This window comes from Oryctolagus cuniculus, chromosome 8 (assembly GCF_964237555.1).
Source record: "Oryctolagus cuniculus chromosome 8, mOryCun1.1, whole genome shotgun sequence".
Classification (NCBI taxonomy): Eukaryota; Metazoa; Chordata; class Mammalia; order Lagomorpha; family Leporidae; genus Oryctolagus; species Oryctolagus cuniculus.
The window spans coordinates 113,053,647-113,197,825 of NC_091439.1; the positions used below are offsets into that span (position 1 = coordinate 113,053,647).

Consider the following 144,179-nt stretch of genomic DNA (forward strand, 5'->3'; position numbering starts at 1 on the left):
GAGCAGAGGTTTGGTGACCCGGTCGGGATCAACCAACTGTGGGGCAGGGTTGGGGCAGCAGGTGGGGGCAGCCCTCCAAGAGTTTGTTGAGGAGCCCTGGCTGGAGGGAGGAATGGCGGCAGGTAAGTTCAGGTGGGAGCAGAAGCAGGAGAGAGGAAGCCGCTGATGCAGAGGACAGAGGGGTCTCCTGCACAATACACTGGCGGGCAAGAGCACACACAGGGTGCCGGGGGTGGCCAGAGCATGGGCAGGCTGCCCACGGATGCTGGAAGGGAGGTGGATAGGGACACAAGTGGGCAGGAGCCAGGCGTGGTGGAGGCTGGGAAGTGCCTCTATCAGGCTGCACTGGGAGGGTGGGAGCAGAGGGACCTGGGAAAGCATGATTTCCGGTGTGCCTGTGAAGATGTTTCTGGTAGGGGCTTGCATGTCTGGACTGAGCCTAGATCTGCCCTGGCCACAGGAGATGGGCATGGCCCAACCCACTGAGGGCAGGAATCGAACAAAAATCAGAGGGAGGCTGAGCTCTGTGCTTGAGCCGGGACAACCCTCTTCTGCAGGGGCTGCTGTTTCTCAGGCCTTAGAACTTGCACGACATCACAGCACTGACTTTCCAGCTGCAGAGAGCAAACCTCGGACTCCTCAGCTTCCACAGTCACGCAGGGGAATGGCCTAAGAAGCCCCATACACGTTTCTGTGCAGAATCCTGACACACTCATGTTTTCTCCAAGAAGTAAACCCAAGAACATTAGCTGGGGCACAGGGGAAGGCGAGGTTGGACTGGGCAGCCTTCGGTCCCACCTGGGGTTAACGACTGAGCCCTCCGTGAGGGTCAGTCCCCAAGGTGGCACTGTCCCACCCAGCCTCGCAGGGCCAAGCAGGTGTTGAGGGGATGCTGTGTTTACCCAGGACCTGGGTGACAAAGCAGAGGGGCCAGGGAGCGGTAGAGGGCATGAGGCAGAGTACTTGGCGACTGGGGCTGGGGCGTAAGCTGAGCCACGGGGACAGAAAGCAGAAAGGTGCTCAAGTAAGCAGCCTGGGAGGTCCCATGTATCAGGGCTTCGTCACAATGCAGGCATCGGGGGTGAGGCTGGCCCATAGGAGGCTATGATGGGGGACTATGTGGGATGGAGGAGGAGAGAGGGGTGGGGCCGGGAGGTGAGAGTTGCCTTGTTGCTGACTGCTCTGTGAGGTTGAAAGCCACTCCAGGGCAGGGGCCAGGCCCGTTTGAGTTGTCATAAACCAGTTCAGCATCTGACACATAAAGAGCTCAATAAGCAATTGTTGATTCAATTACTAAACCCAAACACACAGCTAGACGGGTGGGAGGCAGTGGCTGCCCACTGTGGCTGCCAATTTTCCCTTTATAGTCATTAAGAATAATTAACTCAGGATCCAGTGTTTCAGCATAGTGGGTTAACCTGCCATATCAGAGTGCTGCTTTGAGTTCTGGCTGCTCCGACTCCCTGCTAATGCACCTGAAAAGAAAGAAGAAAATGGCCCAAGTACTTGGATCCTTGCTAGCCACATGGGCGACCCGGATTAAGCTCTTGGCTCTTGGCTTTGGCCTGGCCCAGCTCTTGCCATTGTAGCCATTTGGAGAGTAAACCAATGGATGGAAGATCTTTCTCCCTGTCTCTCCTCTTTCTGTAACTCCATCTTTCAAATAAATAAATCAATCTTTAAAAAGAAAAAAGGAAGAAATGCCAGTTGAATACAGGCTTGCGTGCAAAGGGAGATCAAAGTCTCACAGCAACAAATCCCGGTGTGTGGCTAAAAATAATCGGTAGCTCTGGAGGAGGCGGAGGGGGCAGACCACAGTGCAGCTTCTGAGAGAGGGGCTTAGGCTAGCTACATGGGTGGAGAGAATCAAGGGCTCCGCCAGGCCGGGGAGTGGCGATGGCAGAGACACCGCTGGAATTGATGTTGTGCCCGACTGCTCCTAAGTCTCTGAGTGGGGGAGCACCATGGAGCCTGTCACCTGCAGGTGTCTGTGGCTGTCCTGAGTGTGGGGGGCTCAGTCTCAGGGAGTGGGTGAGGGAGCAGATGAATGAGGGTACATGGCTGAGCAGACTCACAGAGGGGGCACTGTACTGATCTCAGCCCCCTCTGTGGCTCCTCCTGGCTACCTCGAGCTGTCCCCAGGACATGCCCTGGGTAGGAAGAGCAGGCACTGGGCTTCCTGACCTCCCTTGTCTTCTATCTCAGCTTTTCTTCTCAGCAAGGACACAGATGAGAACGAAGAGACAAGGCAGAGCTTCCTTAGTTCGCTTTAAGAAGATTAAGTAGAGATTGATCCATCTTGGTTGCTTTTGTTTCCCTAATGAGATGATTTCAGAGCCCGGGCAGGCTGTGCACATCCTGGGGCACTGCTGTGGCCTTGCCTGCTGCACATTGGTACATTTTCATCTAGTACACAGATCCTATTTTTATCGAAAAGGTCATGTTTGAGCCATACCATGTTCTATTCTCTGATTTATAGAACATCGAGATGGCCAGCTGGAAGTTAACACAATCTACAGACTGCCCTAATGTAATTTGTTCTCAGTCTGCGTCAAATGCTTTTTTAAATGAAGTTTTATATTTATTGCTACTTGTAATAACTAGAACTTAACCAATAACTGCCCTTCTGAGATGGGCATTTTGGGAAGCAGCTAAATTTAATAGATATAGAAAAATTTATAGTTAATAAGCTGAGCAAATTCTGTTTTTTCCTCTGGAGGTAGCATATAAAACATTCTCAACAAATACATTTGATGACTATGGCAAATCTACACTAACTGGATGTTATGTTCTAAATATGCACCTCAAATGCTTGTATAAATAAATATTTATATAAATAAAATGTTGTTTGCAACAAAAAACTTAAACTCATCAGCAAACTTACTATTTAAAGAACCTGTATATGTCTTGACTATTTTCAAAGTAAATAACAGTTTAATTTGTCTTTTTTTTTTTTTTTTTGACAGGCAGAATTAGACAGTGAGATATAGAGACAGAAAGAAAGGTCTTCCTTCCGCTGGTTCACCCCCCAAATGGCCGCCACGGCTGGTGCGCTGCGCCAATCCGAAGTCAGGAGCCAGGTGCTTCCTCCTGGTCTCCCATGCGGGTGCAGGGGCCCAAGCACTTGGGCCATCCTCCACTGCCTTCTCAAGCCACAGCAGAGAGCTGGACTAGAAGAGGAGCCACCAGGAGTAGAACCCGGCACCCATATGGGATGTCGGCACCGCAAGGCAGAGGATTAAGCAAGTGAGCCACGGCGCCGGCCCCTAATTTGTCTTTTTAGGTTATCTAGAAAACCATGAACATGTGGCTCCTGTTGCTTTATGGACTCTTGGTTAACAAGAGGAGGGTTTTGTCTGGTTTTTTGTTTGCCTGTTTGTGGGTATTTTCAGATACTTCACCTAAAAACAGATTGACTGCATTGGCAATAGGTTTTCTTGATTCTAACAGTTTTGCTACACACAAGAACAGTTAGTTGGAACTAAGAATCACAGTTTTTCCACCTACTTTCATTTTCTAGGGTTAGAATGTCTTAGTGAATCAGATAAGCCTCTTTCCAGAATTTGTTGTTGCTTCCCAGGGCCACGACAAACAGCAGAAATGTGTTGTCTCGCAGTTGTGGAGGGCCAGTCGATGCTGAAACCCAGGAGCTGGCAGGGCCGCGCTCTCCCTGCAACGCCCGGGGCACGGCCCTGGCTTCCGCCAGCTCCTGGAGGCTGCGTGACTGCACGCATCCTCCCCGCACCGTCCTCCTCGGGTTTGCGTTCTCCACAGCTAGGAGTCAGGTCTGCTAAACGAGTGCCTCCAGGCAGCCACGGACCCTTCTCAGCACCCTTCAGCTTCTGTGCAGGACAAACCACTGTTTACGTCTAATCCTTTTCCTCTCTCAACCTCACTCCCAAGCTCTCAGAGATCAGACTTCTTGACATGTCTGCGCCTGAGACCCCCTGGCCTTCGGTCCTGGGCAGCAATCCCCCTGCTTTGACTCCACACTCTGCTGGCAGCTTTGCACCTTCCCAGCCATGGGGTGAATCTAAAGACTGAGAGACAGTGGCCAGGCACGGCATCACCGTCACTCCCGCACTAACCGGCACACATCAGCTCTCCTGCTGGCTCGCTCATGTGCGCCTCAAAACACCACCTCCTCCTACACAGAGCATTGAATTCTATGTTTTCAAATTGGCATCTCCAATACCTGACTGTTTTAAAACCAGCACTGCTTGGGATTGCCTAGCTCTGCAGTTATAAGAACAAGATTGCTGGTCTGATCTGAACTGTTGCCTCAGGGGCAGACAGATGCACCCTGCAGCGTCTGGGCCTCATGGTGTCTGAGACCAGGGAGCAAAGCTGGATGCCTGTGGGGCTTTGGCAGAGGCTCTGTGTGGCCCAACACACAGCCAGCCTCAGGAGCACCTGCTTCTCAGGGTTCACCCCACATTTCACAAGCCCCAGCAGAGGATTGGACAGGGGTGTTTGCTCCATCCGATGTGGAGGACCCGGATCAGGCATCAGTTTACACCCAGGTGATGGCCTGCATCTGTGCATCTATGCCTGCTCAGTGTGTGGTGGTTTGGGTGCCTCTAATATTGCATATGTCTGTTTTTCTCCCAAAGCATGTGACACAATCCACAATAGTTTATTCAAGGGAAAAACCTGTTGAGATCGGTCACTTCATAAAAAGCATTGCAGGGGCCGGCGCTGTGGCGTAGCAGGTAAGGCCTCCACTGTGGTGCCGGCATCCCATATGGGAGCCAGTTCAAGTCCTGGCTGCTCCACTTCTGATCCAGCTCCCTGATAATGTGCCTGGGAAAGCAGCGGAAGACAGACCAAGTACTTGGGCTCCTGAAAACAGCGTGGGAGACCTGGAAGAAGCTCCTGGATCCTGGTTTCCACCTGGCCCAGCCCAGTCATTGTGGCCATTTGGGGAGTGAACCAGCAGACGGAAGACCTGTTTCTCTCTCCTTCTCTTTCTGTAGCTCCAACACAGCCTCCTGGCTGACTGAACAGCTGGGGCTGCAGAAAGTTCCATTTTACTAGAGTGACGTTCATGATTTCAACACAGTCAGTCCCTTGGTCGGACTCCGGGGACATCAGCTGGCTTGCTCCTGACAACACGAGATGCCACGTTACCATGGCCATGATCTCCCCCATCAAATGGGGTTTTCCATGTGGAAAGAAAGCTGTCACCTCTACATAGGCACTGGTCAGAGGCCACCGGGGAGCATCCTCCCAGCGTGCGGGCATCGCAGGTGGGAAGCAGGTGTTCCCTGGTGATCTCGGGCTCTAGCCCTGGAGCAATGCCCTCCACCCGTCCTCAGAGGCCTTGCAGCTTAACCACACCCCACAGCTGTAAATTTCCTTTCGTTCATTTGCTTGTTGCACATGGAGAGGTATTATTTTTAATGAAAAACTGGAACAAATATAAAAAGTAAAGCCATTCTTGTTTTGTGCCTAAAGCTGGTAGTTTCCCATGCATGTGCAGAAAAATCTGATTTAAGTCTAAATTTTTTTTAACTTTTATTTAATGAATATAAATTTCCAAAGTACAGAATATGGATTACAATGGCTTCCCCCCCATAACGTCCCTCCAACCCGCAACCCTCCCCTTATCCACTCCCTCTCCCCTTCCATTCACATAAAGAAAGAACGCGCCCGAACAGGGACTTGAACCCTGGACCCTCAGATTAAAAGTCTGATGCTCTACCGACTGAGCTATCCCGGCAAAAGGAAGCGCATCCTCCCCGTCGGGGAATCGAACCCCAGTCTCCCGCGTGACAGGCGGGGATACTCACCACTATACTAACGAGGAAGTGACAAATTTTTAAGCAGAAAAACCTGCTTAAAATCTACACTGACTTCCTTGGACTTCTTGAACAAGTCGTGGTCTTTAGATAACCACTGCAAACGTTACTGATCATGTGACAGACTAGAGGCCCTGTTTCACTTGATCCCTGACACACACAAGAGAGGGACTATTACCTCTTCCCCTTTTCACAATGAGAAAGCTAGGGCTCAGACAGATTCCTCCCAGGGACAGTCTGTGTGGCCCCAGGACTCTCCTGCCTCTGCCAGGTTAGGCAAGCCCAGCAATGGCACACTTTAATAGGAATCCCGAGAATAGTACTCTGCTGCGTGTAGAACATCTGTGGGACTGTCCACACACGTATATATCTGTGGGACTTGCGTTTGTGTGTGTCCATGGGACTGTACACACATGTATATATCTGTGGGACTTACGTGTGTGTGTGTCCATGGGACTGTACACACACGTATATATCTGTGGGACTTGCGTGTGTGTGTGTCCATGGGACTGTACACACATGTATATATCTGTGGGACTTGCATGTGTGTGTGTCCATGGGACTGTACACATGTATGTATCTGTGGGCCTTACGTGTGTGTGTCCATGGGACTGTACACATGTATGTATCCACGGGACTGCACGCATGTGTATGTATCCATGGGACTATACCCGTGTGTATGTATCCATGGGACTGTACATGTGTATATATATTCATGGGACTATATAGATATATATGTACCCATGGGACTGTACACGTGTATATGTATCCATGGGACTATACATGTGTGTATGTATCCATGGGACTGTACATGTGTGTATGTATCCATGGGACTGTACCCATGTGTATGTATCCATGGGACTGTACCCGTGTGTATGTATCCATGGGACTGTACCCATTTGTATGTATCCACGGGACTGTACATGTGTGTATGTATCCACGGGACTGTACAGATGTATATGTATCCACGGGACTGTACCCATGTGTATGTATCCATGGGACTGTACATGTATGTATATCCAATGGACTGTACATGTGTGTATGTATCCATGGGACTGTACCCGTGTGTATATATCCACGAGACTGTACCTGTGTGTATATCCATGGGACTGTACCTGTGTGTATGTATCCATGGGATTGTACATGTGTGCCTGTGTCCATAGGACTGTACCCTTGTGTATGTATCCATGGGACTGTGCCTGTGTGTATGTATCCCTGGGATGTACATATGTTTGTATCCATGTGGACTATACATGTGTGTGTAAATCCATGGGACTGTACCCCTGTGTATGTATCCATGGGACTGTACCTGTGTGTAAGTATCCATGTTTGTATCCATGTGGACTATACATGTGTGTGTAAATCCATGGGGCTGTACACATGTGTTTGTATCCACGCATAGATCCATGAGACTAGCTCCACATGTGGAGCTCTAATCATGTTGTAGTAACAATCCACAATGCATTTCTTCCTGAATTTCTCAGACCTGGCCACATGCACTCAAGGGCATTATCTTTCCATCCCATGAAGGCAAAAGGGAGAATTAAAAAAAGAATTACTGGGGCCGGTGTTCTGGCATAGTAGGCTAAGCCTCCACCTGCGGCACCAGCATCCATATTGGCACCTGTTTGTGTCCCAGCTGCTCCTCCTCTGATCCAGCTCCCTGCTCTTGGCTTGGGCAAGAAGTAGAAAATGGCCCAAGTGCTTGGGCCCCTGCACCATATGGGAGACCCAGAAGAAACTCCTGGCTCCTGGCTTCAGATCAGCCCAGCTCTGGCCGTTGTGGCCATTTGGGGCATGAATCAGCAGAAGGAAAACCTCTCTTTTCTGTCTCTCCGTCTCTCTGTCTGTAGCTCTACCTCTCAAATAAATTAAGAATAAAAAGAAGGAAATAGTCCCTTGCTTTGTGTTTGCAGTGAGTGTCTTTCTTCTGGCGTGCAAATTGAAAGCAGAAATGTATACTTTTGCACAGTGTGAGAACAATTTCTCTACTGTACATCAGCTTGGTCCAAGCCAGGAGTTGCTGGGTTGTCCTAAGAGCAGGAGGCCCCAAGCCCTCCAAAAGTTGTCTCTCAACTGCATGAGCTGGCCCCAGATTCCCAGCGTGGGAGATTACAGACAGGCGCAACTCTGCCCATGACGGGGAGGTCAGCGAGACTCAACAGCACTCCAAACACCTGGGTCACCGGTCAAGGTCAGTTCTCCCCAGTGACTCATTCCTACCTCCAACCACAGCCACCTGTGTCAGGTCTCAGGTCTCAACCACCGGCCTGCTCAGGAGGATGGGTCTGGGAGAGTGAAGGGCCAATCGTCTGCTAGCAGAAAACTCACACAGCTGAGACGTCTATGACAATAATGCAAGGTGTCCGGTGCGTAACAAATCATCCCAGGCAGACGAATCAATTAATTCACAGGCTTTTATTGGGGTTCCGCTCCCGGGCGAGGTTCCCCAGTCCCAACAGAGCGGGTGCGGGGGAAGTCGCGCGTCAGAGATTGGGAGTGCTCCTTTTATAGATTCAGGGCATGGGGGTTAAAGATTGAGGCGGGTCTGATCCTCATTGGTTGACCTTTAGGCACCCGCAGGGACCTTGACAAGGACTTTTCTTCCCTGGAAGTACAGGTAGAAACTTTCCATTCCCGGATCCCAAAGCTACCAGATAACGGCCGTGATCTCCAACAGAGAAGAAAGGGGTGGAAAACTGAGTTCTGTTCTCGCAGCAGCTGGTAGCAGAAAAGGACCAGGAGATAGACAGTGGCACAGGGCGGGCAGGTCACAGCTTTTCTGTCAACGCAGGGCCCAGGACAGAACAGAGAGGTTCACCTAGAGTGGGCCTGGCTGGATGGAGCTGCAGTGTCTTCCCCACAAACATTCAGGGCGTATTGTGATGTCAAATGCTGGTCATGCTGGCCTTGTTGCTTTTGTTTTGTTCTGCGATCTTTGCGTTAATGACTTGGAGTAATATCCAGCTACTCCAAAGTAAACTGGGGGTGAGGGCGCTTCCCACAGCGACACCTGCATCTGACATGGGAGGTCTGGGTCCCAGTTCTGCTCTGCACCTCAGTCCAGCTCCCTGCGTGTGTACACCCTGGCAGGCAGCAGTGATGGCTCAAGTCCTTGAGCTCCTGTCACCAGTGTGGGACACCTGGACAAGGTTCCTGGCTCCTGGCTTTGGCCTGGCTCAGCTCCCATGGTGGGCATTTAGGGAGTGGTGGGCAGAGTGAACCAGCAGAAAGGAGTGTGGTCGCTGGCTCGCTCTCTTCCCTGCCCCCCCCCAGCCCTTTCAAATAAAAGGAAATAAAATTAAAATTAAAAATAAAAACAAATAAACAAAACCCTATACCGGCAGCTTTCGCTCACCACTAGGTGGTGCCAAATCCCTGGCCCGGGAATTTCACCCGCAGGCGGCAGCCTAGGGAGGAGAGCCCGGAAGGAAGAGAGGTGGAAGGAGGGACGGGGACTGTGGACACGTGTGACCTCCGGACTGCATTCCTGCGGAAGGGCCGTGGTCGGGAAGCTGGGATGTTTCCGCGAGAATCGTCACAAGGCGCCCCCGACCAAAGCCCCGAGACCTGGACGCAGCCGCAGCCCGGCCCCGGGCCCTGGCCCCCGGCTCTCTCTGCTCACCCCGCTCCCCCTTTCTCTCTGGGATCAGAAGTTTCTGGCTTAGGTCCCAGTGACTTTGCAGACCCTGTCCCCTGCAGGGTCCCCCCGCCCCTCCCCGGGAGGCCCCAGTGACAGACATGGGTGAGGATGGAGCCTGTGCCAGGCGGGCACGTGCCCCCTTGGAGCGCTGCCCTTGCAGCTGAGACTGTCCACGCCGCAGAGGGAGCTGGCTCCGGGCCGGGAGGGAGGAAGGGGTGCCCTCAGGAACCCAGCAGAGAAAAGACAAGCGGTGGGCAGCAGCGCGTCTTGCCTGCTGGGCTCTTTCTCCTGCTGCCCCGGGGGTGCCCTGAGCCCAGGGATCTGTGTCTCCCTGGGACAGAGCACCACTCCAGAGCTCAAACAAAAACGGGTCAGGTGGAGCAGGTGGTTTCTCCCTGGCGTGTGGATGCCGTCTTCTCCATGTCTGTGCTCTCCTTTCTTAGAAGGCCGCCAGAGATCACCGCTTCACAGGCTCCGCTCTGCAAGAATAGATTCCAGTGTGTGGGGGATGGGGACACCAGTGTGAATCTGAGACGACGCCATTCAATCCCTGATGATCTTTATGCTTGTAGAACCATGCACCAGCACCCGACCCATGGTAGGTTTATTGTCCACAGTCACGAACTGCTCCTATCAGCAGGTTAAGCCACACTTGTGACGCCAGCGCCCCATATGGGAGCCCTGGTTCCAGTCCCGCCTGCTCAGCCACTTGTTCTTCCTGTAACTCTGGATAAATTCGTCTCACCTGTGGGGGCTTCGTTCCCCTCAGTGTGAAAATAGGCTACTGCATTTCCATGTCACGGAGGGCAGGGGAGCCTTGTGAGCACTCACCCCATGCACAACGAGGGCCATGACCCAACACCGACTCCATGTCCTCTGGTCCTTGTCCTGTTGTCCAAGCAGCCCTCCCCCGACACACTGCACTTTCCCAGCAGGCCCAGGCCTGTGTGTCTCCCCTCACTGGAACCACCTTCCTCTACAAGGCCTCCCAGGCAAGAGAGCAGACTCAGGCTGCGGCTTGGATGGTCTTTCACCTGCTTCCCTGTACCGTGGGAATAATGAGGCCGCTCTGCCGGGTTGTGAGGATGGAAAAATCACGTGGACTCCCGCGCTCAGGAGGCCTCAGGCTGCGCCGGCTGCTGCAGCCACAGCTGCTGTCACTCAAGCCTGGCTGAAGACCACCTTCTCCAGGAACTCTGACCCGTGGGAGGCCTTGACACCTTGCCAGCCTCTGGTCATTTCCCAGGCTTGCACTGCGGCCGCACCATGAGCTGAAGGCTGGATCTTTGCTCCCAAGCACTGGCTGCCCTGTCACCCTGCAGTCAGGAAGCTGTCTTCCAGCCATGGCAGAGGAATCCTGGCTGGGGAAGGCCTCAAGAGGGCCTGCCCAGGCCAGGGGTTCCGGGGTGTGAAGATGCAAGCCGACACGGTCTGCACCCCTCTGCCCTCTCCACAAGTCTGACACAAACATCGACATCAGCCTGCAAGGGGAAGCAAGTCAGGCTGGAGGTGGGATGGCAGCTATGGCTGTGTCCTCCATGGGGTGGACGTGCCCGGTGCTGGCCAGTGCCCTCACTGCACAGTGGCACGGCCGAGAGCTGCCTAACACACAAACAAAGCAGGCCTGACCCGATGCTGAGTCTGCACCTTGAGTTTCTCCGGGCAGCGCACGGGCAGTGAGCTCACCTCCCCCTCCTCACCTGCAGAGTCGAGGGTGCCATCGCTGCTCCTGTAGCAGCAAGGTGGGAGGAGATAAGGCTCTGTCGTCCAGGGCTGCCCCCCGTGCCAGCCCCCCGCTTCTCCCCTGCAGAACACAGCAGGGCCGCTCAGGAGCTGCCTCTGCCCTCTGTGGCAGTGCTGAGACCCCCAGGGGGACGTCTACGAAGGGGCCAGTGTGGGCTCACAGCTCTGGAGGCTGCTGGTGGGGGCCTTGTCCTGGCGGAGCAGCCCTGAGGGAGCTGGGCACATGTGCAAGAGGATCAAGGCGGGGGTGGAGGCTGCTGGACTCCAGTTTTAACCTGCCCTGCACAGAACAGACCCAGCCCTGCAGAACGGTTCTAATGCAGTGGTGAAGGCAGTGCCCGAGCAGGTGCAAGTGGATGACATACATGCGGGGCATGGTGGCTCCAGGATTGGTCTCTGAGAACCCAAGTCTTAGAGCACAGAGAGTGCAGGGACTTCCCCTAAGAGGACTGAGGGCAGAGAGGTAAGAGCCCAGCACTGGGGGTCTCCTAGGTAGAGCCGTCTGGGTGCAGAGAAGAGAGGAAGCTGGGTGGATGTGCTAGGCCCAGAGGCCTCACCCTTCCTGGCTGCCTGTCTGAGAGCCTGCTTGTCTGTGACTCAGGTACTGCAGCATCAAGAGGCACTAAGTCACGGTCCCCCACTGTCAGTGGGGTGCTCCCCACACCAGCCCCAGCTAAGGCCTCGGTGAGCTCCACACACTTAGCAGATGCACCAGAGGGCTACTAGGGGGCTCTACCTAGGAGTGCCCACCCCCCTGGGCTGGGCTCTTACCTCTGCCCTCAGTCCTCTTAGGGGAAGTCCCCTGCACTCTCCATGCTTCCAGACTTGGGTTCTCAGGGACCGGGGGAAGGGTGTGGCCCCCCGCGCTGGGAGCAGGACAAGGCCTGTCTGGATGCAGCTGGGTGTGGGGGCAGCTCTCCTTCAAGAGACAGGGACGTGGTGTCCAGGCCCTGGGCCAGGGAGCGGTGTACCCAGAACACTGTGTGTGCCAAGTGCATTGATTTGGCTCGGGGACATGGTTCCTTCACCCAGATGGAGCTGAGATGTTTTACAGGGGACTGAAAACACATGTAAAGGAGCTACTCAGCCTCAGAGGGTCTTGTCGTCTGCTGACCCCTTAGAGAGAAGGCAACTGTGGCGCAACTTCCTCCCCGTAAGCCTCAAGGCACCCTTGAAATGTAAGTCCCCAGAGCTGGCTTTCCCCAGGGTGTGCCCTTGAGACTACAGGTGATAGAAACAGCACGGGCCCTGGGGTGGGACAGATGGGACTTCGGGGGTCACTTCTGCTCCTTACTCGCTCAGGAGTGCTCCTGTGTCAACCCCAGGCCGCAGGTTCCTCATCATCTGACTTGTGAGGCTGACATGGCTGGAGCAGGGCTGGTTTGCCGCCTCTTCTCTCTCCCTAGTGCAGAGCGTCGGAGGTGCAGGTCCCCGCCCTGTGCGCCAGCAGCCATTGAGGCCACATCCCCAGGGGATGGGATGGGTGCTTTCTCCCCAAGCCTGGAACTTACCTCCCCGACACAAGCCATGGGCTTTCCTGGCAGAAGCAAGAACTCACACCCCTCTCCCAGGGTCTGAGCTTACAGGCTCTGTGAAGAGACTCCAGGTTTTTTATTATCAAGGTGGGAGCAGCTGTCGAGCACCCACGGTGCCCCAGGCACTCACACAAGTCCTTGCTGTTTCCATCCTTGTGCAACCTTCACACAGCTGCCAGCTCCACTGTGGTTGCCTCATCCACTCCACTGCATGATGGGCGTCTACCCTGGGGCGTTAGCTTATCTTAACCCTCAGCTCTATGCCAGGCCCTCTCCTGGACCCCCCAGGAACCCTGGGTTTCAGATCCTGTCATTCAGCCTAGGAGCAGAGCTGTCCTAGACTTGGAAAACAAGTGTTTCTTTTTTTGTTTGTTTTATTTTTTATTTTATTTATTTATTTTTTTTTTTGACAGGCAGAGTGGACAGTGAGAGAGAGAGAGAGAGAAAGGTCTTCCTTTTTGCCGTTGGTTCACCCTCCAATGGCCGCTGCGGCCGGCGCGCTGTGGCCAGCGCATCGCGCTGATCCGAAGCCAAGAGCCAGGTGCTTCTCCTGGTCTCCCATGCGGGTGCAGGGCCCAAGGACTTGGGCCATCCTCCACTGCACTCCTGGGCCACAGCAGAGAGCTGGCCTGGAAGAGGGGCAACCAGGACAGAATCCGGCGCCCTGACCGGGACTAGAACCCAGTGTGCCGGCGCCTCAAGGTGGAGGATTAGCCTAGTGAGCCGCGGTGCCGGCCCTGTTTGTTTGTTTTAGATTTCATTTATGTATTTGAAAGAGAAAGAGAGAGAGAGAGAGGTCTTCCATTTGCTGGTTCTCTCCCCAAATGGCCTCAGAGGCCAGGGCTGGGCCAGGCTGAAGTCCAGGACCTCATCTGGGTCTCCCATGCAGGTGCAGGGGCCCAAGCACTTGGGCAATCTTCCGCTGTTTTTCCCAGGCTGTCAACAAGAAGCTGAATCTGAAGTGGAGCAGTCAGGATATGAACCACTATCCATGTGGGATGCTGATGTTGCAGGCAGCAGCTTTATCCACTACAGCAAAGCGCCAGCCCCTAGAAAATAAGTCTTGATAAAAGGCAGCGAGTGGCTTTCTCGGGCTCATGGGGAAGCACTTTCATCCCTCCATCCATCCGGTCTGCTCTTTGGAGCGGATCTCAGCCCCAGGAGGAGACAGGCGCCCGTGTCCCCTGCAGCGGGGTTTGCACGCCACAGCCCCCGAGGACTCACTTCATTCCTTTCTGTGGCGTACAGGTCACTAGCCAGCATCCCTTAGACCCAGCCCTGCCCTGGAGGATGAGCTCCTGAAAGGCTGAGACGCATTCCTTACAGGACATCTGGGCATTGCTACTGCAGGGTCAGGCTTCTGTCACTACACCAGCATCTGAGAGGAGCGTCATGGGAAGGAGGAAGCTTTGTTCCTGCTCCTGAGCTTGGAGTTCTCAGCATCTGAGGAGGGCAATGGCTGGCAGGGTGCACGGAGAGCAGGGAATCCCAATTATGAGCCAGGAAGCAGAGACAGAGCAGCTGGGCCAGACTGAGCATACAACCAAACCTCCCAGGAGAACTGCCTTCCCAGGACCTGCCCCTGTGACCCACTAGGACCACCTAGCTCAAATCTCCACCCTTAATCCAGGAACCATTAACATGAACCTGACGTTGGGGGCCAAACATTCACCGTGCAGGCCTCGGGGGATACACAAACTGTTATCCAACCACAGCCACTCTCCACTTGCCAAGGCTATTGTGAGAACGAAAGCAGAGCACACAGGCAGTGAGCACTCGACACACAAGAGCTGTTCTCATTATTGAAGGGGGTTTTGTTGGAACAAGGGTGTGGCTGATGCTCTGAGAATGTGGTCAGCTGGGAACACCATCACATGTGGTTCCATGGCAGAGACAGATGAGCGTGGCCAGAATATCTGTCTAAAACACAGTGGGTGTTTGGAAGTAAAGATCTCTCTGCTGTGTTAGAGAGATGGTGACTGGGCACATGGAGAAGCTAGGAATCACAGAGCATGTGCCACGTCTGTCAAACTCAGCTGTCTTCAAAGTAACCGTGGGGCTACAGGGGGTGGCTTAGAGACCCCACCGTGCCTCTTGACACAGAGTAGGAGGCCAGTGGCCAATGAAGCGCACAGGGCATCTTCGGAGCGAGTTGCTTAAAGCCTGGCTTGGGCACTGTGAATGTGAAGAGAAGCTGGTGGTGTCTGCCACAATCCCTCCCAATGGTAAGTGTTGCTGTACACACACACACACACACACACACACACACACACGGTATGTACTGCATACATACAAACTCAGAAGTATTCGACATGTTTTTCATGTGTGCATGAAACACGCCTTGTGATAACGCCACTTTGGTATTGGGTGGTGAAGTTCAACCCAGCAGGTGGCCAGGTTGTCACTCAGTCTGCCTGTGAGGTCTGCCCCACCCCGCTCTCAGTCCTCCCCTCAGCTGCCTCGACTCATTTCGTTTTGAGAAGTTCTTGAAACAGGATTTAAAAGCTTGCTTTGGTACAGAAGTTTTGAAATCCACTGTTGTTTTATAAAATGCATTTTCCATGAGCCTTTTGAAGACCCTGGTGCGATTTCTTGCAACCCCCACTGTTCCCAGTGTCTCCCTTCATTGAGCTATTTGCATATTTATTTAATGTGAAGCTATTATTCTTACCCTAAAGGGACAAAATCACTTACTAGATTAAGAGAGCATTTTTTGATCACTTAGGGAGAATTTAAAGGAAAAAATGATTTATTTATTTTGAAAGGCAGAGTGACAGAGAGGGAGACACACACACACACACACAGATTTTCCATTTGCTGATTCACCCTCCAAATGGCTGCAATGGCTGGGGTGGACTAAGCTGAAGCCAGGAGCCAGGAACTCAAGTCCTTGGGCCGTCTTCCACTGCCTTCTTCAGAAGCAAAGCAGCCAGGACTCGAACTGAACCGGCGGTCTGATATGGGAGGGCAGCATCACAGGCAGCAGCTTAGCCTACTGCACCACGACACCAGCCCTGGGAATCATGTCTTCCCCACGATTCCTTGGAATGAGTGCCTCTTGCACTGTGAAAGCTCTGTCCACTCTCTTCAGGGGTCTTTCAAGCCAATACTCACACAAGCACAGTCTTTCAACACCACCCACCCCAAGGCATTTCCTTATGGAAGAACAAAAGGAGCAGACAGACGTCACAGCATTCGAGGTTCTTTTTGTAAGCAGATGGAAAAGCAGACAAATATTCCCAGTAATTACTACTAGGAACTGTGGTTCCACAGGACATCAACAGACTACATTCTCTGAGACACCCAGCACGAGGCTGACGGGAGGACTTTTCAGTTCATGGGAGATTCCAGCCTGTACTAGTGACCAGGCAACCAGGTAAAAGTGCGGACGTATTGAAACACTGATCCTACAGCAGTGCCAAGTCGCCTTTGGCTGTTTTGACAGGCAGAGTTAGACAGTGAGAGACAGAGAGAGAGGTCCTCCCTTCTCCGCCAGTTGACCCCCCAAGTGGCTGCCATGGCCACGTGCTGCGCAGATCCGAAGCCAGGAGCCAGGTGCCTCCTCCTGGTCTCCAATGCAGGTGCAGGGCCCAAGGGCCATCCTCCACTGCACTCCCGAGCCACAGCAGAGAGCTGGACTGGAAGAAGAGCAACCAGGACAGAATCCGGCGCCCCAACCGGGACCAGAACCCGGGGTGCTGGCGCTGCAGGCGGAGGATTAGCCTAGTGAGCCGCGGCACCCCGCCTTTGGCTGTTTCTAAACACAGCAGTCTTTGCCCCTAGTGGACAACACAGAGCACTAAGACAGAGGGTCCACTGAGGGCCCACCGCAGAGCAAACAGCCAGCTGCTCTCGTTTGCTCCAGGTTCTGTGCCTTGTTGTGCTGTAGTGTCTTGAACACCAGCAATTCCTGGCTGGCACTCAGCAGTCATAGCTGAGTCCTATCTTAAGTGTGTCTGCTCTATGCCGTTAAATTGTAAGAATAAGAGAGACTGTTTCTCTCTCTCTCTCTCTCTGTCATTCTATTTCTTCCTCTTTCCCTGTCACTCTTTCAAATAAATAAAACTTTAAAAAAAGATGGTGGGGCGAATGACCCTGCCCTTTATGTGATCTTGGATATGGGACTTGTCCAATAGAAACACAGGCCTGGCACATGTCCAGAATTAATTTTGCCAGTAGTCACAGTTTAAAAAGTAAAGCAGATGAAATTAATTTTAATGTATTTTATTGAGTGCAGTGTTTCCATAATACCATCTCTATAGTGTGTAATCAATAGAAACATTTCTAGTTTATGTTTTTTGTCCTTATTCTCTCAGAATCTAGCATGCCTTTTACCCTTACGACATCTCACATTTCACGAGGCTGTGGCACCACAGAGGAACGTGTGAGTGTTGGGGATGGGGGCGGGGGTTCCCGGGTCCCTCCAGGACTCAGGCGAAGGTTGTGGGGTGCTGAGGCAAGGGAGGCAGCAGGAAGAGACCCTCAAGCCAAGTTGTCTGGAGAGACAGGTGGCAATGGCAGCTGGTCCCAGGCCCCAGGTGGTGGTGGGGGGTGAAGGCTGGGAGAACACCAGGGATGGGTGTGTTATGGCAGCAGTGGGATAGCCTCAGACCCTCAGACCAGTCCCAGGGTAGCCTATGCTGCCCGCCGTACTCCAGGGAGACTTGGACCACCGCCAGCCCACCTGAGCGTGAGGACAGGAAAGGGAGCAGGCCAGAGGGCAGTAGCATTGGGAGTTACTGACACTGGGGTACACTGCGGTGGGCTTGCTTCTGCTCTGAGGATCCCTAGCTCACCTTCTGGAGAGAAGCAGGACTGAGAGACAGGAGTCCCCTGTGGGGTCTGCTTCTGTGGGGACACGAACTTGTCGCATGCCATATCCAAAACCTAAAGCAAAACAGTTTCCAGTCCAAAGTATAAGGCAGAACCCACTTATGGACATACACATGGAGAAAGTACTCAAGGCAGTTCACCAAAGACAGTGGTGGCAGCACCATGGTATAGTGAGCTAAGTCATACCTGTGACACTGGCATCCCATATGGACACTGGTTCAAGTCCTGGCTGCTCCACTTCTGATCTCACATCCCTGCTAATAGGCCTGAGAGAGCAGTGACAGACAGACCAAGTGCTTGGGCCCCGTACCCATGTGGGAGACCTGGAAGGAGCTCCTGGCTTCCACCTGGCCCAGCATGGTTGTGGCAGCCATTTCGGGGATGAACCATTAGATGGAAGGCCTGTGTGTGTGGTGTGTGGTGTGTGTGTGTGTGTGGTGTGTGTGTGTGTGTGTGTGGTGTGTGTGGTGTGTGTGGTGTGTGTGGTGTGTGTGTGTGTGTGGTGTGTGTGTGGTGTGTGTGGTGTGTGTGTGGTGTGTATGTGTGGTGTGTGTGTGTGTGTGGTGTGTGTGTGTGGTGTGTGTGGTGTGTGCTGTGTGGTGTGTGTGTGGTGTGTGTGTATGTGGTGTGTGTGTGTGTGGTGTGTGTGTGTGTGTGGTGTGTGTATGTGGTGTGTGTGTGTGTGGTGTGTATGTGGTATGTGTGGTGTGTGTGTGGTGTGTATGTGTGGTGTGTGTGTGGTGTGTGTATGTGTGGTGTGTGGTGTGTGGTGTGTGTGTGTGTGTGGTGTGGTGTGTGTGTGTGTGTGGTGTGTGGTGTGTGGTGTGTGTGTGGTGTGTGTGGTGTCTGTGTGGTGTGTGTGTGGTGTGTGTGTGTGTGTGTGGTGTGTGTGGTGTGTGTGTGTGGTATGTGTGTGTGTGTGTGTGTGCAGGAACTGGGGCTTCCAGGGCAGGGGTGGTACCTTTTCTTCACGCCCTAATAGGTCTGTAAGTCTTCACCAAACTTACCTTTTGCCACAGGTTGGGGATCTCAGGAAATGACTGTGCTGGTCCCTCAGTGACTAGCTGGGAGCGACTGCACAGCCCAGTGAGTCTTTGCAGGCACCGTAGCTGTGCTCCTGCCAGTCCTGCCTGCCTTTCGGCCAGAGGCCACATTGCAACTACCACCGTCCGTACTGGAGATTATTTGGAGTCAAACAAATCCACCGAAGCAGGTATACAACATAACACAACTTTTAAGATCTTTACATCTCACAGATGTAATCCACGATTACAGACACGGACATCCTCTAGTGGGGCCGGCATTGTGGTGTAGTGGATTAAGCCACCACTGGACGCCAGCATCACCCACTGGAGTGCAGGTTCAGGTCCCAGCCGCTCCACTTCCAATCCACCCTCCTGCTAATGCACCTGGGGAGGCAGTGGAAGTACTTGGGTCCCTGCCACCCACATGGAGACCAGGAGTGAGCCCCTGGCTCCTGCTTTGGCTTGGCCCAATCCCGGCTATTTCAGCTATTTGGGGGAGTGAACCAGAGGATAGAAGCTCTCTCTCTCTCTTCCTATCATTCTGCCTTTCAAATAAATAAATATTTTTTACAATTTATTTATTTTATTTATTTGAAAGAGAGTTACAGAGAGAGGTAGAGAGAGAAAGAAAGGTCTTCCATCCGCTGGTTCACTCCCCAAATGGTCACAATGGCTGGAGCTATGCTGACCTGAAGCCAGGAGCCAGGAGCCTCCTCCAGATCTTCCACGAGGGAGCAGGGGCCCAAGGACTTGGGCCATCTTCTACTGCTTTCCCAGGCCATAGCAGACAGCTGGATCAGAAGAGGAGCAGCTGGGAGTAGAACCGGCGCCCATATGGGATGCTGGCACTTCAGGACAGGGCATTAACCCGCTGCGCCACAGCGCTGGCCCCCAAATAACTAAATATTAAAAAACTAATCTTCCCTTGGCCAGCACCACAGCTCACTAGGCTAATCCTCCGCCTGCGGCGTCGGCACCCTGGGTTCTAGTCCTGGTCGGGGCACCGGATTCTGTCCCAGTCGCTCCTCTTCCAATCCAGCTCTCTGCTGTGGCCCGGGAAGGCAGTGGAGGATGGCCCAGGTCCTTGGGCCCTGCACCTGCTTGGGAAACCAGGAGGAAGCACCTGGCTCCTGGCTTAGGATCGGCGCAGCGCGCTGACCGTAGCAGCCATTTGGGGGGTGAACCAACGGAAGGAAGACCTTTCTCTCTCTAACTCTGCCTGTCAAAAAAATAAATAAACAAAAACTAATTTCCCCATACTTCTAGTTATGTCCAATTGATATTTAACTTGAAAGTGAAAAGCCCAAACATATCAGTTCTTTGATGTAAATTACCTTCTTTCCTCATCCTTGTTCCCCTTATACAGACAAGAAAGGAGCCCCGCTGCGTAGCTGCTGGTGTTTTCCATTCCAGCCAGTGACAGGATATTGGGATGGGGCCGGCAGGGGAGGGAAGAATTTTTTCTACCATCTTCCCTGCCAGGAACTGAAGGGGTCTATAGAAGACGGGTGCAGGTGTGAAAAATGCAGCCCCAGACAAATGAAAACTGCTAAACCATACACGGGGAATGGGATTATCAAGAAACTGACCAGTGACCAAGACGGTCATTCGTGTGTGCACGGATAGAACACAATGGCCCTGAATGACCAGAAAAATGGTTAATGACAACTGCTTTTTAAGAACCAGGTGTCTGAGTTCCAAAATGCATGAGTGAGCAATCCACCAAGGAAGGCTGTGATGACTTAGGAATAGTGAGCTCTCACACTGGTGTTGGACATTCTGTAAGAATGCACGTCTACACCTAGGATCTCAAACTCTGGTGGGAGTTATCTCACTGAACTCCCCACGTCACAGACCAGGGAGGCTCAACTGGGCAATTCCAGTTACTCACAGGTAGTGGCACAGCACAGCCTACTGCACGTGAGACATTCTAAGGGGGTCATTTCAAGTATTCACTCACGCCGTTGGAGGTGATGAAGGCAGGCAGACAGCATCAAGTTGATTTGATTTGTAAGCTGGAGACCACGCCTTCGTCCTGTCCCCCTTTTGTGATCTCATGTTCCTACCTGATCTCACCTGTCAATCAGACTATGTAACCACTCCCCTTTGGAAGTGAATAAAAGGCCTGGTGCATGGTGGGCCCCTCCCTTGCTGTCCCTTGCCTTCGGGTGCCTGGCCTTTTGGTCTTCTTTGCCTCTGCTTTCCTGCCTGCGCTAAGGTACCTATGGCTGCTCACAATCATGATTTACTCTGCCTGGTATGGACCCTGCTTGTGTTTCTAGATTCTTTCTCCTCTAAATAAAGCCCTCAGTTTCCTGTGCGTTTCTTTCACTGAATCAATGTTTTTTTGTTTGTTTGTTTGTTTGTTTTTGACAGGCAGAGTGGACAGTGAGAGAGACAGAGAGAAAGGTCTTCCTTTGCTGTTGGTTCACCCTCCAATGGCCGCCGCGGCCGGTGCCGGTGCACTGATCCGATGGCAGGAGCCAGGTACTTATCCTGTTCTCCCATGGGGTGCAGGGCCCAAGTACTTGGGCCATCCTCCACTGCACTCCCTGGCCACAGCAGAGAGCTGGCCTGGAAGAGGGGCAACCGGGACAGAATCCGGCGCCCCGACCGGGACTAGAACCCGGTGTGCCGGCGCCGCAAGGCGGAGGATTAGCCTAGTGAGCTGCGGCGCCAGCCTGAATCAATGTTAAAAACTTACCACGTTGCCTGGTTTGTTTTGAGCCGATATTCAGAATTCTCATCTGAATAGATGGCAAGAACCCACCAAATCTTAATATTAAAAATTACTAATAAGGCTGGACAATATCAGAGAGAGGCCTCTGCACCTGCTACCCAGATACCTTCATGCTCCCAACATAAGGATAGGTACTGCCTTAGTCCTGAGGATCCAGAGTCATCGTGGAGAGAGCATGACATTTTCTTATATAAAAGATGAAGAACTCTTCCCTTAGTAATCTGCGATTTACTTGATTAAAACTTTAAACAAAAATATCTATGGCGCCAATGCTGTGGCACAGTGGGTTAAGCTGCTGCCTGCAAAATGCTGGCATCCCACATGAGCACACCTTCTAGTCTCTGCTGCTCCACTCGCAATCCAGCTCCTCGCTAATGTGCCTGGAAAGCAGTGGAAGACAGCTCAAGTGCTTGGGCCCCTGCCACCCACATGGGAGTCCCATATGGAATTCCTGGTTCCTGGCTTCAGCCTGGTCCTGCCCTGGCCATGGCAGCCATTGGGGAATAAACCAGTGGATGGAGCATCTCTGTCTCCCCCTCTCTCTACAACTCTCTCAAAATAAAGTAATAAATCTTAAACAAACCTGTAGCTATGACCATCCACTTTTAAAGATTTTATTTATTTCTATTTGAGAGGCAGAATTACAGAGAGAAGGAGACAGAGAGATCTTCAATCCACTTGTTCACTCCCTAAATGCCTGCAACAGCTAAACCTGGGCCGATCCCAAGCCAGGAGCCAGGAGCTTCTTCCGGGTCTCCCACGTGGGTGCAGGGGCCCAAGGAGTTGGGCCATCTTCTACTGCTTTTCCAGGCCATAGCAGAGAGCTATGACCACCCACTTTTAAAGGCACTTAAACCATGTGAAATACTACTGTATTACTCTTTGTAATGACAGCACGTTTTTTTCTCCACAAGCATAACTTGTGTGCTTCTGTGCATTTTATTCAAATTCTCAGAAGAACAAGATCCATGGGGCCTCTGCTGTGGTCTATGCAGCGCCTGTGAACAGCAGTTTTACACATATGTCTACTGACCCTTTTGGTCTCAATAACCCTTGAAGTAAACATGATTATTATTGATATTTCCCAAATAATAAGCTTAGTAAACTATAACTTAGTAAAATGCCTGATGTTAAACGGCTAGCTAGTGTGAGAACCAGGATCCAAAACCTGGAAGTCTGCTTGCAGACTCGTCACTCTCATGGCCAGACTACCCACGGCACAGAGACTGCAGGAAGGCAACACACCCTGACAGCACTCAACATGGCCTGGCAAGTCTCAAGATAAAATGATCCCTTGTGTGATCCAAGATGATCCACTGGGCTGGCTGTCTGACTCCAGCTTCCTGCTAAGGCAGACCCTGGGGGACGGCAGTATTGGTTCAAGTAGTTCGGTCCCTGTCACCCATGTGGGAGGCCTAGATTGAGTTCTTGGCTCCTAGTTTTGCCTGCCCCAGGCCAGGTTGCCGTGGCATTTGGAAAGTGAACAAGCCAATGGATGATCTCTGTCTGTCTCTATGCCTTTCAAATAAATTTTTAAATTTTTTAAAAAGTTTGTGGAAAATCTGTACTATGAAAAAAATTACATGGATTATAAACATTTTCTATACCAAAACAAACATCTTTTAATTCCATTTCCCATACACTTTTTGAAATACCCTTATAAAGAAATATGTACACATTTTATCAATACATGAATTAACTTTCTATCATAAAGCAGATGTTTAATAAATAACTAATTTTGAGATTCAGATGAAATAATGAAGCACCAATATAAACTCAAAGTCCAAATTTATTCTAAAAATACTAACAGGAAAGAAGACACACTAGTCAAGAACTCTCTCCTGCTGGACACACGCAGATTAAGAACATTCACATTTAAAATCATGAGTCAATAATTTGGATGGAAAAAACTGACAGGTCTCATCACCAATTAGTATTGAGTTTGCCACAAAATGAGATCTCCTTCAATACACTCCAAGTATTTTGAGCTATTCGGAATGGCTTTCTTCCAAATAACTTCCTGGGGCTGGCATGTGATGTAGCGTTAAGCCACAGTTTGGGATGTGAGCATTTAATATCAGAATGCCTGATTCAAGTCCTGGCTACTCCGCTTGCAATCCAGCCTTCTGCTAATGCACACACCGGGTGGTGGCAGGCTGGGACTCAAGTATCTGGGCCACTGCCATGCACATGGGAGACCCAGATGGAGTTCCAGGCTCCTGGCGTAGGCAGGCACCTGGGAAGTGAACCAGCAGATGGCAGATCTCTGTCTTTGCCTTTCAAGTATATTACAAATAAAATATTACTTTAATAGATATTCCTGTTTTCTTAAATGTGGGTCTGGTATTGGGTTGGGAGTTACTTTTTAACTACATGTGATGGACAACTTTTATATATACTTTTGTTTTTATTAAGTGGCCAATCTAGTTAGATCATTTAATTTACACAGACCTATTTAAGGAATGCAATTATAAATCATATAATTTTATATAGGAAAAAATAAAACTTATAATAACGTGAATAAAGGAAAATTGGTACTATTCCAAGTGAAAAACAGTCACACTAAAATGAAACATGTGAAAGAAACCATTAGTACATTTAAGAATTACCTGGTCTGTTACTCTTACCCTCTTACCAACTTGGTTAATTTCAGGCATTTGACATGCTTCACTGAGACATCTAACGATTCAGAACTGCCGAGCGATCAGTAATCTCACACATCTTCTGGACTGTACAGAGGAGATGACATAACCAAACACACTGCTTCCCATTTGGGGGCATTTAAATATATGTTTTAAAACTCTGCTCAATAATTAAGGAAAAAAAAAACATGGTTTTATAAATTCAGAATGCAGGGCCAGTCAAAAGCAATTTTGTGTAGTAGAAAATTGGCGATGAATTTTTGGGTCACAAAATCTTAAACAGCACAGACAGACATCAGACAGTGGAGGATTTTATTTCTTTTTTTACTTCCATCCAAACACAACCCTTTCTGAGAAACATAAAAGCATGCACATTGATGGCATTTTTATAAAGAAAAACTAAGCAATTACTAAGCTGTAAATCAATAGTAATAAGCTTAAATGGTATTATGAAAAAAATTACAGATAGGCATACGGCTCTTAATTTTAGAAAATTAATTCAAGTCAAAATCAACACACATTAAAGGAAAGCTGCTAATTTTCCATTTTGATATAATTTTTTCAGCTATCATACTTTATAGACCTTTTGTGAGAAGAACATAAGTACAATCCTAAGAAACATGGAATTCAAGTGATCTTATACAGGCCATCAGTTATAGTCCACATACTTCCAGTGGTTCTCTTAAAATTTAGAGCATATCCATGATACTCAGAAGTTCCAAAACCTTATTTCTTATCATCTTTAGGAAACAAGGTCTATATTTGGGAATCTTTTTAAAACTGTATTTAACAAAGACATGGAATTAATCTAAATTTTACAGAAAAGAACAAAAATTATGATTCAGCATTGATAACTCTTTTCATGAATCTCATCCGTGTCCGCACTCATAATTAGGCCAACTCTATCCCTGGGAATACATATATATGAGCGTGTACAGGCATACACATAACAATACAACACAGAAACCAATTCACACCTCGCGACCCTTCAACTGTTGCTTTAAAAGGCTTATTCTTTGTTTCTGAAGAAGCAGTGTACCAAGCCATGATGACATTTCCCTTTTTCAAAATGTTAACATGATTCAGTTGGTGAGCTTCATCTGGGCCATCAGCATCATTCTGCAACAGAAGTCCATTAGCAGTGAGCAGGAATGCTCTCTTAGACGACCAGGAGGAACGAAGCTTCAGTTGTAAACAGAGCAGATCACACACAGGAAAGGTCTTCTTCCACCGACACACTGCTTCATGGCTGAGAACTACGACCTGCTTCCTGCAACACCAAACGTGTCCTCAGGTGATACACGTAACTGCAGCTCTGTTAAAACTAATGGGCAACAACAGGTTTGCTCATTAAGGCTGTATGTCACTGGCGTGAAAAAGGCGAATTTCTTGACCCGAGAGAAATGCCAAGTGCGTTTGCGGTAGCCAGTGAAGCTCACTCCAAGCTTTAAGAGTTCAGCTTGTACCGGGGCAACGCCGGCTAGCTCTGCACTTCCAGTCACTGAGCAGCACCGTTGGCAGGAATCCACAGGAAAAGGACTAGAGCACAAGAGGAAACCTGCCGTGGTAACAGAGAACTCGCGTTTGGGTTACAGATTCTATGAAGTCAAACAGAAACAAGCAAAGGCACATGCTAGTGAGTCTAGTTGGGAGGGCTGCGGGCTCCCGTCCACCTCAGCTGTCTGTGGACTCGGGGTCCAACCAGGGTTCACACTGACTGTTGTGATATAAAAAATAACAGGAAACCTTAATGTTTTTAAGCACTTGTGGCACAGATGCTGGAAAGTACAAATAGCATGGCTTAAATTTTCAAAAAGCTGGGCAATTTAAAGTTCTGCTATAATGAACTAGTGTCACAATTTTAATTTAAGTTTCATCTCAGGTTTCATACATTCCTCTTTTGTGTGGAGTACCAGGTATACAAATGAAGCAATTTCAATAAATACTAGAAATGGTGATTATTTTGTAAATATAAAGTAGAACCAGAGAGCAATGCAACACAGTAAAAAACATGCACTAACCAGGGCTTTTCCCCTATGAACAGTGGCTGCCCTTTTCCTTAAACATCTCGAGACTTAAATACAATTCCTTTCATTGACTTGCAGAGATCAAGCAAAAAGCCAAATATTATGTAGCTGTAAGATATGAAATACTTGAGTGGTAAGAGTTTGGAGCTGGCATGGTAAGTTGTAACAAATTGAAAATAACCAATCAACATGGTGAAAGGCTGCAAACTGACGTTCAGAAAATACAGCCATCTGAACTCCACAGCAATAGCCAAGCGCACACTGCTACTCATCCCCTGAAGTTGACACGAGTCATGGGAAACGTGAAGCACAGCACAGACTCCACAGAGCTTCCACCTTTCCAGCAGCTCTAGCACTGAGCTGTAACACCATCAGTTTGCCCAACACCAGCTGCATATTGGCTTTAGTCACAAATTCTATTTTATCCAACGTTCAGTCAAGCAGGTTTTATTTACACTTCTTATTAAACTCAGGAAACAATTTGACATAATGTGCAGCCACCAATAATACATACTGTAGCACGTTCCACTGACAGGAGATAGCTATCTCTTTAGGCTTTAATAACAACCACTAAGCAGCCAAGTAGGGTTCCATATATCCACGTGTTTACATACAGTTTCCTCCCAGCCTCGGTCATAAGCATACCAACAGTCAAACCACTCAGGACCAACACTGATGGTAGAGTCTTCTTGAGACTTAATTTGGAATGAACACTTTTCCCAGGAAATCTGTCTCTTCTTTCAGGATCTGGTGAATCATAAAATTCTAAAAGCAATCTAGAGCCAGAATGAAAAACAAATGTTAAGTTTCAGATTCCCTCATTTCAATTCAACAAACATTGACTCGATACCTATTATGCGCTGGAGAAGTTCTAGGTACTAGGAAAACAAGGATGAAATGTCCAGAGATTTGGTTTAATACAATTTCTACTCTTCTTAAATATTCTCAAGATGTTCTATAATTAGTATACATAAGTTACAAGGAATATTTCAGAACAGCTGGTTTTAAGCCATATGATGAGGATATTTTTGTAGTTCAAACTTTCACTCTATAAAGTTTTGCATTAACTTGACTCACATGTGGGTAATAAACCCACCTCACCTCCTTGTACCTATAGCTCGCATTCCCCTGGAAATCAAAGATCAACACTTCTTATAATATATATGGATTTTCCAAAAAAGCTCTCATTTCTCATTTCTGTGGAATCATAAAAGCAGTGTAAAAGAAGGAAAGCAGTAGTACAGCTGATTCATCTTCCCAATCTTACTTAAAAAACGTATGAAGTAGTAATAGCAGAAAGTATCAATGTAATGCTCCCCGAGAGCAGAGTGCTGAAAGAAAAGTCCTGCTGCTGCCTTACAAATCACATCTCTGGAGAAAACCACTTTCTTATCTAAAACGCATATAAGTAGAATATTAAACACATTACTACTCAGTCTTTTTTCTGAGAACAGATTTTCATGTCAATACCAATATATCTTATTTTTATAATTCCTTCCATAACCAAAGTGGCTCTGAATAAATGGCTTAATAAATTATGTCATATTCAGCCAAGAGTCAATGTAATACAGAAAATTCACATAAAGTTTCATCTTCAACCTACTATACTTTTAAGAATTTTCAATGTTAAAATCAACCCACAGCATTAATTATGAAATATGCTACTACAATAAAAAGAACAGTCCCCTAAGGGAATAAAACAGTTGGATAAAATTTCTGAATGTGGGGCAGGCGCTGTGGGTTAGTGGGCTAAGCCTCTGCCTGCAGCACCAGCATCCCATATGGACATTAGTTTGTGTCCTGGCTGTTCTTGTTCTGATCCAGCTCTCTGTCAGGGAAAGCAGTAGAAGATGTCCCAGGTGCCTGGGCCCTTGCTCCTGCATGAAGACCTGAAAAAAGTTCCTAGCTCCTGCTTCAGATCGGCTCAGTTTCAGCTGTTATAGCCATTTGAGGAGTGAAGCAGTGGATGGAAGACCTTTCTCTGTTTCTCCTTCTCTCTGTCTGTTACTGTGCCTCTTAAATACAATCTTTAAAAAAAAATTTAATTTCTTGTGTTCAGTGAAAGATATTAATATATTCTATGTTGTCATCTGCTGCTACAAGGTTCTCTCTATTAAGTGGTATCAGTCACTCAGTTTGACTTCTTTAAGCTACGCCTCACTGAGGAGAATCCAAATATGCCCGTAACTCATGTACAGATAACTCTCAGCAGGTTTAAAGCACTGTTTTCTATCAGCACACATAAAACCAAGAAACTGCTTAGCCCTCAAAATACAAACAACAAAAAGAAGACACTCTGGTTGTAAAAATGTCACAGCCTGGCATCATGTCTGTCTGCACGTCAGATACAACCCTCCGCTCCCACAGCCCTGGGTTCCCAGGCAAAGTGGGCACAGTGACATCACTTTATCTGACCCAGGAAGGCAGGTCTGCCATCAGAAAGCCTGGGTTTGTTTGTTTGTTTGTTTGCTTGTTTTTAACCAATTTTATATCCTACTATATAGTACAGGAAATACTGCAAATAAATGGGCCACAAAAACAAGTTCTCTCATGGTGACTTGTGACAGCAAAGCTTAAAACATGAACAGATAAGCATGGAGTAAGATTTGACTTGAGTTTGTAGAAAGCATTCTTGAGATAACAAAGCTGTTGGTTCAAAGAGTTTACTACAGTGAAATTTAGCTGAGCTAAAGTATTTAAAGTGTTGGAACTGCTGATACTCACTTATCTTTGATCTCAAAACGTTCCTGGAGCCATCTTCTCATATATGCCTCTTCTTCTGGGACATCTTTTTTGTCTATACGATCAATGTGTATATGAATTTTGAGACATTCTTTGCAGAGAAACTCTAATAAAGAATACAAATATTTAATTTTTTGATGTTTTAGAATTGTTATATATTCTTTCCTTGCAATAAATAAATAAATGGTTTTTTTTTTTTTTAAATCAAACCTGTGGTTTGGGGGCTCAAGCTCAAGCAGAAGACATGCTATAATTTCCATGACTACCACAATTACATAAGCCTAAGTTAAATGAACAGTAACAAATGTTATTTCTCATATAACAACTTTAATTCTACAGGCAGCACAAGAACAGGAAGCTGGACCCTACTACAAATCCCACCCATACCTCTGAAGGGACCCCATCCCAGCATGTCACTGGTCTCACACAGTTAGAGCTGTTTCCCCAACCAGACTGTGTGCTCCTACCAGGCACAGCTGGAGTCCATCTGGCTCTCTACTGGACCTCCTGTCCTGGCACAGAATTGGACACAAAAAGGTACTTATTAATCCTCAATTCCAGGGTGGGCTTTTGGCACAGCAGAAGATGCCACTTGGGACATCTGCAACCTATATAGTAACGCCTGGGGATGAGTCCAGGCTTTGCTTCAGATTCCAGCTTCTGCTAATGCACCTCCCGGGAGGCAGCATGTGATGGCTCAAATACTTAGGTCCTTGACACCCACGTAGCAGACCCAGACTGAGTTCCAGCCTCTTGGTTTCAGCCCGTTTTATCCCTGTCTGTTGTGGGCATTTGGGGAGTGAACCAGTGATGGATCTCTCTTAGTCGGTCTCTCTTGGCCTTTCAAATAAATAAAAAAATCAATAAAATTGGGGCTGGTGCTGTGGCACAGTGGGTTAATGTCCTGGCCTGAAGCACCGGCATCCCATATGGGCATCAGTTCGCATCGCGGCTGCTCCACTTCTGATTCAGCGCTCTGCTATGGCCTGAGAAAGCACCTGCGTGGGAGACCTGGAAGAAGCTCCTGGCTCCTGGCTTCGGATCAGCACAGCTCTGGCCGTTGCGGCCAATTGGGGAGTGAACCATTGGATGAAAGACCTCTCTCTCTGCCTCTCCTTCTCTCTCTCTGTGAAACTCTGCCTTTCAAATAAATAAATTTAAAAAACCAATAAAATTAAAAATAGTCCTCAATTCCTAGTCCCTGGACTGATATATCAGCTCCATTGACCACTAGAGTTGCAATAAACTTGGGAGAGCAGCTACCTTTTCTCTCGGATCTGGTTACTGTTTTCTAACTGGTACTCCTGATTGTTGCCATATTTTAACATATTATACTTGGTTCAGGAACCAAAATTCTCACTGTGGAGTAGCTATGAGTCCTTAAACAACTAGGCTGTACAAGGGTGACACTGGCATTTATTTTAGGATAAGAAAGAACTGGGAGGCTGGAAATTCCCTTCTTTGTAGGTGGCTCCCTGGGGGAAAGTGAGTATATTAACATATTGAAGTTCCTTGGAGAACAAGGAAATAACCCAAAGAGAGTTAAGAGATGACCACGTTCCCTAGGTAGGTATGCAAGACTGAGGTCAAGAGCTGCAATCTCCAATCGCTCTAAAAACGGGTCACTCTGGTGCTCTACAGTCCGAGAAGAGTCCAGCTTACCCTTTAGGACATGTTTACTCTGTATAACAGACAGGAAGATGACAGCGACACTGGATGGTGTCACTGTATGGCAGATTCCCATGGCCTGCAGTAGTGCCCACCACATGGCAGTAGGTGCAGTGCGTCAGCTCAATTTGTTAGCCACTGTAACTTTCCACACTATCCTCCTATTTCTCTTTCTCATACATAAAAAGACAGATTCTAGAATCAGTTTTTCTACTTTCACATAATTATCTCCACCTCAACATTTCCATAAATGAGTAGATAGTGCTGTACTTACCCTTGATACTTCCAGTGCTAGAGTATAGCTGCAGACTGTGAAGAAAACCTAACAGACTGAACTGCAAATGGCAGACATGAAATGCTTTGTGAACTAAAGTACTTCGGATGTGTTAACAATGCCTCTACTAAGACATTAGTTCCTGAGTGAGGAGGCACTCATGTATGAGAAAAGGATTCAAGGTGCTTTTGTCTGTTTTTTCCTGACACTTTCATGAACTTTTGTGTTTATAGCACACTTCACAATTCTATATAGGCAAATACTATAATCTCCTGGAATGGATGAAAAACTAAGGCTCACAGAGGACAAAGGCCCAGAGAAGTCGGTGGTGGAGCCTGATCAGCTAAATCTCTGTTGTGAAGGCCCAAACAGGAGCGAGATGAGTGGCACGAGACAAAGTGGAACACAGCTAAACGTTAAGTGACAATACTGAAGATGGGAAATAATTGACAAATATCTTCCTAAATATTTAACAAATATCTTTTATCTATATTTACAAAAACTCTTTTAGTTGGAGCATATTTCAAATAGCATAAGTAAAAATTATCCTACATACCTTAGGGAATAGAGAGAAAAGGACTCCAATTTAGGTGTAGTTCTGTTCCACCTGTAAGTTTTACAGGAGAGTGCACTGACAGGCCGGGGGTGGTACAGAGAGGGTTTCAAGTACTCACACCTGACACAGGTTGACTCTGCAGCACATGAGTCATGCTGGCTCTGAAGGAAGCACACAGAGTGGAGTGCAGAAGGCCTTGACCCCTGAGCCCTCACAATGAGCTACCTCCACTTTCCTCTGGGGGAAAAAACAAGAAGGCCTACTTCCTGTAATATAGGTAACTGTTACAGGTTCACATCAATTAATGTTATGGAACTCTTTGAAAAAAGTATAGAATTGTACACACCTTCATGTAAAGCTGTTCATAACACAAAATTAAGCAAGAAAATTAAAATAGGGGCCGGCACTGTGGCGCAGTAGGTTAATCCTCCATCTGCGGTGCTGGCATCTAATATTAGCACTGGTTTGAGTCCCAGCTGCTCCCTTTCTGATCCAGCTCTCTGCTAAGGCCTGGCAAAGCCGTAGAAGAAGGCCCAAGTGCTTGGGGCCCTGTACCCACATGGGAGACCTGGAAGAAGCTCCTGGCTCCTGGCTTCGAAATGGCCCAGCTCTAGTCATTGCAACCATTTGGGGAGTGAACCAGTGAATGGAAGACCTTTCTCTCTGTCTCCCTCTCACTGTCTAACTCTACCTCTCAAAGAATAAAAAAAAGAAAAAAATTAAAATAACAGTACATAAAGACTATGTATACTTGCATAAATAATCTCATTCAATACGTTTAACATAATTTATATTAATATAATTATATAATAAATTAATGATTTAGGGGCTGGCGCTGTGGCGTAGCAAGTAAAGCTGCTGCCTTCAGTGCTGGCATCCCATGTGGGCGCTGGTTCAAGTCCTGGATGCTCCGCTTCTGATCCAGCTCTCTGCTATAGCCTGGGAAAGCAGTAGAAGATGGCCCAAGTCCTTGGGCCCCTGCACCCATGTGGGAGACCTGGAAGAAGCTCCTGGCTCCTGGCTTTGGATCGGCGTGGGTCCGGCCCTTGTGGCCAACTGGGGAGTGAACCAGCAGATGGAAGACCTCTCTCTCTCCACCTCTCCTCTCTCTGTGCAACTCTGACTTTCAAATAAATAAATAAAATCTTTTAAAAAATAAAAAATACATTAATGATTTATGCATTGTACTGTATTAATATGCATGGGTTTAAAAATTGTTCTCATTCAAATACTCTTTTAAAAATTTTATTTATTTATTTAAAAGGCAGAGTTAAAGAGAGGGAGTGACAGAGACAGAGATCTTTGATCTGCTGGTTCAACAGCTAGGCTTAGGCAAGACTGAAGCCAGGAGCCAGGAGTTTCTTCTGGGTCTCCTTCAAGGTTGCAGAGGCCCATGCACTTGGGTTGTCTTCCATGGCTTTCCCAGGCACATTAGCAGAAAGCTGGGAGGGAAGTGGAGCAGCCAGGATTCAAACCAGCGCCCATATAGGATGCTAGCATTGCAGGTACACCACAATGCCTACAAAATTAATTTATCCTTTAATTACATTTATTCACAAGCTTTTTGTAGCAGCTTGTATTTGCAGGTGAAAATTCAGGTAACCCAAAAGAAAGAAAGAAAAAAAAAACTTTACACTGGGGCCGGCGCTGTGGCATAGCAGGTTAATGCCCTGGCCTGAAGCGCCAGCATCCCATATGGACACCGATTCGAGATCCAGCTGCTCCACTTCCCATCCAGCTCTCTGCTATGGCCTGGGAAAGAAGTAGAAGATGGCCTAAGTGCTTGGGCCCCTGCACACGCATGGGAGACCCGGAAGAAGCTCCTGGCTTTGGGTCAGTGCAGCTCCGGCCGTTGGACCATCTGGGGAGTGAACTATCAGATGGAAGACCTCTTTCTCTCTCTCTCTCTGCCTCTCCTCTCTGTGTAACTCTTTCAAATAAATAAATAAATCTTAAAAAAAAAAAAACAACTTTACAAGCTCACCTATTTAAATGCAACCCCAGTTAACAGTTGGATATTTTCTTAAAATCCTCTTTTTCACAATGTCTGTATCTTAAAGTGTATATCTGCTTTTATATATTTATATAAAAATAAACTTATCTTTGAATTCTATTTTCCACAAGCTTTTTGAAGTATTCTTGAATGTGTTTTTTGAAATATAAAACATTAATAGAAAAAAGTTAACTAGGATCATATAAAATGCTTTGCAGAATATCAAATTTTGTCCTTAGCAAACAATTTATTAAGGTGTACTAATTATTTTAGAAATAAGATTTTTAAGGGGCTGGCACTATGGCGTAGCAGGTAAAGCTACCGCCTGCAGTGCCGGCATCCCCTATGGGCGCGGGTTTGAGTCCCAGCTGTTCCACTCCCAATCCAGCTCTCTGCTATGGCCTGGGAAAACAGTGGAAGTTGGCACAAGTGCTTGGGCCCCTTGCTCCCATGTGGGAGACCCGGAGGAAGCTCCTGGCTCCTAGCCATCTGGTCAGTGAACCAGCGGATGGAAGATCTCTCTCATTCTGCCTCTGTCACTGCCTCTCTATAACTCTGCCTTTCAAATAAATAAATAAATGTTTTAAAAAAAGAAATAGATATATCCCTTTAAATTAGAGTGCCAGTTTGAATCCTGGATGCTCCATTTCTTATACAGCTTCCTGCTAATATGCCTGGGAAGGCAGTGGAAGATGGCTCAAGTGTTTGGGCCCCTGCCAACCACATGGGAGACCCAGATGGAGTTCTGGACTCCTGGTTTTGGCTTGGTCCAGCCCTGGCTATTGAGACCCTTTGGGGAGTGAACCAGCAGATGGAAGGAGCTCTCTGTGTCTGTTTTTCTCATTTTGCCTTAAAAATAAATCTTTATTTTCTTTAAAACAATTTGAAAAAATCAAACCACCCATGCCACCTCTGACCCAATGGAAACCTATCTGAAGCTATCTGACTCTTGTGGGGAGCAACTGAGACTAGACTAAGTTGCTGGAATTAAGACTTATTCTATGCATCTGCTCTCCCACAATATGGTGCTGAGAGAAAGAGACCAAACAACCTCTACGCAGCTGCCTCATCAGTTTGACAAGCTGCAGGAGCTGATCCTGCTCCTGATTGGAGGAGAGCAGCGTGCTCGGCGTGTGGGTAGCAGAGTTGGGATTGGTGGAAGAGGACTATAAAGGAGGAGAGAGACAACATGCACCAGGAACATCCGGATAACATCTGAGCAGCCCCCAAGAGAGCCGGCTGGTGGTGTGCCACTCCCCCGCGGAAGTGGGGAAAGTGGCAGGGGGAGCCGCCCCTCCACGGAGGTGGAGGGGTCGGCAGCCAACCCGGGAAGGACCAGCAGCAAACCCGGGAAGGGCCGAGTAGACAAAAGAACAGCGCAGGGTCCTGTGTCGTTCCTCCATGAAGAGGGGGAGCGATAACTCTGAGGACAAGAGCGGGTGAACTGTGGCACTGGTTTTCCCCTCCTTTGAAGTAGATGTACACCACACAGGGGGAAGGATGGGACACTGCTGGCTGCCTTGCTCTTCATGGTGAGGCTCTGGAAGCCCTCAGCTATCAGCCTGCAGTGCTCACAGAATCCCTGCGAACTCCCTCAACCCACAGCGTCTGCAGCTCCCTGGCTTCCCCGCAGTCTATGCCATCTGGAGGGAGGCTGCAGCTCGATGTGCTCAACCTCAGTGCAGGTGATTCTCATGGAACTACGGTCCTCACCAACGGCCGGAGACACTGCCCGCAACTTTCCAGGGGGAAAATGGTTTCCAATTGGGCTTAATACCAATGACACTCAGTCACAAAGTATCCATAATATTCCAAGTTACAGAATTTTATACCTCTTACAACTCAGATCAGAATTCATATAATTTAAAGTGAATCCTGGTCTACAGTAGAATATAACTAACCATAGTATTAACCAATTCACATAAGTGATAAGAGCAGGGTATTTCAAACCATAGGCCATAATTCACAATTAAAAAGGAAAGTGGTATATCAGTTTTTGAAATTTCACTTATTTTATTTACTCAAAAGATAGACAGAGACGAGATCTCCCATCCACTGGTTCATTCCCCAGATGCCACCAGCAGCTGCAGCTGGGTCAGGCTGAAGCCACGAGTCTGAAACTCTACCAAGGTCTCCCATGCAGGTGGCAGGCACCCAACTACGTTGAACCATCATCTGCTGCCCCCCAGGGTACACATTAACAGGAATCTAGAATTGGGAGTAGAGCAGGGAACTGAACCCAGGAACTCCAACATGAGACCCTGGTATCCCAAATGACATCTTAACTGCTGTACCAAGTGCCTGCTCTCCTTCTAATGCTTAAATGATTTTCCAGAAGTTTATTCTTATCTATTAAATTTCAGAGGTGGGAAGACAGAGTCTATCTGCTGGTTCACTCCCCAAACGCCTGTAATAGTTCAGGCTAGACAGCTGAAGCCAGGAACCAAATCCAGATCATCTACACGGGTAGCAGGGACCCAACTACTTGAGCCATCACCTGCTGTCTCCCAGGGTGTGCATTAGCAGGGAGCAAAGTGAGGATTCACACACACTCCCATACACAGGCATTCCTAGTGGCATTTGGGCTGCTAAGCCAAATACTCTCTCCAATGTGTCACTTTTTATAGAAGCAGGACTGATGAGTCTAAAATATAAATGCACTTCTAAATTTGATAGACATCTCCTAATCAGCTTCTATAGAGATTATACTGTATTACATTCCTAATAGCCAAGTATAAAAGTGCCTATTAAAATTTAATCTCAGGGCTGGCATTGTGGCATAGTGGGCAAAGTTGTTGCCAGAGATTCCAGCATCCAATATGGGTTCCTGTTTCTATCTCAGCTGCTCCACTTCTGATCCAGCTCCCTGCTAATGGCCTGGGAAGAGCCGTGGAGGATGGCTGAAGTGTGTGAAAGGCCCCTGCCACTAACATGGGAGACCTGGATAAAGCTCCTGGCTCCTGGCTTCTACCTGGCCCAGCCCTAGTCATTGAAGTCACCTGGAGAGTGAACCAGTGGATGGAAGATCTCACTATCTCTCTTTCCCACTCTCTGTAACTCTTTCAAATAAATATTTAAAAATTTAATCTCACCTAAGTCTGCTATCAGATCTTGGGATTTTCGCCAATCTGGTAGATAATAGAGTTTTATCTTGCTGTAGTTTTAATTTGCATTTCTCTTACTATGAATGAGGCTCAACTTTTTTTCTGTGAACTGTCCCTTCTTATCCTTTACCTACTTTTCTTTTGAGTTTTTGGTCATTTTCCTACCAACTTGTAGGAAACTTTGTACCAACTTTAGACATTAAGGAAATCAACCCCCTTTCTGTGATCTCAGTTGCAAATATTTTTCCAGTTTGTCTTCTTCAGTCTTGATTTTACTCTGGTATATTTTTTCCTTAAGGAAGTAATTTTTCCTTAATTGACCAGAGTGAGATTTTATTTTCTACATAGGATTTGGGTGTGATAGGTAGGAAAGCCAAGCTTTTCACAAACAGACACAACTTACAATGTACACACAGAGCAGGCCCCAAAGCCCCTGGCAGCTTCCATGTCCTGGAGGATAAGGAGAGCAATGGGAGAGGAGCTGGGTTCAGAATTCAGGCAACAGGGTGCTTCCAAACGGTCACTCGGATGAAATGAAATGGCCACATGTTAGGTGCCGACAGGGCAGTGGCTGCAGTGTGTGAGTGGGAGAAAGCATTGGGAGCCAGAAAGCAGCTGAGCTGAGAAAGCCTTGACCAGAGGGCCACTCGGGGAACAGGAGGTCTGATGAGGGCAAGCTAAGGGAAAGAGATCTGTTTGGAAAGGATTGGCCCCAGCAAGCCTTCAACTTAAGGAACACCCACCACAGCAGGGGCTGAGAGCAGGCTCGACAGTCAAGGGCAGCTGAAGGCCAGGCCAAGTTTCTCCTTTCCCCTCCCTTCCCCTCCCTTCCCCTCTCCTCTCCCCTCCCCTCCCCTCTCCTCTTCTCTCTCTCTTTCTTTCTTTCTTTCTTTAGATTTATTTAATTTATTTGAAAGACAGAGTTACAGAGAGGGGTAGAGGTCTTCCATCTGCTGGTTCACTTCACTCCCCAAATGGCCGCAAAGGTCAAAGCTGAGCCTATCCGAGGCTAGGAGCCAGGAGCTTCCTCCGTGTCTCCCATGTGGGTGCAGGGGCTCAAGGACTTCGGCCATTCTCTGCTGCTTCTCCAGGCACATTAGCAGGGAGCTGGATCATAAGTAGAACAGCCAGGACACAAACCAGCGTCCATATGGGTTGCCAGCGCTATAGGCTGGGGCTTTAACACACTGTGCCACAGCACCAGCCCCCTAGTTCTTACAACTAGGATGGTGTGAACCAATGGATGGAAGATCTACCTCTGTGGCTCTGCCTTACAAATGAATAAATATCTTTTTTAAAAAAGAGCATTTTAAAAAGGTTGTTGTGGAAATTGTGTTTTTCACAGTAAAAATGTGCTTATCTTTAAAACACTGTTTAAAAACTAATGAAAATCCTAAAGAATAAAAATTTGGTTTCAAATACAAAAATGAGTCAATGGTTAAAAACATAAAGGCTTCCTTTTAAGATGAAGGAGGTAGAATCCGAATATATATTTGAGTTTGCATATATAATACATAAAAAACTAAAAAAAAAAAAAGTTACCTCTAGGGAGTGGCATAGGAGTCGGGCCCGGCAGACAGGGTCAGAGTGGAAAACAAAAGATTTCACTGTATACTTTTTTTTTTTTTTTTTAAGATTTGTTTTATTTATTTGAATGACAGAGTTACAGAGAGAGGTAGACAGAGAGAGGGAGGTCTACCATCCACTGGTTCATTCCCCAGATGGCCACAACAGCCGGAACTGTGCCGATCCAAAGCCAGGAGCCAGGAGCTTTTTCCAGGTCACCCATGCAGGTGCAGGGGTCCAAGGACTTGGGCCATCCTCCACTGCTATCCCAGGCCATAGCAGAGAGCTGGATTGGAAGAGGAGCAGCCGGGACCAGAACTGGCGCCCATATGGGATACTGGCACCTCAAGCCACAGCTTCAACCCGTTGTGCCACAGTACCGGCCCCAACACTGTATACTTTTTATAGCTTACATTTTTAAATGATATATATTTCAAAAAATGACATTTACAATGAAACTGTAACACGTAACTTTCTATTCTACTGTTACTCTCTATTAAAGGTAGGGAGGACAGCAATCATCCCTAAGATGGAAATACTTGCACTTGAGACACTGGCCTCCAAGCTCCCTCTCAAATCCTCCCCGCTCTGGGCAGCTTCTGTCTATATCTTTGAATCAAAGAGCATTTCTTCTAAAACTTAGGTGAGCTACATATGGTCACTGTATAACAGAATGATCACTTTATAACTGCACTCTCTCTGTACTCTGAAACATCCTTGGCATCTCAAGAACACAACAGATTATTAAATAATTTAATAGTGCACAGTATTATATCCAGACAATCTGAGCTTAAGTTTGGATGAAATCCTTTCTATCCTTGCTAACCTCTAAATGCCTGAATAATGTTTATTTCTGCAAATGTTTCACTGCAGCTACGAGCATTATTCTATACAATTTCAAAGGCACATCAAATGCAGAGGAATGCTTTGAGAGGAAATTTAAATATAAAATGTGCTAGTGGTTCATTCTTTGAACACCTACCTTCAAGAGACAATACTGATGCAAGCAACCTGGGAAGCCTGTGGATTCAAGTCCAAACAGCTGCCCAGGGAAAAGACAAAATACTTCCCTGTTTGCCTACCCCTAGATTTAAATTTCTCTAATGGTCAACAGTGTCTTTGGTTAAGTTCCACCAAACTACTGTGCTCACTTAAAACTTTCTCAGGACAGGCGTTGTAGCCTAGTGGGTAAAGCACTGCCTATAATGCTGGCATCCCACAGGGCACCAGTTCAAGTCCCAGCTGCTCCACTTCTGATCCAGCTCCCTGCTAATGCACCTGGGAAAAGCAGCAGAAGATGGCCCAAGTGTTTGGGCCCTGTACCCATGTGGGAGACCCAGATGAAACTCCTGGTTCTTGGCTTCAGCTTGGTCCAGACTCCAGCTCTTGTAGCCATTTGGGGAGCAAGCCAGTGGATAGAAGACCTCTTTCTCTCTATCTCCTTCTGATTTAAAAATAAATATTTTAAAAACTTCTCTTCATTATATCTGACACAGATGTAAAGGTCTCTAAAATCCAGCACATGTTTGAGAAGGGAAATCACACATTCTCCTTGTCAACACTGACACTATACTTGGTGAACAGTTTATGAAATGATTATCACTGACAATTAATGAACAGCTCAATATTGCTGGATGGTTCTCCCACTGCTAGCTCCCTCCCATGATTTGTGGAATATCTTTTTCTGGATGAATTTTGGACAGGAGAAGTCTCCCAAAAGACTCATATGGCAGCCAAGAAATACCTAACTTACCAGGATGAATTACATTTCAACTGTTACTGTCAATAACATCTTGAAAAACAAACCAAGTAAATGTAATGAAGGAAAAATGAAATATACATTAATAAAGAGTCATTGCTTGTATGTGTCATATTTCAGGTACATATGTGTGGTTTCAGGTGTCTCTGTGCTCAAAGCATACAGCTTCAAGTACAGACAACATCAACTCACCAGTCATGGACGGTGATACTTTCCGCTGCCCTTTGTCAGTTTTCCCCTCGTAAACCACTGTAACATCATAAATCGCATCTAAGTAATTCTTCATAGAATCAAAAGCGACATGAGTTGCCTTTATTCTTGGTGTTAGCACATGTTTTAATACTGGAAGACCTAGAAAAGAAGTCAATCAGTGTGGCTATAAATTACCAACACATTAAGTCTGACTTCTGACTTGTTTAAATTTCCACAAATAGACCAAAATACAGTATTACACTAATTTAATATCTTTAGGGCTTTAAGTGCAAAAAGGACTCTCACATGACTTCTCCTGTTTAAATCAGCATCTCTTTATGACATATTTATAAAACTTCTGCACGCACAAGACACTGTGTTGGAAGCTGGCAGAAAACCAGCCCTCAGGAAACTTGGGACCCATGGAGAACCCTTCAGTGTGGTGAAGTCCGACACAGGCAAATGCTAGATCCCCTTCGCTGGCAACTGAATCGAGATGAAGAACCCTGCCCGTGGTCACTCATGATGCTTCAGGAGAACAAGTTTAATTCCTGACTCCTGGTCCATGAATCCTCTAACTCCATTTCTCTTCAAACAGTGATGGGGGAGTCGGAGATAACTTAAATGTCCCCCACTATGCATAAGACCCAACGTAAGAGAGCTGATATGGTCCATATGTTGTGAGATACAAACCTAATATTATTCAGTTTAAACTGAAGAATCCAGCTTCTTGATACACTTTTAAAAATTGAGACATAATTCATATGCCATAAAATTCTCCACTTTAAAGTACACAATTCAGCGGTTTCAGTCTATTCAGACCTGTGCAATCACCACCCCTGCGTCACCCCCAACACACACCTGCAGCATGAGTATACTGTACACTCCCCTGGCCACCTGCTCTGGGTCTCTATGGCTCTGCCTGTCCTGATATTTCACGTGAAGGGAACCTTTTGTGTCTTATTTCACTCAGCATGTTTTAGGCTTACGTACATGGTTGTGTATCAGTACCTCAACCCATTTTAATGGCTGCAAAAAGCATTCCATAGTATGGATAGGTGGCTTCTTAAAGTTATCCAATTGTACGTATTTATGGGGTCCAGAGTGATAATCCAATACATGAACATAATGTGTAATGATCAAATGAGGGTAGATGGCACGGCCATCTCCACACACATTTAAAAATCTTCCTGATTACCACATAGTAGTTGTACATAGTTACAGGGAACAGTGTGATACTTCTACATGTACACGATGTTTCCACTTCCTTACCCTTGGTGTTTGGAGCCTCCCTGCTTCTGACTGCTCATGAAGATGTTACTGTACGCTACAGTCATCCCCTTGTGCTGAGGAGCGCTAGAGCTTATTTTTCTCTCTTAACTGTGCTTTGGCACCCTTCATCTAGTCTCCTTCCAGTCCCACCCCTATAATGTCTAATAATCACTATTGTACACTCAGATCAACTTTTTAGCTTCCACATGACAGAAAACATGCAGTATCTGTCTGCATCTGACTTATTTAACACAATGATCTCCAGTTCCATCCATTTTGATGCCAAATAATATTCTACTATGTTTACATCCCATATTCTTTATTCATTCATCTACTGATGGGCATCTGGATTGAGTCCATCTTAGCGAGTGGGCATACTGCAGCAATAAACATGGGAGTCTAGGTATGATATGCCAATTTTATTTCCTGTGGATATATACCCAAAAGTGGAAAAGGTGGAAACTGTAGACATGTTTTCAATGTTTGAGGAACCTCCATAATGGTTTCCATAATGGCTGGACTAACTTACATTCCCACCAACACTGTATCCATTTTCTTTTCTTCATATCCTCACCAGCACTTGTTATTTTGGGTCTCTTTTATAATAACCATTCTAACTGGAATTGATGGTATCTCATGTGGCTTTGGTCTGCACTTCCCTAATAGCTGATAATGTTGAGCATCTTTTTATAATTTTGTTGGCTATTTTACTTTTTCTTTTGAGAAGTGTCTTCATATCATTTGCTCATTTTTAATCGGACTGTTTGGTTTTTGTTGTTCAGCTTTTTGAATCCCTTGTATTTTCTGGATAGCCAGTCATTTGTCAGGTAAAGTAATTTGCAAAAACTATCTCCCATTCTACAGATTGCTCTTCACTCTGTTGTTTTCTTTTCTGTGAAGAAATTTTTAGCTTGATATTATCCCTTTTGTATGTTTTTGCTTTTGTTACCTGTGCTTTTGGGGGTTTATCAGAAAAATCATCACCTGTACCAAAAACCTGCAGTTTTTGATGGTCTTTGACCCATTTTGAGTATATTTTTGTATAAGGTGAGGCACGGGATAGACAGAACACATTGTGTTTCTCTGTTCACCAGCCGATGGACATCTGGCTTGTCCTAGCACGCTTTGGATGCTAAGGAGAATGCTAAGACATTCAGATAAACAGCACATGAGTATTACATGTGAACAAGTCTTTGAAAGAACACATTAATCCTGGAGCATATCTCATATACTTTTAAAAGCTTCCTTAACTGAGGCAATATTGCAACAGTATAGAATAACTAATTGTACATTCTCCTAGTGCTCTTGCTGGCAAAAAGTATTTGCTTTTCTTCCCTTCCTGCTTCCTACTATCTCCCTTTGCCTTGATTAGACTATTTGCTGATCTTTAACAGAAAACAGTAGCTTTCTAGACATGGCATGAAAACAAACTAGGAAAGAATCTTGCCTTGGGTTTTCTGCTGTCTCTCCAGGGAAGAGGAGCTGTATAAGGAAGAGCAGCTATAGTACGGTGGGATTGTCCCACAGAAGAATTTTTAAAATGCAGGGTGGTGTGGGAAACAAAAAGATTCCCACAACCACATATTTGACTTAAGTCCCCAGGGCAGAAGCAGTTTAATTTATTCATAAACTTCTAACACAAATCTCAATAGTATACCAAGCTGGAAAACATTTGTCAATTGAGTTAACTTTTTCATCTGCTATTAGAGCTCATCTAGTCTTACTAAGTCCAAAGTGTGGTGTTTAGTAAGAACAATTAATTACTAGAATCTAAAGTAAGTTAGTTATGGAGATACCTCAAAAACCTGAATATAGACCTACCATATGACCCAGCCATCCCACTCCTGGAATTTACCCAAGGAAAATGAAATCAGTAAACAAAAGAGCTGTCTGCACCTCCAAGGTTAGTGCAGCTCAATTCACAACAGCTAAGACATGGAATCAACCTAAATGCCCATCAACCGAAGACTGGATAAAGAAATTACGGGATATGTGCACTATGGAATACTACACAGTGGTTAAAAAAAATGAAATCCAGTCATTTGCAACAAGATGGATGAATTTGGAAAACATTATACTTAGTGAAATAAGGTAGTCCCAAATGGACAAATAGCATATGTTCTCCCTGATCCATGAGAACTAATAGAGCACCTAGAACAAAATCCGTAAAGTGAAACTGACACTTTGAGATGGGTGACTTGAGCCGCCCTTGTCTTGATTGTTGAGGAACAGTTTCGTTTCTTTCGGTTTTTAGTATTTTTTTTTCTTTCATACTATTTGTTGAACTCTTTACTTAACATAGAGTTAATTATATGTATATAAAGTCAACTGAAAATAGATCTCAGAAAAAAAAAAAAAAGAGTGGGAATAAGAGAGGGAGGAGAAAGTTTGTAACTATAAAGCTGTATAGCCCTGCATACATTCCTATGGTCTTATTAAGGATACAGTTTAAAAACTTGTCATGGGACCCCAAATCTCATTAAACTTGGTGTTAAAAATGCAAAAAAAAAAAATAAGTTAGTAAGGGAATAAATAGAAATGTAGTATTTCTGGAAGGAGAGGGGAGAGTAGGGAGACAAGGGAGGGGGAGAGGAGAAGGGAGGGAAGGGGGAGGGAGGGAGGGAGAGGAGAGGGGGAAGGAGGGAAGGAGTGAAGGAAGGGAAGGGAGAGGAGGAAGGGGAAGGGAGGAGAGGAGGGGAGTGGAAGAGAAAGGGAAGAGGAGGAGGAGAAGGGGGGGAAGGGAGAGGAGGGGGAGGAGAGGGGGAAGGGGAGAGGAAGGGAGGGAAAAAGGAAGGGGAGGGGAAAGCAGAGGGGAGGGAAAAAAGGAGAGAGGGGAGGGGAGGGAGGAGGGAAGGAGAGAAGAGGGAGGGAGAAGGTGAGGGAAAAGGAAGGGAGAGGAGAGGGGAGGAGAAAAAAGGGGGAGAGAGGAGGGGAGGAGGAGGAGGAGGGAGAAAAGGGAGGGAGACACTTACAGTGAAGGTTTGAGAAAAAGACCTTTGTGACATTCATCTATGAAATACCCACAGGGATGTGAGCAATTAAGAGGCCAGTTAAGGCACTTGCGTCTCAAATCGAGTGCCTGGTTTTGAGTTCCAGCACTTTCCTGACTCCCGCCTCCTGTTAATGTGCACCCTGGGAGGTAGCAGATGATGGCTCAAGTATTCAGGCCTTTCCCAGCTTTGGCCCTAGCCCAGCACTGGCTGCTAGGGACATCTGGGGAGTGGATGGACCCCAGTGGATGGGAGCTCTCTCTCAGGCTCACAAATAAATAACTAAAAATTAAAAGGAAAAACAATAGCCATTACGGGGCAGCAAGTCAAACCGTGGCTTGTGACACATGCACCCCATGCTGGAGAGCCCGGGATCAAGTCCCACTTCCGCTTCTGATTCAACTTGTAAGTCCTTGTAAGAGCTCCTCCTTGCCATTGTGTATCTCACATACCTGCTTTGTCATAGATCCACCCATAGCCATACATGGCCACTTACATTTAAAATAAAACAAGATTAAAATTTTAATTAAACTAGAAGCAACTAGAATTTAAAGGTAACTTCCCCTGACACACTAGTCACATTTTGAATGTTCAGTAACCGTGTGAACAGGGGCCAGCACACTATCTCCACAGAAAGTCCTCTGAGAGGAACAGCACTGCCACAGTCCCCAGTGCAGTGTCCTGAACAAGACATCAGCGAGGGCGGCTGCCACATGCAGAGGTCACACACAAATCCATAGTCAAACCTCAAGGACACCCTTGAGGACACAGCACAGGCACTGTCTTCTGTATACTTCCCAACTTGATTAACAGGCAGAGCTTACTTGCTAATCAGTTACCCAATTTTACAAGTATGGACTTTATGAACTTCATCTATCTTCTAATTTAATTCTTATACAGATTTGTCTACCCACTAGGCATGCATGCACATGTGTACACACACACACACACACACACACACACACACAGATTTTTTTTAAAAGAGAGAGAAGGAAATTGAAGTTTGGTAACATCATGCAACTTGCAATCAAATTTCTAACAAAATTCAGAGTTTAGACTGCAACTCAGGTCTGCTGAAACTTTTCTCTCACATGTAACCCACACTGTGGAAAAAGATTTCACCTACATAATCATGTACTTTGGATAGATTTTAACTAAACCAATGGCACTGGAATATCTATCACAGCAAGCATATGAATTTTTATGTATATAACATGCAAATGAATTAAGAAGAAACTTCATTTCCTAAAGAAAATACATAACACATTTATTCATTCACCTAATTATTGTAAAACATGAATATCTTCTCCAGGAAGAATACAGGACACAATTATTTTAAATTACCTTTAAAAACTATTTTTTCAAACAATCGATGCTTAGTTACCTTGCTGAGCAGCAAACGTTTGACTAGCTAAAAGGACTTCAGTTTGTTCTGGATTATATCTTGTTCCCTCTGGAAAAATCACAAGATACATCTGTGGGACACAAAGAAAGCTTGTTTTGTTTTGTGTGAGCTCTGTTGTTATTAACTTAACAAAACTATTAATGTTGAGATACTATTTCTCATGTTGTGATAAGTGTATATTCATGTCAAGCAGGGCAACGAAAATGTAAAAACTCCAATTAAGACTAATCATGACACAGACTCTATTCCAATTAACGCTAATATTCATAATTAGAAATATGGTCATGAAACACTGATTTGTACAAAACCTCAACTAATGAAACAGCTTTTCTCCCTAAGATTCTATAACATGACATTTTTTAAGAGATGCAGATTTTAGAAATCATTTGAGGAAAGTCATATAAATTATCTACATTTCCACCATATAAAAGCTGATGTTAGTATTTCAAAAGCTTCATACAGTATTCTATTTTATAGAGCTCCTTTAATGCATTTTAAATCTACTTAACTTCTAAATGGCCCTGCATTTGTTATATAAATTAAGATGCTGTAACACTTATAAATAAAGATGAATATCAAGCCAAATGTTCACAGTAATTAGAGCTTTTATAAAACTCACTTACTTGGGAAAGTAAAAACATAAACATTAAAACAATAAAGACCCCTAACTTGAGAACTAAGTTCAAAAAATATACTAATAGTTTTGATTATAGAAGAAAAGAAATCAAGACAATCATACCAAACCTTCAAACAGAACACAGGACACAACGGGATAGCTATCTTTACTTAATCCATGCTCATCAGATCCCAAACTGTCTACTTACACATCTGCACAGAAGTATTCCTTTATCCAATTGATCTATGATCATAAAGCTCTTAATGAATGGATGTAACACTCTGGCTTCTCTTCAGATCGTATACATCTTTCACCTTTTACTAAGTGAATGGATTTAAGAGTTTAAATTTTTTTCATTAGACAATTTTGTGTTTCCAAAATTTCATCTGAAAAGTTAATATAATGTATAATGGGATCTCTATAAGTTTGCATTTTCAGCTTCTAAACTAATAAAAGCTTTTTATTCACCAGAATAACTGTCTACAGGACTAATTATCTTTGCCTAGTCTACAAAATTAATAATTGTATTATGTGTTCTGATATTTGATAGTAAGGACTGATCAACTTTGTTAAGAAAATGTAGGAAAATAAGTAAAATGGAAAAAATTTAAAAATTCCTCATTATAGTCCAACAACTAGAAGGGCAAATAGGAAGAAAAGTATCGAAGTTAGTTCTCAAAAATAAATTCATTTTCATGACAATATATTTTAAATCAGTAAAGTTTAATAGCTTTTAGCTCATTTACAAATGATTCACAATTTCAATGGTTAACAGCTCATTTGTTATTATTTTCTGTGTCTTAGATCTCTAATTTAAGGCTGTTACGCACTGAAGGAAAGCACGAATGAGTATTCATCACAGTACACTCTGTCTAAGAATGTGACTCCCAAGACTGACCATCGGGAAGGCAGAGTGCCCAGTTGCACATGTCATTTGCTCTTCTTCTGCCCAGCAGGTCTTTTCAGATTTTTAAAGCACAGCATGTTTTTATTGAAACAACAGCGAGATGCAGTGTTATTTTGTGCCAACCACTGCATTAAGTAGTTATCACCATTTCTGTCTACATTCTCTATGAGGTGTATGCACCATTATTATAATTTCCACTTCCTAGATGAGGAAACCTAAAGCACAAAGAGCTTATTTTACTTGAAAGTCAGAGTTACAGAGAGGCAGAGAAAGAGAGAGAGAGAGAGAGAGAGAGAGAGAGAGAGTCTTCCATCCACCAGTTCACTCCCCAAATGGCCACAACAGCCTGAGCTGCGCAGATCCGAAGCCAGGAGCCAGGAGCAGGAGCCATGGATGCAGGAGCACAAGGACTTGGGCTATCTCCTACTGCTTTCCCAGGCCATAGCAGAGAGCTGGACTGGAAGTGGAGCAGCTGGGACTTGAACTGGCACCCATATGGGATGCTGGTGCTGCAGGTGGCAGCTTTCCCCACTGTGCCACAGCGCCGACCCCTATCCATTATCTTGAAACCAGAATACAACACAGCTGACAGAAGGTGCACTGCATACAAAGGCTCTGATATGGGAAGAAGTTGAGATATGAGAGGAACTAAGTCACTGTAACTAGACAGGGAAGTGGAAGAACAGCATACAACATCAGAATGGACAAAAAGGCAAATTGCGTTCTCTGTAGGCACAGGATGTGAGGCAGAGGTAGTAGAGAATGACTGCTACATGGCTGCTTTGTGGGGTAGTGAAATACTCTGGAAGTTATAATGGTGACGGCTGCACAACTGTGCAGATAGAAGCCAATGAACTGTGCAATTTAAAATGGAGAATTTGGCCGGTGCTGTGGCTCAATAGGCTAATCCTCTGCCTTGCGGCGCTGGCACACCGGCTTCTAGTCCCGGTTGGGGCGCTGGATTCTGTCACAGCTCTCTGCTGTGGCCCGGGAGTGCAGTGGAGGGTGGCCCAAGTACTTGGGCCCTCCACCCCATGGGAGACCAGTAGAAGCACCTGGCTCCTGCCTTCGGATCAGCACGGTGCACCGGCCACAGCGCACGGTCGTGGCGGCCATTGGAGGGTGAACCAACGGCAAAGGAAGACCTTTCTCTCTGTCTCTCTCTCTCACTGTCCACTCTGCCTGTCAAAAAAATAAAAAATAAATAAATAAAAATAAATAAATAAAATGGAGAATTTTACGATAGCTGAATTACATCTCAAATTTTAAAGTAATCATTTGATTACTTCCTTGCTATCAATTTCAAACTGCTGACAAAAATGGCAGTGATCTGCTTCTGTTCCCGCAGAAGGAGAAGGTGGCCCCAGAGGCCAAAGACTACAACTGTATAGCATCCTGAGAAGCAGAACAGAGCAGCTGATGTTTTCAGATCTCCATCCACTAAGGATCATTCCAATGAAATCTCCACTCAAGGACAAGGCGCAAAGGGAACTTTAAAGGGGGAAAAAATGGAACAAACTTATTATCAACAAACCTAATTATGATTTTTTACTGATACACATATAAACCTAAACTTTTACCTTAAATGAACCAATTTTTTTCTGTGATAACCTTTTGTATCTAAAAAATTCAAGTTATGATATATTTTAAAGACTTATTTATTTATTCAGAGTTACACAGAGGAGAAGCAGAGAGAGAGAGAGAGAGAGTGTGCACTGATGGTTCACTCCCTAATTGGCCACAATGGCTGGGGTTGCGCCAATCCAAAGCCAGGAGCCAGGAGCTTCTTCCAGGTCTCCCGCGTGGGTGCAGTGGCCCAAGGACTTGGGCCATCTTCTGCTGCTCCTCCGCACGCGGAGGAGCCGCACCGGACCGGACGCTTGTTGTTCCCCTTTTTTACAAGTCTTTTCTATAGTAAAGTAAGAATAAGTAAACAGCGAACTCCCAAAGCAAGAATGAGTAGAGAGAAATAAGAAAGAATGAAGCAACGAACTTCCCCGCGAACTCTCCAACGCACTCTCCAACCAACCCACATCACCATGCCGTCTCTCTCCTCCTATATAGTCCTCTCCACCAATCCGTGCTCTGCTACCCACACGCTGAGCATGCTGCTCTCCTCCAATCAGGAGCAGCTCCTGCAGCTTACTGGTTGAACTGGAGGCAGCTGTGTAGAAGCTGTTTCCTCCTCTCCCAGCGCCATATTGTGGGAGAGCAGATGCATAGAATAAGTCTTAATTCCAGTAACTTAGTCTAGTCCGAGTTGCTCCCCACAATCTTCTACTGTTTTCCCATGCCACAGCAGAGAGCTGGATCAAAAGTGGAGCAGCTGGGTCTCAAACCAGCGCCCATATGGGATGCCGGCACTTCAGGCCAGGGCATTAACCCGCTGTGTCACAGCGCTGGCTCTGTTATGATATATTTTAAACACAGATATTTCAACTGCTAGTAGAAATTATTACGCTATATTTCCCATCAAAAACCTATTTGCTGGCAGGTGTTTGGTAAGCTGTTGCTTGGGACACCTGCATCCCATACCAGAGTGCCTGGCTGAAGTCCTGCCTCTGCTTCTAACCCAGCTTCCTGCTAGTGTGCACTCTGGGAGGCAACAGATGATGGCTCAAACACTTGTTTCCTGTCACCCATGTGGGAGATCCAGATGGTGTTTCAGGCTCCTGGTTTTGCCCTACCCTAGTTTTGGCCGTTGTGGGCATTTTGGGAGTGAACCGGCAGACGGAAGATCTGTCTCTCTGATTTTCAAAAGGGGGAAATAACTATTAAAAAAGAAGACTGCTATCAGGTTAAGCCTCCAGCCACTTGCAATGCTGGCACTGATTTGAGTCCCAGCTACTCTACTTCTGATCTAGCTTCCTGCTAACATGCCTGGGAAAGCAGCAGATGATGGCCCAAGTACTTGGGCCCCTGCCACCCAACTGGGAGTTAAAGAGGGAGCTCCAGGCTTCTGCCTTCAGCCTGGCCCAGACCTGGCCATTGTGGCCATTTGGGAGTGAACCAGTGGATGGAAGATCTCTCCGTGTCTTTCCCTCTGTCTGTAAGTTTGCCTTTCAAATAAATAAAACTTATTCTCCATGCATTGAGTAATTTGCTTTTTAACTAAATCTGTTTCGTCATTCCAAAATAAGGATTAACGGAAACATAAAACACTAAGTGGCAGGCTCTTCCTGTTTTTTGAAAACCCTATCTAGTTTCCAGAGCAGCACATTCATATATAGCAGTAATACCTTATAACTTAGCGAACTTTGATTAGCTATGAATCTTTGAATTACTGTTTACTATTTAAATAAAAAGCTATTTCATATTAAGATGCATAGAATATAAGCAAGATATTTCATCTCTGCCTTCTTTCCTCAAAATTAACTAAATGTGGAAAACCAAACCTTCTCAAAGTTTTCTATAATTATAATCAGAAACAATTATTATAAACTGCATTATACATTTACAGAAGCAAAAAAGAAAAAATGTGGCAGAATACAAAAGAACAATCTCTTTCTTCAATGAGCTCGCTATTTAACTATGGAAGTGATAGATGCACCATCAGAAAACAGTGATGAAGTGACAACACACACAGGATGCCTCCTTCCTCCCCCAGATATCCACAGCCTAAGCCCCGGCACCTGGCTCCCATGTATTTCATCCATCCTCTGCTACTTCCCCAGAAGCATTAGCAGGAAGCTGGATTTGAAACAGAGCAGTCAGACTCAAAACTGCCACTCCCATATGGGAAGGAGGCATCACAAGTGGCAGCCTGACCTGCTGCACCGCAATGCTGCCCCAATAAACATCTTTTAATTCCATTTTCCACAAACTTTTTAAGGTCCTTCATATAGTCTTACGAGAAATAATAAGCCATATGAAAGCTGACGAGATACATATATTCTTCCTGTCAATTACATAACTTTCAGAAACAAAAGAGTATACAGGGGCCGGCACTGTGGAGCGGTAGGTTAAAGCCCTGGCCTTAAGTGCCAGCATCCCATATGGGCGACGGTTCTAGTCCTGGCTGCTCTTCTTCTGATCCAGCTCTCTGCTATGGTCTGGGATAGCAGCAGAAGATGGCCCAAGTCCTTGGGCCCCTGCACCTGCATGGGGGACCAGGAAGAAGTTCCTTGCTCCTGACTTCAGATTGGAACAGCTCCAGCCGTTGTGGTCATCTGGGGAGTCAACCAGTGGATGGAAGACCTCTTTCTCTGTCTCTACCTCTCTCTGTAACTCTTTCAAATAAATAAAATAAATCTTTAATAAAAAAGAGTATACAAAGAACTGGAGCAGCATGCTTCTGCTTTTCTGGGGCTTAAATATCAAAGATGAAACAATCATCCCTGGGGCACACAGTGACTTTAAAAGGACAACCACTCAGCAATGCTTCATGAGCCTGCCGATCCTATTCAACACTGTGCTAGAAACATAAAAAAAAAAAAAAACAAAACAAAAAAAAAAACAAAAAAAACCAGACTGTACCCTTAAAAAACTAGAAGTTTCTTTGGCTATCCCATAATGAAAAATCCGATTAGTTGAACAAACTTCCTACTGAAAACAATTTAAAAGGCTGTATGTAACTCATTTTAGAAGTATCAAAGAGCTGACAAGGTGATAAGACCAAAATTAAGCAAACAGCAAAGCAGAAATAAGTACAGAACATAGCTTTTGTTTCAAGATGCCAAAACTGAGAACAAAAATTTAAGCCAGGGGGTTTTCGTGTTGTGGAGCAGTAAGTTAAGCTGAGTTTTCAACACTGGCATTCCTTACTGGAGTGCAGGTTGCTTTGCTTCCGAGACAGCCCCCTGTTAATGGGCCTGGGAGGACGGAAGGAGGGCCCATGTGCTTGGGCCCCTGTCACCCATGTGGGAGACCCCGATGGAGTTCCTGGCTCCTGGCTTCGCCCTGGTCCTACCCCAAATGTCGCAGTTATCTGGGAAGTGAACCAGTGGATGAAAGATCTCTTTCTCTCTATCTTTCCCTCTCTTTCTGTCCCTCTGCCTTTCAAATAAGTAAAATAAACCTTAAGAAAAAATAAAATAAAAACAAAGAAGATGAAAGCCAAGCCATAGACTTCTATGAGAAATGTTGAGAGAGAACTGGAAGTGAAGGAAGCACCACCGGCTACACTGTGAAGGTACAAGTCAACCAGAAGTAAAACAAGTATCACGTGCATTTGCACTGCCTGAGTGGCACTGAACCTCAAGCTCAGAATTTGGTTTTGGTGGGAACTAGATGACAGGGAACTATAAGAGGTCTAACTAAAACACAAATAAATATTCTCTGCAAGAAGGCACTTCCATGTGGGTGATCCTGTGCCTGGCTGGGAGACTGCCTGCCTAGCCCATGCAGGAGGTTGAGAGGGCATGGCACACCATGCTCCCCAGGAAAAAACCCTGGTCAAGGGATTAGCACACTGAGACCCCACATATGACCTGACTGCTGGCAGGTGGCAGGGGCCTTAGGCACATTTCCCCCACTCCCACTTCCTGTTGAAGGGCCTTGTGATTGTCAACCAGGTAAACAGCTCCCAGGTGTGGCCGAGACCCGTAGACTACCTGAAAGGCTACACAGGCTACATGACCTTCAAGCTGATTGGAGAAGCACAGCAGCTCCAGTATCTGCTTTAGCCTATAGAATTAGTGTTGCTACCCTGACCTAGGTACTCCCTTTTGCCTGCTGTATAAAAACTTGTGCCCGACTGTTAATAAGCTGACAGGTTCACCGAAACTGTCTCCTGGGCTTCTTGTCGAAGAATGCTGTTGCCCTACCATCCCAACAGTGTGGGCCTCACAGGATGAGCCTACACTTTCATCCCAGGCTTCAGCTGATTTCTAGAAATAATTTTGCAAATACAATCAGCAGCAAACAAACAGCACATGAGGAAAGAAAGTACCATGAGCAAGAACCAGCAGGAAAAAGCCCAAACAGAACTTCAGATACTAAACAACCAACTACATCCTTTAAATTAAGTCTTCAGTACTTAAAGAAACAAAAGACAAGCCTAGAGACTAACACAAAATAAAAAAACAGGTTTGACAAAAACAATTCAGCACTTCATACAATGAAAACTATAATAAATTAAAAACATGGAAGTTAACATGGATTTTTACATTGGATTGTTTCTTGGGACAGAGGAGACTCAGTGGAAAAACTGGTGAAGTCTAAATAGTCTGTAGGTAAGTGGTATGGTACCAATATTTACTTCTTAGTTTTGACAAAGGCACCATGGTTATCTAAGAGGTCAACATTGGATGTTACCATTAAAACAAGGTGAAGAGCAGATAGGAATTCTCTGTACTTGCTTTGCAACATTTTTATAAATCTAAAGCTGTTCCAGGTTTTAAATTTATAAGCAATAAAAATAAGAGAAGACTGTCATTTAGCATGTAGAATGCTGACAGTACAGCTCTCAATCCTGTAACAACACTGACACCAGACAGTCTGTGAAGTCAGGCTTCCTGGACCCTTCAGAGCTTAAGGTTGTTAAGACAACTAACCAAACAAAAATGTACAGAAAGAGAAACAAAGGGGAGATGAGCTGTAACACTTGTTTACTAGGAGAAAATGTTATCAGATGCCAGGAAAGGAATTTAGCTAAAATGTTTAACAATGTGCAAAAAGTCACCTGTCAGCTGGTGAAACAGAAGAACCCCAGCAGGCTACAGAACAGGGAAGAATGTCCAACTCACCAGCTGTAGCCTACAGGCCTCACCAGGACTCCCAGGAAATAAAGAAAAAAGAAAAACATCACTGGGATCAGGGCAAGACTAGCTGCAGGAAGAGGGCCAGCACCAACTTTCCCCTCTTTCTGGGCACAGACGCACATTGCTGGAAGAAGGGCAACAAAACCCTCCCATCCTTTGGACACAGATGAAAAACCAGTGAGGCTGGGTGAAGAGAAAGATACACAGATGTACAGCTGGGAGCAAGGCAGGGTCAGGGGAGGCTCCATAGCTAAGGTGCCTCCCTGCCCTGTCCATGCACTACCCAGCTAAGGAGAGTACCAGAGGAAGACTGGAGGGAGCAGTAGACGTGGAAAAAGGGGGGCACTCTGAGGTGTCCTGTGGCAAAGCTGAGTGTGGACACCCACTGAGGAAAACTCTAGCTATGTTGCCATTCTAAACACAAAGTCATGAATGCTACTGGAGTGTGAACCATTATAGCAACAGCAAACGCGAATCCACTGGAACTCCTGTCTGGATCCTCTGCATCCCCAACAACAAAGTCCTGGCAAAAAGAAAATGGTTCCCATTTCCCGGTGTCAGTGCAATTTGCCCGTCTCAATTTGCCTGTCTCTCCTGGCTCCTGTCCAAATGTCCACAAAATGCTCAATTTCCAACAAAACCTTAGGAGGCATAAAAAAAGATAAAAGCACAACCTGAAGAGACAAAAAATACCAGATTCAGATTTGGCAAAGAGGTTAGAATTAGCAGGCAGGGCATTTACAATAACTACGAGTGACATGGTAAAGATTCCAATGGAAAAGGGAGGTGAGAACCCTCATGACAGATACTTTCAGCATCGCAAAGGAAACGGAATCAAAGGGAAATGGCTAGGGGCCGAGGCTGTGGCGCAATGGGTTAGCGCCCGGGCCTGAAGCGCTGGCATCCCATTTGGGTGCTGGTTTGAGACCAGGCTGCTCCACTTCCGATCCAGCTCTCTGCTGTGGCCTGGGAAAGCAGTAGAAGATGGCCCAAAACCTTGGGCCCCTGCACCCACGTGGGAGACCCAGAAGAAGCTCCTGGCTCCTGGCTTTGGATTGGCGCAGCTCCAGCTGTTGCGGCCATCTGGAGAGTGAACCATCAGATGGAAGTCTCCCTCTCTCTCTCTCTCTGCCTCTCCTCTCTCTGTGTAACTCTGACTTTCAAATAAATAAATAAATCTTATAAAAAAAAAAAAGGGAAATGGCTAGGGATGAAAAAGAGAACAGAGCTGAGCAGTTTTAATGGGTTCATCTGTAGACTTGACAAAGTCAGGGTAACAATCAATAAATTTGGAAGACAGGTCAACACAAATTACCCAAAATGTAACACAGAAAGAAAATGGGAGGGGCGGAAGAGAATTAAAAATCCTGGAGCTAATGTGGCATGTACCAATGCCATCTTACTAGTCAAAGTGATCAGTTTCAGTTCATAATTGATCATAATGATAGGATTAAGTGTCAGAGATCACATAAACAAGACTAGTGTCTGCTAATACTAACTGATAGAATTAAAAAGGAGAGAATGATCCAACATGGGAAGCGGGATACACAGCAGACTCATAGAATGGCAGATGTCCTAAACAGCACTCTGGCCTCAGAATCAGCCCTTAAGGCATTCAGATCTGGCTGAAGAGCCCATGAGAGTATTTCAGGCATGGAAAGCCAAGACACTGTGGCAAAAAGAAAAATGACCTAAATGAAAGATCTCTGTGAGATCCCAGGGGAAAGAACGGGCCATCAAAGAAGGAGGTACCTTTCTCTGAAGGGAGGAGAGAACTTCCACTTTGACTATGGCCTTGTCTAAATGAGACTGGAGTTGGCGAATTCAAAAGGCTTCCATAGCCTTGGCAGCTCATGACAAGAGCCTCGGGTGATTACTGACATCATAAACAAGAGTGTCAATTGTTAAATCAACAACAGGAGTCACTGTGCACTTACTCCCCACGTAGGATCTCTGTCCTTAATGTGTTGTACTATGCGAATTAACATATAACTGTACTCAAACAGTACTTTATACTTTGTGTGCTGTGTGGGTGCAAACTGTTGAAGTCTTTACTTAGTATATACTAAATTGATCTTCTGTATATAAAGATAATTGAAAATGAATCTTGATGAAGAATGGGATGGGAGAGGGAGTGGGAGATGGGATGGTTGCAGGTGGGAGGGTGGTTATAGGGGGGAAAAGCCACTATAATCCAAAAGTTGTACTTTGGAAATTTATATTTATTAAATAAAAGTTAAAAAAAATCCAGGAGCTGTAGAACAGTATCACTAACCAGAGAGGAAAAACAAGATTAAAAATAGTAATAATAGACAAGAATTTTCCAAAATTAATGACAGATACCAGGCCACAGATCTACACTCAGAGAGGACAGAGATTTAAAAAAAAATGACCCTCAAGCATATAATAGTTAAACTGATGAAAATCAAAAAACAAGGAAAACCCATGATGAAAGACAGAAGAAAAATAATCCATAATATATAGGTTAAAGTTTTTCTACATTGGCATTACTGATTGAGAACTATATTTATTGGGGAAAGAAAGGTAAGGGGAAACTATAGAACCAAACACGCATGGAAAAGGGGCTACATTTGTTGGTTTCAGGTGAACAACAACATGGATACAAAAGAAACTTTACAGCACACACCTATAGCTAGGGTGACCAGACAGCTGGAGAAGCAAAGTGCACCCAACACTTTAATATACAAATTTGTTTTTTTAAATATTAAATTTTTAAAAAAGTAGCTATACATATAGCCAATCTATTTTTCTATTGGAGAGCTATAAACAAACAATGACTCCCATTTCTGCCATAGTTCACCATATCATTGAGGACTAAGAAGACCCTCTCCAAATGACCTGTTCTCTAGGGGAGCAGCAACAGAGCAAGGGGCCCCCATTGACCTCACTGACCATCCCAAACAGAAGGCACTTTTCTAACGTGACACCTAGAAAATGCCCGTGAGAAAACAATGTCTTCCACTCTTTCAAAATGAGCTCTGGCGACTGCCTACCAGCCCTGGAAGGGGAGGTCAAGAGGAGAGGAAGGAAGAGACAGGGGACAAGAAAGGAAAAAGAAAGAACTTGTGAACTCGAGCTCAGTTTCTGAGCACTTGGACTACCCTGAAAGATAAAGGCCAAGTCACTACAATCCCGGAGACAGTCATGGGAAAAAGTCATGTGGCCGCAATTAGCATTCTTCAAATAGAAGACTGACATTCCTTTTTAGGGAGGGGGAACAGCAAGGTTTAGTAGTATTCACACTGAATGATTTTTCCTTTGTAGATATTAATATTCCCTTGTCTTTTCAAATAACTGCATTATACAAGAAATCTAAATTTACACAGAGAGAAAAGTCGCTTCTTCGAAAACTAAATCTAATACTAAAGAGTTAGATGAGCTCTTAAAGTAGCTGAAGCATAGGGTTACAAGAGCAGGTCTACTTGCTATTTATAGACTCTGGAAGACATCAAGTGTTCTCTTTATCCTTTATAAGGTCAGTATTGATTAGCATTGGCAAAGGACCAGTACACTCATCTACAGCTAGAAAGATCTACTCAACTATTCTCGGACGGTGCTGTTGCCCTGCCACTTAGTACGTGGGGGAATAGTACATCTTGGGAACAACTCTTAAATTAGGATCTCTGTCCTTAATGTGTTGTACTACGTGAATTAACGGTATAACTAGTACTCAAACAGTACTTTATACTTTGTGTGTCTGTGTGGGTGCAAACTGTTGAAATCTTTACTTAGTATATACTAAATTGATCTTCTGTATATAAAGATTAAAAAAAAATAAACGCTGAAAGTTGGCAAGGGAAATAATAATGATGGACACAATCTTACTGGAGTTCCTGCATTCACGTAGCTCTGCAGCTTGTTTCTCATATCTTTCTCATTAAAGTTGGCACTTCGCTTTACATAGATTCCTCCATGCTGGCATATAAAAAAATGGGGAAAAATATATTTATTCTCAAAATAACCAATGACAATAGTCATCAAAAAGGCAACTTTACTCCCAAAGAGTAAAGAATAAAACTGCATTTCAGAATTTCAACTATACTTAATGCATTCAAATAGCATCTAAAGAACATTTAGCAAAAAATTGTTTCAAAATAATTCAAACAAAACAGCATATCATACTGTTACTAAAAAATACACGAACTTTAGCTTCTTAAACATTTGACTTGTTTTCATTTATTTGAAAGATAGAACAGTAAACTGAGACAGACACTTGAGACAAAGAGATCTTCCATCTGCTGGTTCATTCCCCCAAAGGCCTTCAATAGCCAGGTCTAGATAGGCCAAAGCCAGGAGTCAGAAACTCCACTCAAATACTTGAGCCATCGCCTGCTGCCTCCATGGTGCACATTAGCAGAAGCTGGATTGGAAGCAGAGGTCTTCTACCTTGACACTAAAATATGGCATGCAGGCATCCCAGGCAGCAGTTTAACCACTGTGCCATAACATCCCCTAAAAAATTTAGTTTTGTTGGCCTTTAAAATGATTTTTCTTTTTTCTTTTTAATATTTATTTGAGAGGCAGAGTTACAGACAGAGAGAAGGAGAGACAGAGAGAGGTCTTCCATTCCCTGGGTTCACTCCCCAGTTGGCCACAACGGCTGGAGCCAGGCTGATCCAAAGCCAGGAGCCAGGAGCTTCTTCAGGGCCCCCCATGTGGGTGCAAGGGCCCAAGCACTTGGGCCATCTTCCACTGCTTTCCCAGGCCATAGCAGAGCTGGATCAGAAGAGGAGCAGCCAGGACATGAACCGGCACCCATATGGGATGCCAGCACAGCAGGCATAGGCTTAACCTACTTATTAGCCACGGTGCCAGCCCCAAATGCTTCCTTTCTAAGAAATATTTTTTTGTCAACAACTTCAACAGATGGATTTCCCCACTAATTATAGAATCATTTAAAAATGTACTTAAAATGTCAACTCTCATCATCAATCCAGCTACAGGTATTTATTTGGTACTACAGTGGGCTCAAATGTGTTCCCCTAAATCCATGCGCTGAAGCCCCAATTACTTTCCATTGCGACTGTATGTAGAGAGTTGGATTTAAGGACATTCCTAGGGTAAAACAGGGTCATAGAGTGGGGCTCCAATCCAACGTGCCTGGTGTCCTACTAAGACGCGGAAGAGATGCCCGTGCACAGGAAAAAGGCCACGTGAGGACACAGAGAGGACTACCTCCACAAGCCCAGGAGAGAAGCCTCAGGAGAAACCAACAGTGACAGCACTTTGATCCTATACTGCCAGTCTCCACATGGTGAGAAAGCAAGTTTCGTCATGCTCAGCGCTTTAAATGTACAGCTCACCATCATTTTTACATCCTACAGATCACTCATTTTGCCACCAGGTTCTTAAGGTAGTTGTTTATCAAATTCTATGCTCTTAAGTTTCCTATTTTTTAACTATTGTACATTTCCATTTTTGCTATTTTGTATAACTACATGGATAATCAGACATATAATCTAAATATACCATTAAAAATATCAAACAAGTGGCAGGCATTTGGCCACCAGTCAGGTTGCTCCCGTCTCATATTGTAGTGTTAAGGTTCAATTCCTGACTCTGGCTCCTGAGTCCAGCTTCCTGCTAATGCACGACCTGGGCACAGTATTGATAGCTCAAATGGTTGGGAGACCTGGACTGAGTTCCAGCTCCTGGCTTCAGTTTCCCCATCTCAGCAGTTGAAAGCATGCAGGGAGTGAACCAGCAAATGGGAGCTTCGGTGCACCTGCACACAGAAATGCTCTCACGTGCTCTCCTTCTCCACATCACAAATAAATATAAATAAATATACCACACACAATTACTTCAATTTAGAGTAAGCTATCAGACTCATCAAAAATCCATACATTTATATTAAGTATATGTCCCACCTTCAAATACAAAATTTGGGGGTGGGTATTGTGGTACAGTAGGTTCGGCCACCACTTGGGACACCCATACCTCATATTCCAGTGCTGGTTTGAGACTTAGCTACTTTGCTTCCAATCCAACTCCCTGATAATGCACCTGGGAAGGAGTAGATGATGGCTCAAGTATTTGAGCCCCTGCCACCCATGTGGGAAGCCTTAGATGGAGTTCTTGGCTCCTGGCTTCAGCTTGGTCCAGCCCAAGCTGTTGCAGCTATTTGGGGAGTCAATCAACAGATGGAAGATCTGTCTGTCTCTCTATCTTTCAAATAAATAAATAAATCTTTTTTCTTTTTTTGACAGGTAGAGTTAGATAGTGAGAGAGAGAGAGACAGAGAGAAAGGTCTTCCTTCCGTTGGTTCACCCCCTAAATGGCCACTACGGCTGGCGTGCTGTGCCGATCTGAAGCCAGGAGCCAGGCACTTCCTCCCGGTCTCCCATGCGGGTGCAGGTCCCAAGCACTTGGGCCATCCTCCACTGCCTTCCCAGGCCACAGCAGAGAGCTGGACTGGAAGAGGAGCAACTGGGACTAGAACCCGGGGTGCCAGCGCCACAGGCGGAGGATTAGCCTAGTGAGCCGCAATGCCAGCCAATAAATAAATCTTTTTTTAAAAATACAAAATTTGGTGGCCGGCACTATGGTGTAGTAGGTTAATCCTCCGCCTGCGGTGCCAGTATCCCATATGGGCACTAGTTCTAGTCCCAGCTGCTCCTCTTCCAATCCAGCTCTCTGCTGTGGCCTGGGAAAGCAGTAGAAGATGGTGCAAGTGTTTGGGCCCCAGCACCCACATGGGAGACAGGGAAGAGGCACCTGGCCCCTGGCTTTGGATGGGCACAGCTCCAGCAGTTGCGGCCCTTTAGGGAGTGAACCAACAGAGGGAAGAGCTTTCTCTCTGCCTCTCGCTCTCACTGTCTGTAACTTTACCTCTCAAATAAAATCCTAAAAAAAAAAAAAAAATACAACATTTGGGGGCCAGCACTGTAGCACAATAGGTTAAGCCACTGCTTGAGATGCCGGCATACCACCCCAGAGCATCAGTTCCAGCCCCAGCTAGTCTGCTTCCAATGCAGCTTCCTGCTAAAGCAGCTGGGACGGCAAAGGAAGATGACCTAAATGCCTGGGCCCCAACTACCCACGTGGGAGACCAGGAAGGACTTCCTGGCTCCTGGGTTCAGCCTGGCCCAGACACAGCTACTGTGGCCGCAGGGGAGTAATCAGCAGATGGAAGACGTCTCTGTCTCCTTCTCTCTGTTGCTCTTTCAAATAAATGAATAAATCTTTTTTAAAAAAAATTTTATAAACTATAAAGAAAGCAAGCATGGAAAAAGTTACCTGAGATAAGTAACACCCATACAATGGAAGCCACTTTAACCCATCTTTCAGCACATAACGCACATGTCCAAGAGCATTTTGCCTGATGGCCAACATATCAGCAATAATCCAGTCAACTGCAAAAACAGAACCCAATTAGTGCACACACAATCCATGTCAGCTCTAGCACTCCTTTCATGGAAACAGATAAAGCGTCTTCACAACGTTCTACTCCGAGTATGCTTTGAAAATACTATGGAAGAACAGTTATAATGACTTTAAATCAACCCTAGATATTGAAAACATATCGATTCTATGGGGTTTTGATTTTTTTTTCATTTTCTGAAAAGCTTTTTATTTCAAGGATAAAACATAAAAATCACAAAATATCAAAATAACCTAACTACAGAACATACATGGGATAAAATGACCTTGTTTAATTCCTATAGTCTAGAAAACATGTTTTTTTAAACGAAAAAAAAAGCATAAGCAAAAAAAAAAAAAAACCTGCTAAACAAAACTGTCAAATACAATGAAATAGTCTGTATATACTCGTATATGTACAATAAAAGCCAAGGACACTTTAGGACACAGTAAAGGATATAAGGCGTTCCAACAAAGACTCACATGCCTTGCCACTGTGCAAGGCACATGGGAACCTACAGACAGGGTCCCAGGAAGTTAATAACTACAACTATATGATTATAGGTATGCTATTATCAAGATTAACAAGGTGTGAGTGAGTTACCAACAGCAATGAAAAACTTCCTAGAACAAATAAACTAAAGCTGAGCTTTCAAACAAAAGGATTGGTCCTTTGCCAAAGCCAAGGGACAGCAATCAGCAAATGTGCAGAAGACAATTTAGAGGGATTTAGATGAAGATGACAACGGATAAAGGCTTCAGAATCAGAAACTTGGATTTAAAAAGTAAATGGCTGCAAACTGCCCTATCTCTTGGTGGGAATGAAAGTATAAAAATGAAATGTGGTCTAGTGTCTACAGATGAATATAAGGATAGTGAACTTGAAAAGAAAATTGCTGAGTCTGTGAGAGGAATATAGTCCCAGCATCACAGGTGTACTCAGGGCCATGGAAATGAGAACAAGTGTAATAAATTAGAGAGAGAAAATGTTTTAAAAATATATTGTAAGTAAAAAAAATAAAAATAAATATTGTAGGAAGAGGGCTGGTATTGTGGTACAGAAGATGAAACTGCCACCTTTGATCCCAGCATCCCATGTAGCAGCAGTTCAAGTCCCACCTGCTCTACTTCCAATTCAGTTTCCTGAAAATGTGCCTGGGAAAGCAGTGGAAGATGGCCCAAATACTTGGGCCTCTGCCACCCACATGGGAGACCCAGATGGAGTTTCAGGCTCCTGGTTTTGGCCTGGCCCAGCCCTGGCCATTGCAGCAATTTGGGGAGTGAACCAGCAGATGGGAAGTTCTCTCCCTCTCTCTCGCTCCCTTTGTCTCTCTCTCCTTCTTTCTATGTCTCTCCTTCTCTCTCTCTCTCCTATGTTTCTCCTTCTCTCTCTCTTTCTATGTCTCTCCCCTCTCTCCTTCTTTCTATGTCTCTCCTTCTCTTTCTCTCTCCTATGTTTCTCCTTCTCTCTCTTTCTATGTCTCTCCCCTCTCTCCTTCTTTCTATGTCTCTCCTTCTCTCTCTCTCTCTCTCTCTCTCTCTCTCTCTCCCTCTCCCTCTAACTCTGCCTTTCAAATAAGTAAATAAAGCCCAGGTCCTTGGGCCCTGCACCCACATGGGAGGCCAGGAGGGAGCCACCTGGCTCCCGGCTTTGGATCGGCGCGCCAGCAGTAGTGGCCACTTGAGTGGTGAACCAACGGAAAAAGGAAGACCTTTCTCTCTGTCTCTCTGTCTCTCACTGTCTAACTCTACCTGTCCCAAAAAAAAAATAAATAAATAAAATAAATAAATAAAATACTGTGTGAAATAAAAGCCAGCAATTTATAGGAACTACAATAGTTTTAATGAAAGGGGAGAGTTCTCCACAGACCACAAAATTATTAACTCTCAGCCATGTCAAATGCTTCAAACAATGCACTGTCCTAGACAGATATCCCAAAGATGGAGAAAAATATCAATTACTGTAGATATATTTTTATTCAGGGGTTATCATTCACAAATTACCTTTCTCTTGATGATTTAAGACATGATTACTATAATCACATAAGTTGCCACGGCTTCCAATAAGCAAAGTGAGGCCTGTAAAGTTTCTCTTCTCTAGTGAGCAATCCCTGGCAGCTATGTCTTTGGTCTGAGATACATACACTTTTGGGTATCAATGATAACTTTTCTCTAAAGTACATAACTTCCCATAGAAGCCTGCCCTCAGGGGCCGGTGCTATGGTGCAGTAGGTTAAAGCCCTGGCCTGAAGCACCGGCATCCCATATGGGTGCCGGTTCTAGTCCCGGCTGCTCCTCTTCCAGTCCAGCTCTCTGCTATGGCCTAAAAAAGCAGTAGAAGATGTCACAAGTCCTCGGGCCCCTGCACCCACATAGGAGACCCGGAAGAAGCTCCTGGCTTCGGATCGGTACAGCTCCAGCTGTTGAGGCCATCTGGGGAATGAACCAGTGGATTGAATACCTTTTTCTCTTTCTCTACCTCTCTCTGTAACTCTTTCAAAAAAATACAATAAATCTCTAAAAACAAAACAAAACAAAAAGCCTGCCCTCTAGCTACTTCTATCTAATGTAATCAAATAATTTAAATTAAATATATTTATCACTGATAAACACATCTCTTTCTAACTGGAAACCATATAACCAACCTTGTTACAACTGTACCTAATGAAAAGTAAACAGACTGTGAATAAATTCCAAGGACTACTTCTCTATGGCTCTGTACAGTTCCAAGGCCAAAATATAATGTGGAACTTAACATCCTTGGGACACAACGCTAATGACCAGATTTGGCATCTTTCTCTTCAATAATTATTTTTTAAATTTGAGGGAATTTAAAACCATATTTTATATTAAAACGAGTATGGGCCGGCGCTGCGGCTCACTAGGCTAATCCTCCGCCTTGTGGCGCCGGCACACCGGCTTCTAGTCCCAGTCGGGGCGCCGGATTCTCTCCCGGTTGCCCCTCTTCCAGGCCAGCTCTCTGCTGTGGCCTGGGAGTGCAGTGGAGGATGGCCCAAGTGCTTGGGCCCTGCACCCCATGGGAGACCAGGATAAGTACCTGGCTCCTGCCATCGGATCAGCGCGGTGCGTCGGCCGCAGCGCGCCAGCCGTGGCGGCCATTGGAGGGTGAACCAATGGCAAAGGAAGACCTTTCTCTCTGTCTCTCTCTCTCACTGTCCACTCTGCCTGTCAAAAAAAAAAAAAAAAAAAAAAAAAAAAAAAAAAAAAAGAGTATGATTATATTATGTCCTTGGATGTATCTTCCAAGAACAAGATTTCCAAAGTACGCCATATTCACAATAAACTGTTCTGGGCTATGGCCTTAAACTTGAAATTTTTAGTGGAAACATGCAAGAACATAAACAAAGGACATAAAATTTGTGCCACCGATATATGCTGGTGAAATTAACCCTTACTCTTAATTCTCAGCTAGGTTTCAGATAGGTGACACTGGATTACAGCTGATTACAGAGGTCAGGGTAACATGAGCATACTTTGAAAAGTTCACAAAAAATGGAATTAAAAGATGTTTATTTTTATGCAAAAATTTAAAAATCTGTTCATGGTTTTAAGATAATGTGTGTGGGGCTGGCGCTGTGATACAGCGGGTTAAAGCCCTGGCCTGAAGTGCCGGCATTCCATATGGGCACCAGTTCTAGTCCCGGCTGCTTCTCTTCCAGTCCAGCTCTCTGCTGTGGCCTGGGAAAGCAGTAGAAGATGGCCCAAGTCCTTGGGCCCCTGTACCCATGTGGGAGACCCTGGAAGAAGCACCTGGCTCTTGGCTTCGGATCGGTACAGCTCCAGCTGTTGCAGCCATCTGGGGAGTGAACCAGTGGATGGAAGACCTCTGTGTCTCTACCTCTCTTTGTAACTCTTTCAAATAAATAAAATAAATCTTAAAAAAAAAAAGATAATTGTGCTTTTCACAAACTTTTTGAAGACCTTACATCCATAAACTTTCAATTTTTTTTTACATTGAAATAAGCTTACCTTTTCATTTCATTTTCCAGAAACTTCCTGGAGTATCCTTGTATATTACCTTTACAAAAATTACTGATAAGGGGCCCAGCATTGTGGCAGTGAACTAAGATGCCACCTGCAATGCTGGCATCCCAGATCAGAGCACTGGTTCCAGCTCTAGCTGCTCTGCTTCTGTTCCAGCTCTCTGTGCCCAGGAAAGCAGCCGAAGATGGCCCAAGTACTCGGGTCCACGCCACCCACACAGAAGACCCAGATAGAACAATGAGCTATAACTGGCCCAAGTCCCACTGTTGCAACTATTCAGGGAGTAAACCAACAGATGAAGATCTCTCTATCTCTATGTCACTCTCTCCTTCAAATAAATAAATCTTTAAAAACTATTCATAAGATACCAATATATATATAGCTATGTAAGAATCTCTAGTGGTGATGCAGTCAAAGCAGTGTCATTGTTCCCATTAACTTGGTGGAAGAGAGGAACAGAGAGCAGTGAGGGGAAGCAGCAAGCTTTACTTTTCTCATCTACATCGTTCTAATTCAGAAGGGTAGTGTGTGGTCTAAAAGAGATTACTATAGCAGAAGCACTGATTACCATGGATCCAGCACCAGGCCAATGGCTAGCTATTCTGATCGTCATTATTGCTGCTAAATGCCACCCAGGAGCCAGGCCCTCCATGGAGATTATGAGATGGCCTATGAAACTGCCTAAGAACTCTGACCAGTAGATAAGGCAGGGAGAGTTTGAGTAGTCCTCCCACTGACACACAGCCTACTGCAGGATAGCTCATGAACCAGCGTCTCTCAGACATGAAAGCTATGCCGTTTCATGGTAGTTAACACACCACACACAATGTTAGTCAACAAATTTGCCATCCAAACAAAAAAGAAAAAAGGAGGAGCATTTCATGAGATTAAAAAGGTAAACAGTGTCAAAAGGAGATAGTTAAAGAAGGACGAGGGGAAGGAATACCACCGTACCCTTGCTGACTCTGCAGAGAAATAAGCTAACAGAAACTGAGAAGGCTAAGACAGCAAAATGTGCCATGCAAAAACAAGGGAGGAGAGACAGTAATTTACATGCCAGTTCTGAACTGCAGCGCAGGAAACTCATTTATTCTGGCAGGCCTAGTAGAGGCCTAACTCAAAGTAACAATTGAACAGCAAGCAGCCCTTGAAGTGGTCTTTCTGCTAATTACGTTTTCTGAGAGATTCTGCTGTGACTCTTAGTATTTGTGTCAGTTTCCTAGTGTTAATAGTACACTTCAGTTATATGAGGGGTGTTCAAAAAGATCATGGAAAAATGCATATTATGAAAAGAAACCATTCATAGATTCAAAAACTTCTATAGCAAAATAAAGTTACCCTTTCAATTCTCTTTTTCCATGACCTTTTCAAAGTACCTTCATATATGATGTTACCACTGGGGGAAATTTGGGGTCACTGGCTCAATGTACTATTTCTGTAAGTTCTTGTGACTCCAAATTATTTTAAAATGTCTTTTAGGCCGGTGCCACTAGGCTAATCCTCCGCCTTGCAGCGCCAGCACACTGGCGTCTAGTCCCGGTCGGGGCGCCGGATTCTGTCCCAGTTGCCCCTCTTCCAGGCCAGCTCTCTGCTGTGGCCCAGGAGTGCAGTGGAGGATGGCCCAAGTCCTTGGGCCCTGCACCCGCATGGGAGACCAGGAGAAACACCTGGCTCCTGGCTTCAGATCAGCGTGGTGCGCAGGCCGCAGCACGCCAGCCGCGGTGGCCTTTAGAGGGTGAACCAATGGCAAAGGAAGACCTTTCTCTCTGTCTCTCTCTCTCTCACTGTCTAACTCTGCCAGTCAAAAAAAAAAAAAAAAGTCTTTTAAAAGTACCTTAACTTTGGCTGGCGCCGCAGCTCACTTGGCTAATCCTCCGCCTGGGGCACTGGCACCCTGGGTTCTAGTCCTGGTTGGGACACCAGATTCTATCCCGGTTGCTCCTCTTCCAGTCCAGCTCTCTGCTGTGGCCCAGGAAGGCAGTGGAGGATGGCCCAAGTGCATGGGCCCTGCACCTGCATTGGAGACCAGGAGGAAGCACCTGGTTCCTGACTTCGGATCGGCACAGCGTGCTGGCCGTAGCGGCCATTTGGGGAGTGAACCAAAGGAAGGAAGACCTTTCTCTCTGTCTCTCTCTCTCTTTCTCACTGTCTAACTCTGCCTGTCAAAAAATAAAAAATAAAAATAAAAAAAATTTTTTTAAAAAGTACCTTTACTTTGGCAAAAAAAAACTAAATGAAAGATCTCTGTGAGATCCCAGGGGAAAGAACGGGCCATCAAAGAAGGAGGTACCTTTCTCTGAAGAGAGGAGAGAACTTTCACTTTGATTATTACTTGTCTAAATAAGATCGGAGTTGGCGAATTCAAAAGGCTTCCATAGCCTTGGCAACTTATGACAAAAGCCTAGGGTGATTACTGATGCCATAAACAAGAGTGTCAATTGTTAAGTCAACAACAGGAGTCACTGTGCACTTACTCCCCATGTAGGAGCTCTGTCCTTAATGTGTTGTACAATGTAAATTAATGCTATAACTAGTACTCAAACAGTACTTTACACTTTGTGTTTCTGTGTGGGTGCAAACTGTTGAAATCTTTACTTAGTATGTATTAAATTGATCTTCTGTATATAAAGATAATTGAAAATGAAAAAAAAGTATCTTAATTAATTTAAAGTATATAGTGCACTACACTGAAAACCAGTCTTCTGTGATTCCTCTGATAGAAGAATAGCAAGCTAGAATTAAACCAAACACATCTGAAGAGGCAAAATGAAATGCAGACATGAGTAACTAATACTGTGTTCAGGAAATGAATATAACCAGCATGCAGCTTAATAAAAAAAAATATAAAATGCATATAACCTTTGAATCAACAATTCTACTTCTAATAACATAATGTACAATAAGAACTAATAGATATTGAAACAGATATTCAAAGAAATAAGAAAGTAAGAACAGAGCTTATTAACATCCATCAGAAAAAGCAGCTAAGTTTAGGACAATGCATGCTTGCACATTCTTGAATAAAGTAAAGTCACAAAAACACAAACAAACAAGGACAGGTATAATACCTGCTTAAAAAGTTTCATGATTTAACAACCCACTTTGTTTAAATATATAAGGACATTATTTTGAATGCCCATCTACCATTTGTACAAAAACCTAAGTTCCATGCAACTGATATACAAACCTGTGCTTCGATGATTTGCTAAATATATTATATTTTCTTTATTTTTTGGCAAATCTCCATATAGCAATATCTAAAAGATAAAACAAAAAGAAACAATGCTTTAATATTTTAAACTGTACTATTATAATGTGCAAAATAAGACAATGTGAAAAAACTGACAAAAATTAATGTAATGAATATTCCCATCTACTGTTAACAAAAATTTGATTTCTCTTAGGAATCTAAGGCATCATGAATATCTTGTTTATAAAGTAGTTAAGTATAGGGCAGGTTAATGGCCATAAAGCAGAATAGAATAAGAAATGTCCTCATGAGAAAACTACAACAGCATTTAATATAAAACACTATTCAAAAACTAAATCTTCCTTTAAAGAATCTACAGTCTAGTGGAACAGACATGCACATAATTAACTGTACATTTTATTACAAAGAGCTGTACACTACAGAGCAGTTATTAAACATGATTTTGGCGGATGAGATTAAGCTGGAAAAGGGTCATAGAAACAAGACCAAACAGAAGTGGTTACCTTTGGAGGCCTGCTTGGGTACATCGAATAGTTTCACACCTAAAACTCAGGCAGAGGAGTTGGGGGACTAAAGCAAGATCAGTAGGGCTCTGACCCAGAATGCCTTCTGAACATGATAAGGATCAAAACTTGACTCTGTAAGTGCCAGTGAGACATGGCTCGGCGGTCAGGGCCTGCATTTCCATCAAGAACGGAGTTCAGGAGGACAGTCTGCAGTCCCAGCAAGGAGCTGACACACAGTGGGCCTCCAATCCACCCATCACTTTTTATTTCTTACACTGAATGCTGGCTATGAGGGTGTTCAGCAGTCTTTCTGCTGTGTTATATGTCTGTGATATGTCATAATAAATAAAAGAAACTGGAGTGCAATGACAAAGACTTCAAAGGAAATGACTGTTCATGGTAGTAGTTTTCAAATTCAGGACATTTTGTTTCTGTATCATGTCATCAAGGATTACGCAGATTATAAATAAGCTAAGGATTTTTACATCTTTCTTGTCCATAGGTCTATCTTTCACTCATGACACTACTCATTATCTTAACAGGAGAGAAAAGGACATTAACCCAACATCTTCCCACATAAATGCAGCTAGATGATGTGAAGTTTTGGAGGTCAGGGATTCAGAGTTTTCCTTCCTGGAGCGCTGCACAATGCTGTGTACATAATGTGTTAAGAGTATCTACCCAATGCTTTTTGTTGTTGTTAGTAAAGCTTATTCATGGCATAAATGATTAAATCAACAGTTTGGACGGGATTAAAGTGGACAGCTTATGAACAATCCCCAATCTTCCACCAATGAGCTAGGACTGCCCCAACACTGAGTCCTCACTGGATTCACAAGTACTGCAGATACATGGCAGAGTATTTCTGGCTAACTTTCTTAGATAGGGTATCCATGTTTTTTTGAGACATGCCTGGCTCCCAAGCTGAAGGCAACAGCAATACTTGAACCATCTGAGAGGCTCTCTTTCCTGCAGAGCTGAGCTAAGAGATTGCTAGCTGGCAGCCTTTGAAGGTAAGTGGTAAACAAGCTATAAAAAGGCATTTTGTTTTCCCAGGATTATAGCGTCAATCACAGAAAAACAGAAGTACAAATTCGGTATTTTATACAGTTATATCTCATTTTAACAAAAAACAAACGTGGTAAAGAGGGACAGAAAAGCAGAGATTAAACATAGTCATCTAATGTCAGGATAAAATGAGAACGTGCAATATACACACTGGCACTAGGAGCATGTAAGTGGAAGCATATAAAAACCGATTTCCTGGGGCCCGCGCTGTGGTGTAGTGGGTAAAGCTGCCGCCTGCAGTGCCAACATCCCAGATGGGCACCAGTTTGAGTCCCGACTACTCTACTTCCCATCCAGCTCTCTGCTATGGCCTGGGAAAGCAGCAGAAAATGGCCCAAGTCCTTGAGCCTCTACACCCATGTGGAAGACCAAGAAGAAGCTCCTGGCTCCTATCTTTGGATCTCTCTCTCTCTCTGTCTCTGCCTCTGCCTCTCCTTCTTTCTGATTGTAACTCTGACTTTCAAATAAATAAATAAATCTTAAAAAAAATTCCTTATTCAAAGATCCATGATCGGTAAGAGCACCACCCACTTAAGAATATTATATATCTCCAGGCTGGCGTTACGACGTAGATGGTAAAGCTGCAGCCTAAATCACTGGCATCCCAAACAGGCACTGGTTCATGTCCCAGCTGCTCCACTTGCAATCCAGCTCCCTGCTTGTGGCCTTGGAGAAGATGGGACAATTGTTTGGGACCCTGCCACCCATGTGCGATATCTGGATTAAGCTCCTGGCTCCAGGCTGCAGCCTGGCCCACCCTTGGCCATTGTGGCTATCTGGAGAGTGAACCAGCAAATGGAAGATCTCTGTGTGTCTCGCTAACTCTGCCTTTCAAATAAATATTAAAAAAAAGGGGGGGGGGCGGATATTATACATCTCCATTCTTTGGCCTTAACCCATTTACTAACCTTCCTGGTAGCCATAAAATGCCACAATTTGCTGCTTTTGATTTTAGAAACAAGCATGTGGAAAACAGTCATCTTCTTAGTAGATACTCTTACTTCTGCCAATGAATTGTCTCAAACCTTTCAAAAAGTATAGGCTGGGCCGCGGCTCACTAGGCTAATCCTCCGCCTTGTGGCACCGGCACACCGGGTTCTAGTCCCGGTCGGGGCGCCGGATTCTGTCCCAGTTGCCCCTCTTCCAGGCCAGCTCTCTGCTGTGGCCTGGGAGTGCAGTGGAGGATGGCCCAAGTACTTGGGCCCTGCACCCCATGGGAGACCAGAAGTACCCGGCTCCTGCCATTGGATCAGTGTGGTGCGCCAGCCGCAGCGCGCCAGCCGCAGCAGCCATTGGAGGGTGAACCAAGGGCAAAGGAAGACCTTTCTCTCTGTCTCTCTCTCTCTCACTGTCCACTCTGCCTGTCAAAAAAAATAAAAAATAAAATAAAAAGTATTTATAAAGTGCAAACAGAACTCAAATGATTTATTAATGCAACAACTAAAGTATTTACACCAAGTTAAAAAAATTTCAGATCTGTAACCCCCATAAGACTAATTTTTCTCACCATCAAAGGGTTTCTAAACAAGTAGTATTTTCAGTACTTTGTGTTGACTATTTCAACAACATGGTTAAATTTGCTCAGCATTTAAAACAGATCTCCAGTGGTAAAGTATAAGTAATGCATTCAACTGGGTAAAAGGGAGGAGGAAAAGGCAGTTCACCTGTGAGGTCACTTACACAGTAACAAAAGCTACAGAAAAACCAATTCAGTCCTTGAAAAGATGATATGCTCAGTAAAAGCTATTCCAACTGAAATGTAAAAGAAGATGGCAAGCTTCTGACAAAATGATTTAGGATCTTAAAGTAGGTATCTGAGCTGACAGCCTCTACATTTTTTCAGTTGTCATAAAACTACAACTCTGGAACTCAACAGAAATAAGAAGTTAGAAAGAGCCACTCTTGACATTAAAACTTTAAAAAATCTGAAAGCAAAGTGAGACGATGAACTCTAAATCTTTCTGTAAAGCTGCAAATCATTTATAAGTACTTTGGATAGAGTTGATTAAGCAGAGAAGGGACTGCTTGATTACAATGTTTCCAATCACAAGCACACAATTTTTAAGGTTTTTTATTTCCAAGGTTCCAAAAATGAACACACATTTCATTCTAAAATTTACCAAATTTCTTCCATTCACTAAAGTGGAAAAGTTACTTGTTTGGTTTTTAGTTTACTAATATGAAAGGGAAGAAAACTTTTCACTTAAGAAAATGGGTTTTCGGGGCTGGCACTGTGGTGCAGTGGTTAAAGCCCTGGCCTGAAGCATCAGCATCCCATATGGGTGCCGGTTCTAGTCCCGGCTGCTCCTCTTCGGATCCAGCTCTCTGCTATGGCCTGGAAAAGCAGCAGAAAGCCCAAGTGCTTGGGCCCCTGCACCCACGTGGGAGACCAGGAAGAAGCTCCTGGCTTTGGATCGGCACAGCTCTGGCTGTTGCAGCCATCTGGGGAGTGAACCAGAGATGGAAAGACCTCCATCTCTACCTCTCTCTGTAACTCTGTCATTCAAATAAATAGAATAAATATTTAAAAAATAAAAAAAGAAGGAAAACAGGCTTTCAAAATACATAAAAAATTTAAAATAGTTCTTAAGAACTTACAAAATATCCAAATATATAAACTATGAAATCATTGTACAATTGCCTATAAGTCTTCCTGCACTACCTCACTATAATTATTTCTAAGTCAATTTTTCCTCATAACCTACTTGCCTGCACACTCAACCTGTTCTACCTTCTAACCCAGATCCCAGAGTCATGACTCCCTCCTCTGCACCACAGGCTCCCTGACTGTCCTATCAGAATACCAATGATACACTGGGCATACCCATTTACAAGTCATATTCCCCTATGGCCTATTAGCTCCTCTTGGCAGGGACTAGCACCCAGATGGTTTTCAGCAGATGTTTTCTGAGTCATTAAGCTTGTACTTTTATATTCAAAAGTAGCCTAAGCAGGTAGTAAAACAGAATCTAAAGTAACAACGTCAGAGGGGCAAAAATACAGGTCATTCTTTCCTGGTTAAAAAATACAAGAGAAGGGGCTTTGTGCTGTTGCATAGCAGGTTAAGCCTCACCTGTGGCACTAGCATCCCATACTGGTGCAGGTTCATGTCCTGGCTACTCCTCTTCCAATACAGGTCTCTAATGGCCTGGGAAAGCAGTGGAAGATGGCCCAAGTGTTTGGGCCCCTGCACCCACATGGGAGACCTGGAAGAAACTCCTGGTTTCAGATTGGCCCAGCTCCAGCCATTGCAGCCATTTGGGGAATGAACCTGTGGATGGAAGATCTTTTCTCTCTCTCTCTCTGTTAACTCTACCTCTCAAATGAATAAGTAAAATCTTTTAAAAAATACAGGAGAATTTCAAAATCTCTGTGGGAAAATGGATTTAAAAGATAATCTACATTTTCCACAAATTTTCTGTATTTATCTCAAAAATGTCCACTTACTTTCAGCATGCAAAACTTGAGATCTACCTAACTCTTTTTGTTGTTGTTTTATTTATTTGAATGTCAGAGTTACACAGAGAGAGAAGGAGAGGCAGAGAGAGAGAGAGAAGTCGTCTACCAGCTGGTTCACTCCCCAATTGGCCGCAATGGCCAGAGCTGCACTGGTCCGAAGCCAGGAGCCAAGAGTTTCTTCCGGGTCTCCCACGCGGGAGCAGGGGCCCGAGGACTTGGGCCATTTTTCCCAGGCCATAGCAGAGAGTTGGATGGGAAGTAGAGCAGCAGGGTCTCAAACCGGTGCCCATATGGGATGCCAGCACTGCAGGCGGCGGCTTTACCCGCTATGCCACAGCACCAGCCCCAAGATCTACATACTCTTTAAAAACTTTTATTGTTGGGGAAGGTGTCATGGCACAGTGAGTTAAGCCACCTCTTATGACGCTGTCATCCTGTATCAGAGCACCAGTTCTAGTCCAGGCTGCTCCACTTCAGATCCAGCTCCCTGCTAATGCACCTGGAAAGGCAGTAGAATACGATGGCCCAACTACCTGAACCTCTGCCATCTATGTGGAAGACCAGGATGGAGTTCTTGGCTCCTGGCTTTGGCCTAGCCCAGATCTGCTTTTTGCAGCCATTTGGAGAGTAAACCAACAGCTAGAAAGTCTATGTCTCTCCCTCCTTCTGTTGCTCTTTAAAATAACAACTTTCACTGTCCATGAATACAAAGGCTGCTTTTGAGAGATTAGAATAAAACACTCTAACATATCCTGGTGTAGCCTAAGAATTACTCTGAAGGCAACTGAGAAAGAGCAGATACAGAGGAGCTATCTCAACACTCTCACCCCAGCCCCAAGCAAAGGTGAGTGATTTTCCATTTGCAAAACAAGCCTTACTAAACAAGAGTTAACTATCTTGCATTTTCTCCTTTGTATACAACCTTTAGGAGCCCCAAATCCATTTTCCTTTGTCTAGTCACTTCTTCACTATTTGTCACCCTTTGTTAAAGTTATATATAAGCCATTTATTGGGCTTTCATTTCTTTTACAAGGCTCTTATGCATGTAGAAATATTAACCAAATTTGTGTTTCTTCCTCCTGTTAATCTCTTTTGTCCATTTAAGTCAGAATTCCTAGCCACCTAACCGAGGAGGATAAAGGAAAAATTTTTTTCTGCTCTACATATGGTGTCAAAGTCAATAACAGCACATGTTAGGAAACTGGTACAGTTTTATCTATTGCACAATCTACACCCTGATTTACATCCTATTCCCCGGTTCCCGCCGTCATTGCTGAAAGCCAGGTAGCCACATGGCCCAACTTACCTGTGCCAAGCTCCACCCCCATCCTAATGGGATTCACTGCTCAGGCTTCCCTGCCCGGCCTCAGGCAAAATTTTAAAAGGGCCAGTCTCTTGGCTCCTCTCCTCCTCTTGTCTCCTCTCTCCTCTCTGTCTCTCTCTCTTAACAGTCTCCTCTCTTTTTCCCTCTTCGCCCCTTCCCTTCACTCTACTGAGTTTTCCCCAATAAACTCTTTCCCTTACTCCGGTGTTTGGTGTGTTTTGTGATGGCTAACAGAAATATATAACAGCACAGGCTTCAAAGTACCAGACTTGAATTAAAAGTTGAATTTTAGGGGCTGGTGTTGTGGTGTTATGAGTAAAGCCGCTGCCTGCAACACCAGCTTCCCATATGGGCACCGGTTCTGTCCTGGCTACTCCACCTCTGATTCAGCTCTCTGCTAACGGCCTGGGAAAAGCAGCAGCAGATGGACCAAGTGTTTGGGCCCCTGTCACCCAGAAGGGAGACCTGAAAGAAGCTCCTGGCTCCTAGCTTCAGCCTTGCTCGGCCCTGGAAGCTGCAGCCGTCTGGGGAGTGAACCAATGGATAGAAGATTTCTCTCTCTTTCTCTGTAACTCTTTCAAATAAACAAATAAATCTTCATGAGAACATGATACCTAGCCTGTCCATATTTATCTCTGTACTTATAAAGTGACTGCATTAATAGTAACTTCTCACAGGCTTTGGGTGAAACATATGAGATGATGTAAACTACTTTACATTATTGACGGAACATAGAAACCATGCCTAGATTGTTCAGTTGGTGCTACTATCCACTAAAGTAAATTTTGTTATTAAAAAAAATTCTGTTAAGTGGGGCTGGCGCTGTGGCGCAGCAGGTTAACGCCCTGGCCTGAAGCGCCAGCATCTCATATGGGTGCCACTTCAAGACCCAGCTGCTCCACTTCTGATCCAGCTCTCTGCTATGGCCTGAGAAAGCAGTAGAAGATAGCCCAAGTCCTTGGGCCACTGCACCTACGAGGGAGACAGGGAAGAAGCCCCTGGCTCCTGGCTTCGGATGGGCGCAGCTCCGGCAGTTGCTGCCAATTGGGAAGTGAACAATCGGATGGAAGACCTCTCTCTCTCTCTGCCTCTCCTCTCTCTGTGTAACTCTGACTTTCAAATAAATAAATAAATCTTTAAAAAATGGATAAAAGACATAACTGCCTAGTCTGTTTGCCACCCTCTTCCCCTCAAAGTCCCTGATTACAAAGAAATGAAGCTATAAAGAATTTGAGTAAGATTTTATATGTATAATATATATATACACACACATATATATAATTTATAATTTAACTACTTTTAAAATAATTTGAAATGAAATTTTAAATCTATTTTTTTCTTTTTTTTTATTTATTTATTTATTTATTTATTTATTTATTTTGACAGGCAGAGTGGACAGTGAGAGAGAGAGACAGAGAGAAAGGTCTTCCTTTGCCGTTGGTTCACCCTCCAATGGCCGCCGCGGCCGGCGCACCGCGCTGATCCGATGGCAGGAGCCAGGAGCCAGGTGCTTTTCCTGGTCTCCCATGGGGTGCAGGGCCCAAGGACTTGGGCCATCCTCCACTGCACTCCCTGGCCACAGCAGAGAGCTGGCCTGGAAGAGGGGCAACCGGGAGAGAATCCGGCGCCCCGACTGGGACTAGAAGCCGGCATGCCGGCGCCGCTAGGCGGAGGATTAGCCTAGTGAGCCGTGGCGCCGGCCCTTAAATCTATTTTTATGTCAGTGAAATGAAGTCATAAGCCATGTAACAACAATTTGGTCAATGACAGACCACGTATATACAATGGTGGTCCCATCAGACAGTAACAAAGCTGAAAAACTCCCACAGCCTTGTGACTTCATAGCATCATACCATCATGAGGTGGTGGAGCAATGCAACACATTACTTACATGTTTGGGGTGATGCTGATATAAACAAACTCACTATGCTGCCCACAGTACAAAAGGATAGCATTATTACATACACTATATAATAACTGAAAATAATGATAAACAACTGTTACTTTTTTACTATACTTTTTAATCATTACAGTAGATCCCTTTTACTTGCAAAAACAGTTTTCTGTAAAAGTATGCATGTTATGCCTTCTACATCTCTTATTGTGTCTCTTGATTGCACTGAGTGACTGACATACACCGCGTGGGTTTGTCTAAGTATACGCTGTGATGGTCCCACAATGACAAAATCACCTAACTACACATTTCTCAGAACTTACTCCACTGTTAAGTGATGGCTGACTGTACACTGCCAGCTAATAAACAGAAGATTTCTACAAAAAGAACATAAAAACTGTGGTACTATTTGTTCAGTCTGAAACATTTCATTGAATAGAAAAGTATTAATGCCCTTCTGAAACAAGATCAAAATAGTAAACATAGTTGTTAGCCTAAGAATCAAAATACAAAATAATTATCACTATTTAAATGGCAGAAAGCCTCTTGGTGCTGGACACATTTTACATCCTCTCTCCACAGTCTCCTTATTTTAGAAGTGTGTTTATTCTGGGCATGTTTGATGTACCAATCATTGACCTAGGCAGTTCTGTATATTATCTCACTTAGTCTTTAAAATAGTATGACTTCAAAAAATGATTCCATTTAAGAACTTGAAATGTTGAACTTGAAATGTCGATTTAACCAAGTTGACACACAGTGTGGCAGAGACAAAGGTTTTTCATCCCAAAATCCTTTGACTGTGACAAAACTATTCTTTACAAAAATTCTGAATAAAAAAGTCAAAGGAAAAGGCTTCCCCTATGTTAGAGGCTTATGTAATTTTAAGCTTTTAATGTAAGAAACTCATGAGAAAAAGCTCAAAAAAAAAAAAAAAGGCAAGTTAACAGGAGCAAAGCAGCAGTACATAAGTATACAGAGAGAGTAATAAACATGTTACACTCAACATACAGGTTAATCTACTTATATATACAACAGCTCCCAAGAAGTAATATCCAAAGGGTAGAATTTATCTCACTAAACATTCAGGATTTTTTTCCTTTAATTGACACCTTTATGAAATGGTAAATTTTATGTGTTATTTCAGGACAGAGACTTCTATCAATGTAAAACGTGCTGGCACCTACTATGCACTTAACACCTAATATGTGGCTGAACCTTAATATAATTCTGGTTTCCATGAACCATCAATCACCCTCATTCCTGCTGACCTTGCTCCTGGAATTTCATTCTGAGATGTGGGACAATGAAACCATTTTCCAAGTGTCACTTATATTTGTACATACATCAGTCCTCTAAAATGCAACAATTTATTATTTGGGGTTGTCATTGCTATTTCCTAAAGAGAACTGTAAGAAACAAAGTTAAGTCTTGGAAACGAAATAGGTTCAAAAATCACAGAAGGTGCAGCCTTCAAGTGACAAGTAAACAAAGGTGTTCTGTATGGGGGGCTGTCCTAAGAATATTCTTCTTTCACAAGGCATTACTCATTCTCTGTCTCACTCCTGAGGGCAGAATTCATCTACCTTCCTCCTTTATCTATGTCAATAAAGAATGAGTTAGAATCACTATACCTGTAGATCCTTTTAAACTAAAACACATCAACTAGTAAAGCCATTTCATTCAAGAATCCTCACTCTTTAAAAGTGATATTCAGAGGCCAGTGCTGGGGCATAGTAGGCATCCCATATGGGCACCGGTTTGTGTCCCACCTGATCCTCTACCAACCCAGCTCTCCGCTTATGGCCTGGGAAAGCAGTGGAAGATGGCCCAAGAGCTTAGGCCCCTGCACCCAGACAGGAGAGCTGGAAGAAGCTCCTGGCTCCTGGCTTCAGACTGGCACAGCTGTGGCTGTTGCAGCCATTTGGGGAGTGAACCAGCAGATGAAGACCTTCCTGTCTGTCTCCCCTTCTCTCTCTGTAACTCTGCCTCTCAAATAAATAAATTAAATCTTTAAAGGCAAAAGTGATACTCATCTAAATTCCCACAGAAACACAAACTGGCGCTCCCTGTTAAGAATCCTCCGACAGTTTTGCTAAAAGGCAGAATCAAATCAAGTCGTTTTTCCCTTTATTGCTATCCCCAAGAGGTTATAACCTTATAGAGAGGCAGTACACACATTGAAATATGCTAATGATTAATATGATATATGTTAAAGTTACATAACAGCAATCCTGACACTGAAATGGGGTGAGGTCACAACAAATGTGAAACAATGGGGTCTTCACTGGAATGATAGGTATACAGAGAGCAGTCCAAAGGCAGGCTGATGAGACTATATTAGTTACAAGGAGCAGCAGGGGCTGGGAGAAAGGAGCAACTGGGCTAGAGTGAAACCAGGAAAGAAAAAGTTGGCCAGGGCAGCAATTAAGAAACTTTGAAAGCCATGCTGAGAAGTTTTTGTATTTATTCTGTTATCAACTGAGAACCTCTTCTTCCTAAACAGACCATGCTGGGTGTAAAGTTTCAAAGTAGTCCCATCAACTGATAGAATGTTCTTGAATAATCAAGGCACAGTTCAAGAGTTACTTTATTTCTGTATCACAAAACTAACAAACACTCTCATTTCACTATCATCTAACACTAGAGTTTTCTGTCCATGTGCTTCCTAATGTGAATGCCCTTCAACCAATGTAAACACGCCACCTGAGAATGCATCTTCAGAAAGCTGGACTCAGACTAAATCTTGGCTTGACTACTTCAGATGTGAGCTATCTGTGTTTCTCTGTTTTGTAGTCTGTGAAAGGGGGAGGGATGGCGTCTATCTTGCAAGGATGAAACCTTTTTTGTAACAGAATAATTGCATACATTAGGGGTTACTACAATGCGGTTTGTTACCAATTCCACCTTCTCCTTTTCCCCTTCATATCTAATTTTAAAGTTATATGTCACCTCTAAAACAGACCTGGAATTATTGTCAACCTTTCAACCAACATCCACTCATCCTACCACCAAGACGTACATCTCTCCCCAGGATTACTACATTATCTTCCAAACTGGTAGCTCAGAGCTCCACACAAATGTCACTCGCTCAGGAAATCTTTTCAAGACTCCCATCTCCACTCACTGGGCTAACTTCACATAGCTTCTCTTGTTCACTGGTTGTCTTCTCTGCTAGAATGTGAGGTCCATAAGGGCAGGTACCTTGTCTCTTGTTTTCTTCACTGTATCCCTTGGTAAACAGCATGCAAACCCAAACACTGATAGGTAGGTAGATGGACGAATGATGGATGGATGGATGGATGGATATAGGTTTTAGAGATCCCTTACTGAAAAGTCATTACTCAGTATTGGACTGGCTGTTAATATCAAATTCTGTTTAAAAAACTATAAGAATGTGAGAAAATACCAAACGGAAAATTAATTTGTAATCCCACTTAAGAAACATCAACCCTCAGTTTGTTAAACTCAAAATGAAGCATATTTTAAAAAGAGGGAAAGTAAACTATGTGTTTTCCCATGCATCCCATCACGGCACAGATGTTACCATGTAGGCATTGAGGGACACTTGGAGTTACTTTAAAACCTATCCAAGAAGTTAATTTAATACAGGAGTCTTTCCACAACTCAAACATTTACTTAAAAGCTTTTGGAAGAAATCTAAAGTTATACACTGAACTCTTACGTACCTGGGACAGGTGTGTGTAGGGTAGGAGTAGGGGGAACTGTAACTTTCTCAAAATACATTGGCAGTGTTTGTATTTTACTGCAGTTGTTTGTTTTTATTGCATCTATGATTTAAAATAGAAAAATAAGGTATTACAAAAAGTAAGGCATTAAAAACTTACCACAAATGCAACCTATAATAAAAGTGATTTACTCACAGGGGCTTATAGTTATTAAAAATATAAAATCAAAACATTACATTTGTCAAAGATTTTTAAGTTTAATAAGTTACTCAGTTTCCTATTCAGACTTAAATTGTGTTAGAGTGAAACTGTATTTGAGTGAGGAAATTTAATTTCCTGAATCACAGGTTTTTTACTTTGTGCTTCAACAGGTAAACACAGAGGCACAGCCACATCTGCCAGGCCTATTTCTTCAAGTTACACTGAAGGAAGTGTCATAAGGCTGTCATGTGGATGATACACATGCAGAGGAAAATCAAATTAAAAATACAAACAATTCATATTCTTTGACTACTGACTACTGATACTCAAGAATACCTGGACATTTTGGCAGGACTATGGAAAAAGTGTAGATATGTCATACAAGAGGTTGATCTAGAAGGCCTGCAACATCCCATCTCTAGGGATACAGGTATTTCATTCTAACAGTGGAACTACTTTTATGGCAAACAAGAGTATGAATTTAGGACTATTCTGATGAACTAGCAATACAGAAAGACAAGTTATAAATTTCTCTAGATAGGGCTTTTTGACTGTTTCTGAAGAACTTGAAACAAGATTTCTGTTGAAGTTCTGTAAGAGTATTGTTACTCAGCACACTACATAAAAGTCAAAGCCTTGGACTTGCTTCCAGTGTTTTTTAGATTGTTTTATACTTAAAGCAGATCAGCTGAAGAGCTTTTTATTTTATATAACCTAAGAATTTCGTGTTTTATTGTTGGGGCATGTTATGTAAACACTTGGAGCAAGAAGAACAGCAGTCAGAGCCATTAATGTTAAATATATTTTAAAGTAAATTCCAAATGTTACCAGCTGATTTAAGAAGGAATAGTCAGCATTGTGGTACAAGGGGTTAACCTGCTGGACACCCACATCCCATATCAGAGTGACAGTTGAGACCTGGCTGCTCTGCTTCTGATCCAGCTTCCTGCTGATGCATCCCGCTTCAGATGCTGGCTGAAGTGCTGGGGCCCCTGCCACCAACGGGAGTCACCAGGAAGGAGTTCCAGACTCCTGGTTTTGGGCTGTCCCAGCCCTGGCTGTTGAAAACATTTGGGGAATGGACCAGCAGATGGAATATATCTCTGTCTCTCTCTGCCTTTCGAGTAGATGGAAATAAACATTTTTTTAAGACAAAAATGGTGATTAAAAATACTTATTAGATGTTGATGAGGAGGCATTATCACTAGATACAAGGGTACTTTAAAAAGGTTGTGGACAACAGAAAAGTAAGTTTGAAATCCATACAGCTTTTTTCATAATACCCATTTTTCATGAACTTTTTGAAGACTCCCTCATACTTTCGGCCTGTACATACCAATGACCCATTTTTAGTGTACATCACTGGAACAAGGGAAAATAAATCTTTTAAAAAAGAAAAATGGTGGGTATTTAGCCTAGTGGTCAAGATGCTGACTGAGACATCCTGTTGCACACTGGAGCACGTGAGTTTGATCCCCAGCTCTAGCTCTTAATTCCAGCTTCCTACCACGGCAGACCCTGGAAGGCAGCTGTGACAGCTCCACAGGTTACAGTCCTGCCACTCATATGGGAAACACAGGCTGCATTCCTGGCTCCCAGCTTCAGCTTGGCCTAGTCCGAACACTATGGGGCATCTTGGGAGTGAACCAACAGATGGGAGCTCTCTCTGTCTGTCTCTGCCTCAGAGATAAACATTTTTAAAAGGCAGAAATGGGCCAGCGCCGCGGCTCACTGGGCTAATCCTCTGCGGCGCCGGCATCCTGGGTTCTAGTCCTGGTTGGGGCACTGGATTCTGTCCCAGTTGCTCCTCTTCCCGTCCAGCTCTCTGCTGTGGCCCAGAAAGGCAGTGGAGGATGGCCCAAGTCCTTGGGCCCTGCACCCCATGGGAGACCAGGAGGAAGCACCTGGCTCCTGGCTTTGGATCGGCGCAGTGTGCCGGCTGTGGCGGCCATTTGGGGGGTGAACCAATGGAAGGAAGACCTTTCTCTCTGTCTGTCTCTCTCACTGTCTGGTTCTGCCTGTCAAAAAAATTTTAAAAATTTTAAAAAAGGCAGAAATGAAGAGAAAATAATTCTAACATTTTTTAAAAAGTACATTAACTTTTATGAGCTTCATAAATCATGTTGAAAAGATTTTTTCACTACTAATTTTAATTATTGCAAATATTGGCTATGCAACTACCTCAACATTTAGGATGCATACAGAATTCTACGATAGAAACTACAAATTGTTGAGGAACAATTTTTTGCTTTTTTGCTTTCTTTTTGTTTTCTGTTTTTTCTTTTCTTTCATACTATTTGTTATACTCTTAACATACAGTTAATCATATGTGTATAAAGTTAATTGAATATAGATCTTAGTAAAAAATAAGAATGGGAATAAGAGGGAGGAGGAAGAGGGGTGGTAGTGTGGGTGGGAGGGTGGGCACAGTGGAAAGAATCACCATGTTCCTAAAGTTGTAATTATGAAGTATATGAAACCTGTAACTGTAAAGCTGTATAGTTCTGCATATATTCCTACAGACTTACCTTTACGGGTACAGTTTAAAACTTGCCTTGGAACCCCAAATCTCCATAAGTGGGGTGGTAAAAAAAAAAAAGGCATTTTAAGTGTTAAAGTGATCATAGGGATAGCATTAAGTGTTAAAATGATCATATAGATAGGATTAAGTGTTAAATCGAACATACAAATAGGATCATCTGGTAATAATAACAGAATTAAAAAGGCTTGAATGCTCCAACAAAGGAAGCAGTGCACACAGCAGACTCAGAAAGACAATGGCATAAAGTAGCACTCTGACCTCAGAACCAGCCCTTAAGGCATTCTGGTCTGGCCAAAAAGCCCACAAGAGCATTTCAGGCATGGAAAGACAAAATACTCTGGCAAAAATGTCCTACATGAACGATCCCTGTGAGTGAGACCCCATTGGAAAGAAGAGACCATCAAAGGATGCACTTTTCTCTAAAGGAAGGAGAGAACGTCCACTTTGCTTATGGCCTTGTCTAAATACTGACGGAGATTGTGGATTCAAAAGGCTTCCATACCCCAGGCAGCTCATGTCAAAAGCCTTGGGTAATCACTGACATCATACATAAGAGTGTTCATTGTTAAATTAACAACAGGACTCACTGTGCACTAACTTCCCATGCAGGACCTCTGTCCTCAAAGAGTTGTATTGAGAGTTAATAGTAAAACTTGTTCTCAAAGATCTACTTTGTATTAGTGTATTAAGTGGAAGATAATCTAACATCTCATAAGTTTTAGATAAGCCCAAGTGCCCAACTCCATTGTTTCCTTACGTGTTTCTTTGATTAATGATAAAACTTGTTTTCAAAGAAAAAAAAAAGTATATTATCGCAAAAATTAAAAGAAAAATAAGAAAGGAAGTGGGAAAAAGGATGGGAGCAAAAGAGGGAGGGAGAATGGGGTAGGCAGTGTCATTATGTACCTAAAACTGTATGTATGAGATACATGAAATTTGTTCCATTTATATAAATAAAAAATTATTAAAAATGAAAAATCAATGAAAACTAAGTTAACTGGATAGCCTTATAAATATTTTTCTTTTGGATTTTATAGCTATTTCTCTATTGATTTAATCATAAAAAGAATCAGCAAAAATATTGGAAGGCAGCCTTGTGTACACAAAACCCCAGGTCAGAAAAAGAAACTAACACATTCAAAACACATTCCTCTCAATTATTTACATTTTTGCAACCATAATAGTAACACAGGAACAAGACATCTGTGCAAAGGGGTCTGTATTTTAATTAAATGCCTAAAACCCTCACTTGATGGTGAGTGGGCAGTTGGTCCTAGGATTCCTAACAAACTTCATCAAGGGATACTCATCACATAAAAATTTCAATTATACTTAAGGGTCCTCAGACATCACAACGTAAAAAGATTATGAATGGATTCTTTCACTGCAACAACCAAGAGTAAAGAATTTTTCAATTAAATGTTTTAAAAACGTATTTCTGGGAAATGAAAAAGCAGGATATTTTCAGCCAGCAGTATATATGGCAAAGTACGTTAATTTCAGACAGAGTTATTTTTCACAGAGGTGAGGACTGACTTTGTGTTCTAAGTTTGTATCTCAGTCCAGGCCAGTTGTCAGATGATGTCAAATTAAAAGAGTTAACTCACAATAAAAACCACACATTTTTAATTTTTTTAAAGATTTATTTATTTGAGAGGTAGAATTACAGACAGTGAGAGGAAGAGACAAAAAGGTCTTCCATCTGCTGGTTCATGCCCCAAATGGCCACAATGGAGCTGAGCCGCTCCAAAGCTAGGAGCCAGGAGATTCTTCCAGGTCTCCCACGCAGGTCCAGGAGCCCAAGCACTTCTACTTCTACTACTATCTTCTACTTCTACTGCTTTCCCAGGCCATAGCAGAGAGCTGGATCAGAAGAGGAGTAGCCGGGACTCGAACCGGTGCCCAAATGGGATGCTGCACTGCAGGTGCAGGATTAACCTACTGTGCCACAGCGCCGGCCCCAAAACCATACATTTAAACACACTTGTTGAAATAGGAGCATGGGGGTGGAGTGACTAGGGGAACAACCAGCTTGAATTAGCGAAAAATTTTAAAAGAGGCCCACTTTAAAAGTCAGTCACCGGAGCTGGCACCACGGCTCACTTGGCTAATCCTCCGCCTAGCGGCGCCGGCACACCAGGTTCTAGTCCTGGTTGGGGCACCGGATTCTGTCCCGGTTGTTCCTCTTCCAGGCCGGCTCTCTGCTGTGGCCCGGGAAGACAGTGGAGGATGGCCCAAGTGCTTGGGCCCTGCACCTGCATGGGAGACCAGGAGAAGCACCTGGCTCCTGGCTTCAGATCGGCACAGCCGCAAGCAGCGACCATTTGGGGGGTGAACCAACAAAAAGAAGACCTTTCTGTCTCTCACTCTCTCACTGTCTAACTCTTCCTGTCAAAAAGATAAAATAAAATAAAATAAAAAAGTCACCGGTACATCACGATCAAGAACAGAGATTTTTTTTTTCTTTTCTGGTAAAGACTTAACAGATACTGGTTTGAATGAAGGGCCTGCGTTCCCTTCCCCAACAAACAAGCTCCAAGTGGAGCAGTCGGAAACTCAATACAGTAGCTGGCTGGCCACAGCGCGAACACAGCTGCTTCAGGTGGAAAAAAGAGAGGCCGAAAGACAAGGCAGTACTGTCCCATTCTCCCCACCTCGCCCCACCCCTGCCGCCTGATGGGACCTCGGGTATGGCCAAGAACCAGAGTCTCGCTGTAGGCGAGAGAACGGGAAAATTCACAACTGTGCGTCCTGAGACTTCCAGGAACTAAATAACGCTGACAGCCGCCTTCTGCCTTGGCGTTCCAGCTGCTTTAATCTGCCACTGCGGTCCCCATCAATGGACAGGATGAAAGTAAAGAGAGTCTAGCCCCGGCGGGCGAGAACGGCACCTAGGGCGGCACCTGCACGGGTCTCCTCCCTCCCCCGTGTCTCACTCGCACTGGGGAAGAACTCCAAGCCCAGCGGCACTTCGGGCCCGAACAGCAACACCACCAGCGTTCTAAGAGGAGGTCTCTTCCAAACAGCACCTCCGAGCGCACCTGCACCCTGCTCCACCATCTCCCCGGACCGCAGGCTCGCCACCACTCGAAAATACTGCTCAGCCCCGAGACGCACGGACGCGGAGGGGGCGCGGGCCACACGGAGGCCTCAGAACGACCCCTCTGCAGTGCCCCGGGGATCTCGGCGGACCCGCGCAGGTGGCCATCCGGCCGCTGCAGCAGGAGCGTGAAACACCGCGCGACGGCACGTGCTCCCGGAGCCGGGCCCGCCAGGCACCTGCCGTGAAGGGTCCACACCCGGAAGCAGGCACCTGCCGTGAAGGGTCCACACCCGCAAGAGCCTCACCTGCACCCCGGTGTAGTTCTCGAAGAAGAAGAGCACCATGCTCTGGTAGACGCAGTAGAGCCGGTCGTCCATCCGCTGGTAGAAGCGGGCAGGCAGGCAGGCGGACAGCAGCCGCAAGACCCCCCAGGCCAGCACGTAGGTGGGCGCCGTGCCCAGGAGCACGACGCCCGGCAGCAGGTAGCGCATCGAGTACGAGTGGAGCACCAGGGACAGCAGCATCTTCCCGGCTCGGCGGCGGACGGCTCCGCCTGCTCTCTCTCCCCGCCCGGCCACCCGGGGCCTTCAGCCGCGGCCAGCCGCCGGCCAATCACCGCGCCGGGTCGCCACCCCCCAACCTCCCGGCCGCCCGGACGCCGAGCCCGCCGCCGGCTCCTGGCCTCCGGCCCGAGCCGCGGGCGGGCGAGTGCAGGACCCGGCGCGCTGCTGCAGGCCGCGGGGCTGAGGGAGGGACACCACGGCCGGCCGGGGTCCGTACCTCAGGCGCGCTTACAACCCATGACCCCGGCCCGTCATCGGCTCCCCTGGCCGGGGGCGGGGCTCTGCGGCAATAACATGTCTCCGGATTGGTCGTCCGTCACCATGGTCTCCCTCTGGGGGCGGGGCCTCCGTGGCAATAACACGTCTCCTGAGTGGCGAAGTCCGGCTGTCGGTTGAGGCGCCGCTGCCGCGCAGGCGCGATGGGGCTGGCTCCGGCCACTGCGCATGCTCCCCGGGAGGGGGTTGGCCTATGTGTGCAGCCAGGCGAAGGTGGGTGCGGGCGGGGTCGGAGGACGGGGCTGCGGGGGTGCAGCATCGGTGTGATGCGAGGGCAGGCTGGCTTGAGCGCGCCATCCCGGCCTCGCCTCTGGCACGGGGCGTAGCGGTGCGCTGGTCACCTGTTTGCGAGGCGTTCCGCGGCGCAGGCTCGGAGCAGGTCGGGGAGGGCGTGTGGCCGCCACGCGAGGGCCGGACCCAGTGTCCTCGGCCCCCCGGGCTCCCGTGGTGGGGTAGGCCCGTTTCCCGCCCCGCTGAACGGTGACCGGTACGTGTTTAGGGATGTCCGGGCGGCCTGCGCGCACGGGTAGTGCCTCGTTGCTGAGCCACCTTTGCAAAATTCACTCTTGCAACCCTTGCCGGGGCCTTGCTGTTTGGCCTGGTTTTTTTGGTTGTCTCCTAAATAAGGGGCCGTGTGTGTGTGTGTGTGTGTGTGTGTGTGTGTGTGTGTGTTGAGGGGTGTTTGAAATACTTAGGTGTGCCCGTGGTGATTTTTTTTTTTTTTTTTGACAGGCAGTTAGAGAGAGAGACGAGAGAAAGGTCTTCCTTTTTCCGTTTGCTCGCCCCTCAAATGGCCGCTAGGGCCGGCCGGTGCTCTGCGGCCAGCCAAGTGAGCCGCGGCGCCGGCCTGGTGACTTGTGTGACCTTAAAAAGCTAGGGAGGCAGGGAGCTGTGGCCGCCTTAGATTTCTAGTGTTGACCTTTGGCTGCCGGTCTTTGGTTTTATTGGTTTTCTGTGTAACTCTTCACAAGGATGGTTGCCCTTTGAAAGATGCTTTCCAAAGCAGTGTGGGGTAGCTTGAGGCAGGAAGGCATTTCAGTGCAAAGCCTAATCGGGCTCAGGATGGGGCTACTTTCTTCATGTACCCATGATTCATGAGAGACCCGATTCGGGGATGGTGTCCTCTGGGGAGTAAGCATGTTCTGTGTTCACCTAGGATCTATGCATATATATCAGAGGTCTTCCAATAAGTTCATGGAAAAGGCCCATTATACATACTTTTTTTTAAAAGTTTTTTCCACCAAAATGAACTTGTGCTAACTTGTTATAATATTTCCAATAGGATCTAGTTTGATCTATGAAAGCAAAATGGATTCTGTTAAAATTGAGGCAAGGCAAACATCAAGTTTATGGTGAAGCTTGGGTTGCAGAATGTTGAAATCATTGCTGCCTTAGGAGAGTCTATGGGGATAGTGCTCTACAGTTACCCAGTTCACAAATGGGTAACTGGTTTTAAGAAGGGACAAGCGGATGTTGAAGATGAAGCGCGCTGCAGCAGAACATCTACATCACCGTGCGTGGAAGAAATGAGTCTTGCCTGTGCCCTGATTGAAGAGGACTGATGACTAGCGAGAACAGTGGCCTACCCTATACACATCAACGGTTCAGCTTAACGAAATGCTGAGTGAAAGCTGGAAGTGGTATGTGCTTTCTGTTCAGGGGGTGCACCCAGCTCAGCTCCAGACAAGAGCAGAGCTTTCAATGGAAGTGATAAACCAGTGAGATCAAGATCCTGAAGCATTCTTCAAAAAATTGTAATGGCTGAAACAGATAGCTTTACCAGTACAATCCTGAGGACGCAGGACCGTAAAACCAAGGGGGGAAGTGGTTCAGTCAAAGCAGAAGTGGCTTTGTTAGGAACACAGGTCGTGGTGACAGTGTTTTGGGAGGCTCCAGGCGTTTTGCTGGTTGGCTTTTTGGAGGATCAAAGGATGATAACTTCTGCTTCTCATGAGAGTGTTTTAAGAATGTTAGCTGAAGTTTTAGTCGAAAAACACCTAGGAAAGTTTCGTCTAAGGGCCCCTTCCCACAGTGACGGTGGTCCTTCCTCTCCTGTCGTCAAGGGTAGTTTTGCAAGTGCAGGTATTCACCTTGCAGTCCTGATTTGGCTCTCTTGCTCTCTCTTTTTTGGGGATGGGGGCGGGGGCCTTCCTGGTCTTTAAAGTTTTAAAGAGCACCTGTTTTCTTCACTTAATATGTTGACATGGACTAAGTGGCTGACATTGTTACTCACAAAAGTATCTTGAATTTGATAGAGTATACCTTGAGAAATAAAGTTTACACTTTTTATTTTGTCTTTTCTACTTTTCATGTACTTTTTGAAGTTTCTTTGTAAAGTCAGCATTTGTGTGTGTGTGTAAACGTTGCTTCCTTCGAGTTACCCCACATTACTTTTAGTCACCAAATTGTAAACTGTTGTGGGATGTATTGGCAGTAGAGACACCGAGAATTTAAGCTTCTCCTAGCCCCTGTTTATCTCTAAACCTGAGCTCTTTCTCGGCTATTCTCTGCCTCGTACCTGTGTTCCCTTCTTGTTAACAGCCAGAGTCACCCTCATTTTCCGCCACCATCCCCTCTTTCATTTTTCTCCGTTTCCCCGCCACATTTTTTCTAAGATTTTATTTATTTATTTGAAAGTCAGAGTTACTCAGAGGAAAAGCAGAGAGAGAGAGAGAGTCTTCCATCCGATGGTTCACTCCCCAGTTGGCCGCAATGGCCGGAGCTGTGCCGATCAGGAGCTTCTTCTGGGTCTCCCAGGCAGGTGCAAGGGCCCAAGGACTTTCCCAGGCCATAGCAGAGAGCTGGGTCGGAAGTGGAGCAGCTGGGTCTAAAACCGGTACCCCCACGGGATGCTGGGACTGCAGGCAGTGGCTTTACCTGCTACACCACCGCGCCGGCCCCATCACCACCACATGGGTGGCTTTACCTGCTACACCACCGCGCCGGCCCCATCACCACCACATGCTCTAAGCTGCAACCCCCTTTCACCCCCTGCCTCTGTTTCCATTGGGGTATAACAGTGGGATGTGATTCTGTTTATCTTCCCTGTGGGACAGTTAACAGGAAGTCACGTGTGGGCTGTGTGGGCAGCCTGTAGTACTGTGGGAACACACGTGGAGGTCGGCTGCAGCCTGGGGCAGAAGGAGGCTTCCTGGGTGAAGTGATACCTAGGAGGAAGGCTGCAGTGAGAGATGAACAGGAAGTTCCCTCCATGACCTGAAGGCCTGAAGCAAGTGAATGGGCACACTACCGTAAGGGCCTGACTTAGGAAGCTTTAGGTTTCTCTGGGAAGAAGGCTGTGGCTCTCCCTCACAATCTCATCGCTGTCTAAAATTTCTCATCAGTTACAAAAGAAGTAGGTTCTGATGGGCTGTAAATGGCACTTCGAAGAGCAAGTGGTTACAGAAGTCCTTTAATGGACCCAGTGAGTTATACATAACCGTAGATTGCAATACCCACCATCATCCGTCCTGAAAATATTTGATCCTTTCATCAGCTGGAAACTTTACATGGATCATCTTTTCTTGAAAGCATTTTAATTTCACTTGTACCACAGAATCCTATGTTAACTTGAATGTGCTTTCATGCTTCAAAGGCTTTTGTTGATGAGTCTATGTCATTAGGGCTCTTAAGAGTTAAAATTTTGGGGGCCAGCACTGTGGTGCAGTGGGTTAAGCCATTGTCTGCAGCACTTGTCTGCTACATGGGCGCTGGTTTGAGTCCCTGCTGCTCCATCTCCAATCCAGTTTTCTGCTAATGCACCTGGGAAAGCAGGGGACAGTGTCCCAAGTACTTGAGCCCCTGCCAGCACATGGGACACCTGGATGAGACTCCTGGCTTCTGGCTTCAGTCTGCCACAGCCTCAGTTGTTGCAGCCATTTATGGAGTGATCCGGTGGATACAAAGTCTCTGTCTCTCCCACTCTTAACTCTGCCTTTCAGTTTTTTCAAAAGTTAAAATTTCTTCTAAATTGAGCTTTTTACTATTGTTAGTGATACACTAAGCATGGTGTATACCACGAATTGTAAATTTAAAAGTTTAATTGGAAATACATCTCTTAAGATGCCTTAATTAGAAGAAATTGTCAGGTTATCAACTGGTGTCCTCAAGGTTATTATATCTCCAAGCGGTGCAGAATGCAAGATGCAGGGTGTGCCGAGTGCGAGAGGGGCCATTGTGAAGTGCAAGTTCTGGGCTCCAGGAGTCCTCTCAGGCAGATCCGTCTTAGGAAAATTGATCATCTGAAAATTGAATCCTTTGAAACTGTTAATCACATCTTTATTCTCAGGGATACCCATTCCACAATTTGGAGGTCACACAGTACTATTGGGCAAGGAAAAAAGGTAGGAGTAATAGGAATTGAGTCAGGAAGGATGCATATCAGTAGAAGAATGGCTACGTGAAGTTACAAGATGACTCATGAAATGCCATTGAGCAGTTAAAGAAGTAGATCTAGGAGCGGGTGTTGTGGCACAGCCATTTAAGCCCACAACCCTAATTGGAGTGCCTGGTTTGAGTCCCAGCTACCCTGCACTTCTGACACAACATCCTACTAATGCCCTAGGAGGCAGCAGGTGGTAGCTCAAGTACTTGAGTTCCCGCCACCCCTGTGAGAGATTGGATGGGGTTTCTGGCTTCCGAAGGCTTCAGTCTGGCCTAGACCTGGCTGCTATGGGTGGGAATTTGGGGAATAGACCAGCAAATGGAAGTTCTCTCTACTGCATCCCCCTTGTTGCCTTGCAGATATATCTTTTTTAAAGTTACCAGCTATATGACTGTATAATGTATCTAAATGTATAATCATGGAAAGATCTATGTTAGGTGAAAAAAGCAAGTGCTAGGTAATACGTACATTAATACACCATTTCTATAAAAACTAAAACAATGTACTTCTAAATGCAAATGGCCAGAAAACACTGAAAAATATATTGATGACTGTCTCCCAGGAAGAGAAGATCAGATGAAAATCAACTGGATTTCAGTATTGTTTCAAATTTTTATAAGGAAATACTGATTCACAGGCCAATAACTGTCAAATATCCCACATCATGGGGTGGGGGTTGTGGCTTCAGGTATCAGGACAGAACAGATAAAGCCCCAAAGGGGAGTGGCATTGTGTGAAAAAGAAAAGCAAAGGGGTGACCTTTTGTAAGAAATAGCTAACAGGTATGATCCGTGGGTGTTAACTGACTAGCAGCTATGAAGAAGAGGAAGGAATGAAGAATAGGCTTGAGCAATCAGACAGAATTGGCTTTTATCTACTAATAGAGTGGAGAAGAGTTTTGTAGGTCATAGAACTTAGTTGTACAAAATAAGTTTTGAACATGGATATTTATTTACAATGCAGAAGGCAATCACAGAAATCAGAAATTTTTAAAAAGCTGACATAACACTGTTAGAAAACAAATTCTGGGGGACCAGCGCCATGGTGCAGTGGGTTATTCCTCCACCTGTGGTGCCAGCATCCCATATGGGCACCTGTTCTAGTCCTGGCTGCTCCTCTTCCAATCCAGCTCACTGCTGTGGCCTGGGAAAAACCCACATGGGAGATACGGAGGAAGCACCTGGCTCCTGGCTTTGGATCGGCGCAGCTCCGACCGTTGGGCCATTTGGGGAATGAACCAAGGGAATGAAGACCTTTCTCTCTGTCTCTCTGTAACTTCTGTAACTGTACCTTTCAAATAAATAAAATCTAAAAAAAAAAAAATTCTAGCAAATCAAGTCTTACAGACCTATTATCAGGGACATCCCATTCATAAATGAGGAGGAGCTTTGATGGACTGAACATAGACTTGGGGTGGGGATTATAGGCAGAAAAGGGCTTAAGATGGAAGTGAAACAAAAACCCATGCAGTCATTTCAAAAGTTACTTTCTTTAAAGGGTTATAGCAGAAGGGCTTGCTTTTTATGCCAGCTCAGGTGACCTGGAACCCTTCTGCTTGCCTTACAGGAATCTCCTGTTCTTTGGAAAACTGGCTCATTTTAAAGTTTACTTTGATGTGGTGCATCTCATGTGAGTGACTCCATTCTGGTTTGCTCTGATCTTCTGGGCCTAGTGCAGATCAATTGGACACCAATAATTTTTGTTTGATACCACAAGCATAAAGGTATCAAGAAAAAGTATCTTTTATTTAACTATCTATAGCAGTATGCCACTTATTTGGTTATGAATGTCATACTTTCTATATAGAGAAAGGAAAGAAATTATATTTCTGTTAACATAGTGAGTGGATATTTGGTTTTATCACTGATTATTGGGACATATACAGTACCCACTTCACAGTCTCATTTTCATACATATTGAATCGAGGAGGGCAGCAGGGTGTAGAGTTCCAGAATGCATTCCAGAATCATGGGAGAAAAAGCTCAAGAAATTTTGGGAAACAATACTGAGCATGAAAAACAGTGGTATCTGTTTTAAGATAACCCACATCATTTCTGGAACTAGCGAATACATCAAGTTACATGGCAAAGGAGAACGCAGGGTGTAGATGGAACTGGCATTGCTAATCAGCTGACCTTAAAAAGAAGGCTAACCTGAATTATCTACAGGGCCCAGTGTAATCACAAGGGTTCTTAAAAGTGGGAGGAGGAGGCAGAAAAGATGATGCAATGTGAGAAGATGCAGCTAGCGTTGGCTGGCTTTGAGGGTGAGAAGGCTCCTGAGCCGAGGAGTCAGCCTGGAACCCAGGAGAGCAAGCAGTCTACTGTAGAGATTCCAGAGGGAACGTGGCCATTTGGCATGTCGACTTTAGCATGGTGGGGCCCATTTTGAACATTTTGACCTCCAGGACTATAAGATGATAACTTTGTATGCTTAAGGTGCTAAATTCTCGGAAGTTGATTACATCATCAATACAGAAACTAGTGCACTGGCTGAGGGTTTCTTCCAGCAGGTATCAAAGCATAGTGTAAAGCCACAGGAGTAGTGTCACCAGTGCCAAAATGATGGATCATGAAACAGAATGAAGAGTCCAGAAGCCCACTTACCCTATGTGTGGTTCACATTGTGTTTTATCAAAGTGGCACTTAAAATCAGAGCAGAAAGGGCCAATTAATCAAAACCAGTGTTAGTGCAACTGTACTTGGGAAGATGTAATGTACAGGCATCACAGCCTACACCAGAATAAGAGCCAGGTAGGATTTAACTGTAAAAATACAAATAGAAAAAAAAACAAATATACCAGGAGAAACACCGGGCACTGGTTTTGTAATGTTGAGGGAGAGAAGACTTCTTCAGTGCAGTACCAAAGTCAACAATGAGAAAATAGTGATGCTCAGAGATCTCGGCCCCTCGACAGGCAGTGTGACAAAGCAGAGCTGAGAAAACTTGTTTCTGTGCAACTCAGCTCAGGGCACTCGGTCACCGTGCAGAGGAGCTTCAGCTTGGGGTGCAATGGAAGCTGTAACCTCATCAGTGATACTGTAAACTGACCCCCTGGCTGACAGCAGGAGGGTGCCGGTAGGTTGTCAGGTGCAGCATGAGAGAATGGAAAGAGCTTGCATTAGGAGACCTTTTTGTCCATGTACCAACAACTGTAAATTGTGCCTAGTCGTCTACCTCTTTTTGGCCAGTTCCCATTCATGCTCTAGTTTTTCTGTTTGTACAAATAAGAAGGCATTTTTGCTCCAGGATTCAAGCCTTGTCTGTTTTGAATACTGAATCAAAGGTGGAAATCTCTCACTTGTGTTGTCCCAAATCCTGCTTTAAAAAAATGTATTTTATTTACTTGAAAAGCTGAGTGACAGAGAGAGGGAGAGACAGAGAGATCTTCCATCCACTGGTTCACTTCCAAATGGCTGAAATGGTTGGGGCTGGGCCAGGTCTGGAGTCTGGAGCCTCGAGCCTGGAGCCTGGAGCTTGTTCTGGGTCTCCCACATAGGTGCAGGAGCACAAGCACTTGGGACATCCTCCACTGCTTTCCCAGGTGCATTAGCAGGGAGCTGGATCAGAAGTGGAGAAGCCAGGACTCAAACCAGTGCCTATATGGGGTGCTGGAATCTCAGGTGGCTGCTTTACCTATTATTTTTTAGAATATAATTTTTAGAATTATTTTTTACTTCTTTGAAAGAGTTACAAAGAGAGGTAGAGCCAGAGAGAGAGAGAGAGGTCTTCCATTCCGCTGGTTCACTCCCCAAATGACCACAACGGTCAGAGCTGAGCTGGTCCAAAGCCAGGAGCCAGGAGCTTCTTCCAGATCTCCCACATGGGTGCAGTGACCTAAGGACTTGGGCCATCTTCCACTGCTTTCCCAGGCCACAGCAGAGAGCTAGATCAGAAGAGGAGCAGCCAGGACTCGAACCAGCACCCATATGGGATACCAGCACTGCAGGCTGGGGCTTTAACCCACTGCGCCACAGCGCTAGCTCCCGCTTTACCTATTATGCCACACTGGTGGTCCCCAAATCCCACTTTCTTACCAAGTGGCTATAGCTGTGTGCCTTCCTAGTTGTTTCTTGTGTGTTTATGTAGTGAGCGTCTGCATCCATTGCCCCTTCCCCTAAGATTTTCATCCAGACACCACCCCTCCCACCATAGCCCATGTGTTGAGGTGGGTCACCCTGCCCCATTGGGATGGGCTATGATCAGTCTAGGGCAGATTTATTTATTTATTTGAAAGGCAAGAGTTACAGAGAGGCAGAGGCAGAGCTAGAGAGAGAGAGAGAGAAGTCTTCCATCTGCTGGTTTGTTCCCCAGATGGCCACAACAGCTGGAGCTGCACCGATCTGAAGCCAGGAGCCAGGAGCTTCTTCTGGGTCTCCCACATGGGTACAGGGTCCCAAGGACTTGGGCTATCTTTTACTGCTTTCCCAGGCCATAGCAGAGAGCTGGACCAGAAGTAGAGCAGTTGGGACTCAAACCAGTGCCCATGCGGGATGTAGCAGCTTTACCCACCATGTCACAGTGCGGGCTCCAAGCAGTGTTTTGTTTCTGTTTGTTTTTCATAAAATATGGGTCTTGAGCCCTTCAAACTCCTCTATACCCTTTCAAGGGGCTCTAGGTAAAGGATATTTGCACAGTGACACTGAAATGTCATTTGACTTTTTCACTGTCTGAAGTCTGGAGCAGTAAAGCCATCATCTGCTGCCTCCCAGGATGTGCTAACCGCAAGACAGAGCAGAAGTGGAGTTTGGTGTAGCAGTTAAGGTGCTGCTTGCAAGACCAACATCCAATGTCAGAGTCCCTGGGTTTGAGGCTGATTCTACTCCCAATTCCAGCTTCCTGCTAATGTGTACCCTAAGCAGGTGATGGCTCAAATACTTGGGTCCCTGTCACCCACATGGGAGAACCAGATTGAGCTCCAGATTCCTGCTGTTGGCCCTAGCCCAGTCCCAGCAGTTGCAGACACTTGGAGAGTAAACCAGTAGATGGAATCTCTCTCTCCCTCCCTCTCCCTCTCCCTCTCCCTCTCTTTCTCCCTCTCCTTCTCCCTCTCCCTCTCCCTCTCCCTCTCCCTCTCCCTCTCCCTCTCCCTCTCCCTCTCCTTCTCCCTCCCTCTCCTTCTCCCTCTCCTTCTCCTTCTCCCTCTCCCTCACTTTTTCCCTCTCCTCTTAAGTCAACCTGCCTCAGTCTCTTCCAGGAAGTTCTTGCCCAGTAAATAGCTTCTGTTTCCTTCTTCAGCCATCTCAGTGCCATTTCTCCAACAAGGGGCTGCTTGGCTGGCCCCTTCTCAGCACAGCAGATGGCTTGTGGGACAGCACTGGCAGGACGCTGGCTCCTCGGCTGGTTTGCTGTGCCCTCGTGGCACGGTGGGCCTCTTCTAGGCTGCAGATTCGGCTTCCTTGCTGCAGTGAGTGGTGAGGCCAGTTTCACTGGATCAGCAAGTCACTCTGCTTGTCCTTGCAGTGTCAGCCATCCTGTCTTCTTGCTGTCTTTTCAGTGCATCAAGTCGGGTAGACGTTCTCTGCATCTGGAATGTTCTTCCCCCAAACACAGACACACTTGCCCTTCACTTCCTTCCCAGTCTGCACTGAGTGCATAAGATACTGAGCCTGACCACCCTTAGTGGCATGTGGGCCCCCTTCATGTAACGACTGTCCTTCTAACAGACATGATTTGCTGCCAGCATCCACACTCCCCTGGTATGAGCACTGGGTCTCTATCATTCACTGAGGCTCTTGACTGCCTCTGACTATGCTTCCCAGATTCTCCTGCAACCAGGAGGTTTGACTAGGCCATGATGGCGCGGGCAGTGCTGTATGTGGTATATGACACGTGTCCTGTGCCATTCTCTTTCTGGTTGGGTGTGTGTAATGGCTGGAGCTCCAGCACCCATGTTGGCAGCCACACATGGCACCACAATCATACAAAAAGAACCTGACACTGTGGAGCATCATACCCACCTTTGGACAAAGTCAGAAAAAAAACTTTGTTTAAACATGTTCTAACTTCTGGGGTCTTTTTTTTTTTTTTTTTTTTTTTTTTTTTTTTTTTTTTGCATTCAAATTGAATGCTACCTGATACAATACCCCCTTTGTCCTACTTTATATCACAATGCATTTATTTCTTAGTGACATCATATGATTTATTACCTGCTCCCCCCAATAGAATGTAGGCTGCTGGAGAGGAGAGGAAAGGCACTATTTTGTTTTTGCTCTATTTCTACGGCCTGGACCAATGCCTAGCAAATAACAGGAGGTCAATAGGAACTTACCAAGTCAGTTAGAGGAAATGTGCACTCCAGGGAGATGGCAGCAAGTGGCAGACAAATGGGGCTGCCCTCCCAGTCCATGCCCCATCACTGCAGGTGCTCCCCTAAGTGAGGCAGAGCTCCATGCACAGACTGTACTAGGGGATCCCCTCCCCTCCCAGCCCCTGGTGATGGGGCCCTTTGTCGTTACCTCACACACCACCAGAGTCAGAGATTACAGTCAAACAGAGCTGACACGAGAGCCTGGAAGGAATACAGGACTGTGGTTACAACTGAAGCCGTGGGAACCCAAAACTACATACATGTGATGATGTGGGAGGGAGGAACAAATGAACCTGCTGAAATTAAAATGTGGCATGTCCCCCGCTCACGTGACCACAGACAAGGAGCTAGAGGGATGAGTGGCTGCCGACTGTCTCGCCACAGCCCATTTCCAGCACCTGTGCTCCCTGACACCTCCCTGATGGGTCAGAACAGACTCCCTTTTCCCTACTGCTCTTTTTCGGTGGGCTTGCATTCTTCATAAGACAAAGACATGTCTTTCTGGGGTACGGGCTGCTCAGGACAGCACGCAAGCTCTCCCCAGCCTGGCCCAGGCCTGCCTGTCTGATGTTTCTGATATCACATCCCCTAGCACCGTGGCTGCTGCTTCACACAGGCTCCTTGTGGTTTTCTGAAAGAGCCGTGTTGTTTGGAACTGTAGGGTGGGTATTTGTGTCGCCGTGCACCCTGGGAGTGTCTTCCTCTCTAATTCAGCCATTGGAGCCTGCTCAAGTGTTCCTGCCAGAACCATCCCCAGGCCTTGTCCACCTCTTGTCCCCACGCAGGGCAGGACGCCCCCTCCTTTGTCCCGCGCAGCACCTTGTGCTCGCCTCTGGTTCAGGACTGACCGTGATTTATTGCAGTTGGGTGAGAGGTCTTGTTGGTGTTTCTCTTAGCAGAGAATATGCTTTTTAAATTTTTTTTTTTTTTTAATTTCAGAGGCAGAAAGAAAAAGAGAGGTCTGTCTGCCGGTGCACTCACCAAACGCCCAAACAGTTAGGGCTGGGTTAGGTTGAAGCTGGGATAGAGGAAGTCAGCTGAAGTCTCCCCTGTGGGTGGCAGAGACCCAACTGCTTAAACCATTGCTACTGCCTCCCAGGGTGTACATTAGCAGGGAGTCGGGATTGGAGGCAGAGCCAGCACTCGAACCCAAGCACAGGTGTCCCCAGCAGGGCCGTACCTGGTGTGCCGAATGCCCCACCTGCCTCTGTGTTCTTAAGCAAGTCCAGTTCTGCTGTGGGCTGATGACCTTCGCCTCTACGGATGACTTCCAGGAGGCTGGCATTCTGCCCCATGATATCTAAGCCTGGAGATTCTACAGGAATTTTAAACATCCGCAGCAGAGTGGACCGCCCCCTCCCAGCACCAGCACCAGCAGCCCTGCTCACTCCTGAGCCTGCCCCACCCGACGCCCTCTCATCCTCCTGCACCTTCATCCACGGGGAGCCCCCATGCTGTTGATGATTCCGCTGGCCAGTGGTGTCTGCCAGCTCCTTCCAGAGAGACGCCTGCGGTGTCTCCTGACTTCTCCAAGTGTGGCTTCCACGCCTCTCACTGGGAGACCGTGCTGTGCCCTGGCACCAATTCCTTCCCACTCCGCCACAACCTCACCCCTGTCCCTCGGAAAGCCCTTGGATGACTGCTGTTTACAAAGAGTGAGGTCACTTTCTCTTCATGCCAGACAAGGTCCTTCACAGAACGGCCCCAGCTTGCCCTGCAGCAGGCGCCCAGCAGGCTCCCATGGGGCCGTAGGGTGGTCCCTGGCAACTCACAGAAGTGCTGGCTCCTCCACTTCAAGCTGCTCAGGGCCGCCGCCCCACTCCGTGACACCCCTCTTCAGATTCGTCCTTGCTTGTCTCTTCTCAGCTCGACTCTTCTGCTCAGACTGTACCTCTCAACAACATGAAGCCCAGTACCCAGTAACAACTTGTTTGTCAATTACCCGTGAGTATTTCACTTTGCCACAAGGAAGCTACCCAGTGGGATGCACACACACAATAGCAGAATCAAACCAGTGATAAAGTGAAGCGAAAGGATGTGAAGGTCAGGCAGGTGCAGGGAGGGCAAGATGAGGCCCGGGCCATGCGCACCTCTCTGTGTTTGGGCTGCAGCGTTCAGCTGGAGAAGGTGCCCTCGGGAAGCACCACTCAACTTCATCAGTAATAATTTCTTTTTAAAGATTTTTATTTATTTATTTGAAAGCCATAGTTACACAGAGAGAGGAGAGGCAGAGAGAGAGAGAGAGATCTTCCATTAGATGGTTCACTCCCCCAATTGGCTGCAATGACCAGAGCTGCGCCGATCCGAAGCCAGGAGCCAGGAGCCAGGAGCTTCCTCCCTATCTCCCATGTGGGTACAGGGGCCCAAGGACCTGGGCCATCTACCACTGCTATCCCAGGCCATAGCAGAGAGCTGGATCGGAAGTGGAGCAGCCGGGTCTCAAACCGGCACCCATATGGTATGCCGGCACTTCAGGCCAGGTGTTAACCCACTGTGCCACAGCGCTGACCCCCATCACTAATAATTTAATAAAGAAAGTACAGTAAGTGGTGTCTGCAGCAGTTCCCTTTAATTACACAAGGGAAGGTGGCCATGCACAGCCGAGGCTGCTGACAAGACCTGCAGTGGGCTTGCCACGTCCAGGCGTGATGTGCATCTGAGCTGGCCAAACCCTGGCCCGGACACTGGGTAAGTAGACTCGGGTTCTTCTCCTACCACCTCCTGGAAGGGGAAACACACACACACACACACACACACACACAAGCAATTACAACAGCTGCTGGCACCCACGGATGGGCAACCAGGGTTTCTGGGTGTCAGTTCTCCCCTTCTTTGTAGTAAGAAGCCAAAGTTTAAGCTGGGAAAAGTGCCATGCACCTAAATAACTATCTTCCCTAACTTCCCTTTGCAGCAAAGTGTGGCTTTCCATGTAGGTTTCCATGTGGGTTTTCATTACAAACTCTGCCATGATTTCTTACCGTTACTTTTAGTCCTAGACAGTGTTGTTAGAGATAGGTGTGAAGCCTTTCATGGTTTGAAACGACTGCTGAAAATTTTTCCAAGCTTTTCTTTATAAATTGCTTTGAGAGTTCTGAAACAATAAGGTTGTTATCTAAACATTTCTGTCATTTAAATAAATCATGCTTTTCTGTTAAAAGATAGGTATTTTGGAACTATTCCTCTCTTTCCTGTAAAGAAAACACCCCCATTGGAGACAGAGCCCTTGAGCGAGTCCTGGCCATTTGTCATGTTCATCTTCTGCCGGAGAGTCCCCACGGTAATTCCCCTTGTCAGGTGCCAAGACACGTCCACAGGCCCACATAATGCTGTTCCTGTGGCACGCGCGACCTCACATGCCTATCGCCAGCCTTGGCCCCTGACCGTTTTATTGTCCAGCTTCCGCATGTCTTTCTGATAGCTTCATTTGGACAGGCCCGGGTGCCTCAAAGAGTGGTTCAGAGGGCCAGCCCCGTGGTCTCTGGCTGCAAGCCTCTCTCTGTGTATTGTTCAGTGGGGATAATCAGCTTCCTGTCTTCCTTTATTTTCTACCCCACAATTTATTACTATTTTTGTTCCCCAACCTTAAAGCCTGGATTTTTAAAGGATTTTTCTTTCTTTCAAAAATCCATTCCAATCTTAGTTGCTTTCTGAAGTACGTCACTTTAAGATTTATCCAATCTGCCAGGAGTTTTTTTTTTTTTTAATTTTAATACTACAAGTGGAAAAAAAGAAGCCTTCCATTTAAATCTTCATTGTTCACTGTTCTTTGCCCAGTGCAAGTTAACAATTACTTTGCTCTCACCATGTATAGCGTTGGACCAGGTACCAATAAAAGCCAACTGGAGAAGACATAAGGTCCACACATTCACAGAACTGACAGTCTGGTTAGGGACCAGACTCTTTTTTCATTTAACAAACATATGTTAGTACCTAACTTTTTTTCATCAAGACTGCAAACAGCAACTCTTGCAAGATTCTGAAAAAATAGCAGGCAGATGGAGAAGAGAAATAAAAGATTGAGAAATGACCAGTATTGGTGAGCTTCTTAAAGTTTTTTTTTCTTTTTAAGATTTATTTATGTATTTGAAAGTCAAAGAGAGTGAGAGAGGAGAGACAGAGAGAGAGACAGAGATCTTCCATCTGCAGGTTCACTCCCCAGATGGCCGCAATGGCAGGAGTGGCGCCAACCCAAAGCCAGGAGCCAGGAGCTTCATCCATGTGTCCCATGTGAGTGCAGAAGCCCAAGCACTTGGGCTATCCTCTACTTCTTTCCCAGGTTTGTTAGCAGGGAGCTGGGTTAGAAGTGGAGCAGCCAGGACGCAAACCAGGGCCCATATGGGATGCCAGCTTTGCAGACGGCAACTTAACCCTCTGCACAACAGCGCCAACCCCATAAAGTTATTTCTCTCTCTCTCTTAAAAGATTTATTTATTCACTTGAAAGTCAGAGTTACACAGAGAGAGGAGAGGCAGAAAAAGAGAGGTCTTCCATCCGCTGGTTCACTCCCCAGATGGCCACAACAGCTGGAGCTGCTGATCCGAAGCCAGGAGCCAGGAGCTTCTTACAGGTCTCCCACGCAGATGCAGGGGCCCAAGAACTTGGGCTGTCTTCTACTGCTTTCCCAGGCTATAGCAGAGAGCTGGATAGGAAGTGGAGCAGCCGGGTCTTGAACCGGTGCCCCTGTGGGATTCTGGTGCTTCGGGCCAGGGCATTAACCACATAAGCCACAGTGCCAGCCCCAACCATATCTTATGGGAAAAGTTAATCAACAAACACCAACTATGAGACAGCCTAGATATTGAAATTGAAAGGCAAAGTCTTTTAAGCAGCTATTACAGCCATGCTTGGAATAAATAAAAGGATAGAAACTGATTTTTATTTTAGATTTATTTTGAAAGAATTACAGAGAGAGAGGGAGAGACAGAGAGAGTAGTTCACTCCCACAATGGCAGCACTGGGCCAGGCTGAAATCAGGAGCCAGGAGCTTCATCTGGGTTTCCCACGTGGGTGGCAGGGGCCTAAACACTTAGGCCAGCCTCCAGTTTTTTCCCAGGCCATTAGCAGGGAGCCGTATCAGAGGTGGGGCAGCTGAGACATGAACCAGTGCCCATATGGGATGCTGGAATCGCAGGTGGTGGCTTTACGACTCCACCACAATGCTGACCCCTAGAAATAGGATTTCAATAGAGAAATAGGAATTACCAAAAAAAAAAAAAGTACTTTAGAATGGAAAAATACATCATAATACAAAAAGTAAAAATCCACTGGATGGGCTCAATAGCACCATGGCAATGCTGGAGGAAGACACTAAGAAATGAGCGAAAGAAATTACCTAACCTGAAGTACAGAGAGAATCCCGATTTGGAACAAAATGAACTGAGCCTTAGGGACCTGTGGGACAATTACAAAAGGCCTCACATGTATGTCACTAGAGTCAGTTATGTGTGGGAAAATTATTTTAAAAATAAAGGCATGCTTAAAACTTGCCAAATTCTAGGAAAACATGTGCTTTGACGTGTTATTCCATTTTCCATTGCAATAACACAATACCCGAGGCCGGGTGACTTATCAAGAAGAGGCTGAGTATGCTCCCAGTTTTAGAGGTTGGAAGTCCAAGACCAGGCAACCTCATCTGCTCGGTCCCTGGTGAGGGCCTGAGGCTGAGGGCAGCCTGGTGGGAGCCAGGGAGGAAGAAGCCAGCTGGTGAGAGGAAGGCTAGACTCGCTGTGTGATGACACCCACGCCCCTGGGGGCTAACGCAGGCTCACACAAGCACAGCTGTGATTTCTTGCACAACCAGCGATCCAACTCCCCACAGGGAGTTAGATCTGGCTTCCCACGGGGCCCCACCCCTTGGAGGCCTGCCACTTCTCAACAACACCCTGCTGGGGGCCAACCTTCCAACATGGAGCCCGTAGGGGACAAACCACAGCGAATCCCAATCCAGACAGGCCTGAAGAGAACTGTGCCAAGAAACATCATCAAACTGCAGAGGGAAGAGAGAAGAGGGGCGGGAGGGGACTCTCAGATCCAGAGGACCAGAACCTGGAAGGCGTCTCACCTGAAACCATGGTGGCCAGAAGACGTGGACCAGCCGTTAAGCACTGGGAAGAAACGCAGACCTTCCCCCACTCCCCCCACTTCTACACGCATTCCCCACTTCTACACGCACCAAAAGCTTCCTTCAGAGATGAAGACTAAATACCCGTTTGTGTGAAACGGAGCTGAGAGGATAGGACACCAGCACACCTGTTCTGGAAGAAGGTAGGAACCTGAGAAGGAAGCCAGAACGGGAAGCGTGGTAATACCTGGACAACTGTCACAGACTACCGTTCTAAACACGTGAGCGAGGGTGGAAGGCGCCCCGGAGTGAAAGCTCTCCGTGCCCGTGGTGCTGTGGCCTAAACGTGGCTCACAAGGATTCCTGTGCTGAAACTTCACCGCCAATTTGATAGCACGAAGGGGTGGGGACTTAAGGAGACGACCTCATCATCTCCTAATGGGGATGGCAGCCTAATGGAAGATGTTCCAGGGAGCTGTTCACCCCTTCTTTTGCGTGAGAACACAGCAAGAGGCACCCAGACACGGAGCCTGCTGGTGCCTTCCAAGGCCTTTGCAACTGTGAGAAACACATTTCTATTATTTGAAATGATCTACGCTAAAGCATTCTGTTATAGCAGCCAGAGAGATCAGAAAATCACTCCAATAATGTGACAATAAAACATAAATGGGGTGGGGAGGCTGAAGAGACCGATATGGTTTTAGGCTTCTATGTTTTGCTTAAAATGGGGAATTAACTGTAAATGAACTGTAAAAGAATAAGTATGGTGGTAGTTAAAAAAAAATACAGTAAGAAGTAGCAAAAAAAAAAAAGATGGATTAAAATGGAATGGTCAGAAATATTTAAATCATCCGGAAAAAAGCAGGGGGAGTGGGTAGGGGGCGAAGGGGAGGCAGGACAGGGATGTCCAGGACAAAGCCCAAAGGGGATAATGGAAAACAAATGAGTGGCCGCTCTAAATCCAACCACACCAATAATAAGAAACTCAGAAGGTCTGAAGTCGCCTGTTAGAAGACACAGATTGCCAGACAACTCTTTAACCATGATGACAGCACTAGGGTAAAAGCACAGAGCAAGTAACTTGCAAACACAGATCCAAAGAAAGCTCCAGGGGCCATGTTACTTACTGTGTTAGGAAACAAGTAGGCTTCAGAAGGGGAACCAGCAAGAGCAAGAGCAGATTATGTGATGCTAAGAGTCCATGCACCAGGACGAAATAAAAAGTCACAAATGCACACCCCCCTCACTCATTCAAATACAAGGGGTAAGTGCTGACAGAATCACGTTAAAGACCCTACACACCCCCAAAATCTGGTAGAGCTGATAAATGAATTCAGTGAAAGCAGGATATAAAATCAGCACAGAACACCAGGCCCCTTCAAACCCCGTCTCTGCCTTTCAAATAAATAGCTGCTTTTAAAAAAAGCACTTTATTTTAAAAATTGGGGAAATTGAGGGTGCATAAGGAGTCACCTGAGAACTGCACTTTGCACTCAATATTTTCTGTAAAACCAAAACCCAATAGGGGCCGGCGCAGCGGCTCAACAGGCTAATCCTCCACCTAGCGGCGCTGGCACACCGGGTCGGGGCGCTGGATTCTGTCCCGGTTGCCCCTCTTCCAGGCCAGCTCTCTGCTGTGGCCAGGGAAGGCAGTGGAGGATGGCCCAAGTGCTTGGGCCCTGCACCCCATGGGAGACCAGGAGAAGCACCTGGCTCCTGCCTTCAGATCAGCGCAGTGCGCCGGCCACAGCGCGCTGGCCGTGGTGGCCATTGGAGGGTGAACCAATGGCAAAGGAAGACCTTTCTCCCTGTCTCTCTCTCTCACTGTCCACTCTGTCAAAAAAAAAAAAAAAAAAAGTCTATTGGGGCCTGCACTGTGGCACAGCGGGTAAAGCCACCGCCTGCAGTGCCCGCATCCCATATAGTTCAAGTCCTGGCTGCTCTACTTCCAATCCAGCTCTCTGCTGTGGCTTGGGAAAGCAGTAGATGATGGCCCAAGTCTTTGGGCCTCTGCACCCATGTAGGGGACCGGGAAGAAGCTCCTGGCTTTTAGCTTCGGATTGGCACAGCTCCTGCTGTTGCAGCCATCCGGGGAGTGAACCTGCAGATAGAAGACCTCTCTCTCTTTCTCTGCCTCTCTGTAACTCTGCCTTTCAAATAAAATAAGTAAATCTTTAAAAAAAGAAATTGGGGAAATTGAGGGTGCATGAGGAGTTACCTGGGAACTGCACTTTGCACTCAGTATTTTCTGTAAAATCAAAACCGTTTTTAAAAGTCTATCATTTTTTAAGACTCACTAATATTTTTTAAATTATGGCTTACCCCGCCCATGGGGAAAAAAAAAAAAAAAAAACCTGAAATACAAAATGCGGGCGTGGGTCCCACCAGCAGGGCCCGGCCCCGTCGGGGAAGTCTGTCCTCTCCGGGCCTCGAGCTCGGCCGGCAGGGGCTGCTGCAGCGCCGGCGGCGGATGCCTCTGAGGCTCCGCACCGCACCGGGCACCGGGCCTGCGCCGCGGGGAGCGGCTCGCCCAGGCCGCTCACCGGGCGTCCCGCGGGGCTCCTCGGAGGGTAGATGTGAGAATCCTTTTCTGGCTGTTCTCGAAGAGGAACTGTGGAGACCTGGGTCTCTCTCATCTTGGAGCCGCCCTCCCACCCAATCTAAGTTCCCGGGAAAACTGGAACACGTTTCCCTTAAAGGAGACAATTGTTAAGGGTAGGATGGGCTTTGCCTTAATTTTTTTTTTAAGAGGAAAATTCCCAGTAACATGAGAAAATGGACGAACATATTAACAGCTTGCTTGAAATGTGCTTTTCTCAAAATTGGCTATCTAAATTTAGCTGACCTATTTAAATGAGTGAATTTGTTAAGTTGCTTTATTCTGGAGGAATGTTTGGAATTGCTAATAGGTTCATTAAAAGTTTTTGTTAAACTCCCTCCATAAAATTCTGAATGTGATCTGTCTTCATTCCCAGAGGTTATCCAGGAGAGGAAGTGGAGAATGTTCTTTTAGAAAGCATGAAGTGGGAAAATGTTTAAGACTATTTATAGCAGCACTTACTGTGGAAATCCCAGACTTTACCATCTATTTATAGTTATTCCTCGGGTTAAAAGGGTGAAACCAGAAATCTTGAAAATGCTGCATGCTTTTATCCAGCAGTTAGAAGGAATAAACGGTCTTTCTGTGGTTATGATAACCAGATACTTATAAGAGTAATTGTGGACATGAGAATAAATACATCTTGGTTATGAAAAACTGAGAAGATGATGTCTGTTTAAAAGAGCCATGTTTTCTCTGATTAAGGGATTCTTTGGATTTCTTACGTTTTTGGTCTGTAGCACTTGGGCTTTCTAATGACAAGTAGGGAGGATTGTGGGTTTACAAAGCTGCACGTGGGCTGGTGAGCTCCCAACACTGGCTAATGATCCGAATGAAAACAAGGCCAGGTGCACAGACAGTAGATCTGAAACCTTCCTGTGGAGAGTACCAATCTGAAAATCCACCCAGGCCACACCTCGCTCCACTCTGGCTGTGTCTACACCACCCGGAGTGCACACACGCAGATCACAGAGCAGGCTCTGGATCCTGTGGAATCTGTGTATTTTCCTTAATGTTTTCTTCAGGAGGCAACAAGGCCAGAGAGGGCATTGCCATGCCGTCTGTTCTGTACTTGGGAGAATGAGGGCGAGGGCAGCGTCCTAAGGGGTGAGAGAGGGTTGCATCATGAGTCTCTTTGGATGAAGAGTCCGTTGGCCTTGTTGAGGGGGTAACATGGTAAGAAAGAAATTCTTCCAAGGGAAAAATTTTGCTCCATTTACAATTCTGTGTAAAGATTTGGCACTGGGGCTTAGTAGGCTAATCCTTTGCCTGTGGCTCTGGCATCCTATGTGGACACCAGTTCACGTCCTGGCTGCTCCTCTTCCAATCAAGCTCTCTGCTAATGGCTTGGGAAAGCAGTGGAAGATGGTCCAGCTGCACCTGTGTGGGAGACCTGCAAGAAGCTCCTGGCTTCGGATCAGCCCTGTCCCGGCTGTGTAGCCATTTGGGGAGTGATCAGCGGATGGAAGACCTTTCTGTCTCTCCCTCTGTCTAACTCTACCCCTTAAATCATAATGAATAAATAAAAGTCTTCTAAAAAAAGATTTGGCGATGATTAAGAATGGATAAATAGGGGCAATCATTGTGGTGCAGCAGGTTAGCAGGTTAAGCATCCCACATGGTCCCCTGATGCTCCATTTCCAATCCAGCTCCCCGCGGATGTGCCTTGGATAGCAGCGGAAGATGGCCCAAGGCCATCTTGCATTCACTTGGGAGACCCAGATGAAATTCCAGGCTCTTGGATTTGGCCTAGCCCAACCAACCCCTGCCATTACAACCATTTGGGGGAATAAACTAGCAGATGGTAGATCTATGTCTCTCCCCTCTCTGTAACTCTGCCTTTAAAATAAATACATATAAATCTTAAAAAAAAAAAAAAGAATGGATAAATGGGATAAATGCAGCAGTGGAGAAACACAATCATGTTGCTGCCTTAATTACTAGTCCTTACAAAAGTCCAACCCCAAATCCCACTTCTCTTGTGGAAGTTGTCACCCATCCTTAATGTAAATTGGTCCTAATGCCAATCGGTCACTACAACCTGAGGTACAGTGTGTGCTTTTGCACCTGCCCGCTCGGACAGCAGATTCAGGCCTGGAACTGCAGGTGAAGAACGCCGTGAGGCCTTTCCCTCGAAGGTCCCCACTTTCTGTGACGCTCCACCTGTGGCCCACGGGGTGTCACACAAGAACCCGGCATCTTCCTCCTCCTGACACTTCTGTGCCCTTCAGCCTGGAGGACACAGCTTGCCCAGGAATGTCCTTGTCCACTGCTTCTGCCAGTGGCTGCCCCTTTTCCACTCCCCACGCCCAGGCTGCGTGGGCACCCATTAATCCCACGCTGTCTGACGCCACCTCTGTCGCCACTGTGCTACCTACGCCTCTGCAGCGGTCCTGTCTGCAGTGTGCATTTCCTGTGGCCGCTGCGCGGTGGCTGGTGCTCCGCCGCCTCTGCCCGTGCGGGAATCGGCCGATTTCCTTGGAAACCACACGTGCTGCATGAACCAGAAGGAACCTGGGGTGAAAAGTGAGGGCCCTCGAGTCCTCGCCCTGCTTCTGCTCTCAACATTTCGAGTGACTCTGGACAATCACTTAACCTCTTAAGCTTCTGTTTCCTCTGCTCTGGAATGAAAGATGGGGCCCAGACGCCAGCCGAAGCGGTCGTGGCTCGCAGTCCCTGCCTGGGCTGGACCCAGCTCGGAGCACTGCAGCATCCCACTCACCACCAGCCCTGGGCCGGTGGGTGGTGTCTGCAGCCCTGCTTCCTCCCACCAAAACAGCTCTGAGAGAGCCCTGAAGGGAATCCAAGCCAGTCAGTGAGGAGGTGGCTGCTGTCACTCAGAAGCCACAGGCTCCCACTGAAGGACCTTGCAAAGCCAGGGGCCTTGGCAGCGCCAGCAGCTCAGCAGCAGACGTGTAAGTCTGTAAGTCGAGTCTAAGCGATGCCCTACCTCCCGCCTGGGAGCAGGCTCTGCCCTCGGCCCAGGGCTTCAGGACTGGCCTTTGGCTGCTGTGGATTACAACGCTGCCCCTCCGGCCTCCCTGTGACTCCTGGCTGCTCAGGTCTGCTGGACTCGCCTCATCCTGCAAGCGGGCAACGCTCAAGTCTGCAGGCCCAGGGCCCCAACAGCGGCAGGAATCAGAACTGGAGGAGCCGGTGGAACAGGTTTAAGGATGGTCAGGTAGAGTCTGGTCCTCAGAGTGAGGCCCTAGAGCTGCTCCCCTGTCTCCCTCAGCCCCGCTGGGCTCAAACGTGCCCTGGGAGTCTCGGTCCTCAGGGACAAGGGAAAGTCCTGTCTTCCTTGTTCTTTTCCATGTGGAAGACAGGAACAGAGTTCCCGGGGACCAATACCCTTGTGGTCACAGCCAGTTCTTTCTGGCACCTTCAGCTTCACGCGACTTACTCCAGTGACACCCTGGTCCTCAGCTAGCCTGGCATTTGGGGTGTAAGCCCCCCTTCCCAGCTTCTTTGAGTACACTCATTAATATTCAGTGGGGAGGGGGAAGCAGGGAGGACTCAGTTGTCCTTCAGGCCCATGACCTCAGGCCTGACCCTGGTTACTCCTGGGGAAGCCTTGGGCAGTGGGGGTCACCCCTCAGGAAGGTCCCATGCTGTCCAGGTCTTATCTCACCTCCTCCGGGTCTGTCTGCTCTGGGTATTAGCAGGTTGGCTAAATGAAAGCATACTTGTGGTCACTTTCAGCTCCCTTTGAAAAGTCATTCGTTTTTTGTGCGTCTGAATAACAAAAAGGAGAATGATATCTCTTCTAAAAGTACGCATGGAGATCCCAACTGAATCTCCAGGACCCGGCCCAGGCACAGTGATCTGCAGGAAATCAAGTATCTCGGGGACTCTGATTGGCAGTCAAGGCAGAAATCCACTGAGTTGAAATCAAGACAAGAAAACAAATCTCTCAACAAGAAATCTCATCTCTCTTCTTCCCTGGCATCCCTCAGCCCAATTTCCCAACAAATCTTGTTTTGCACTGGGCTGATTTTTTTTCTGTGTGTTCTACATCGGTGGCTGCTTTGGTGGAATCCGCGAAGGAATCGGATTTCTCACTGCACCCCAGGTCAGAGTGGCCTGGCAGCATGGCCACAGCATCCTTCTGGTTTTATATGGGAAATTCAGTTATACACAGTGCTTAAATCTCTGCGATAAAACCCTTTTGTGTGCTCAGATAAGAGCGCTGCAATTTTTCTTGAGCCGACGAACAATTCACGCTCTGTGGTCATTGGAGTGAGGGCTGAGGGTGGATTCTGGGCTCCAGTGGAGCGAGGACTTGCATGGCGCAGTCCCACATGCCTGAATACAGAGGCACGGGGACGGGCGCTGTGTCTAGAAGCACTGAAGAATGGCCTGGGGACCTGCTGATGACCAGCACCAGAGACGAGACAGAGAGGGAAGGGTGACTCCAGTAAACAGAATACGATACCTACTCACCATATTTTTCATAGAAAGAGAAAGGATGCCTTGTAAAGGAGTCCACACATCTGGGCCTCACGTGGGAGGTCAGATGGAGCCACACCCTCGCTGTTTCTTGGGGCTCTGCTTGGGCACACTTCGAGGTGCCAGGGAGCTTAGCACAAGCAAAGCACAGTGCACATCTTCAGATGGCTCCACTGGAAGTGCTGAGTGGGTTTCGTGCCCTGCTAACTATTTGCCCTTGTATTATTTGCAGATTACATACTCAATGTTGAATATGCATGTTATTTTGTATGATGCTTTTTGGGTTTCAGTCTGGCAATGACCCTATAGCCACCTCTTGGGGGCTTCATTTGGACCCCTGACAGGCTACTCAGATTCACCAAGTGCAAATTCTAATTCATGACCTTTCTTTTAATCCTCCTGGTATTGTAGAAGTTAAGCTTTCCCTGAATCCACCTAGATTACCTATAACTAACTCAGGAAATAAAAAAGTCCTATTAATCCTACCTCGAAAAGACTCACACCTGTCTCCCCTTCCTCTAGCCTGGATGCCACAGCTCCAGCCAGGACACCTATCCCAGTGCTTAAAGAGCCTCCTGCAACCACAAACAAAGATTCTGCATTCTCACCCCAACCAACTCTTCCATTTGCTCCTATTGTAGTGGCCTTCCTCTATAACAAATGATGGTTTTCTAGTGCTTACAAGATTCAGACAAACCACAGGAGCATGAGACGCTCAGCCCTTTGCTAACTCATTCAGCTCTCATTTGGCATCCAGACTTGCCTATCTGCATCTCACCCTACACATGCCAGTCCATCCAGGCAGGCAAGGACCACTGTCAGTGCCATCCACTCAAACCTACAGGTCCTTTTCAATACTGTGTCCTGTTACTGGGGACGGGGGGCTTCTCATGCTCTTCCTTCTATCCAGAAATGCCTTACACACTTTTCTGACACTAGTTTCAGCATCATGTTTCCTTTTAGTCTGTCAGCCAGTTTAATTCCTATCTCCCTGCGCTTAGTTTAGATTTTCCTCTGTGTGACACTCAACCCTCTAGGGTGCTTCCCAAGTGCCAGAAGTGTCTTTTTGTTAAGATTTACTTATTCATTCATCCATTTGAAAGGCAGATTGACAGAAACAAAAGAGAAAGAGAGAGAGAGAGAATCTTCCATCTGCTGGTTCATTCCTCAAATGCCTGCCACAGCCAGGACTGGTCCCGGAGCCGGGAATTTCATCTGGGGCTCCCACATGAGTGGCAGGAGTCCAAGTACTGGGCCATAATCTGCTGCCTCCCTGGAGCATTCAGAAGCTGGATCAGAAGCAGGGGAGCCAGGACATGGACAGGTGATCATGTGGGATTTGGGCAATGCTCGCCCTGTGTGTTTCTTAAAGCCTCGGTCACCTAGGTGCTTGCTAAGTGTGTGTTCAATTTAACTGAGGAGCCCAAGAGGACCTTCAGTGGGATGAAACCCTTTGAAACTTCCAGTTGACCCCTTGGCTTTACTTCCTACATTTTCACTTAGAAGAGGTGACTCCCAGCTCACTGTGTTCCTATCAGATGCTTATCAACAAAGCAAGAGGCTGTCTTCCAGGACCCCACAAACATGGCACGGTACAGTGACCAAGGTTCTGGAATAAAGCCTCTCTGGTGAGTGCATTGTACAAGAAAACAAAGACAAATTTTTGAAAGATTTTCAAAAGTAAGAATTGAACTCAAAAAGGGTTTCTGGTTAACCATATTAACCAGGGAATGCAGAGAACTATGAAATTCCTGTCTCTGAAGATTGTAGTGAGCTGAAGATTTATTAAATTTGAAAGCAGTAAACAACGTAGCATATTTCTTGGTAGGTTGTGGAGTTCCAATTGTGAGATTCCAACTGCACTTCCCTCTCAAGTCCCCATCACTCTACTTTATTGTATTAACATAATTCAATTTAGATGGATATTTAATTCTCGATGTGATTTTAAATTTTCTTAACTCTGTAGTGGCTTAATTTTTTTTTTTTTTTTTTTTTTTTTTTTTTTTTTTTTTTTTTTTTTTTGCCTATCCTCATGACTTTGAGAATCTCAACCATTTCATAAAAAGTTATGTGGCCATAACACTCACTTCATTTGTTATCTTTAACCCCAAGGGATAACTTATCTTGTTTGGCAGAGGTATCATTATATTATTAGTTAATTCTAAATAATCTCAAAGTTAGCATTTTGGTTTGAGGACATTCACATGGCAACACTACATGCATTGAGTTGATCTAAACCCTCCGGTTTTTCCTTTCCAAGTGGCAGAAGCTGTTATTAGTTACTATGGTGTAATTGGTACCTGCTGGCAAGCCAGCCCATGTGGATATTTTAAAAAGGAAACAGCGTACCAGCCAGGATGTGGCAACCGCTCAGAGCTGGCACACTCGCAATTTGCAATTGTGCCTTTCTTGAGCCAACCCACATTCCCTCCTCCAAGCAGTTGCTGTGTTATAGAGATTTCCCCTGGGGTGCCAGGGAGCAGTGTGTGGCTGCAACACTAGTCCCATGCATGGGTTTCACTGGGGACCTGGGGAACAGGAGGCAAAACACTATGAACCCGAAGTAACTGATACTGAAGGATGGTTTCCATCCTGGAGCGTTCTCGCACATAGTCCGTCTTGGAACTTTGTTTGGAAATATCATAGGCTCTGAAATCACACGGATGGAATCTGAATCTCTCCTCTGCCTCTTGGAAGTAGGTGACTTAACCCTTGACAGCAGGCGCTTCTTTTTCAGCGATGGTGGCGATAAAGCAAGGACCTGCTGCAAGCAGTGGTGTTACCGTTCTCCCTCACCTCTGTACTTGACCTCACCATGAGTTACTTGACTCAGATCATTGACGAAGATGCTCATGTGATACTGGTTCTGATTTGTGAGTGGCAATCTGGGCATCGTGGGCTGATCTGAGCAGGGTGGCAAACATGGACACTCACACTCTAGCCTTGTGCTGTTTGCTGGGGCCCAGAGAAAGAGAAGGGAGGCAACACACCTCTCTCCAACTACTGTGGAGCCGTTCGCCACTCTCCTAGATCTCAGAGGCATTGGCAAACCGGGTGAAAACAGCTAGGCAAACACAGGCGTCCTCTCTCACCCACAGTTATACTTTCCTGGTTTTAGTTACCTGGTGTCAATTTGAGTTTGAAAACGTTCAGTGGCAATTTCCAGAAATAAAAACTCTGGAGTTGTAAACTGGTTGCCGTTCTGAGTAGCGTGATGAAATTTCAGGCCACCGTGATCCATCCCACCTGCGATGTGAGCCTCCCTCTCCCCAGCCCACCCACTCTGCATATGCCACCCACCTGTTGTGGCTTGGATAATAGTCTGGGTGTTTCTCAAAGACCTATGTGTTAAGGGCTGCATCCCCAGAGTCTTATGTTAATATGTCATAGACAGAAAATTGGTCCAGTCATGGTGTCTGAGGCAGGGTCTTGCAAAGAGATTGGACTGGACTGGGTTATTAGGGTGGAGCCCCATGATGGGACCATGGTGGCTTTATCAGGACAGACCACAGACACAGGAGAAGCACACTCCCTGTATCTGCTTCCAGTGTACCAGGTAACCGTTACTCTGCCTGTGCTCTGCCATCTACTGCCCATCAGACACCAGGCTAATGGGGCCGCCGATCTTGCACTGTGAACCTCCCATACCTTTTCCTCCTTCCTAAGTAGCTTCTCTTGGGCAGAAGACCCCAGTCTTTACAATGATGGGAAAGTCAACAGCAGCCCAATGCTGAGTCACAGTGCCCATGTCACTCACTCACTCCATCTGGTCACATGGGCACTGCATTATCTCACACCCTCACAAGAACATGGAGTGGAGAAAAATAAGATACAAGGAAAGGGAAACAGACCACATTCAATAGCTTTCATTACAATAAACATGGAGGGAGAAGGTGGCTGGAGACTCACACTCTAGCCTTGAAAACCCTGTGAGGACCCATCCTGGGCTCTATAGACGAGGCCTGGGACCCAGTTGTGGCTTTGCCATCTGTGGTCTGTCCATTTGTCCTGGGGCGTCAGGGACACCCCAGCCTGGGCCACTCTCCTGCTCGCAGGCTGCAGGGGCCCTGATTCCTTCCTTGTCCATTTCCTCTGCTCTCTCTTCCCACAGCCACTGTGGCCCAACTCCATTTCTTAATCCCCTCATGTCTTAGTATCCTCAAGTGGTGCTCTTGCAATGCTCCCCAAAATAGGGCTGGCCCTGACACTGGGAGTGTTTGAGCAGAAACTGAGTATCATGTGAGGAGTCTGGATGCTGGAGAGGGGGCAAGAGGGATGGAGCAGGGGACTTGTTCAGTCTTTCCAATCCGTACATCCTTGGAGGACCTGCCAGTCACCCTGTGGGAACTGCCTGTTCTCCCCTCACCCCCTGCTCTTCTAAGTGAGGGCTAGGGCCCACTATGGCTCCCCTTGCCCACTGGCTGGCCGGTGGACTCCTCATGCCCTGCTCCTCTTCCTTTTCCAGATTCCTCTGCAGGGTGAGGCACAGCTGCAGGGATAAGTGTCCCTTCCTGGAATGCAGTCCCCAGAGCCTACTGTCCCCTGGACACAGTGCTCCCCTCCTTTGGAGCAGGTCCTGCGGTTCCCCCACCTTCCCTTGTAGCAGGTGGACTTGACTTCCAGGTGAGCTGTCCAGGGCCCTGCAGGCTCCACCTGCATTGAGAAATGTTTAGGAACACTGGGTAGTAGCATCCTTTCCTATTACGTTTTTGAAATCTACAATAGCACAATTACGCTATGCATAATAGTTACATAATGGTCAGGCTGGGAAGCAAGTAGCAGCTGAGACAGTGTTTCTGTAGAACTGGGAATGCTTGGCTCATTAACTTATGTAACACTCTGTCATTTGGGAACCATTGGTGTTTTGTAACTAGTAAGGGGGCAGATATGAGTGATTTCTTCCAATTACTTTGCATTCTAGGAGGGGTTCAGAGCCACTTTGGCAACAGCTGAAGTGTCTCGCCTGTCGGGAAGACTCAAGGATTTCTAGTGACTGTTTGTGGCTGCTGTGTAGAACCAAAGACCTCCTGGTAAAACCAAGAGATCAAAACAAACTGTCCACCAAAATTACAGTGAAAAGCTGAGGACAACAGACAACTACTCTGAAGTAAACACGCACACGCACACACACACACACACAGTTAGTGTGACGAATGGCGAGAAAATGTTGAGGGAAAGGCTCTTACTGTAACAGCTGACTGTGAGAGCTGAAGGGACCCCCTGTGCCATTAACAGAAGGGCCCTCATCTCTGCCGAGTTCCAACCATGAAACATCTTTTCTCACTGCTGAAAGAGTTAATCAGCTCCCTAAGTGACTGCCAGAGCTGGGGCCAGGCCAGCAGCCCCCACTCCTGGACACAGGGACATCCTCCTACCAGCACTGCTCAGGCAGCAAGGAGACCACGGGGGACCACAGTGAATGAAGGCTGGAACCATCTGGATGAAGTTCGTTTTCCCTGCCAGAGCTACCCCTGGAGCTTTTAGAGTGGGTGTGGATTCAAAGTTAATCCAAACTATTTTAATAGTCAGGGGATTATCAAATATTCATACATTACAGCTCCAAGTAGGAAAACCTAAGGAACTATTCCTTTCACTGCATTTTCATCTGAGTCTATAAAACAGACAGCCACTTGCTTCTTCTGGACAGTCTAATTCCACCCTGAGCCCCCCCTGAAAATCTCGGGAGACTTGTGATTTACAAATCATGAAGCTGCATTTGCTTAAAGCACAGTTAACTTTAGCTTTGCATGTAATTTTGCATTCCATTTCTTTCCCTTTACAGATTTTAAAGATATATTCCATATTTCTAGTATTTTAATGGCTATTTACAAATTCTTTAAACATAATTACAGTGAAAAGTTAATGACTATTTTATCCCTCTTTTGAATGATGCAAATATGTTAGCGTTATTTTGCTCCACTGAACTGCTACTTCCAGATTTCATACTACTGGGATACAACATTTGGAATCAATCTTAGTTCTTAACCTCACAAATCATGTAATTATTATAATTTAGTTAATGTGCAATTTAAATTTGTCTGTATATTCATCATTGGGTTTACTTACCAAGTGGTCTCACATTTCACACTTTCTGGGATTATGTCATTCTTTCTGAAGTACATCCCTTAGATATATCATCACTGAGTTTTTTGGTAAACATTTCCAATTTCTGTTTATCTGAATGTGCTTTTATTTCACCTCATTTTTGGAAATTAATTTCACTTGATTTGTAATTCAAGACCTATCATTCTTGCACACCGAAGGTATTCTACTTTCTTCTAGCTTCTATTGTTACTATTAAGAAGACTGCTGTCAGTCTAATTGATTTTTTTTTTTAAATAATCTATCTTTTCTCTTTGACTGCTTTAGCAATCTTTTCCTTATCCTGGGTGGTATATGATATGACTAAGATATCTACTTATGAATTTATTTCTGTTTATCATGAATGATGTGTTACAGTGCTTGCTCAATCCTAAGAAGATTTGGCTGTTATTCCTTAAGTAGTCAAGTAGTTTTTTAGTATCATTGTTCTGCTAACACTTTACCATTTAACTCTCAAACTAAAAATGGCCATATGTTTGCCTTTCTAAATTTTTTTCCTTTTTCACTTCTTCTATTTGCTCTTCTGTGTTGCATTTGAGCCATTTCTTTAGGTATATTTTCCAATTTACCAATTCTCTCTTGAGCTGTGTCTAATTTGTGAATTATATACTATTAAATACTTTTCTTATCCATGGTCATCAGAAAAACTTTGTTATATCTTTTAAAAATCTATATGCTTTTTCTCTATCTATTTCCTTTCCAGTTTATCCAGCTTACCTTTTATTCAGCTTATCTTTTGAAAGTCCCAAGTCGCTTAATCTGTACATTATCCCACTCTTCAGATTTTGGTGATGACATTGGCACAAATTCAGCATGTTCTTCAGTGTATTTTCTTTTTAAATAATTTTTAAAAGATTTATTTATTTGTTTGAAAGGCAGAGTTAGAAATAGAGATAGGAAGAGGCAGAGAGATCTTCCATCTGCTGGCTCATTCCTTAGTCACAATGGCCAGGGCTGGGCCAGGCCAAAGGCAGCAGCCAGGGGCTTCTATCAGGTCTCCCATGTAGGTCCCATGTTTGGCCAGTTTCCACTGCCTTTCCTAGGCCATTAGCAGGGAGCTGGATGGGAAATGGAGCACCTATGACTTGAAACTGTTGCCCATATGGGATGCCAGCATCACAGGTGGCAGGTTAACCCACTGTGCCACCATGTCAGCTCCCCAGTGAAAACTGTTGCTGAATGCACTGACTAGATAACACTCGAGATTCAATCTCTTTGTTAAGACTACTGGAAGGGACCAGCACTGTGGTGTAGTGGGTTAGAGCCTGAAGCAGTGGCATCCCATATGGCACCATTTCTAGTCCTGGCCATTCCTCTTCTGATACAGCTCTCTGCTATGATTTGGGAAAGCAGTAAAAGACCAAGTCCTTGGGCCCCTGTACCTGCGTGGGTGACCCAGCCAGCAGAAGCTTCTGGTTCCTGACTTCAGATAGGCTCAGCTCCGGCCACTACAGCCATTTGGAGAGTGAACCAGCCAATGAAAGACCCCTCTCTCTGTAACTCTGTCTTTCAAATAAATAAAAATAAATTAAAAAAAGACTACTGGAAGCATATACTGCCTGATTGTCTCTCTTTTGTTGGTGATCTTAATAGTCATTGATGTTGATGTTTAGTGTTTAATTCTCTTCAAGGGAGGTTGCAAAGGGCAATCTTCTATCATTTCTTTATAATTATTAGTTGTAATACTTTTATAAAAATACAGTTTTCCTCACTGGCTATTTTTTTGGTAAGTAGCTACTTATTGCTCTCTGGGAAGTCTGTGTGTGTGTGTGTGTGTGTATGTGTGTATGTGTGTGTGTGTGTGTGTGTGTTTCCCAAAGAAACCTTGCATTTAACAGTACAATTTCATAGATACAAGTTTAGGAATATAGTGATTCTTCCATACCCACCCTCCTACCCCCACTCCCACCCCACCTCTTCCTCCTTTTCCCATTCCCAGTCCCATTCTCCATTAAGATTCATTTTCAATTAACACTATACACAGAAGACTGACTCAATACTAAGTAAATATTTCAATAATTTGCACACACACAGACACACACACAAAATCTAGTTGAGAAATAGTTTTACAATTAATTCTCATAATACAACTAATTGAGGACAGAGGTACTACACAGGAAGTAAATGTACAGTGATTCCTGTTGTTCATTTAACAACACTCTTATGTATGATGTCAGTGATCACCTGGGGCTCTTGACATGAGCTCTTGACATGGGTCTCTCTCACAGAGATCCTTTATGTAGGACATTTTTTTTGCCTGAGTTTCTTGGCTTTCTATGCCTGGAATGCTCTCATGGGCTTCTCAGCCAGACCAGGAAGGCTTAAGGGCTGATTCTGAGGTCAGAGTGCTACTTTAAAGCGATTGTCATTCTATGGGCCTGCTGTGTGCACTGCTTCCTATGCTGGAACATTCTCTCCTTTTAAATTCTATCTATGGGACCGGTGCTGTGGTGTAGTGGGTAAAGCTTCTGCCTGCAGTTCCAGCTTCCCATGTGGGTGCTGGTTCGAGTCCTGGCTGCTCTACTTCTGATCCAGCTCTCTGCTAAGGCCTGGGAAAGCAGTGGAAGATGGCCCAAGTCATTGGGCCCCTGCACCCATGTGGGAGACCCAGAAGAAGCTCCTGGCTTCTGGCTCCTGGCTTTGGATCAGTGCAGCTCTGGCCATTGCGGCCAACTGGGGATTGAACCAGCGGATGGAAGACCTCTCTCTCTCTCTCCCCCTCTCTGCCTCTCCTTCTCTCTCTGTGTAACTCTTTCAAATAAATAAATAAATCTTTAAAAAAATTATATCTACTATTATTGCCAGACACTTGATCTTATTTATATGATCCCTTTAACACTTAATCCTATCTATATGATCACTATTACACGTAAGATGGCATTTTTACCACCCAGTTTAATAGGATTTGCAGTCTGGCAAGTTTTTAAACTGTACCCTTACAAGTAGGTCTATAGGAATATGTGTAGAACCATACAGCTTGACAGTTACAAACCTCCTCCTCCCTCTCTTATTCCTACTCTTATTTTTTACTGGAATCAATTTCAATAGACTTTATTCACATATGATTAACTCAATGTTGAGTTAAGAGTTCAACAAATAGTATGAAGAAGAAAAAGAAAAACTGTTTCTTGGGGCCGGGGCTATGCTGCAGCGGGGTAATGCCCTGGTCTGAAGTGCTGGCATTCCATATGGGTGCCGATTCTAGTCCTGGCTGTTCCTCTTCTGATCCAGCTATCTGCTATGGCCTGGGAAAGCAGTAGAAGATGGCCCAAGTCCTTGGGCCTCTGCACCCGTGTGGAGGATGCAGAGGAAGCTCCTGGCTCCTGGCTTCAGACTGGCGCTGCTCCGGCCATTGCTGCCATCTGAGGAGACCTCTCTCTCTCTCTCTTCCTCTTCCTCTTTCTCTTTCTCTCTCTTCCTCTCCTTTCTCTGTGTAACTCTGACTTTGAAATAAATAAATAAATCTTTAAAAAAAACTGTTTGTCAACACTTGAGACAAGGGCTGTTAAAGTCATTGCTTCTCAGTGTGTCAATTCTACTTCCAGGGAATTTATTTTAGATGCTCTATTAGTTATCACAGATCAGGGAGAACATATTATTTGTCCCTTTGGGACTGGCTAATTTTATTAAGTAGGTTGCTTTCCAGATTCATTCATTTTGTTGCAAATGATCAGATTTCATTTTTTTTTGTACTGTTATGTAGTATTCCACAGTGCACATACCCCATAGTTTCTGTCTTCTGTTGATGGACATTTAGTTTGACTCCATGTCTTAGCTATTGTAAGTTGAGCTGCAATAAACATGGGGGTGTGGAGAACTCTTTTATTTGCTTATTTCATTTCCCTTGGGTAAATTTCCAGGAGTGGGATGGCTGGGTCATATGGTAGGTCTATATTTAGATTTCTGAGGTATCGCCATACTGTCTTCCGTAGTGGTTTTATCAGTTTACATTCCCACCAAAAATAGATTTGGGTACCTGTTTCCCCATATCCTCACCAGCATTTGTTGTTTGTTGATTTCTGTATGAAAGGCATTTTAACTGGGTTGAGGTGAAACCTCACTGTGGTTTTGATTTGCATTTCCCTGATTGCTAGTGATCCTGAACATTTTTTCATGTGTCTGTTGGCCATTTGGATTTTCTCTTTTGAAAAAGGTTTGGTTAAGTCATTTGGCCAGTTCTTAACTGGGTTGTTTTGTTGTTGTGGAGTTTCTTGATCTCTTTGTAGATTCTGGTTATTAATCTTTCATCAGTTGCATAGTTTGCAAATAATTTCTCCCATTCTGTCAGTTGCCTCTTCACTTACCTGAGTGTTTCTTTTGCCATGCAGAAGCTTCTCAATTTGATGTAATTCCATTTGTTAATTGTGGCTTTGATTGCCTGTGCCTCTGGGGCCTTTTCCAAAAACTCTTTGCCTGTGCCAATGTCTTACAGGGTTTCCCTAATACTCTCTAATAATTTGATAGTATCAGGTCATAGATTTAGGTCTTTTTTTAATTTTTTTTATTTGACAGAGTTAGACAGTGAGAGATAGAGAGACAGAGAGAAAGGTCTTCCTTCCATTGGTTTACCCCCAAAATGGCCGCTACAGTTGGAGCTATGCCGATCCGAAGCCAGGAGCCAGTTGCTTCTTCCTTGTCTCCCATGTGGGTACAGGGGCCCAAGCACCTGAGCCATCCTCCACTGCCTTCCCAGGCCACAGCAGAGCGCTGGACTGGAAGAGGAGCAACTGGGACTAGAATCTGGTGCCCATATGGGATGCCGGTGCCACAGGCAGAGGATTAACCAAGTGAGCCATGGCGCCGGCCCTGAGATTAAGGTCTTTAATCCATTTTGAATGGATTTTTTGTAAGGTATAAGGTAGGGGTCCTGCTTCATACTTTAGCATGTGGAAATCCAGCACCGTTTGTTGAAGAGACTGTCCTTGCTCCATAGATTGGTTTTAGCTTCTTGGTCAAATATAAGTTGGTTGTAGATGCTTGGATTGATTTCTGGTGTTTCTATTCTGTTCCATTAGTCTATCCATCTGTTTTTGCACCAGTACCAGGCTGTTTTGATTACAACTGTCTTGTAGTATGTCTTGAAATTTGGTATTGTGATGCCTGCAGCTTTTTTTTTTTTTTGTCTAAGATTACTTTAGCTATTTGAGGTCTCCTGTGCCTCCATATGAATTTCAGCATCATTTTGAGAAGAATGTTTTTGGTATTTTGATTGGTATTGCATTGAATATGTAGATTGCTTTTGGAAGAATGGACATTTTGATGATATTGCTTCTTCCAATCCATGAACATGGAAGATTTTTTTTAAGTTTTTGTATCTTCTTCTATTTCTTTCTTTAATGTTTTGTAATTCTCATCATAGAGATCTTTGACATCCTTGGTTAAATTTATTTCAGGGTATTAGATTTTTTTGTAGCTGTTGTGAATAGGATTGATTTTAGAAGTTCTGATTTGTGGCATTGCCTGTGTATACAAATATTGTTGATTTTTGTGTATTGATTTTATATCCTGCTACTTTACCAAACTCTTCTATGAGTTCCAATAGTCTCTTGGTGGAGTCTTTTGGATCCCCTGTATATAGAATCATGTCATCTGCAAATAGGGATAGTTTCACTTCCTGTTTCCAAATTTGTATTCCTTTGATTTCTTTTTCTTGCCTGATGGCTCTGGCTAAAACTTCCAGGACTATATTGAATGGCAGTGGTGAGAGTGGGCATCCTTGTTTGGTTCCAGATCTCAGTGGGAATACTTCCAGCTTTTCCTCATTCAATAGGATGCTAGCCATGGGTTTGTCATAAATCGCCTTGATTGTGTTGAGGAATGTTCCTTCTATACTTAGTTTGAAAATGGTTTTCATCATGAAAGGGTCTTATATTCTATCAAATGCTTTCTCTGAATCTATTGCAATTATCATATAGATTTTGTTCTTCAATTTGTTAGTGTGATGTATTACATTGCTTGATTTGCAAATATTGGACCAACCCTGCATACCTGGGATGAATCCCACTTGGTCTGAGTGAACGATCTTTCTGATGAATTGTTAGATTCAATAGGCTATTACTTTGTTGAGGATTTTTGCATCTATGTTCTTCAGGGAAATTGGTTTGTAATTCTCCTTCTCTGTTGCATCTTTTTCAGGTTTAGAAAATAAAGTGATGCTGGCTTCATAGAAAGAAATTGGGAGGATCCCTCCCTTTCAATTGTTTTGAATAACTTGAGAAGAATTGGAGTTAGTTCTTTAAATGTCTGGTAGAATTCAACAGTGAATCCATCTGGTCCTGGGCTTTTCTATGTCAGGAGGGTCTTTATTACTGATTGAATGTCTGTCTTGGTAATGGCTCTGTTTAGGTTTTCTATGTCTTCATGGCTTAGGTTTAGTAGGTTGTATGTGTCCAGGAATCTATCAGTTTCATCTAGTTTTCCCAGTTTGTTGGCATACAGCTGTTTGTAGTAGTTTCTGATGATTCTTTTTATTTCTGTGGTGTCTGTTGTTACATTTCCTTTTTCATCTCTAGTTTTATGATTTGGGTCTTCTCTGTGCTATTTCAGCGGTGGCTTGGGCTGCTGCAGTCTGGTCTTACTTCACTCTCCAATGCTGGTGCAGAGGCTTTTGGCTGCTGGGGTCCTGTGTTGTGTGCATCCACGCCCTCCACGTAGGTCCACTATGTCCCTCTAATTTGCGAAGTTTCCTCTGCTGTTTTCTCCCTAACTCTTGCCTGAGACTGCACTCTTTGCACTCTTAAACTATCTTTTCTTAGACTAGAGCTGTAAGCTCCCTCCCTGCTCTGCCATCTTAATCCAAATCCTCACCTGTTATTTTTTTCACCAGTGACACAGTTTATAAAGAAAAAGCAATACAAATGCCCAATTGCATATCTGTTTAACAGTTTTCAAGCAGAGTAGTGGTTCCCTTTTACCCCTGCCAGTTGGAATGGCATTAAGAATGCATGGATTAAGCATTCCTGAGGAGTTTCAATCCATTGCAATTATTATCAAAGCTCAGAGCACCCCATTTCATCCACTGGGAGCCTCTTCCAGTTATCTTCTGGGATCTTTTGAGTTTCCCTTTGTAGAGGCTGATGGCCTCCTTGCTATTTGGTATAACAAAATGGCCATGATTGCTGGGGCTGCAGCTGGGCCAGGCCGAAGCCAGGAGCCAAGAGCTTCTTCCAGGTCTGCAACTTGGTTGCAGGAGCCCAGGGATTTGGGCCATCTTCAGCTGCTTTCCCAGGAGTATTAGCAGGTAGCTGATTCAGAAATGGAGCAGCTGGGACTCAAACCAGCACCCATATGGGATGCTGGCATTGCAGGTGGTGGCTTAACCCACTATGCCACAATGCTGGCCCATCTCATATTTTTATTTTTGCATTTGTCAAATCAGCCATTTCTCTAAGAAAATGAGATCTGCCTATGTCTCTATCTATCATCTATCCCCTGAGTTCAATTTAAATAACACTCTACAGAGCTTAACCCTATCATGATTATTTTATTATCTCCTTGTATCAATACCTGAGAACCTATTTTTCAAATATAATAGATGACAGAATTAGATTATCATGTAAAACCTCATTTTAATCCCCCATTATGTCACAGCAGAATAACGATGTTAATACTATCACCAATATGATCTCTGAAAACATGGTAATTCTTGCATTTTTCCTATTAGCTCCTCACTTCCCACTCCCCTGTTTTTTAAATAGTTGTGCTATCTCTAAATTGTCAGAGCCTATGGCCAGTATATACTATGCTGCTCCCTCTTACATTCATTTAAATGTGTGTCTATGTGTGCTTAAAACACCACCAGGGCTTAAAGCAATTGCTCTCTCATCACTTTGGTTGTGTGAAGCTTGACCTCTAGTACATTTCTTCAGGAAAGGTTCATGTGAATAATATCCTCCGAGTTCTGGCATGTTGATAATAATTTGCCTATATCTTTCATACTTAAAAATCAGGTTTGGGGCCAATGCTGTGGTGTAGTGTGTAAAGCCATTGTCTGTAATGCCGGCATACTATATGGGTACTGGTTCATGTCACGGCTGCTCCACTTCCCATCTGTCTCTCTGCTAATGGCCTGGGAACAGCAGCCAAAGAAGGCCCAAGTGCTTGGACCCTTGCCACCCACGTGGGAGACCCACAAGAAGCTCCTGGCTGCTGGCTTCAGCCTGGCCCAGTCTTGGCTGTTGCAGCCATCTGGGGAGTGAACCAGGGGATGGAAGATCTTTCTATCTTTCCCTCTCTTTCTGTAACTCTTTCAAAATAAATAAGTAGATATTTTGCTTTTTAAGATTTACTTATTTATTTATTTGTTTGAGAGGCATAGTTATAGAGAGAGGGAAAGACAGAGAGAAAGGTCTTCCATCCACTGGATCACTCCCCAAATGGCCACAACAGCTAGAGCTGGGCCAATCCAAAGCCAGGAGCCAGGAGATGGGAGTTTCTTCCAGGTCTCCTACACGGGTGTAGGGGCCCAAGCTCTTGGGCCATCTTCTACTGCCTTCCCAGGCCACAGCAGAGAGCTGGATTGGAAGAGGAGCAGCTAGGACTTTACCTGGCAGCTTTACCTGCTACACCACAGCACCAACCCCCAAGAAATAAATCTTAAGAAAATAAAGTTCTGTTGGACATAGAATTCTTGTCTTACACATTCTTTCCTTCAGTATCTTAAAAAATGTTACCTCATTTTTTTCTATCATAATACCTTGCTGTCAAAATCTGCTGGTAATCTATGTCTTTTCCTTACAGGACACATGCTCTTTTTGATAGCTGTTAAGGAATGAAGTGTGTCTCCTACAGTGTGACTGTATCTGGAGATCTGCCTTTAAGGGGTAATTAGAATTAAATGAAGTCCTAATGCTGGGCATTAATCCCATGGGACTGGTAGAGGGAGGAAGAGCCTTCAGGGATGCGCACACCGAGGGAGAAGACAGCCATCTGCAAGCATCTTGATCTTGGATCCCAGCTTCTAGAACCATGACAGAGTTAGTTTGTGACTTTTAAGTGATTTTTAAGTTAATTTTTAAGTCACCTTGTCTGTGTGTTCTGCCAGGGCAGCATTAGAAAACAAATACAATGTCCATGGATATTTTTCCTGCCTAAAATTTGGTGATTTTGCCACTCTTGGTCGATAGTCGTAACTATGTTGTGTACACTTTCAATATTTGGCTCCAGGTCTTTCTTTGGGTCTCCCACATAGGCAGCAGGGGCCCAAGTACTTGGACCAGCTTCTGCTGCTATCTCAGGTACATTAGCAGGGAGCTGGAATGGAAGTGGAGCAACTGGAACTTGAACTGGTACCCTTATGCAATGCCAGCATCACAGGCAGTGGTTTAACCCACTGTGCCACAACACTGGCACCCACTTTTTTTTTAATAATTTTAAAACGTTCCTCATTTTCACTATTTCTCATAAGTTTACACATTTTGTTTTTTATTTTGTTCCTTCTGATTTAGTGTTTGCTTCTGTAGTTCATTTTTCTTTGATTTCTAATTCTTTGCTGAATTCTGTTGGCTCACTAATGAGCTTTTCCCATTCTGACTCATGGGTTCATTCAAGTCTTCCATGACTCTCTTAGGATTTGCTGGCTTGTTCTGAAAGGGGTTTTGATCTGGTTTTGAGGCCATGTCTCTGTGCTGATTTTTATCGTGGTAGAGATGTTTTCCTTTTCCTTGTTCTCTTTTCTCTTGTAACAACTTTGCATGGGGGCTGATGATTTTATGCTGCTTATTTTTATGTGAGCCTAGTTTTCCGGAAGCTTTGGGATGCACGTGGCTGGATGGCTTTTCTAACTTCACCCAGCTCCGCCTCGTCATTGTGGTGGTCAACATTAGGGAGGCTTCCTCCCTGTACTTTCTTGCGTTTTTGCCTCTAACTCCCTTTGACCAACACTAGGAGACAGAAAAAAGAATCTGGCCCTCCGCCAATCTCTGCATGGCCTGTGAGCCAAAAAATGGTTTTTATGGTTTTAAATGGCTCAAACCAACCAACCAACAAAAGAATACTGTTTTTGTGATACAAGAAAATTATACAAAATGTCAAATTTCAGCATCCATCAGTGCAAGAACCAGCCGTGTCCACTCCTCTATGAGTTATCTCTGGCTGCTCCTGCACTTCATCTACAGTGCTGACCAACTGTCACAGATGCTGTCCGACCTTCACAGCCTAGATTATTTACTCTCTGTTCCTTTACAGAGCAGATTTGCTGAACCTGGTCTCCACTTCCTCTTTCATCTCTGACTTCCATTCTAACTACCAGAAGCTCTCTCTAGGGTAGGGCCCTAGCTGGGATGGGCACTCAGGTCTGTTTCGTTGGGGGTTCATGGGAGCTATATCTCTGCAGGGCCCTCCACGCCTTCCCAGTACAGGCCCCTGTGCTCATGCTCACAGCTCTCGGGTTGGGCAAACACAGGTGCTTGCGTCTAACTGACCCAGCTGTGCCTGCCAGGTTTGCGTTCTGCTCCCCCCAGGTCCGTCAGCTGCTGCCCAGAGCTCCCTTCCTCTCCCTCTTGCGTAGGCACTGGTGGTGCATGGGGCTCGTGGCTCATGGAGCTTTGTCCCCATTTGCTTGTATTTTGGAGTTCATGAGAATACCTTGGTCTGGTTTTGCTGTTCAGCTCATCAATTTTTATGCGGGGATTCAGAAAAATGTAAACACTATTAATTTCAAGTTTTATGACTTCAAAACTTCTTTAAGTCCTATCTGGTACTTTTAAATTTTGATCCTATCATTTTGGGAGATTTCCTGCTCCTTTCTTGTATTCTATGCTCCTTTATTTCTCTGTGCTGAACATTCTACTTTATCATCTAAGTCTGATGATGCCAAGGTCTGAAGTTTGGTCCATCTGGTTCTAGTTTGCTTTTCCATAACACATGAGGGTTTATTTGGAACTGTCTTTCTCTTTCTCCCACTCTCTGTGTGTGTACAGTCACCATTTACGGCTGCTTCATGTGGGAGCACCGTCAAGAGCCCAGGTTGGGTGACATTCTTCCTGGAGGACATGTGCTAGCTTTGCTCAGGTGCCTCAGAGGGCGGCTGAGCAGGGCCAGTTCCTTTTGGTTTGCCTCTACAGGGAAGTAATGGCCTCCGCCCCCTTCCCTGGGAGGATAACCTTCCAGAGTGCCGGCTCCCTTCCAACTGCCCGGCTCTGCCCACCTAGCCCCAGTGCTGCCTCCCTCCTCCCTCTGCACTTCCAGTGCAGAAGTCTTTCTCCAGCCTTCTTACGGGTTCATCCACCACTCAAAAGGAGATCCTTTACATTGCATTCTGCATTTATAACGTCCACTAGGTTGCCGGAAGTCACTTTCTCGAATAACACAAACAGTTCTTTGGAAACGTCACAGCCAGCTGCTAGGATGTCTTATACGTCTGAAGTACAGTAACGAGCATCGAGTTTTGCATTTAATCACCCTCACCCTTTCCTGACCAATGCCTCCAGCCACAGAACTTCACTTCTTCGTGTCCGCTGACCGAGTGCTCCTGTGACGACTAACATACAAGTGCATCTTCTTCCCTTAGCTGGGGAGGGGAATCCTGTTAGAATAAGACCCTCTGGAGAATGCTAATCCTTCACACCGGACACCGATCAGCCTCACTCCACTTGGCCGAGCTCACCCCGCTAGCCGTCCCATCGAGCCCCGTCACTGGCGCTGCCCAAGCATCCCTGGAACGCATCTCCTCCTTCCATGTGCAGGAGCCGTTCTGCAGGCCCCTCGGCACGCCTCGCCTGGAAACGGTGCGAGCACAGCCTCCCGTCGCTGCCGCAGTCCCTGCCACGGCCCCTCCTCTGGGTGCCCCTGCCATCCTGAGCCCGCGTGCCTCCTTCTGCTGGGTGTGAATGAACCTCGGATATTTGCTGGAGGTGGTGTTGGCAGGGAAGGGAGAGCACGCACTGTGACTCCAAAGAGCAGGTGGGATGGGCCTTCGAGAAGATGAAGCTGGGAGCCGGCCGGCGTTGTGGCACGGTCGGGGAAGCTGCTGCCTGCGAGGCTCCCATCCCACGTGGGCACCGGTTTGTGTCTTGGCTGCTCCACATCTGATCCAGCTCCCTGCTAATGCGACTGGGAAGGCAGCAGAGGATGGCCCACGTGCTTGGGCCCCTGCCACCCATGTGGGAGACCCAGAGGAGGCTCTTGGCTCCTGGCTTTGTCCTGGCCCAGCCTTGGCCATTGTGGTCATCTGGGGAGTGAGCCAATGGATGGAAGCTCACTCTCTCTCTCTCTGCCTCTCTCTCTTAACTTTTTCAAATAAATAATTTTTTTATTAAAAAAGATGAAGCTGCAAAATTATTGCTTTAAACCCTGACATTGAACAGATCCCCACATGTGTGGCAGTGGCTGCCCCGTCCACCACGGGCTCCCTCCCCTGCCTTTTCCGTTGCCTCCAGTCAACTGGGGTCTGAAAGTGTTAAACGGAGAGCTGCAGAAGTGACTCACAAGCTCTAAGCTGAGTGCCCCTTGACAGTCTGGTTGCGGGGCCGATCACCCCTCTGTCCCACACAGCACGCTCTCCCACTGCCCGCCCGCATCGTGTAGCAGCTGTCTGGATTCTCACACGGGCTGTGGCAGGGCTGCGGTCCTGGTACAAGTAATTCTGACTCTACTTAACAGCGGCCCCACAGCCTGGAGGTGGTGTTGCAAAGGAGGCACCAGGGCATGCGTGTGGAAGGACAGCCTGACCCTGCGTGGCAATGCTGCAGAGCTGAGAGGAAAAGCACAGGGCTTGGTTCTCACTGCAGATCCAGGCAGCTGTCAGGGACTCCGGAACATTGTCTTCCTCCTGGCGACCACTGCACATCCCTTCCTCGCCGGGGACAGGCTAACTGCTTGGGATCTGGGTTAGGCTGCTGCTTGCAACAATAACACCCCATATCGGAGAGCTGGTTCAAGTTCCTGCTGCTCTGCTTCCCATCCAGTTTCCTGCTAAGGCGTCCTCACAAAGCAGTGGAAGATGGCCCAGGTATGTGGGCCCCTGCCACCCACGTGGGAGACACAGATGGTGTTCCTGGCTCCTGGCTTTGGCCAGGGCATTGTAGCCATTTGGGGAGTGAACCAGTGGAAGGAAGACCCCCACTCCCCACCCTGCTATCATGCTTTCACATAAATAAATAAAATCTTAAAAATAAAAGATTAAGGACCACAGGGGACCATTTTTCCAGATACTTGCTGGAGTGTAATAGGAACTTAAAGGATATTAGAAGGTGGCCCCTGAATCCAACAAAGGGGTGGGTGGGAATTACTCAAGAAAAGCAAAACGCCAAGAGTTCAGAATACTTGAATTCCTCTGCAAGTCTGACCGTGCTGGAGACCTGGCTTCATAGTCCCTGTGGGCTCCGCAGCCGCAAGAGGAGGGGAGTCGTTCATCACCCCTGACCTTGGGTCAGCCTTGAGTCCCTGACCTCCTACTGTCTTCATCAGCCCACCCCGCACAGCTCCCCCAGTTCTGCTTGTGGAACAAAGCATGTGTCACAGCCCATCTCCTGCCTGCCCCCCGCCATCCGCAGCGTCACACACTCGGGACAAAGAGTCCTTCTCTCCTCTCTGACCGGTTCCCAATAACTTAATGATTGGGTTTCATGTCGCTGGCTGGGCGCAGGACCTGGCTGATAACGGGTTCTGCTTGCCAAGCGCTGAGGTCTGGCAGTTCCTGCCTTTCCTGCTCTCCCTGGCTGGTGCGACCGTGAGCTGCAGAAATGCTAGTGCCCACTGCCTCCGGTCTCTCCTCGCCTTTGGCCGAGATTTCACTTGCTGGCTTGCAGGAGGGGATCCTAAATTAACTTTTGCAGTCGATCTTCTCTCTGGGATAATAAAGATGGAACAACGATTTGTTCCCATAGATAAGCTGTGAATCCAAACATGTAAAAAATTGAAAGCAGACTAAGAAAGTGACAGCTGCTGCCAGTATCTGAGTGTTGGGGGTGGAGCACAGTCCCCGGAAAGCCTCGAGGCTTTGGGAAACTATCAATGTCGACGCTGGGGACTCAACCCAAACCAAATATTAGTTTAGCCTCAGGAGTATGTGTACGTTCTTGCTTAGTTTCAGGTCAATAAATTTTAATTAGCAGTTGAAATATTAGAGGGATGAAAGTAGATATTTCTTCTTGATGCACAAATATGTAGTATTGAATGAAGAGGTAAAAGAAGCAAATTGAGAACACAGATCTTAACATTCTATCACCACAGACAACTTTAAAATAGGCACATTTGGGGGCCACACTGTGGCGTAGTGGGCTAATCCTCTGCCTGTGGTGCCGGCATCCCATATGGGCTCCGGTTCGTGTCCCGGCTGTTCCACTTCCAATCCAGTTCTCTGCTATGGCCCGGGAAAGCAGTGGAAGATGGCCCAAGTCCTTGGCCCCTACGCCTATGTATGAGACCTGGTAGAAGCTCCTGGTTCCTGGCTTCAGATAGGCGCAGCTCTAGCCGTTGTGGCCATTTGGGGAGTGAACCAGTGGATGGAAGACCTCTCTCTCTGTCTTTACCCTCCCTGTCTGTAAATCTACCTCCCAAATAAATAAATAACAATCTTTTATTTTTACTTTTTAAAGATTTATTTTATTTATTTGAAAGACAGAGTTACAGAGAGAGAAAAATCTTTTTTTAAAAAATAGGCACATTTATGGTATTATGGCCAATAAAGGAAAATAATTGCTGACCACACACAATGATCATAAGTAAAAGTTTTCGACTCTTGCCCTGCTGTCTGGACTCATCTCCAGGAGACATGAGAGTGATTTTCTATTCACTGCTGCAATGGAGTCTGGCTCGTTTGTTGCGTGCTTCTTACTCTACGCTGGGAATTCTTATCAATCAGCAGTTTGGGGCAGGCACAACTAACACAGGCTGGGATGCGTTTGCTTCCTTGCTTTTTCCACAGGAGTGTCCTCTCCCCGGGCTGTCATCCTGGGGTCTCAGGGGTCAGGGTCCCACGGTGACCACTGCCAGTTGAAGACACTGCAGTGTGGAGCCAGGAAATGCTGCTGTGGAGGTCTCGGCCGGCTGGCCCCGAGAACCGAGGGTCAGGACATCCGCCTTGAACTTAGTGCGGGAGACACAACAATGGCCCTGCAGGGCTCACATCCTAATCAGGAACCTGTGCCTAGGGTACCTGGCTTGGAGACTTAGGTTTGTGGATGAGTGGCAATCTGTTGACTTCAGTTTTTTGTTTTGAAAAAACTTCAACATATAAAAATCATGCATATTTATGGGTTGCTCACTACATGTATACATTACTTATATCGAATCAAGGTAAATTTATTTATCCTTCAAGCATTAAAATTTCTTTATAGTAAAAGCATCCAAAATCCCATCTTCTAGGTTTTTTTTTTTTAATAGAGAAATATACAGTACAACATCTACAGCCACCCTACTGTAGAATAGAACCCAGAACTTTTACTCCTATCTGGCTGTACCCTAGTGTCTATGAACCAGCATTTCCACATGGCTCCCTCCCAGCCTCTGACACCCACCACCGTATTTTTTTTTTTTTTTTTTTAGACAGGCAGAGTGGACAGTGAGAGAGAGAGACAGAGAGAAAGGTCTTCCCTTTCCGCTGGTTCACCCCCCCAATGGCCGCTGTGGCCAGCACACTGTGGCTGGCGCACCGCGCTGATCCGAAGCCAGAAGCCAGGTGCCTCTCCTGGTCTCCCATGTGGGTGCAGAGCCCAAGGACCTGGCCCATCCTCCACTGCACTCCCTGGCCACAGCAGAGGGCTGGCCTGGAAGAGGGGCAACCGGGACAGAATCCGGCGCCCCGACCGGGACTAGAACCCTGGGTGCCAGTGCTGCAAGCGGAGGATTAGCCTATTGAGCTGAGTCGCTGGCCCCACCACCATATTTTTAACTTTCGGAAGTGAGACCATGTGACATCTGTCTCCCTGGCTTATTTCACTTAGCAGAATGGCTTCCAGTTCCATCAATGTTGTTGCAAATGACAGTATACTATCCCTTTTTATGACTAATATTTTTATGATGTATATGTACATCTTCTTTATTAATTCATCAGTAAATGGGCACTTTGGTTTTTTCCATCTCTTGGTTATTGTGAATAGGGCTGCAATTAACATGAGAATATGAATATCTCTTTAATGGGTGGATTTCATTTCTCTTGTATTCAATGCAATCCCTATGAAAATCCCAATGACATTTTTCACATAGCCAAAGAAAACACTTCTAAAATTTTATATGGAATTATAAAAGACCCCAAAAAGCCAATCTTGAGCAAAAATAACAAAGTAGGAGGGATTATACTACTGGTCTTTAAAATACATTACAGAGCCAGCACTGTGGCATAGCTGGTGGGGCTGCCACGTGCAGTGCCCATATGGGCACCAGTTTGGGTCCTGGCTGCTCCACTTCCGATCTGGCTCTCTGGGAAGGTGTTGAGGGATGGCCCAGGTTCTTGGGCCTCTGCACCTGCCTGGGAAACCCGGAAGAGGTTCCTGGCTCCTGGCTTGGATTGGCCCAGTTCTGGCAATTTCAGCCATTTGGGGAGTGAACTGGCAGATGGAGGACTTCTTTCTCTCTCTCTGCCTCTGTATCTCTAGAACTCTTTCTTTCAAATAAATAAATAAATTTTAATATATATGTTAAAATAACAGATATTACAAAGCTGCAGTAATTAAAACTCATGGTATTGGCATAAAAACACATCTACAGAGCAGTGCAACAGAATAAAGACCCTAGAAGTAAACCCACAAAGCCAACCAAGGTGCCAACAACATGCATTGGGAAAAGGTGTCTTTTTAATAAACAGTTCTGGGAAAATTGGATGTCTACATACAGGAGAATGAAACTAGATATTAGCTTTCATCACATACACAAATCAACTCAAAATAGATTAAAGACATGTGAGACCTGAAATTTTGAAAATATTAAAAAACACCACATTTATATATTGGACTAGGCAAGGATTTTCTAGATCAAACTCCAATAGCACAGGAAATAAAAGCTAAAATAGATGAATGGGATTTCATCAAATGAAAGAGCTTTGGCATAGTGAAGGAAATTATTAACAGAGTGAAGAGACAACCCGCAGAATGGGAGAAAATATTTGTAAGCTGCACATCTGACAAGTGATTAATATCCAGATCATATAAGAAACTTAAAAATGATCCCCAAATAAACCAATTTTAAAATGGATAGTAGATCCTTTTACAAAATATTTATTTATTTGAAAGGTGGAGTTGCACAGAGAGAGGGAAAGAAGGGAGTGATCTCTTCTGTTCAGTGCTGCAATGGCCAGGCAGGGCTGGTCAAGGCCAAACCAGGAGCCTGGAATTCCATCTGGGTTCACCATGTGCGTGGAAGGGGCCCAAATACTTGGGCCATCTTCCACTGCTTTCCCACCGTCATTAGTAAGGAGCTGGATGGGAAGTGGAGAACCTGGGACTCGAACCAGAGCCCACATGGGGTGCTGGTGTCTCAGGTGCTTGGTGCCTACCAAGCTGTACCACATTATTGGCCCCAAGAATAGTAGATCTAAACAGACACTTCTCTGAGGAAGACATACAAATGGCCAACAGGTACATGAAGAAAATGCTCAGCCTCACCAATCATCAGGGAAATGCAAATCAAAACCACAAGGCGGTATCATCTCACTCCAGTAAGAGCCACTATTATCAAAAAGACAGAAGACTGAGGATATGGAGAAAAGGGAACCTATTGGTCAGAATGTAAATCAACACAGTATGGAGGTCCCTCAAGAACTAAAAATAGAACTACTCCATGATCCAGAAGTCCCTCTACTGGGTACATATTGGTTGACTTTAAAATAAAGAGGTTTTCAAGGGTTGCAAGATGGTGGAATAGCAACAGGACAGCCTGATTTAAATTAGGCGAAATTAATATCAAAGAAGGGAGCTGTGGCAGGTGGGGTATGTTGTGCACCTGAGAACCACAGATCTAACCGGAGAGAAACACCTGTGTTCCCCACCGACATCAAATCTGGTTGGGAGGACTGGACTTGACCCAGCGGGCTGGAACACACAGATGGCAGCTCTTGGAACACTTCAGTTTCCTTGTGGGCAGGATGGGCTACTGGGGTGGACTGGCCCACGGAGTAAAGCTGTAGGGGAGCAGCAGTGGGAGCTTTGGGAGCTGAGACTGAGAAAACACTGTGACTGCATAGGAGGAAGCAGAGTGAGGCTGGGCTCTGGGCAACCCCAGAGTGCTTCTCCACACTCTCAGAGCTCCTTGGTTGGCTACAGCAGCTCATACAGAAGGAACCATGCTCACAGGAAGGACTTGACGGATATAATGTATGGTTCATACAGTGGTGCCAGTGAGCACATTGGGGACTAACACCTGGGCATTCCTCAGCTCGGAGGAAAAGGGGTGGTCACACCAGCAGAGGTGACCATTCCTCTCCATCCAGTAAACCACAGGAGAGCTGCCACGCCCAACTTGGGTGTTACCCTAGGTACTCAGCCCATCCTGTAGCACTGAACGGAGCACCCTGGCCACACCCACCACACACCTCTTGGTATTCACGGAAAGTGCACAGAATCCACTATGCCACAGAGGCACAGATCAACGGTAAAAGCCATCAGACAAAAAAGAAACATTTTACAAATGCCTAAAAATAAAGGCAGAAATTCAAGAAACAAGAATAAGGAATACTCTATGAGCCCCCAAAGGAACACTATAACATTTCAATATCAGCACATGCCACATTAAAAATTATTTATAAAAAATAAAAAAGGGGGAATACAGGACCATGGCATATTCCCCACAAAAATGGCTATCACATGCTCTTTCCATTTTAAATTTTTTAATACTGGATAATCAAGGGAAATCTGCAGCTGATCGTCACTGGCATCCTGAAACCAAAAGACAACAAGTCTATGTGAAGTGGAAAGACCCTCTAACTGCTCAATGGTATGGACCTGACCCTGTTTTAATATGGGGACGTGGACATGTTTCTATTTTCTCGCAAAAAGACAATGAAGTACGGTGGTTACCTGAGCAACTTCTGCAGCAGACAATGTCACGAAGCAGCCCCTTGATCTTCATTATGATAACATTGCTGATCGGGATCCCCCTGAAGATGAATGAAGCTTGCCGGCTCACATCAAACCAAGCCTATGCCATGGACTCTGTTGGTGCGCACCAGTAGTTCAAAATTGTTCATGCACTTATGATAATGGAATTAAAACAGCAGAATTTGTACAATGGGTAAGGAACAATCAAACCTTGTTCCGTACTGGGAGGGTTATAGTTGAAAACCAATGGCTTAATGTGACTGATCAATCGAAAAGGGAGAATACTGATTTTAGCATATCAAAAACTGGTCACATTGACAGACTCAGGTATACCTTTGTTAATTCTAGAAAAGAAGCCTGGTGATGTATTGGTCAAAACTGTTAAAGTAACTCTTATGGTCAATTCCTCCTTCTCTGAAAGTAGCAATTTCTGGCTACATTTAGCTGCCATTAACTACTTACTACTGAAAGATCTTATAAGCTGTGACTTGATTCCTGGAAGTTGCTGCTTTAATATCTCAAATAATGTTCCTTACATAAAATATCTGGTACAGCAGCTAAAAGGTGAACTTCAGCATATGTTTCTAAATAATCCCTTTTCTTTTGGTGAATCTCAATGGACCCACTGGCTTTTGATGTTGCTGGGTCCTTTATTGCTGCTCCTGCCTTTCTGTCAGTGCCTCCCCTGTATATTCCAAGGCCTCTCTGTGCCATTTGGTACCATTTGGTCTGAGATTTTAAAGTTGCATTCACAGCTTCACCCCCGAGCCAAAAAGGATGGCATTGAATTCCAATGACGGGTAAGACTCGGTCTCCTTGTACCAACCTAAGACAGGAGCCTCAGAGAATGTCTGGGGTGTCCAATGACAGGTAAGGACAAGAAGAGACACGGGCAACCTAAGACAGGAACAGTGCCTCAAAAAATAAAAAAGGGGGAAATGTGGGCAGCCACAGGTAGTCACTCCCTTTGTTTACACTTAAACATGAATGGAGACTTCCTGGCACAGACAGTTAGGCTAGGGGAGATTCCGGGAAGAGGCAGGAGGAACCTAAACCTTTCACAAGAGATGATACAAATAATCAGTCACACCTGTAACCTGCATTTATCACCTAAGTGTTTTTATTGTAACCTTAAGAGCCGTTTTGATATGTAAATCTTTTGTGCTCCATCTTGTAAACAACTGGTCATGTTTAAATACTACTGGATTTATTCAATAAACGAGCCTTGATCAGGAAAAAAAACAAACAAACAAACAAACAAAAAAAAAGAATGTGAAAATGAAGAGATTGAGGAAATGCCAGAAATGGAATTGAAAAAACTAATCATCAGATTACTCAAAAGCAATCAGAAACAAATCCACGAACTAAAGAAAACTATATATGATATGAATGAACATTTTTCCCATGAAATTGAGATCTTAAAGAGAAATCAAAACAAAAAATTAGAAATGAAGAATTCAATAGATCAAATTTAAAATGCAGTGGAAACTCTTAACAACAGAGTTAGTGGTGTCGGAGCTGTGGTACAGTGGGTTAACGCTCTGGCCTGAAGCGCCGGCATCCCATATGGGCACCAGTTCTAGTCCCAGCTGCTCCTCTTCTTATCCAGCTCTCTGTATGGCCTGGGATAGCAGTAGAAGATGGCCCAAGTCCTTGGGCCCCTACACCCACGTGGGAGACCCTGAAGAAGCTCCTGGCTTCGGATCAGCACAGCTCTAGCCATTGCAGCCATCTGGGAGTGAACCAGCAGATGGAGGATCTCTCTCTCTCTCTCTACCTCTCTCTGTAACTCTGTCTTTCAAATAAATAAAATAAATCTTTAAAAAAAAACAACAACAGAGTTGGTGAGGCAGATGAAAGAATATCTAAGCTAGAAGACAAATCTCTGGAAATTTTACAGTCAGGCCAAAAACAAGAAGAAATTGGAAAACTTAAAAACAGTGTTGCAGATATACGGATACGATCAAAAGACCCAACATACAGGTCAGTGCCTGAAGGTGTGGAAAGAGAGAAGGGAATAGAAGGCCTACTTAGTGAAATAGTTATAGAAAACTTCCCTAACATGAGAAAGAAAGCAATGTCCAAGGACAAGAAGTGCATAGAACTCCTAACAGATATGACCAGAAAAGATCATCACCACAACTCATTGTAATCAAATGAAAGTAAAGCATGAGGAAAAGATTCTAAAATGTGCGCAAGAAAAATGCCAGATTGCCTTCAGCGGATCTCCAACTAGACTCACAGCTGACTTCTCATCAGAAACCCTACAAGCTAGAAGACCATGGCAAGATATAGTTCAAATCTTAAGAGAAAAAAACTGTCAGAATACTGAATCCTGCAAAGCTCTCATTTATAAATGAAAGTGAAATAAAGACCTTCCATAACAGAAATGAAAAGAATTTGTCACCATTTGTTCAGCCTTACAAAAGATGCTTAAGGATGTGCTACACACAGAAACACAGAAAAAAGGCCATCATCATGAAAAAATGTGAAGACAAAAAAAATCCCCCAGTAAAAGTACAAAAGAAATCCAAAGTAAATGATAGGAGCATTCACAGAAAAATGGTAGGGCCAAGTAGTTACTTATCAATAGTTATCCTGAATGTAAATGGCCTCAACTCTCCAGTTAAAAGATACAGACTGGCTAAATGTATTAAAAAACAAGACCATCTATTTGCTGCCTACAAGAAATACACCTCACCAACAAAGATACATGTAGAATAAAAGTGAAAGGATGGAAAAAGATATCCCATGCTAACAGGGGATAAAAAAGGGTAAGAGTATCCATCCTAATATTAGACAAAATAGGCTTCAACACAAAAAGAAGGACCCTATATAATGATTAAGGGATCAATATAACAGAAAGACATTACAATAATAAATGTATATGCACCCAACCACAGGGTGCCTGGCTACCTAAAAGAACTATTAACAGATATAAAGAGAGACATAGATTCAAATACAATAGTAATGGGGGACTTCAACACCCAGCGTTCATCACTGGATAGATCAACCAGACAGAAAATCAACAAAGAAACAACAGAGCTAATCCACACTATGGACTAAGTGGACCTAACTGATATCTACAGAACTTTTCACCCCACAGTGGCACAATACACTTTCTTCTCGGCAGTGCATGGAAGTTTCTCCAGGATTGACCACATACTAGGCCATAAAGCAAGTCTTAGCAAATTCAAAAAAATCAAAATCATATCATGCACCTTCTCTGATCACAATGGATTGAAGCTTGAAACCAACAATTCAAGAATCTCAAGAACATATGCAAATACATGGAGACTGAACAATATGCTCCTAGATGAACAGTGGGTCATAAAAGAAATAAAAAAATTTCTGAAAATGAATGAAGATAATACCTCATATCAAAATTTATGGGCTACAGCAAACACAGTGTTAAGAGGGAAGTTAATAGCAATTAGTGCTTACATCAAGAAACTGGAAAGTCACCAAAAAATGAGCTGTTAATGCATTTCAAGGACCTAGAAAAACAACCACAAACCAAAATCCAAATAAGTAGGAGGAAAGAAATAATTAAAATTAAGGAAGAAAAAAACAAAATTGAAACAAAAAAAATAACAAAGTATTAACGAAATGAAGAGCTTTTTTTTTTTTTTGAAAAAAAAAAAAATAAACAAAATAGACACAGCCTTGGCCCAACTATTCAAAAAAAAAGAGTGAGAAGACACAAATCAACAAAATCAGAGATGAAAAAGGAAATGTAACAATAGATACCACAGAAATAAAAAGAATCACCAGGACTTACTACAAAGAACTGTATGCCAACAAATTGGGAAACCTAGAAGAAATGGATAGTTTCCTGGACACATACAACCCAAATAAATTGAATCATGAAGACACAGAACACCAAAATGGACCAATAACCAAGAGATTGAATCAGTAATAAAGACCCTTCCAACAAAGAAAAGCCCAGGCCCAATGGTTTCACTGCTGCATTCTACCAGACGTTTAAAGAAGAACTAATACAAATTCTTCTCAAGCTATTCAAAACAATCAAAAAGGACACTTGGCTGAAGTAAACTGGACTGACATGTAAGCAAAGAAACATGAAACAGCCAAGGTTGAACACTCAACAGCATACAGCTTTGTGTGCAACCAGGTTTGAGGATGTAGGCATCTGAATGGCTCTCTTCAAGATGGTTAGCAATATTATTGACCTGAGATTGTCATCTTAACAAGAGTCATAAAATTAACCATGGTCCAGCCACTCCACTGAAATAATTTCTTAATGTTACCTTGAATATTTTCATTACGCATTGTTTTACAGATTTCTGATTACTGCACAAAAGTAATTTTGTGTTTTTCTTTTATATTACAAACATTTTCTATACAGTGTCAGTCTTCATAAATAGTTGGTAATGGCTGCTTGACATTTCAACAGACTGATTTATAGAAATACTTATTAAGGAACGTCCACATCATTGAGCACTCATTGTTCCCAGTTGTTTTTTTTTTTTTTTTTTTAATTAAAAATGTTATTTGAAAGGCCAGGAGAAAGACAGACATCCTTTGACTAGTTCACTCTCTAATTGCCTATGATAGCCATGGCTGGAATGAAGCCAAGAGCCAAGAACACAATACTGGTCTCCCACATGGATGTCAGGGGTCCAAGTATTCAAGCCATCACTGCTGCCTCTTAAGGTCTGAATTAGCAGGAAGTTGGAGTCAGGAGGCAGAGGCAGGAATTGAACCCAGGTACTCTGACAGGGAATGTGGGCATCTTAATTTGTGTCTTAACTACTGAGTTACATACCTGTTCCCTTGGCCTCAACCCCCAGCCCAGTTTGTTTTCAATGTAAGTAATGCTACAATGAACATCTTTGGGTGCATGTCATTTTCCTTGTTCTAGAACATTTTCTTACTATTAATTACTGGGACAGAGGATATGAATGCTTTTATGATTGCATGTTGATTGACAAAGTGCTTTCAAAAACTTCTGTCAATTTATATGGTGTACAAATGTGTGTGAGTTTAGGGGCCAGTGCTCTGGTGCAGCAGGTTAAACCCCTGGCCTGCAGGGCCGGCATCCCATTTGGGTGCCAGTTTGAGTCCCAGGTGCTCCACTTCTGATCCAGCTATCTGCTATAGCCTGGGAAAGCAGTAGAAGACGGCCCAAGTCCTTGGGTCCCTGCACCCACGTGGGAGACCCAGAAGAAACTCCTGGCTCCTGGCTTCAGATAAGCTTAGCTCTAGCTGTTGTGGCCATCTTGGGAGTGAACCAGCAGATGGAAGACCTCTCTCTCTATCTGGCTCTACCTCTCTCTGTAACTCTATCTTTCAAAATAAATAAAATATATCTTTAAAACAAAAACAAAAAAATTAAGCCTATTTTTGCTGAATTATATCTGCTTATTGCTAATGGAAAATGTTGAAATCAAAACAAAGCCACTTAAGCCAAATCCAAAGCCAAGTGCAGCCAGGGGCAGGGAGGAGGTTCTCGCACACGCACACCCTGGACAGAGACAATGACAAAGATTCTTGGAAAACCACAACCATGCACAAGGCCATGGCAACCTCACACAGAGATCACTCCTGTGAGGACGTCTGCCCAGCCAACGGCCTGTTCGGACTTGGACAGGGGCTGCACACTTGTTATTGAGCCTTACTGCCAAAATAACTGTTTGAAAACAACTTATGTAACCTGCCTCATTTTGCCTTTGAAAGTTTCTTTGCCTCAGCCTCCCCAGACAGGCCCACAGTCCAGGAGAGCACACCTGTCCTGGCTTGTCACCCCTACTCAGTCCTGAACACACTGTTCTTTCAAGAGCCTTCCTTCTGCTGTGATTCTAGGCTGACACAGAACATCATCTTTTGTATTTTCTATTCCTAGCAATTGTTCGTTGTTAATTTCATGCTAGGGTAAGTTTTCAAAATATTTCAAAATTTGGGAACCTAGAATTGTGTGTATGCTTTTCATGTTTAATATTGGTGTGTTCCTTCTTTTTTGATATTTATTTATTTGAAAGAGTTTCACAGAGGAAGAGAATCTTTCATCCCCTGGTTTACTCCCCAAGTGGCTGCAACAGCTGGGGCTGGGCCAGGCTGGGACCAGGAACTTCTTCCAGGTCCGCTACCTGGGTGCAGGACCCACGCACTTGGGCCATCTTCTGCTGCTTTCTCAGGCTCATTAGCAGGAAGCTGGATCAGAAGTGGAACAGCTGGAACTCAAACTGACGCCCACATGGGACGCCAGCACTGCAGGCAGCAGCTTTACCCAACTACACCGACAGCACTGCCTCCTTCCTTCCCTTTTTAACAACTGACCAAACTTTCAGAAATTTGCCTATTTGGTCAGTCTTCCCAAAGAATCTATTAATCCATTATCTTTTTTTTTAAAGATTTGTTTTTATTTATTTGAAAGGCAGTTATAGAGAGAGGTAGAGACAGAGAGAGAGGGAACAAGAAAGTTGATAGGAAAGATTGGAAATTTCCAAATGCCCTCAATACTCAGCCATCATCGGTTGCGTCCCTGAGTGTGCATTAGCAGGAAGCTGGAATTCTAAGTGGAAGGGGTGGGCCTCAAACCAGGCACTCCACTATGGGATGCGGGTGTCCCAGGCAGTGGCTTATCCACTGTGTAGATGCCTGCCCTATGCTGTGAATCTCTGCGATCAGCTTTCCTGTTCCCTTCCTGTCATTTTCTTTGATTAGGTAGTTCTTTCCCCAGCTTCTTTCTTTTAACATTGAACTAATGAGTTTTTTAGGGTTTTCATCCCTTTACTAATGTAAGCAGTTAGGGTTGTATAATTCCCCCTAAATACTGCTTTAGCTGTGTCCCAGCAGATTTTATTTGCCAGTTCCCATCATTCTTTCACTTCTGCTATGATTTCTTTGGATGTATCCATTATTTGGAGCTATGTTTTCCAACTTATGTGGTTTGGGTCCTTAATATATGCATGGTCTGAACTGTTTTCAGTTCGGAAAAAATAGCCTGTAGGAGAGCAATTGTCTCGGAGGTTGTGAGTTTCCCTCCCCTTCCCTGGCTGGAGCACAACCTATGCAGAGATTTCCAGTCTGCACCTGCTCTAAGCATGCGCCCTTCCAGGACTGCAGTTCTGTACAGGGAGTCTCGGCTCCTGTGCCACCCACTGCTCCCAACCCTCCCCCCCCCACCTGCCGACCCGACTCCAGGTGCCCATCTCCAGCCTTGTGGCCCCTGGATCAGGACTCAGGTGTTGTCTCCCCAGCCCCTGGCAATGCTCCTTCTGTATTAGGAATTCTGCAATACACTGAAAAATAAATTTTAATATTTTCTGTGCTATTTGTATGTATGTTATAGCAGAAGCATTTTTAGGTCATTATATCTACTCTACGCTTTTTTTTTTCAGTGTATACAAGTAAAAAACTTGTGCATGATTTTTTTTTCTTTTTGCATCTTCTTTACACAAAATCGGGTTTCCTCAGTAGGATTCCCTGTAACCGGGGAAAGGCCACTTAAGTGGGATCATCATTTCCCTGTACCTACCACCACTTACTATGTGAAACAAAATAACCAACTGTGACTGACTGCTCACATAAACAGAGAACTTGCTACTTATCCCACATTAATGTAACACATAATACACATGGTATACTCCGTGCAGTAAGGCTGATTTACAGTCTGGCAGATTTTCAGACAAGTTACTTTTTTTTTTTTTTTTTTTTTTGACAGGCAGAGTGGACAGTGAGAGAGAGAGACAGAGGGAAAGGTCTTCCTTTGCCGTTGGTTCAGCCTCCAATGACCGCTGCAGCTGGTGCACCGCGCTGATCTGAAGCTAGGAGCCAGGTGCTTCTCCTGGTCTCCCATGCGGGTGCAGGGCCCAAGGACCTGGGCCATCCTCCACTGCACTCCTGGGCCACAGCAGAGAGCTGGCCTGGAAGAGGAGCAACCGGGACTAGAACTCGGTGAGCCAGCGCCGCAGGCAGAGGATTAGCCTATTGAGCCATGGTGCTGGCCCACAAGTTACTTTCATTTCTTGCTTTCAAAATCATTATTTTAATGCTTTGCTTTTCCTTCTCTAAAAGAGACGTTGATTTCACCACCACAAACCTGGGTGAGACTGTACCCAGGAGCCCTGGTTGTGGTGCTTTCCCCAAAAGCAGCAGAGCTGGGATGCCCCAAACTCTGGGTGCATGAGACTCACCTGGGGCATAGTGCAAACAAGCCACTTCCCTGGGGGTCCCAGGTCAGGTTGCTAAGGTGGGCTCCAGATTGGGCATGCATAGTTGGCACTGCTGGTGATTCTGGGCTTGGAACTCTTCAAACGATAAAATCATTAATTCCTGTTCAGAGGTAAATGTGACACAGAGGGTTAAGCCATCGCCTACAACACCAGTATCCCATGTTGGAGCCTGTTTTGGGCTTGCTGCTCCACTTCCAATCCAGCTCC

At 45.4% G+C, this 144,179-nt stretch overlaps 1 protein-coding gene and 1 non-coding gene across 3 annotated transcripts; both read right to left on the reverse strand.

The window, feature by feature from the left end:
• Positions 1 to 5,649: 5,649 nt before the first annotated feature.
• Positions 5,650 to 5,722, reverse strand: TRNAK-UUU (transfer RNA lysine (anticodon UUU)). The gene has a single exon. It is a non-coding gene; the product is annotated as a tRNA-Lys (tRNA).
• An 18,535-nt stretch (positions 5,723 to 24,257) lies between these two features.
• On the reverse strand, positions 24,258 to 86,895 carry AGPAT5 (1-acylglycerol-3-phosphate O-acyltransferase 5). Of its 2 annotated transcripts, XM_008274179.3 has the most exons (8): positions 86,365 to 86,895; positions 68,310 to 68,379; positions 60,995 to 61,110; positions 57,581 to 57,670; positions 45,490 to 45,580; positions 39,844 to 40,002; positions 28,714 to 28,837; positions 24,258 to 26,765 (listed from the first exon to the last, which is right to left on the reverse strand). In XM_008274179.3, exons 1-8 carry the CDS (start codon positions 86,581 to 86,583, stop codon positions 26,540 to 26,542), a joined length of 1,095 nt encoding a protein of 364 aa, XP_008272401.2. In that variant the 5' UTR covers positions 86,584 to 86,895; the 3' UTR covers positions 24,258 to 26,539. The 2 variants fall into 2 exon arrangements, with proteins under 2 accessions (XP_008272401.2, XP_051688655.1); XM_051832695.2 differs by lacking the exon at positions 39,844 to 40,002 and having other exon boundaries at positions 86,365 to 86,718.
• Between the last annotated feature and the right edge of the window lie 57,284 nt (positions 86,896 to 144,179).

Excerpts from the sequence above, each read along its gene's own strand:
- AGPAT5 (XM_008274179.3), bottom strand. The coding sequence starts at position 86,583 with ATGCTGCTGTCCCTGGTGCTCCACTCGTACTCGATGCGCTACCTGCTG. Across the intron at positions 61,111-68,309 it reads AGCAAATCATCGAAGCACAG|TTGACTGGATTATTGCTGAT; the intron begins GTTTGTATATCA and ends CTGTTTTTGCAG. Across the intron at positions 26,766-28,713 it reads CGTTTTGAGATCAAAGATAA|ATTGCTTTTAGAATTTTATG; the intron begins GTGAGTATCAGC and ends TTCTGGCTCTAG.